The sequence below is a fragment of the Canis lupus genome, chromosome 24 (assembly GCF_011100685.1).
Source record: "Canis lupus familiaris isolate Mischka breed German Shepherd chromosome 24, alternate assembly UU_Cfam_GSD_1.0, whole genome shotgun sequence".
Lineage (NCBI taxonomy): Eukaryota > Metazoa > Chordata > Mammalia > Carnivora > Canidae > Canis > Canis lupus.
In genome coordinates, this window is record NC_049245.1 from 33,003,832 (window position 1) to 33,116,151 (window position 112,320).

At 42.0% G+C, this 112,320-nt stretch overlaps 2 protein-coding genes across 2 annotated transcripts; one reads left to right on the forward strand and one right to left on the reverse strand.

Annotated features, from left to right (window-relative positions):
* Nucleotides 1-706: 706 nt before the first annotated feature.
* On the forward strand, nucleotides 707-89,050 carry STK4 (serine/threonine kinase 4). The gene is given in 12 exon segments (XM_038572429.1): nucleotides 707-857; nucleotides 6,139-6,219; nucleotides 11,820-11,948; nucleotides 14,764-14,878; nucleotides 20,352-20,516; nucleotides 24,403-24,570; nucleotides 25,462-25,601; nucleotides 28,462-28,588; nucleotides 29,359-29,499; nucleotides 29,501-29,558; nucleotides 49,179-49,336; nucleotides 85,068-89,050. Coding segments are annotated over 12 exon segments (1,476 nt in total). The 5' UTR covers nucleotides 707-822; the 3' UTR covers nucleotides 85,227-89,050.
* An 8,439-nt stretch (nucleotides 89,051-97,489) lies between these two features.
* On the reverse strand, nucleotides 97,490-104,185 carry KCNS1 (potassium voltage-gated channel modifier subfamily S member 1). The gene is made up of 2 exons (XM_038572430.1): nucleotides 103,160-104,185; nucleotides 97,490-100,549 (listed from the first exon to the last, which is right to left on the reverse strand). The coding sequence occupies exons 1-2, from the start codon at nucleotides 104,183-104,185 to the stop codon at nucleotides 100,079-100,081; spliced, it is 1,497 nt and encodes a 498-aa protein (XP_038428358.1). The 3' UTR covers nucleotides 97,490-100,078.
* Nucleotides 104,186-112,320: the final 8,135 nt, after the last annotated feature.

Sequence of the window (112,320 nt, forward strand, 5' to 3'; positions counted from 1 at the left end):
TGACCTGTATCTAAATCTCCAAATCGGTATTTTTAGGAAGGGACTTTTAAAAAAGAGAGCAATAATAGTATTCACCTTACAGGGTTATTAGGAGTATTAAATGAATTAATTCTAGTAAACCACCGAGAACGTGGTAAGCACTGTGCGTCAAATACATTAAAAAAAAAAAAATTGGGTGCAACGTTACAGGGTTCGTATGAGGATGATTAAATAAGACAGGTAAGCTGGCACCTGGCAAGCACTTAATCACGATTATCTTTAGGTCCGCAAACGGACTCAAAGGTGACAGGCCGTTAAGAAGAGAAGCTGAGCAATTTGCAGCCCGATGTTCCGTGACATCCAGGGGCGGCCCGGCCTCCGTCTGGGACGAGAATGCAACCGGCTGGAGCGGCAGGAACCCACCAATACCTCCAGGAGTCCCTGGAGCAGCGCTTCCCAGGAATCGCGTAGGACTCGGCGGGTTAGGAATCGCCGGCGCTTCGCAGGAAGCCTCAGTATCTCCGAGGAACGAGGGTCGGCCCGAGTCCGAGTGTCCCGGGCGAGCAGAGTCGCCCCAAGGCGCGGCCGCGGACGGAGCCCAGCCCGGGGAAGGACGCTCGGGGTTCCGGGTCCGCGCGCCGCGCGCCACGTGACTCACGCTCCGCACCACGTGGTCCGGGCCAGCGCCCGGCCGCCCCGCCCCGCCCCGCCCCGCTCGCGCACCGCGCGCCGCTTCCGGTGGGGGCGGAAAGCGGAAGTGTGGGAGGGTCTGCGGGGCGGGCTCGGGGAGGTCCCGGGGGAGGATGGAGCAGTGAGCGGGTCTGGGCGGCTGCCGGCAGCGCCATGGAGACGGTGCAGCTGAGGAACCCGCCGCGCCGGTGAGGGGCCGGCTGAGAGCAGGGGGTGGGGGACCGGGAAAGGCGGGAACTGGCGGAGGGGAGGCACCGGGTGCGCCCCCGGAGACAGGGACCAGCCGGGCTAGGCGATCCTGGCACCTGCTGAGTGGGAGGGGGTCCAGCAGAGGCGAGCACGCGCCCAGGGTGATAAACGTGGGGCTGGCTGGGGAGAGAGAGCACTTGCTGTGGGCGGGGGGGGGGGGGGGGGGGGGATCCTGGCGGGAGGGGGCACTGCTGAAGGGAGCAGCTGTTGAGGGACGTGGGGACGAGTTAGGGAGAGCACCTGCCGAGGGCGGGGGCGGCTCGGGGGGAGGCCGTCCTAGGACCCATTCATTGGGGTAGGGGCGATGCTGTAGCAGGAGGAGAACCTAGAGGGGTCCAAAGTGTGGGTCAGGTACGAGCAGAGAAAGGCTGGGCGGACTTTCTAAGGGAAGGGGTCCCACTTGCGGGATGCGGTGGGGAGAATCTGTGGAGGGGGAAAGCTTTGCGCCTAAGGCTGAAGGCACACCGAGAAAGGGCGAAGGTGCAGCAAGGGAGGGCTTCGTGCAGGAGAGCATTTAGAGCGTCTTCTGGGTAGGGTCTGCACTCTGGGAGGAGTGTGACATCTTTTATTCCTGATGGCCCGTGCCTTCCTAGTTTTCCTTACATCCTCAGCTTTCCGAACCTGACATTAGGAGGTGGATTAGGAAGTAAGAGGATATTTTCAAGAAGGGCAAATAGAGGCCCAGAAGAGTTGAGATACAGTCCTAGGTGTTTCCTTCTTTGCCGTAGGTCTGGGTCATGACCTGACCAGACTGGGCCCTTTTCAGGCCTCTATTGTTTTGTATCAGCTCCAGATCCCGCTGCTACCTGGAATTGTTTTAAGTCGAGATCAGGGATGTGGCTGGTCCTAGAAAGTGTGAACTCTTGCGTTGTTGGTTTTGGCTGTCTCATTGATTTGCTCTGGGGACACTGGGGTCTGGTGTCACTTTGCCACATCTGGAGAAAAAGAGGGAGAGAGCAGAGATCAGGAGAGTCATGCTTCTTTGCGGTGCAGTGTAGTTAGCTTCTATTTCACAGAGATCTCTGACTTCCTGCAGCAGAATGAGCACTAAACTAGGAAGTGTTCAGTGTGTGGGAGTGTGGGGCAAAGGAGAGGTGCCTGGGCTGCACACTTGGGGTTTAGTTGAAGTACACAAATATTGCAGAAGGCAAATAGCTGGTTGAGATGGACTCATAATTCACCCTACTGTAGCGTGCTGAACGGAAATGATAATGATTCTTACATATACAGCACTTAGCTGGGTGCGGGGGACCGTTCTCAGTGCTTTCCGTGTCTCCTGGTGAACCACACGTAATTGACCTATAAAAATGGTAATTTTGTGTGGTTCACTTCATTATAACTCTTTCAGTCTTCACAACAATCCTACAAGGTGGTTATCTCCAGATCTCTATTTTACAGGTGATAAAACAGAGGCACAGAGAGTTTTAAGTGATTTGTGGAAGATTCCACAGTTAGTTAAGTGGCAGAGCTGGGGTTTTAAACCAGGCGGTCTGGTTCAAAGTCCATGCTCGTAACTGCTCCCTCTGATGCTGCCCTGGAAGTACCCCTGTTCCACAGGGCCCGTGTATGTTAGCAAGTGCCAGAGCACCATAGTGATCCAGCTATAAATGTACGCTGGTGATGTTTCTTTCTGAAATGCATTCGGTTTAATTGAAAAGAGAATTAAGAATCTTGAGTTTTGTTTCTACGTTTGCCTTGTGTTATATAATCTTGGGCAAAAGAGTACACGTTTTTGTTTTTGGGCATGCTCATTCCTGGATCTTTTGGATTTTAAGAAATTTATTAAATGAGAAAGAGAAGGGCATTGCAGGGCTGAATTCTTGAATGACTGGTGCTTTCCTGCTCATCATTACTAGTGAGGTACCTAATCTGCAGCAGATTAACTTTATTAGTTGCATTAGATGGCTGTCTCTTTACTGTGTCTTCACATGGTCTTCTTTCTACACCTCTATGCGTCCTTATCTCCTATAAGGACACCAGTCATATTGAATTAGGGCCCACCCATATGACCTATTTTACCTTAATTATCTCTTTAAAGTCCCTGTCTCTAAATAAAGTCACATTCTGAGGTCCTGGGGCTTAGGACTTGAACAGAGGAATTTAGGGAGGGGCACAAATATTCATTTATTATCATTTTTAAAAAATCATCAATTTATCTTACACATTTGTTGTACCCATAGCAAATTCTGAATTGAAAGTGGGATAGGTATACATAAATAAAATGAACCTTATAAGAGTCCTAAGATGGAGAAAGAGGCTTCAGAGTGAGCCAAACCTGTGAGTAACTACTTCATAAATACCCTTGTTTATGTTTGGAGAGATATGGTGGCTTTTCAGAGATTCAGTTGGCATGTGTTTCCAGCAAGGGATAGCAATCTCAATGCAAGAAATGCTCTTTGTGTTCATGAGCTTGACGTTTGTGTGACTGAATGATGGGAGATTAAAGCTGATGGTTTATGTAGGAGATTAAGATTTTTAAAAGCGAGCTGGAGTTAGATAATGATAGTATGGTGGAGGATGTAGAGTGCAATTCTGGGATGCTTGGCTGGCCATGTGGCCATCTGACTTAGGAGAGGAGCATCTGCTGGTGTTTGGTCCACAGACGCTGTGTTGGCCAGGCCTGTTCTTTTATGAGTGAGCAGTGAAACTACCTAGGACCTGGGGAAGTCCCAGCTGAAAGCTGACTCATCAGTGAGGCTGTTTTGTGCTTCTTCCATGAAGACTTATGGTATAAAATATCATTAAGAGTAACTTATCAAAAGATTTTCCATAGAAATCTTAATTATTGATAATCTGGTAATCCTTTTTAGGGGGTAATTCTGTTCTTCGGAAACTGACAAGGATTGCCAATAAAAGTTTGGGGTTCTGATCAGTACCTTCATTGATCCATTTAGGAGATATTTATTAGCCACCTCTGGGTTATTAGGCAGAGAGATAAAGATCTATTAAGCCCTGATCAAAAACAAACAAAAAACTCAAGTAGATTGTTTTAGAGAAGTCTCTGAGCAGGTATATACAGTTTGTCTGTCAGAGGATTATCAGGGGCTTGCAGCTGTTTTTCTTATGCCTGGGGCAGTTTCCTTTGTTATGTTGTGGTCTCAGAGTAATTGAAATAGTGAGTTTTGCTTTTTATAAACCACAAAGTCAACACTTCAAAAGAACACATTTCATCTTCCTTTATATAAGCTGTTTAATTATACTTGAGAAATGAGGTATTGTCCATTGTTTATACAATTATGAATTCAGTACTTCACACACACACACAAAATCTCCCTGGTTCATGCGATGTTCTTTCTGAGGTCTGAGTTCACTTCTGAAGTTTAAGAGGAGTTTCACTTCAGCCCTTTTTGTTTTGAAGCTAGTTTTTATGATGTCATCGGAATTTAATGTTTAGGACCTTTTGATTTTCAAAGGTCACTGTGGTCATTTTGTTAATTTTCAAGTTGTGGCAATTACTGACTTGGAGCATTTCACCATTTCTCTCGTGTGTAATCTTTGACATTTATAGAATCATGCGAGATTGTCCTTCAGGGATCAGTGTTTATGGGTGGATACACTCAGTGTGTTCAGGGATTTCTGTCTTTTCTTCTGGTTTTGTTATTTCCTCCAGGAAGGTACACATTTGTGTGTGTGTGTGTGTGTGTGTGTGTGTGTATGTGTGTAATTCAAGTCTTTTCTTGTAAAAACTGGTATTGTCCAGCTAGTTTAAACCTTTTCTCTACAAAGAAATTTCCAGTGTTATTACTTCCATAATTTCACCATTTCCTGAGCTCTCTTTTCTTTGTTGTCCTTTGTAGTTTCAGGAAACCATTGTGTAGAAGATATACACATACACACACATAAATATTCCTTGGTAAGCTCCTTTAAGCCCATTAATAAATTTCAGATGTCTCAGAGTTTTAAAAAAATTGTTAATTTATAACTTCTCATGTTTGTTATTTACTATGTCTAGCATAGTCAGAAAAGTCTGAATTATCTGGAAATTATAGGCAGCCATGTATCTTTGATTTTGGGGACTTGTTGGAGGTACACAGCTGCTCATGGGAGAGTCTCTTTCTGAGTCTTTTGAAATTCCTAGCTGCATAGTTCTTTTTCACGTTTGATCATGTCTAAGTGTATACCTTCCACTTTTTGTTTCTGTGATACCAATAGAATCCCTATGTTTTGACCCAATTACCAAAATCTTGCTTAGAGAGAGCAAGAGTCTCTGTCTTCCACTTTCTGTTTCTGTGATACCAATAGAATCCCATTTAAAATTGGCACCATAAAAAAAAAAAAAAAGAAAAAAAAGAATCCCTATGTTTTGACCCAATTACCAAAATCTTGCTTAGAGCAAGAGTCTCTGTCTTCCTTGGCCTCCAGTCTGAGACCATGTTTTATTTTATTTTTATTTTTGTTTTTTTTTTAAATTTTTATTTATTTATGATAGTCATACAGAGAGAGAGAGAGAGGCAGAGACACAGGCAGAGGGAGAAGCAGGCTCCATGCACCGGGAGCCTGACGTGGGACTCGATCCCGGGTCTCCAGGATCGCGCCCTGGGCCAAAGGCAGGCGCCAAACCGCTGCGCCACCCAGGGATCCCTGAGACCATGTTTTAATTCGTAGTTAACCTTACATTAAACATCTCTTCTGAAGAGATAATTATGCTATTTTAATTCATGGAATCTCAAGATTTAAATGGATTTCAAAGGTTCTGTCAAAGCTTGAATCAACTCTGTAGCATTTAAGCCAAATGATGATTCATATTCTGTTTAAGTTCTCCAGTGATGGGGAACTAGGGACTTCTTAAGGCAGTCAAAACCATTTGAGAACAACTTTTGTTAGAAAATTTCTTATATCTGTTGAACTGTAGTATGACGCTTGGTAGTTCTTTACCCTCTCGTCCTGATTATGTTTACCAGAGAGACCCAGGACAGGTGAATACTGCCATAGACAGCCTTTCAGCATCCCTTAAGACTCTTAGCTTGGGGCACCTGTTTGGTTCAGTCGGAAGTGTGTGGGACTCTTGATCTCAGGGTCATGAGTTCAAGCCCCACAATAGGTATAGAGATTACTTAAATAAATAAAGCTTTTAAAAAAGTCTGTTAGCTTGCCTTTGTTGTTGTTTACTAGTAGAAGCTTTATAGAGTAATTCCTAAGATGCTAATTGTAATATAATGCATTTTGTGGTCTAGTTGCTAGCAAGCAAAAAGTATTTTGTTTTTATTTCTTCATTCCCAGGCAGCTGAAAAAGTTGGATGAAGATAGTTTAACTAAACAACCAGAAGAAGTATTTGATGTCTTAGAGAAACTTGGAGAAGGGTAAGTGTACAGAAAATACAGGTAGACTGGTAGGTCCCAATATTTTTCTTCCTCCAACACCAGAAGGAGCTGAACCTTTCTTATGCCAATAATTCACAAACCTAAGGAGGAGGAATGTTACATATGACACTGCTCTGGGTAGGGGGGGTGGGTAAATGTATATAGCTTGAAATGCCCTCTCCCTTTTTCCTCCAGTTACTATTATAGACAGATTTAGTGATGCCTCTTCAACACCAAGGGCATCTATTGGTTTCTCTTTTATAGAATCCATAATTTACATGATTTTACGTAACAGCATTGACTAGTCTACACTTCATTTAAAATTTTTATTAATCATTTTTATTTGCTGTTCAGAGTTTCTGGTGCATTCGTAATAATTATTGTTTCAATAAAATGGAATTCAGCTTTTTAGTTAATGTAGCTTTGTGAAGTATAGTAAGTAAATCAAGGACTGTCACTACCTTCACAACTTCCAAGAGGTTGACAATTCCAGGTTGGGAACCAGCGGACTACTTGAAATCCAAATTTGTGAATAAGTGTATAAAATACTGCTGAAATGGTATTTAGTAACAGTGGTTTTTTGTGTATTCTTCAGTGATAGTTTCTGCATAAATAAGCAGGTGTGTGTGTGTGTCTACATGTTCAGCCTCTCAAGAGTACTTATAGTTCAAGAGAAGACCTGAAATACTTACTTTTTAAAATGTCTATTGTTTAAGTGTTGTGTGTCCTTGGAATCAAGTCTTATATGTCATTAAATTATTTTGGGGTTTAGTGTTATGTATGTCTAATATAGGTCAGCAATGTTAAACCTGATCCTGGATTACATGGCATAGGTTTTGTTTTCATGGATTGCCTCCTTGTAAAAAACATTAGTCATCTTTTTATAAGTTGGAAAAATACTCTTTGGAATGAAGACATCAACCAGAGAAGGGAAGTAAAAGAGGCCACCAGCTGTGCTGTTAGAAGACAAGTACAAAATGAATGCGAAGACTGCAAGCTGACTTGGCATCCTTAAAGGTATGGGAAAGTGATAGACCTTCCACATCTCTTGCCTGTCCTTTTCAGCTGTAGCTTGGTCTCCTTGCTAGTTTCCTCAATGAAGTGAGTCTAATGCCCTTCATCTCACAGTGTTTACAGGTTGAATAAGATAAAGCATGGTAGGCATAATTAAATGGGTAACTAACTTGTTTCTTTTCTTTTTTTTTTTTTAACTAGTTTCTTTCGTTTTTGATAGAAGTGTGTTACAGTAGTATGGGCATAAACTCTGAGGTTATACCTGTGTTAAAACCCTTGCTCTACTGTTTATTAGTTACAATAAATGAGTGAGCTTGAGCAAATTACTTAATATTTTGAAGCTTCATAAACCACAGCTAAAAAGCAGAGATATTAGTATACCCGTCATTTGCGTTATGTCCAGCATTACCCAAAATACAAGATAATAGGGGTAAAGTACTGAGTATAGTACCTGTCACATAGTAAGTGCTCAATAAATGGCAGCTATGCTTATTTTGTTGTTAAGTCTACCCACTGAAGCATATTTCAGACTATATCATATCAAATTACAGTTAAATCTTAAATCCTCAGTATATTTAGGCATTCCTAGAGGGAGCCATGTTTGAGTTGATTGGGTTTGGGGAACACCAAAAGAAAACTACAGACAGAAAATATCTCAGTAATATATTCTGATAATATAGGAAGGGGCAACTAAGCTAATTATGATTGTTTTTAATTTTCTTTTAGATCTGTGCGTGGCTTCATCAAGAAACTTGGAATTTCCTTACAAAGATAAAACCAGCAAGAAAATCGAAATAAAGCTTCAGATCTTTCTCCTTGTTTTATCCATAGTGTTCTTTTAAGTGTTACCATAGATGCTTGGATTTCTGTCATCGTGACTGAATGAACCTGAACAAGCTTCATCGAACTAACAGAATCCTGGAGGAAGACCTTAACTCCATTTAACTGTTGAAATACAAACTGCCATGCCATCCTTTAATTGTTCTGGAAAATGAGTAGATTGTGAACACTCACTGACTTGTGCCTTATGAAATGAGCTCTGCCTGATGGACTGTTAGAGTCCCTGGAACCCACAGTTGTTCTGTATATGGAGGAAGTCCTGTGGATCTGTGGCAGAGTAGATCCAACACTCCAGACCAGGACAAGTGACCCATGCTTGGAAAGTATTTTGAATAAGAACTTAGCACCTTTTTCCTTCTATTATACTTAAAGTTTTACACCTTGACTCATTCAAGTTTTTGTCATAGGATAACAAAAACATCTTGCTCCTCATTTTATAGCTAGTGAGTGGTATTGTTAAGACTTATATCTAATTAATTTGGCTTCAGATACTACATTGTTTCTGTTTTTCCAAATTGATCCTTGCTTTGTATGGCTCATGTAGAACCCCTACTTCGCATGATTTTTGTTCTCTACCGGTCAAAATTCATTGAGTCACTGTAGTTTTTATTATGTAGGGAATCAGGTCTTACAGGACTTGCCTAAAAACAACAATTACTGAAGCCTTCTAAATTCTCTTCAGGTTACTGTAAGTGCGATATGTGGAATCATGAATCTTACTTGTTCATATAAGCTATTGGAGTATTCTTTGCTCTCAAGATAGTATAGGAAGGTGTGGGAAGTGTTCTGGTCAGGACTGCTGAGTATGTGCAGAGACCTCTCTTTCCATTTCAAATAGATAAAACTAAGGAGTGAAAATTAAATTTTTAAATAAAAGCACACATGACCAGCTATGGACCAGGGATGGAAAAGCTATGTAATAGTAAGAGGAGAGTAAAGCTTGCCCTGTCCTTGTCAGAAGATGGTAGGTGTGCTTCCTACATGAAGTTGTGGGATGGATGAGGCTCCCCATCTATGAACTAAAGGTGAAATAAATTTGCCTGATCACTGTTAGAAAATCTCATTGGCCTGTGGCCTGGGAAAAAAGTGGAGGTACTGGTTTGACAATAGGAACTGGGCCTTGACTGCATTCAGGTTTGGGATTTAGAGAGGCAAAAATCCCCCAACTCCTAACACAAAACCAACTTCAAGTTGTAGCATCTAGCTAACTGGATGAGAGAACCATGAAACCATCAAGATACATGAAATGCTCGTGGCAGTTAGCACTGTGTAGAGGAAAATCATTTGAGATAAAAGAAAACCCAATCAAGGAATATACTGCTATGGAATAATGAGCAGAACAAATGGGAGAATTCACATCTAAGGAAATAGAAACAATGAAGCAATCTCAGAAGGGATTTAACATGTTTGTTGATGATTTTCAAAAAGATACAAGGAGGGAATAACATCCTTAAGAACACCGGGTGATGAACAGGAGCAGATAGTTACAGGAAAAATTAAAGTTGGGAATCTTGGCAATGATTGAAGTTCTGGAAGCCCAAGAAGTTGGAAAAACAGTGAACTAGACAAGCTGAAAGAATTTGTGAATTGAGAGATAGAAATGAAACTGATCACAAAATGCAGGACAGAGAAATAACTGTTAGAAATCAGGTCAGCATGTATTGAGGAGCTGCAATATAAGTCTAATAGGAATTCTAGAGGAGATAATAGAAGAGATAGGAAATAGATAATGCTGAGAATATCCAGACTTGAAGAAAAACCTGTGCCCTCAAATGGAAGAAGCTTATGAAGTGCCAAATGAATCTCCTAGTTATTTTATAGTAAAATTGTAGAATGTGAAGGATAAGGAGGAAATCTTGAGTGCTACCGGAAGAGAGATTACCTATGAAAGGTGATAATCTGATGATAGCCAACTTCTTAGCAACTAATAGAAACTGGAAAACTGTAGAAAGGGTGCTGAGGGAAAGCTAATGTCCAAGAACTCTCTATCCAGCAGAACTGATTCCAATGAGAATGTGAAATACGGACATTTTCATACATATAGGACCTAGTGTTATCAAGAATAACTTTATAGAATAACAGAATACCCAACAAGCAATGGCTGACCAAGAAGGGCATTTTATAAGGGCAACTAAGTAATAATAAAGCTGGGGTTGATAAATGATGAACTGGCTTGATAATGGTTTAGCATTTTTGTAATTATCTTAAGATGGCTGCATTAGTTTCACCCATCATGCCTTACAAAATGGTAACCAAAGTAGGAAAGGAAGTGGCAGGTAAAAATGGGCCTTCTTGTGCATTTCTCATCAGGGAAGAAAGCCTCTCACAGAATCCCTTCAGAATTCCCCTCAAATTTCATTGACCAGAGCTAGGTCCTATGCTTACTACTAGTTCAGTCACCAGCAGAAGGAATAGGAATGCTGACTATCTGGACTGCCGTATTTTATCCCCTAGGAACAAGCCTTGGCTGTCCCAGTGAATCAGAATTTTATCTTCATAAGGAAGAAGGGGCAGCAGGCAGGTATTCCATACACGGTCAGTGGTTGCCTTTCTCTGGGAAAAAAAATTATGTAACTTTTAAGGATCATTATACTAGCTTTGCCAACATAAGGGGGTCTGATGGGATGGAAATTTTAAAATGTGTTTTGCATATTTTTTTTTTTTTTTAGTTTTATCTTACTTTCACTTTGAAATGTTCTGGAGCATCATTTTGGCAGCTAGAGCTCTCAGCTACTTTAATACATCAGGTGGTGCTGTTCTGTTGTTTTTTCGCCAAGACAGTGTGAAGAAATAGGTGGGTTTGGGAAGAAGGAAAGACTCAATTGTGTTTTCACTGACAGCCATCAAGGTTTCCAGTGAAAATGTAATCAGTGTGGGGTGATGATATTTGACCATAACAACTGTCTTGTAGTTTGAGTTGTCATTTTACAGGTGAGAACATTTAGGTATGAGAAGGTTAATATGTTTGCAAATGATGGCCAATATGTCATGAGGGTAGGGTGCAAATCCTTGGTCTTTCTATTCTAAGTCTCATGTTCTTTTGGGCCCCAAACTGAATGGACAGATAGCTTTGTATTTATTTTGATAATAAGTTCCTAAGGGAAGATGGAATAAAAGGCTTTGTGTGTACTGTGTTCACATGATACTCACATTTGAAGGGACTTATATTTTGAATTAGTTTCCATAATGTTTTAAGTATTATTGCAATTAAGGAGCAAGGATGGAAGGACCTTGTGGTACTGGAGTGAACACAAGAATACATAGATCTCCATTTCTGCATTCTAGTCTGGGTAGATATGGGGAGAACATAAGCTTTGTATTCAGACACATCAGGATTTACATCCTGGCCTGGCCACTTATTTTTCACCTCTGAAATTGGACAAGTCCTGTAACCTCTGAGTCTTTACACATTTTTCTATGAAATAGGGTTAATGACTTCTTCTGTTTATTTTTTGTAAGGATGAATTAGGATGATGCACAGTTTCTAGCAGACATCAGGCAGGCAATGCATGATAGTTACTATAATAGTGATTATTTTAATTGAATACCTTCAGTCAAGATTAAATGTGAAATTAACAGTTTTTTCCCCAAAGTACTTTAGCTATTTCAGTTTTACAGTTATAAATAATATAGGTGTATTAGGCACTTAGGGATATAAATTAGAACCATGAGTTGCCTTTGTTTTACCACTTTTTATCTCTGGACTCGCGTTGCCTTTATAAATGTTCTCTTTCCCCCAATCACAGGTCCTATGGCAGTGTGTACAAAGCTATTCACAAAGAGACTGGTCAGATTGTTGCAATTAAGCAAGTTCCAGTGGAATCAGACCTACAGGAGATAATCAAAGAAATCTCTATCATGCAGCAATGTGACAGGTAAAGGCATGTGGTGTTACTTTGGACAGAACATGGTTTTGGATTAGCTGTGATTATTTGGAGTTTAACACGTACAGATGTATTTACTTAGAGATTTTGCGGAAGAGAAAGTTTAGGTGGAATCACTATGCATGTTCTTTTCAGAAACAAATCTGATAAAAAAAAATGTGTGTTTTAGTAGCTAAATTTTTATAGCTTCTGTTTCTGCATAGATTTTTTTTGTTTTGTTTTTGCAGTAAGCTCCCTATTTCAAAACTAGGAAGAGGAGCCAGAGAGGCAGAAGGTGGTGGGGCTGGCTTTTTTTTTTTTTTTTTTTTTTCTCCGTCTGATAATGATCTCTTTTACTTCCTATTGAGAAAACATTTCTGTAGAGATAGCTAAGAAGAGATAATCAAAATACTTTTAGCTGTAGAAACATTAGAATATCAGATAGATCCATAAAAAAGAGCATTTTTAAAATGTATTGCTGTTCCTTCACATTTAAAAAAGAATTCTTCAAGCTCAGAGTAGTTAAGAATTTTATTTTTGAGGAACTAAGATTTGTCAAATGCTTTAAGCAGGAAGTCAGGCCACCAGGCAGCCGCAGAAAGGCACGTGATCTCTTCTGAAATTCAGTCACAACATGAGTTGGTTGCAGTGATGGAGCTGGCTTCCCCACTACTGTTTAAATTTAAGAGATATACAAACTTAGGGGCAATGCCAGCTCTAGAGAGTGGAAAGGAGAATGAGAGTGTCTTGCTCCAGAGGCTGCATCCATCCTCCCAAAGCTCTTGTGGTCAGCAGAAAGCTTAGGATCTCCAATTTGTAAAGTTTCAGCATTGGGGCAGGTGAGGCTGCCTATGAGGAAATTTGCCCAGGAGCCCTTAGATCTCACAGGCTTGTGAATGCAGTTACTTCTCTTCTTCTCCCTCCCTTCCTTTCTTTTATTTTTACACTTTTATGGTTATTCTCTACTAGATGAAATGTATTTCTTGACTGGATGGACCATAGTTTGGTAGAAGTTTTCCTTTCCCACCTCTATGAGATACATACAGTATAGAAGCTCTTTCCAGTTGGCACATTGAACTTTGCCACTCCTTTTTAAAGATTGATTTTGAGAGAAAGAGAGAATATGTGAGAGCTGGAGAGAAGGGCAGGGGGAGAAGGGGAGAGAATCTCAAGCAGACTCACCATGAGCGCAGAGCCTGACTCAGGGCTTGATCCCACCACCCCAAGATCGTGACCTGAGCCAAAATCCAGAGTCAGATGCTTAACTAAGTCACCCAGGCGCCCCAAGGGACTTTGACTCTTCTGTTAGGTTACACAAGAGCTATGTTTCAAACAGAGTATGCAAATATGTCTAATTAAAGAAGAGTTATTTCGAAGAGCCTACTCTGCTAAGCATGGTAAGGAGTACAGAGAAGTACGGGGCAGAGTTCTTGTTCTCTGGGAGTTTAGAGACAAATTGGGTAGACCAGGCCTATATATGTACGGGAAAATCTAGCCAATGATACAAGATACATAGAAGACATTCCAACAGTAAATAGCTGAGATTACTTCCTTGTAAAGGCAGTAAATACTATAGGAATTTAAGGGAGGGAGAGCAGATGTGGGAACCTGTACCTCAGAGGCTTAACTCATCCATGTCTTCATTAATCGTGTGTATTTCCTGCTGTCCTTGTCATTGGCATGTTTCCCAAGAGTGAGGGACATTTGAAATTCTGAGCATTGATGAAACCGGGTACATTTTAGCATCTTTGGTAATAATGCAACATTATTTAGCCTTGATAACAATCTAATTAAAGCTAGTAGCTCTCAGTGGGCAGATTATTTCATTTTAATAGGATATTTGACTTTTCTCTGAAATCTCATTTGGTATCTCTCTTCAAGCTTGAGACCCAAAATTCCAGGTCTGATACTGATATTTTTTCTTTTTAAATTTTTTTTAAAAGATTATTTTTTGAAAGAGAGAGAGATCAAATGGGCACACATGAGCAGTGGGGAGGAGCAGAGGGAGAGGTAGACAAGCAGACTCCCTGCTGAGCAGGGAGCCCGACATGGGGCTTGATCCCAGGGTCCTGAGATCATGACCGGACCAGAAATCAAGAGCTGGATGCTCAATGAACTGAGGCACCTAGGCTCCCCTTGAATATTTTTTCTTTATGATAGACTGTAGTGTGATTTTTTTTTCTTATTATAAAATACATGTGACTTTTTGGAAAAATGTAAATAAAAAGAAAAGAAAATTACTTTTCCCTTTGGAGAGAGAATCATTTTAAATACTACTTGGTATATGTATCCTTCCATATCTCTTTTTGGAATTTCACTGTGCTTACTATTATGTAACTTCTTTTCTTTTCTTTTCTTTTCTTTTCTTTTCTTTTCTTTTCTTTCTTTTCTTTTTTCTTTTTTGTTTTTTATAAGCAGGCTATCTTATGTCATCAAATATTCTTCTATAATATTTTCCATGGATTTGTGGTTATTCCATTATATGGCTATATCATTATTTTTTAAACTCCCTATTGTTGGACATTTAGATAGTATCTAAGTTTTTATTGTTATAAACAGTACTATGATGATAACTATTTATTTTTGAATAGCTATAGTTCTCTTCCTGGGAGGAACTGTAGACCTAGAAATGCAGGTTAAAGTACCCATACATTTTTTCACTTTGGTTATTTATTATTTAGAAAACGATAATTACTTCATATTTACATTTTTATCAAGAGGGCATCTATTTTAACCTTAAATATGAATAATTGATCTTTTAAGCAGAGAAACTAATTTTCATGTATAGAAGGCTGTTCACTTATTTGTGTTGTCACTCTCTCTTTAGCCCTCACGTAGTCAAATATTATGGCAGTTATTTTAAGAACACAGACTTGTGGATTGTTATGGAGTACTGTGGGGCTGGTTCCGTGTCTGATATCATTCGATTACGGAATAAAACGGTAAGTTTACTTTCTAGAACAATGCAGCTGAGCTAGTCTCTGGCCTTATATTCCTGGGCATTCTCCTACTGCCGTACCAAGAAAGATGACTGTTGAATTTCCTCTTTTCCATGATTCTTTCCCCCTTTATTTCTAGTGCCTCCTAAAAGTGGTGTTTTTGACATCAGCCCAATGCAGTGATATTTAGCATGTTTTGCTTATTTCATAGTGGGAAAGAAAATAGTGACTATCAAACCTTGGTGAAGCAATGAGTTTTAAATGTTTAAATTTAGATTTGGTTTTCTTCTCCTACCCAGCATGATTATAGATTTACAATGTCTGTATTCTATTAATTAGAGAATAATCTCTGTGAAAGATTATTTGCCCTTACTGTGATCACTAGAATAAAAGCTAGGAGTCGAGGGCTTTAATTCAGATTTAGTTGTTTATACAGTAAATATTTCTAGAACATTGTTCTAAACCCTAGGGATACAGTAGTAAAGAAGACAACAACCCTGTTCTTGTGCTTATACATTTTCTAGTAGGGCAACCAAAAAGCCAATTGATGGTAACTAGAAAAGAAATACCAGATAGTGAGAATTTCTTTGAAGGAACAGGACTGGTGGGGAGTGTTCAGTGAGCTACTTGAGAGTGGATGATGGAGAAAGGCCACTCAGGGAGGTGGCATTTAAAGTAAAACTTGAATGACAAGATGGAGCTAGACTTCTAAAAGAACATTCTAGGTAGGGGAATAAGTGCAAAGATCCTGAGGCTAGAACAGGTTTGGCACATAAAGAAGGCTACTGTGAGGAAAGAGGAGAGGTTGGGGGAACCTGTAGGAGATGATGTGAGATAGGTGAGCAGACCTGGATCCTGTTGGTATTGTTGGCCACAGTAATGAGTTTGACTTTCATTCCAACTACAACAAGAAGCTGTTGCTGCTGTGGCTTCTGTGTGGACTGTGAATGGATAAAAGTAGAAGCCAGAGACAACTTAGCCTTTAGTTAGTTAGTTTGTTTTGTTTTAATAAGAAAAACAGGAATAATACCTATATTAAGCATTTGCAGAATTGTGAAAATTAAATATGTGAAAGTACTTTGGATATTGTGAGGCACTATATAAATTATAAGGTTAAGAATATTTTAAAACTCAAGTCGTATCCTCAAAAAATTAAAAATAAAACTACCCTAAGATCCAGTAATCATACTACTGGGTATTTTCCCAAAGAATACAAAAACTAATTCGAAGGGATATATGCACCCCTGTGTGTATTGCAGCATTATTTACAGCAGCCAAATCATGAAAGCAGCCCAATGTCCATTGGAAGATGAACGGATAGAGAAGATGTGAGGTGTATCCTTATATGTGTATATATATTTATAAATATCATTCAACCAATCATTCAACCAAATTTCAATCAAAAGAATGAAATTTTGCCATTTGCCACAACATGGATGGATCTAAAGAGTATAGTACTAAACAAACTAAGCCAGTCAGAGAAAGACAAGTGTTGTATGATTTTACTCACATGTGGAATTTAAGAAACAAACAAGCAAACAAACAGAAAAAATAGACAAACCAAAAAATGGACTCTTAACACTAGAGAACGAAACAGATGGTCACCAGAAGGGAGGTGGATGGGGGATGGGTGAAATAGGTGAAGGGGAGTAAGTGCGCACTTATCATGGTGAGCACTGAGTAATATATGGAATTGTTGAATCCCTATGTTACAGACCTGAAACTAATATAACAGTGTATGTTAACTATACTGGAATTCAAATAATAATAATTTAAAAAAACAATAAAAATAAAACTCAGTTGTAACTTTGGGTTATCTATATGACCATATCCTTTTCTTAATTTATATTATTCAGAATTAGTAATTTTTTCTAATCAAATAGCAAATTCTTTAGCTAGGAATTATGTCCTACCATAAGATATATTTAAAGAAGTCCCAAATCTTGAGTAATTTATTGAATTAAAAATTGGGCTCCAGAGAGAGCTCAGTTGGTTGAGCATCTGACTCTTAATTACAGCTCAGATCTTGATCTCAGGGTTGTGAGTTCAAGCCCTGCATTGTGCTCCATGCTGAGCATGGAACTTACTTAAAAAAAATTTTGGTTCCAGGCCTTCTGTGCAGCATTAAGTTATTGTTTCAGGTATTTTGAAACCATCCAAAATGAATTTTGATGGTGCATGTTTTAATATTAGTTTATTGTATTTATGTAATTTTAAGCTATTAAGTGCTAATCTTTAATTATTACACATTATTTTGTAAAATGTTTTAATTCTGTTTTGTGCAGTATGACAGTCAATAGCTATGTGTGGTTATTAAGGACTTTAAATGTGGCTAGTCTGAATTGTGATGTGCTATAAGTATAAAATATCAGATTTTGAAGAGTTACTGCAAAAAGAAAAACAAAAACTTTACATTTTTAATATATTGATCACATGTTGAAATGGTAATATTTTGGACAAATTGATTAAAATATATTATTGAAATTAATTTTGGGGTGCCTGGCTGGCTCAGTTGGAGGAGCATGTAACTCTTGATCTTGGGGCTATGAGATTGAGCCCCATGTTGGATTTGGAGATTACTAAAAAATTAATTAATTTAAATTAATTTTGCTTTTATTTATTTTTATTTTTTTTAAATTTTGCTTTTTATTTATTATTATTTATTTATTTATTTTTTTTACAGACAATATAGTTTTTTTTTAAAGATTTATTTATTTGTGATAGAGAGAGAGAGAGAGAGAGAGAGAGGCAGAGACACAGGAGGAGGGAGAAGCAGGCTCCATGCCGGGAGCCCGACATGGGACTTGATCCCGGGACCCCAGGATCACGCCCTGGGCCAAAGGCAGGCTCCAAACCGCTGAGCCCAGGGATCCCTAAATTTTGCTGTTTTTTTTTTTTAAAAAGATTTTTATTTATTTCTTTGAAAGAGCTTGAGCAGAGGGGGGCAGAGATAGAAGCAAACTTCTTACTGAGCAGGAAGCCCAATGCAGGGCTCAATCCCAGGACCTGACCCAATCCTGACTTGAGCCAAAGGCAGACACTCAACTGGCTGAGCCACCTAGGCACCCCAATTTTGCTTGTTTTTCTAATGTGGCTACTAGAAAAGTAAAGGTTGTATTTGTGGTTCACATTATATTAATATTGGGCACTGCTCCCTTAACTGATTTGCTTAACTGGTTAGAATAAGGCGTAATAAGTCACATGAACTTTGTTCTGTTCCACTGCAGAAGGTACTCAAACTCTAGCTTGCAACCTTATCAGTAGTGTTTGCTTGGACTACAATAAGAGCTCTATAGTTTGTTAGCACAAATTACTTGTTTGTGCTTCAGCTTCGTTTTCTATAAAATGGTGATGATAATAGTACCTATTTGATATGATTTTTGTAAAGATTTAACAAAATTACAAAAACAGTGCTTACAATACAATAAATGCTATTTTTAATGTTATTAGCAGAGTGCCTAGCTCATAATTGATGCTTGTTAACTATTTGTTCATTGACTGGTAACATAGTAGTTATTAAGCCGTGTGTATTCTTATATGACTTACATCATCTGATTTCCATGACATTCTTGAAGAAAGGTGATAGTCCTATTTTATAGTTTGGGAAACCGAGGCCAAGAGAAGTTTGATAACTTGCTTAGGTCATACAGCTAGAATGTAGAGCCAAGGGTAAAAACTAGGTCTTTCTCATCCCGATTCCCATGGTTTTTTTTGCACCACAGCCTACTGTCTTCTAAATATGAGTTGTTTGTCAAAAGGGAGACAGTTTGCTGATGGATTTCATTTGGTTAGCACTAGAGTTAGGTCTGCCCCAAATCACCATGGAACTGAGCAGATATTCTGTGTTGATCAGCATTCTTGCTTTCATTTATTCATCATTATTCAAATATTTTTTCAGGACTTGTTATGTCCTGGGTGGCTTTCTTGGTGCTAGGGATACAATAGTAAACAAACCAAAGACATTTTATTTTTTATTTATTTATTTTTAATAAGTCTGAAGACTTACATTTTTTTTTTAAGATTTTATTTATTTATTCATGATAGACCCAGAGAGAGAGAGAGAGAGGCAGAGGCAGAGACACAGGCAGAGGGAGAAGTAGGCTCCATGAAGGGAGCCTGACATGGGACTTGATCCCTGGTCTCCTGGATCACTCCCTGGGCTGAAGGTGATGCTAAACCGCTGAGCCACCTGGGCTGCCCAAGACTTACATATTTGTAAGGAGGAAGGAAAGAGAACAAGAGAGCAAGGAAGGAAAAGAGAGCAAGAAGGAAAGAGAAGGAAGAGAGAGCAAGAAGGAAAGAGAGCAAGAGAGAGCACAGGTGCACTCATGAATGGGGGACGGGCAGAGGGAGAGACTCTTCAAGCAGACTCCCTACTGAGCATGGAACCTGATGTGGGGCTCAATTTCATGACCCTGAGATAATGACCTGAGCCGAAACCCAGAGTTAGAAGCCCTTAACCACCTGAGCCCCCCAGGAGCCCCCAAAGACTTTTTAAAATGGGGTTATGTTCCTAATAGGGAAGATATCACATGTAGGTATACAAATGTGTAAATCAGATGAGGATATAATACTGCATTTACCAACAAGGTAGGATCAATGAATAGAGAATGATCTAGGAACGGAGGGAACTGGGGAAGGCCTCTCTGACTTTCTGCATGAAGAGTATTGTGTAGGCAGAAAGAACATGAGATGAAAAGGTCCAGAACTGGAAGTGTGCTTTGAGTGTTTGAGGAACAACAAGGAAGGCTGGAACAGCATGAGCAAGATAGAAAGTAGTAGAGGATGAAGGTAGCTGGGAACTAGATCATGTAAGACTTTGATGAGGACTGGCTTTAATTTTGAGTGGCTCAGGAAGCCATTGGAAAATTTTGAGCATACCTGGCTTTCATTTTGGCTCATTATGGCTCACTGCCATGTGGAAAAGACATTGTCAAGGGTCAAGGGCAGAAGCAGTTAGGAAGACCAGTTAGGAAATTATTTGGATAGTTTAGGCAGGGCATGCTGGTGGCTTGGACCATGGTGATTAGTGATTACAGAGGATATATATGGATATATTTTGAACATAGGGAAGAACCAAAGATGACCTCCAGGTTTTCAGCCAGGGCAATTCAAACTGCCTTTCCCTGAGAAGAATGTGGGAAGAATAAGTAGGTTGGGCGAGTGGTAAGTAGATGAGTAGGGTAACAGTAGAAATAAAAAATTTGATTTTGACATGTTATGCTTACATGATGCTTGTTAGGTATTCAGTTGAAGATGTTGTGGTCAGGTACATGAATCTGATGTTTGGGGAGAGATGGGATAGGAGATGTAACTTTAGTAGGGGTTAATGGAGTGATGGTGTAAGCTGTCAAATGCTGTCACAGGTTGAATATGATCTTATATTCTAGGAAGGGCACTTGGATCTAATTTTTGCCTTTTTTGAATGTAAAATGATATAAACTGATAGAATTTTAATTTTCCATTCTCTTTTTAGTTAACAGAAGATGAGATAGCTACAATATTACAATCAACACTTAAGGGACTGGAATACCTTCATTTTATGAGAAAAATACATCGGGATATCAAGGCAGGAAATATTTTGCTAAATACAGAAGGACATGCAAAACTTGCAGATTTTGGGGTAGCAGGTCAACTTACAGTAAGTAAAAATGTTACTTCTGGTAACTTTCAGCTCTATCCTGAGAAGGAATTGTTTTCATTTAGTAATTTTTTAAAATAAAATACGCAATTTCATTGTATTCATAAAAAGGTTATAGAAGGTGCCACTAAGTTGCGAAAGAGGTAGTAGGTTATTTTAGGTCCTTTCCTGGCATTTAGGTCCCGTGACTGAACTTTGATAAAAATAAAAGCTGAAACAAGAAATGATAGAGTAGAAGTTTAAATTTACAAAATGAAGAAAAATTCAATCCAAACTGCTTTCCTTGCAGAATAAGATGTAACACCATCTCAACGCGGTAGCAGTTGGCATTTACTTTACTGAAAACACTCTCCTTGTCTGGTTCCAGGATAGTCTTTTGAGTCTCCTCCCACCTCACCAGGGCATGGCATTGAAAAAAACCACGTTTCAAAACAGGAAATGTAGAATTATTTGGTTTTGAAAAATATCTAAGTATATATGATATAGATGTAGAAAAATAGAAACAGTTCTGGACAGGTAGTACTAAAATTCATAACAATATAATATATCAAACAGTTTTCTTGGGCAGTAGAAAAAATATTTTTTTGTTTGTTTAGAGTTGGTATCAGGTAGAGTTTTTTGGTTTTTGTTTTTAAATCTGCCTAGATTATATTAGGGAGTTTAATAGGTATTGCAATGGCACAAAAATTGCTTTGCTGTTTAAAAAAGAAAATCAGAAACTTATTCCATATTGTAATTTCTGACCTTTCAAAAGATTTTGTTGTTAACACATAAAGTGCTTCTAGGGAACAGTTTATGCTCCCAACTGTAATATATGAATGTGTCCATTTTGGAGGGGCCTGGCTGGCTCAGTTAATAGAGCATGTGACCCTTGATCTCAGGGTCATGAGTTAAAGCCCCATATTGGGTGTGGAGCCTACTTAAATAAATAAAATAATTAATTTAAAAAAAAGGATGTATTCATTTTCTCTCATATTTGCCAATGCTGAATGAGCAATAAGTTGTATTTTTAAATCATTTTTGAAACAATATTTTTACATTTGATTATTGGCCATTTATAATTCTTCTTTTGGAACTTAACTGTTCATCTTAATTTTCCTAATTGTGTTGGACCTTCTAAAAAATCTGCTGAAAAAGGTAAATCAAAACTTAAAAATTTTATATTAAAATTATTAATCCTATGTTATATATGTTGAAACATCTTTTTGTAGTTTGCTAGTTATCTTTTTACTTTCATTATGATTTTTCTTTAAACACCAAAGTTTCCAAATTTTATATAGGGAAATCCACCTCCCTTTCATGTTATGGTTTCTGCCTTTGATGTCACCTTTAAAGTCTTTTTTTGCTCTAACATTATATAGCTGTTCATCTATACTTTCTTTTAGTACTTTCTAGGTTTTGTGCTTTGTATTTAAATTTTCAACCTATTTGAACTTTTTTTGGTGAAAAGTATAAGTTAGGAAATTAAGTATAGAGTTTTACAAATGACTAGCCTGATGCCCAGTTGCTTTTCTGTCCTTTGCTTGGTAATTTGGAGTAACATTTTAATTATATCTTCAAGTTATATATGTGTGTGTTTATGTATATGTATAAATACAGACATACATAGCCATAGTCTGTTCTGAACTTAATATTTTCCCTTGTTATGCTATGCATTAGTATAACTTTGTAATACAGATCAGGCTGGGTTAGTATCCACTCATTAATCTTAGTTTTCAAAAAATTTCTAGGTATCCAAAATACTCTTTTCTAAATGATGAGTATTTCAAGGATATAATCCTCAAAAACAACTTGAGTACCACCATTTGAAAACTGCAAATTTAAGTTTCAGAGCAAAGGAAATGACTAAGCACTAAGGTAGTTCCTGTGCTAGTTTTTTACATAGAATCAACAAAGTGAGATCAATTTAAAAATATCACCTGTCATTTGTTCCTGACTGGCATAGCCTAACTGAAGCCACAGGCATTTCAGAAGGAACAGGAATGATGATGATGGGGACTCCTACTGCATATTTAGTTCTGTTTAAAATCGTCCTCTTCCTAAAATACAGGAGCTCTGGAAAGGTTCTCTTTCATTAAGGCCACACCATTCTGGGGAAGTAGGCAAATAGTTATTTGCCTGTGTGTGCTAGATTCATATTTTTTAAGCCTCAAACTAAGACTTTATATATACATTTTATAAAATTGATGTATATAATAAAAAGAAAAATTATATGTATACATAGACACATACACATGATTTTTCTTTTTTAATTTTTTGATAGCACTTGTTCTGTATCTCCATGTAAACCATCAGAGTGTTGTAGAAATAATGGGATGGAAAGTAAAAGTCCTTTGTGATTCTACCTTCTAGGTGTAACTATTGTTAATAGTTCAGTGTGTATTGAGATTTTTCTTTTGCTAGCCATATAACAACAGTATTTATTATTATTGGTTACTGATTTGTCATATAATGTATGCAACATGATTATATATTATATATAATTTTGCCATCTAATTTTCCTTTTATAATATGTCTTATACATTTTTTCCACGCCTCCTTTTTAAAGAAATATGGTGGATGGGGCGTCTGGGTGTCTCAGTGGGCCTGACTCTTGATTTCAGCTCACGTCATGATCTCAGGGTTTTGGGATTGAGCCAGCACTCAATGCTCAGCAGAGAGCATTCTTCCCTCTGCCCCTGCCACCTCCCCGGCCCCCCCCCACTCACATGCACTCTCTCTCTCTCAAATAAATAAATACATCTTTTAAATATATTTATTTGAGAGAGAGAAAGTGAATGAGGGTGGGGGAGGTTGGGAGGGACAGAGAGAGAAGGAAAAAAGCAAATTCCTTGCCAAGTGGGGAGCTGGACCTGGGGTTCAGTCCCCGGAGCCTGAGATCATGACCTGAGCCGAAATCAAGACCTGTTCACTTACCACCTGAGCCACTCATGCGCCCTTAAATAAATCTTAAAAAAAAAAAATACGAGGGATCCCTGGGTGGTGCAGCAGTTTAGCGCCTGCCTTTGGCCCAGGGCGTGATCCTGGAGACCCGGGATCAAATCCCACGTCGGGCTCCCGGTGCATGGAGCCTGCTTCTCCCTCTGCCTTTCTCTCTCTCTCTCTGTGACTATCATAAATAAATAAAAATTAAAAAAAATACGGTGGATATTTATTGTGTTTCATTTACCCCCTTTTAGATGGTCATTTGGGTTATTTCCTTTTTATTTTTCCCACCTCTCCTACAAATATTTTTTTAACACTTGTGTGTATATCTTAGGTACCTGTATATAGGATACATTTCTGGAAAAAGATTCAGATCAAAGGATATGGATATTTAAGTTGACAAATATTGCCAAATTGCCCAGAAAAACTTGTACTGATTTATACTCTCGTAATGCTATTTTAGTGCTTGACTTTCTTTCTTTTTTTTTTTTAAGATTTTATTTATTTATTCATGAGAGAGACACTGAGAGAGAGAGAGGCAGAGACACAGGCAGAGGGAGAAACAGGCTCCATGCAGGAAGCCTGACATGGGACTCGATCCCAGGTCTCCAGGATCACACCCTGGGCTGAGGGTGGCACTAAACCGCTGAGCCACCTGGGCTGCCCAGTGCTTGACTTTCTGTACTGTTACCAACACTAGTTATTATTAATCTTTGAAAGTTTTGTCAACTTCATTTTAGTGTTTGTTATTTTTGTGGGTTTTTTAATGTGTGTGTTTTAAGAATTCAAAGTCTTCTATGTTTCTAGGTCATTTGAATTTTTTTTTGTGACCTGCTCGATCATGCCTTGAGTATGGTTTTTATATATATTCCAAGTACAAGATGTTTCTTATTGTTCAAAAAGTCTCCTTTCCTCGATAGTTTTAAAGCTTAACGTTAATCTCTACCCTTCTCTGTTTTAGGATACCATGGCCAAACGGAATACAGTGATAGGGACACCATTTTGGATGGCTCCAGAAGTGATTCAGGAAATTGGATACAACTGTGTGGCAGACATCTGGTCATTGGGAATAACTGCCATAGAAATGGCTGAGGGAAAGCCCCCATATGCCGATATCCATCCAATGAGGGTAAGGACACCAGCAGGGTGATTAGCTACTGGTCATCATTAGAAAGTGACTTACTTACTTACTTGGTTTAGATACCTAACAGTAAATGAATGAGTTGTATATAATTGATAACTGTCAGTATAGACTCCACTAGTTTGTAATCAATGATCAACTCAAGTACTCATGTGTTCAAAGGTAAGTTCCCTCTTTTTTGAGGGGGAGGAGTGGGGAAGGGTGAGAGGATTTACTGGTAGATTTAAAGAATATAAACTGCTTATTATAGAGGTTTTTGTTTTTTTTTTTTTTTAAATTCTGGCTCTTCTTTTATTGGAAACTCAGTAAATAGTAGTTTTAATTTTTTAAAATAGTTAGAATTTAACTCCAATGTGGTGTTCCGGTATTTTGGCTTTTTTTTGTTTTTTCAAATACATTAAATTGGCTTGGCCTGGAGGTTAATGAATCCCTTGTAATTTGTGGGACTTCCAGGTTTATGATCTCCTTGCAGTTACTGCTCATATCCTGTGGTGATGATGACCTTTATGGGGGAGGGAACTTTGACAACTGTGGGGCTGAGATTACTGTCAGGATATTGATGCTCTCTCAGCTCTTGCCTTTTCACTTTGAAAGCCAGCGTACAGTGGTTAGCAACAACCAAAAAAACCTTGCTAGATATCGTGAGGTTGAGGCGACAAGAATACATATGAAAGAGGGAGAGAGAGAGAGCTATATCAACTTCTCTAATTGTCATACTTCCCACTTTGAGACACTTAGACTTTTGTTGGTGTTGGATGGGCTTATCAGTGGATAAGAGGAAAATTTTTTTTTTCAATTTCAGAGGTATCTCTAGTCATATTTTTATTAGTACACCACTTTTACCAAGAAAACCAATTTTTTTTTTTTTTTTTTAACTAGGCCATCTTTATGATTCCCACCAACCCTCCCCCTACATTTCGAAAGCCAGAACTATGGTCCGATAACTTCATGGATTTTGTGAAGCAATGCCTTGTAAAGAGCCCTGAGCAGAGAGCCACAGCCACTCAACTCCTACAGGTATGAGTCTCCCCACGATGCTGCCTCCCTCTGTTTCATTCACGTACTGGCCAAAAGATGTCAACTCACCTGCTTGGAGATGGTAAAGAAGTATAAGACATTCTCTGCCTCTGGGGAGCTTTGAATCTAACAGAGTAGGAGAGAATGTTAAATCATTGAACAAGACAGTAGTGCAAGAAAATGGAGGGCTCTGTGGGGGTCAGAGACTGGGAACTGACATTTAGTAAGCACCTGCTGTGTGCTGGGTGCCATATAATCATCATAGAGGCCCTGTGAGGGATGGGTATTATTTCAGTTTCATAGGTGAAAAAATGGAAGCTTAGAAAGGTTAACTTATTTAAAGTCATTCAGCTGAGAAGCAACAGAGCTGCAACTAGAGCCTAGGTCTTCTAGGTTCCAAAGCAGGAGTGCCCACTAATCTACCCTGTTCTGATGAGGAACTGAGATTAATGGTAGGTGCCCTTGTAGGTCCAGATGAGAGGAGGCCACTTAGGGCTGGCGGTACTGAGACTGCTCTCCTGGAGCAGGTCACCTCGGAGCGTGGGCCTGGAAGGATGGGAACAGTTTGCAGGCCAGCTGCTCAGTGATTAGGAGATTGGATTCAGGAATCACACTGCCCAGATTTGAATCCTGGCTCCCTGTTTACTAGCTTTGTGACCTGGGGCAAATAATATAACCTCTCTGTTGCTTTAGTTTTCTTATCTGTAAAATGGAGACAAAGTTTATCTGCCTCTTATATGGTGAAGATTAAGTGGCATAATGTGTATAACTTTGAATGCTGTTTTACCCATATTAAAAGTAGTATGATGTGGATTTGACAAATATCTATGGTTGTTTTGGGCTAGGCCAATGGTTTTCAGCTGTGTCAGACCCAGTATTTCTCCTCTTCCCCCCTTTTTTAACCAATATGTATATTTAATACTTCTACTCCTGTTCTGGATTGAAATTAATAAATCATGAAATCTGTTTATGTTCATAATTAAAAAGAGCTAGTATAATGTATATGATATAATGGAGACATAAAGATTTATAATTAAATATTTGTCAGTATAGCAATAGGCTCTAGCTTGACTGAACCTGCAGATATAATGAGATAGTTATATACCTGGACCTAGAACCATAAGTGAGTTTATTTTATTTTTTTAATGATTTTATTTATTTATTCATGAGAGACACAGAGATAGAGGCAGAGACATAGGCAGAGGGAGAAGCAGGCTCCCTGTGGGGAGCTCTATGCAGGACTGGATCCCAGGCCTCTGGGATCATGACCTGAGCTAAAGGCAGACACTCAACCACTGAGCCACCCAGGCGTCCCCCATAAAATGAGTTTAGATTTAGAAGCAGTAAGAACAGAAATCATTCTATTCAAGCTATATAGGACAATGAATGGGTAGATGCTAGCATAAAAATGATGTTAAATAATAACAGACCAGGCTTATTTGTATCTGATAAGAAGAGGGAAATAGTCATAGATTTTTCCAAATGAAGAGAAGAGAGAACAAGGAAATATTGATATTCTTCCAAATGAGCTGGCTCTTATTTCTAAGTGTATTGGCACAATTCTTTTCCTGCCAGGATGGGGTATTGGTGGTTTTATGGAAATCTTTTTTGCAGCCCCAGCACATGCTGAGGCATTCTCTCAGTTTGAGTACTTACAAACATTTAGAGACCATATCCTCTGGTGGGTGCTGGGCGATAGAGAACGAGTTTCAAAGAGAACACTGGGGACAACACAGAATAAGTTGAGAAGACAACAGGAAACCCCTCAAAAAGAATTTCCATATGTTGGGAGCCCGGGTGGCTCAGCGGTTTAGCTTAGCGCCACCTTTGTCTCAGGGCATGATCCTGGAGACCTGGGATCGAGTCCCACGTCGGGCTCCCTGCATGGAGCCTGCTTCTACCTCTGCCTCTGTCTCTGCTTCTCTTTCTCCTCTCTCTCTCTCTGTGTGTCTCTCATGAATAAATAAATGAAATCCTCAAAAAAAAAAAAAAAAAGGAATTTCCATAGGTAACTTTCACAGCATGGATTCCTTGTACAACAAGCAAGATAAGAAAATTGTAAGGTAGTGCTAATATTAATAATATTCAAGCCTTTTTTTATAAGTGAAATTCCACAGTATCCTTGTGTTTCAAGTATCTTGCTGATTGATATTTGAGTTTACATCTGTTAGATATTTGTGACCAGTTGTAGTAATTTCTGTAGTAACTATGCTTTTGTGCTAAAATCCCTTTTTATCTAACTTTGTCAGAAATGCTGTGTAGTACATTGTATGGAAGGAATAAACGGGATGAATAAATTGTTCACTGATATTTATAAACATGTCTTTAATGACATTTAAAGCCCCCTCCACAAATCATCCCCTAAATTACCGGACTTTTTGCTTGTCTCTTGAAAAACATTTTGGTATTATTTACTAAAGTATACATATACTCTGAGACATTTGAAAGGTGTGCACAAAGTGCCCCAGTTCGTTGTTGTGCAGGACTCTTCCACACTTGGAAGGAGTGCTGGTGTCCCTGCTTTTCCTCACACACCATTGGTGTTCTCCAAACATGGTGACAAGCTCCCAACATGTTTAGAAAACTTCCTCTAGGGGGTGGTACCACTCTGTTGAAAATCTCTAGATTTGGCAGACAGAAACAGAGACTTTGCAGCCAGGCTGAAAAAGATGGGCAAAGCCTGAATGTGCAGTCAGAGTGATAGAGTGAGTGTGGTTTCACAGCTATTACCCAAAATAGAGAAAGATGAGATTTGTTGATTAAGCAGCTATTATCCAGTACCTACTGTGTGCTGGGTACTGTGTATGCACTGGTGCCCTATAAACCCATTGCCAGTGTTGTTCTACTTTCTCTTTTAAGCACCCGTTTTGTCAAAAGTGCCAAGGGAGTGTCAATACTGCGGGACTTAATTAACGAGGCCATTGATGTGAAGCTGAAACGCCAGGAAGCCCAGCAGCGGGAGGTGGACCAGGATGATGAAGAGAACTCCGTGAGTGGCAGGCAGTGCTGTGGGCCTCAGGCATGAATGCATGTTATTTTATGATTGCCGGGTCAGTTGAGATGAGTAGGGGCTAACAAGTCCGCCTGGAGCTGAAGACACTTCCTGAATGACTATGTCCTGTACCTGGCCACTGGTAATGTCTTGCTGAGGCTGGCCTTCTTATAGCGCTTCCTAAGACACTTTCAAATTTTACTGTTTTGCCCCATATCATTTTCTCAATTTAATTATTTTTTTTCCTTCAATTTTTTATTCGGAAAAACGAATGCTCGGATCGGAGATTTGTTTTTTTGTGTGCCCTTTTGGAGAATCAAGGATCCATACTAAAATGTAGATTTTACACTCATGGACTCCCTCACAAGCCTGGATTCCAAGGGTGTGCACCTCAGCTTCTTAGATCTATGTTGTAAACCCCCCCATTTTTTTAGAAAAAAAATTATTTATAATCTCCCCACCCAATGTGGGGCTCAAACTCACTGCCCTGAGATCAAGAGTTGAGGGCTCCTTGATTGAGCCAGCCGGATGCCCCTCTGTTATAAAAACTTTGAAGAGGATATAGGAAGGGGAGAGGGGGAGGATGTTTCTGGCTCTTGCTTGCCTGACTTTGTGGTCTTTCTTTGGTTAGTAGGTTCTAAGACCCTCAGTTCTGTGGGTCTAGAATCCCAATCAGCGTCAAATCCAGAAATGCTTGCCCCGAGATGAATAATAATTCAAAACCTTTCAATCCAGTTAGCCCTGATTTGAGGTTTGTCCTCTCACAGGAGGAGGATGAGATGGACTCTGGCACAATGGTTCGAGCAGCAGGTGATGAGATGGGCACCGTCCGGGTAGCCAGCACCACAAGTGATGGGGCCAGCACTATGATTGAGCACGGGGGACACATTGCATCACAGCTGGGCACCCATGGTGATCAACACAGAGGATGAGGAAGAGGAAGGGACCATGAAAAAGTAAGGCTCTGGTTAAAATATACTCCCTTCTCAGACAACCCCTGCAAATTCCAGAGAAAACAAGCTCTCATGGTCCACATGGACTCAGGCTGGAGTCACTTTTCTGTTGTGCAGGGGTGGGTGCAGGAGGGGAGAGCTGACCTAGAGACATCAGAGGCAGAAAGCATCAGCAATAGGAAGGTCTTTCTTTTGATTGGAATACCACCTCTCATCGAATGTTGTCATTTTCGTCCTTTTCTTTATGATCTGTGGAGGCAAATATATTTGTATTGTTTTGATACATAGTTCAAAATGGGATGTATTTCTGAGCTATTTACTATAGGTATCTTCAGTCGATTTCTGTTTTCTGTGGATCTAACCCAGTTACCATACTCAGTCTGTAGTCAGGATGACTTGTACAGCTTTGAAAATCCTATCAAGTCCCTTCTAGTTGAAATCTTATCCCACTCATCCTTTTGGGGCCTGTGGCCTTGTCCTGACACTGGTGCTTGGCTCTCAGGGTGCTGTCTGCCACTCTGCTCCTCTGTTGCTTCCCTTCCCTTAATCTCTGTATCACAGAGGAAAGGAATTGGGGATACAAATGGTACTAATTGAGCTTCTGGATGCACATTTTAGAGTCTGAGCTTGCATAGGCTTAAGTCATTATGAATCTTTTTATATCTGTCCACCCCCCCCCCCTTTTTAAAGTTTAAAAGTCCTTCCTTAAACAGGGACTGTCAAACTATGGTTCACAGGGCAAATCCAGCCCACTACTACCTGCTTTTGGCAATAAGTTTTATTGGAAATAGCCATAATCCATTCATTTACTACTGGCTTTGACTGCTTTTGTACCACAGAGGGAGAGTGACCAGTTGTGACAGAGACTGTATGGCCCCCCAAAGGCCTGAAATGGGGCCATTCACACTGCTTTTCTCTGGTTCTTTATAGACAGAAAAAGTTTTGTGGCCCTGTCTAGACCCTTTGCTTTGTGATTAATTCATTTCTGAATTTTTCTTCAATCATGCGTATTCAAGTACTTTGCTAGATGCTGAAAAAACAGTCCTTGCACCCAAGGAATTCGTTGTCTTGTGTGGGGGACAGACCACTAATTAATGACACGTCAGTGTATGAAACAAGTTCTAAAATAGAGCTAATCCAGGGGGGCTTGGTAAAGCAGAATGAGAGTATTCAGTCTGGATTAGGGATTACTGAGAATTTCTGAAGGAGAAGCAGGAAGGTTGCAGGGAGTAAGGGTGGGTGGAGGTGTTCCACAGAGGAGCAGTGTAACACAGAGTCCTATAGGCAAGAGAAGGGTAGATCAGCACAGGGGACCATAGCCCATTTATCGTGACTTGAGCAAGCCAGTCTAGGCTGTGGGCCCCAGGCAGCCCACTCTGCTTTTCACCTTTCAGGTCTATGTGTTTATAATCAAGTCTTTGTTTATGAAGAGAAAGGTTTTCTATTGTTTCTTTTTTCTCTCTTTGGGGGCCAAGACTCATTATCTTGTTAGGATTCTGGTCAGAGGGGTACAGGTGGTGAAAGATATAGTGCTGTTGATGGATGTGTAAATTGGTATAACTTTTCTGGAATGTAGTATGCATCAGGAGTTTAAAAAGTCAGACCTTTGATCCAGTACATTCCACTTCTAGTAATCAGGTCCAAGAAAATAATTGAAGATAGAGAAATTATATTTAAGAATTTTTCCAGATATGTTACTTATAATTGTAAAAAAAAAAATTGGATTATTTAAATGTTTAATAGATGATTGGTCAATAAATTATGATACATCCATAAGGGGGACTAATTATACAATACAAAAATATTAAAAATCCTGTTTTGGGACAATACTTTGTGAGTTAGGAAAATACTTATGATATGTTGTAAAGTGAGAAAAGAAGGAAGCAGAATTATAGCATTCCCCAGTTTTACAAAAGTAAAAAGATAAATTAACATATGTTAATGTGTACTTAGGAGAAAGACTGTAAAAAAGTATTGCAAACAGCTGGGGGTAAATAAATCAGTTATTAAAAGTAAATATAATTGGTAATAGGATCATTAGTATGTTAAATTTTATTTATTTCTAAAGTTATTTTCAGTAAAGAAGGTCTGACCAAAATACTGCTGGTGTCATTGTGTTCCTATAAACTAGGGCTTCGAACTTTGGATTACTTTAAGAACTTTTTTTGCCCCCTCCCTCTTTCTTCTTCTCACTTTTTATGGCCTTAAAAATGAATATTTATAAGAGTTTATAAAAACATTGTCACCCTTGCTAGTCCCTTTAAATTCTAACCTCAATTCAGTGTTCTTAGGTGTGTTTTCATCTCCCCTGCACTTGAGATCAGAACACCCTAGATAACATTTGGTGTTATGTAAATTGTCAAGTGAATGCTATGTACTAAATTTAGCTTGTCTTTTCCTTTCTTCCTTCCTTTCCTTTCCTTTCCTTTCCTTTCCTTTCCTTTCCCTTTTTCCTTTCCTTTCCTTCTTTCCTTTTTTCTTTTTTCCTTTTTTCTTTTTTCTCTCTTCTCTTCTCTTCTCTCTCTCTCTTTTTCTTTTTTCTTTTTCTTTTTTTTTTTTTTTTTTTTTTTTTTTTTTTTCTTTTTCTTTTTCTTTCTTTTTCTTTCTTTTTTTTTTTCTTTTCTTTTTCTTTTCAGTAGCCAGTGTGATTTGTTAGGAAGTTTTGTTCATAGTTGGGGAGCTGCGACCTCTAGTCTTTTCAACGAACTCTGTGTGCTTTATCTTCTTCTACTTGTCTTAAGGCTTTATCAACATACAGATGATTATAATCGCTTATAGTGGTAAGGAGGCTGGCCCAATAACATGTGTGGTGCATGCACATGTTACGGAAAATCTGCCCTTTTTTATTTAAAGAATTAATTTTATTCCAAATGTAATTTCCAAATGTATTTAAGTGCTAATTAATTCAGTGGGGTTGTTTGTTCAGTTTCTGAGCTTGGATGGCTTAGCATGTCTAATGAGAAACATGGCCTCTTTTTTAGAGTCATGATGGAAAACTGTTTAAAAAACCGCAGCAGTCACATCTGAGTGACATTAAATAAACTCAGTTACATCATTAATCTGCTACAGGTCTTTTAATTCAGTTTTTTAGGCCACAGGTTTGACAGATTTGCCACTTACTTTGAGATCTTTACTATTTATGGTTTTAGGAGTTAAACTTCTTGTCATGAGAAATTAAAACATACATAATTGCAACAAATTAATACCATGAATGACCCCAGTGTCCCCTGTCACCCAGTTTCAAACCTGATTAATTCACTGCCGCATTCATCATTCACACAAGTCACAGCCTCCTCAAAGAAAATAAATTCAGTTAATTTAAAGTAAATCTCAGATATCATTTCCATTTCTTTAGAATTAGTTTTAAAACATTTAAAGGAAAGTATTTGACCCAGGCTTGGCTCAGATCTAGCAATTTGTGTTGTTTTGGAGAAGTCACTTTCCTTGTACGGGCCTCCTCGTGCCTTAATCAGTAAAATTAAAGAATTATGAAACTTATGTACTTTCATTGTCCTTTATGGTTCAAATAGTCCACACCTTTATAAAGGTTGTATAACATGACTAATATTGAACTGAAGACATACCACTATAGACAGGGTCAAGATGATTGAATGAGATGAAGCACTGGAGGCCTGTTTTTGAGCATGTGCCTGTATGGTTCTTATAATAATAGTAATTAATTTACGTAGATACTCTGTTTTTCTGATTATTTTCACTTAATAAGGGTATGCATTTCCATGTCGCTGCAAAGTCCCTGTTTTCATTTTTCATACTTAACTGTTTTTTTAAATCATTTACCTGTTGCTGGACATTTTGGTTGTTCCTAATTTTTCACTGTTATAAATAACTCTTACCTGCAGGGAACATCTTGCATATAAATGTTCCTTCTTTTTAGTATTCCTAGGATAAGTTTTCAGAAGTATTTGAATAGGTTTCATGTGTATTTGTCCTATTGTGAGACTGCCATAACTGTGTCCTCTGAAGTTTATACCACTTCACATTCCACAAGACTAATAGCAGCTATCAGGACACTTGATTTCTTTCCTTTATAATCCATTTTTTCCTTTTATTTCCCATGTTTTAAATCTCTGTGCCACTTTTTGGGTGTTTTCTCTAGATTTATTTTCTAACTCTGTCATTCTTTTTTTTAGCCACATCGAATCAGTGGTTTGACCCCAGACAAGTTTATTTCCATGGATAAATTTTTTTGCTTCCTAGAAGTTTTGTTTTGTTTTGTTTTTTAGATTTTCATGTATTTATGTGGAAGAGAGCAAACATAAGCAGGGGAGGGGCAGAGGGAGAGGAGAGAGAATCCTTAGCAGGCTTCATGCTCAGTTTAGTGCAGAGCTCAATGTGGGGCTCAATCCCACAACCTCGAGATCGTGACCCCAGCCAAAACCAAGAGTTTGGACACTTAACTGACTGAGGACCTAGTCCTTGTATACCTTGTAGGTATTTTTTAGATCAATCTGTTATCTTGAGTTTGTTGGATCTAATTTTCTGCTGTTTATTGTGTCTGCTATCTCTTATACTGTGAGATTTTTTTTTTATACTTTGTGATTTTGTTTGTGTGGTTATATTCAGTGGGAAGTATCTTCTTTGGAGTTTCTAATGTTCCTTGAGTTGCATAGCTATCCCAGCAAGGCCCTAAGGGGTATTTCATTCCAGTGGAATCTTTAGATTATTTCTCATTTCTGTAGTGTGCTTGTGATACAGCCAAGCAAATTACCTTCCTAGAAGTTGATTCTTTCCACTCCTCACATGGGCAGAAGCCATTCCTAAGCCATGTCCTTGAGCTTGTGGTTAGAGTTTGTCATGGCTTCTATCTTTGTGCTGGGGGGTTGCGTTCTAGCTTCCTTTTTATAGATATGTCTTGGCTCCTGTCAGTATCCTGGTTCCTGTTCCCTCATCAGGTTTAAAACTAGTCTCTATGTTTTAGTTTTCCCAGCGGGGCCATTCACTTCAGTGCTGTGTGTTCCTTGTTGCTTTTTCCATTTGCAGAGTTTCCTATTCTAGTTTTGAGGACCATAATATTTCTGTTTTGTTAAATCTTGGATTTTTGTGTGTTTAGAGCAGGAGTGGGGACATTTAGTGCTTCAGCTCATTCAGCCATTTTGACCTGTCCTATAGTGATGGTATGCCTGTACTTTCCCTACCAGGGAAAACTTTATAGAGAGGGTGTTATTTGCTCATGGTCACATGGCTAGTAAATGCCAGTGCTGATAAGCTGAACAAGTTCAGAGTGTATGCTCCTTTTATTACACGGAACTTCCAGTTTGTTTTGGAAGCCGCCCACCCTTAATTAAGGGGCATTAGATCTAATGGTGCACAAAACTCATAATTAAGTCACGTATTGGCTTCTGAGGAGATCCCAGAGATATACTTTTTTAGAACCAATCATGTATTATATATGATTTGTTTATTATACTCAGGAGACTAGGCATTATAACTGTTAATAATATCATTAATGATTAGGCCCTTAATATATATCAGGCATTGTGCTTAATCCTTTGTGAACATTTCATATATTAATCATGAACCACCTCCCATTTTATTGCAGCAGAAACAAAATTGCAAAGAGATTAAGTAACTTGCTTGTGATCACATAGTGAGTAATAGGAGAGCCAAGGCTTGAAGCCAGATATGTTTGATTTCAAAGCTTATTATGTTCTATTCCACTTCAGCAGAGCCTCTTTATTAAGTTTTTGAGGCCTCATGTTACAGATTATATGTTGGTGAGCCTCAGCCTGCAATAATGTACCCCACCTTGCTGGTTGTTTGGATACTCTACAATTCCCCAGGAGTCCAGAAGAGAAGGACAAATGGTTCTCAAAGGGGTCCTGCTCCGATGATGGGCTTAATGGTGTGGTTCCATCTGAGGGAGTTTTCAGTTGTGTATATCTGAATATACAATAAAGAATCCAGTTGTAGCTGGGGGAGGGGATCCGAGTGGGAGTGAGATCTGGCCATTTTACAAAGAGACCTCAGGAACATCTGTTAAGAACCGTGAAAAAACCATGATAAAATATCAGTATGGGGATTTGGGAAGATTTCTTCTATTTGTGTACATAAGTGTGTTTTTTTTTTTTTTTTTTGGTAAAGGCTATAGAAGAACGCTGCTAGAAGATCTGAAGTGACAGGAGAGGTTCTAGGTCCATGTCAGGATTGTTGTGCCTTTTCTGGACCAGTAGAGGGAGCTCTGTGACAGATCATGGTTAGAACGGTGTCCCCATCCACATTCACAAATCCCTTTCTGTGGAGGCTTTATTCTCCATCAAGACTGTCGTTATTATTTAATTTTAAATCTATTTTAAGTAAGCGCAGCAACACTAGGACAGTGTCCTTTATTTGATTTAGGTAGGAAATTGGGTACCTCATACTTGGCAAAATTCAAATAAGACGGAAGTCCTGGCCAAAATGTCTCAAAATAGTTTAAACTTTTTCTCTCTCTTCCCGGATTTCTCAGTAGAAACCTTCACCAGAACTGACGCTTTCTTTCTGCAGCACGGCACCATGGATGTAATTTTGCAACCATCATGAGCTAAAAATGACTAACCAAGGAATTAAATAAAATGTTAAAACTTAAAATTCTGGGTGTGGTGGTGACTTGGGGGATGTTTATTGCATATCAAAGTAAATATTAACAATGGCAGCTTACAGTTTTGTTGCCTCTTTAGTTTTCACTAATCTGTTTCCACACCTACCCAGAAGTCCGTCTTAACTTTCTTTCTTTTGATCCTTATATATTTTTCTTTCTTACCAAGGCCTCCGGTACAGTGTTGAAGGAGTAGAGTGTGGTAGTGGGCATTCTTGTGTGAAAGGCTTGAGTCCATGACATCAATCTTTCAGTCTCCCAGTGGCCCAAGTTCTGACTCAAGCCTTTCAAATTAGACTCTGTGAAAGGGGAGTGGAGTGGGTGGTTTCTGTTTAAAACTAACATATCATTCAGAAACTTCCCATTTTTATTCTAGAGCAATGGCCACATTAATCTCTTGGAAGTAGGATTTTAAAGCGAGTGGCATACTCAAGTCATGGTTGGGGCAAATTCCTGTGATAGTATTATGTGGTGAAAAACACTGTGCATTTTGTAGTTCCCCAGAAGTTCCTAAGTCTCATGAAGGCCCTAATTGTTGCCATAAGTTTCCTCATGTCAAAACCAAAGCCCAAGCTCTTGTTGAAATGACTTTATTTCAGCACCGTCCATCAGATACTAATTTCGGAGTTGCAGAAGATGGAAATTCTTGACTCAAAGCCTAGTTTCTTTACACTTGCAGTTGTCTAGAGGGGATTGTTTAAACATTGCTTCCCTCGTGTGTTCCCTATCTCATTCTCCCTGGCCCCAATGATAGCATTTTGCAAGGGTGGTAAATAGACATAAAGTACTGCAGGTATTTTAACATTTATTTTACCACAATAGCCTTACTATACAATTTCTGATCCCCTCAGGGTGTTTAAAACTATTGTTGGACAATATTACGCATCTGTATGTGTTTTTGGCCACTTTCTGCAGTGTCTGAGAGTGTTGCATGCATTGGCCACCAAAGCTAAAACTTTAAAACGTTCCGTTTTGTTAGAAATGTATCTCTTAATAAAGGTAAGAGAAAGAAAAGGGGACCTGTGGAAAAGAACATTAATCTTTGGATTCAGTCCTTTGCTTTGAAACTTGCTCAGAATCTTACATACCTCATTCTGCCTCAGCAGGTTACCTTCCCTCTTCTTTGAGCCTTTTTCCATAGTCTGAAAAAATGCGGCATAAAAGTTCCTACTTTCGGGGATCCCTGGGTGGCGCAGTGGTTTGGCGCCTGCCTTTGGCCCAGGGCACGATCCTGGAGACCCGGGATCGAATCCCACGTCAGGCTCCCGGTGCATGGAGCCTGCTTCTCCCTCTGCCTGTGTCCTCTGCCTCTCTCTCTCTCTGTGACTATCATAAATAAATAAAATAAAAAAAAAAAATTAAAAAAAAAAAAAAAAAGTTCCTACTTCATAGTACTGTTAAGATGATATAAAATAATAAATAAAATACTAAGCCTGTAAATGCTTAAAAATGGTAAGTAATATACATTTATGAGTCTCCTGATGAATGACAGTGGCTTTTTAATTGGACCAAGGCTGCTTTTCTCATCCTCATTCCTTTTCTCTTGCTTGCTATGTTTTTATGTTTCATTCTTGGTATTAATGGTGTTTTGTAAACACCACCCTCTTTGCCTGTGCAACTGGCATGAAAATGATTGATCTAAAGGAAGGTTATTTTGTCAGTTTCCGTAATGTTTTAAAAATGTGTGTAGTGAAAGAAAGAGAGTGACTGTGTGTGTGTTTCACATTCCTTGGCAATAAGATACAGGTGCATTGAGAATCTGTTAAATAGCTCAAAATACACGATGGCAGATTTTAAAGAGGCTAGGCTTTGGATTTACCTGAGCCTTCCTTTGTTAAGTTTCAAACTGTTATCTTAATACTGTGGAATTTATTACTGACTCGATTTTTTTTTTCTCTCCCCAAAAGATAGTTGTGGTTCACCATGCACTTATCATAAGCTTTCTCCTGGGTGGGATTTGCACTAAAAGAGCAGACTCTTGGTCCTTAGTCTTTTCTCACAATTGCACAAATAAGTCAAGGTCATCCTGAATTGAGACTAAATCCTAATTGTTTGTGCAGTTTTTCTAATTGTGTCCAGATGTTGGGCTCAATTTATCTTTGGAAACCATTAACATTCTTGATTCTTTTGGGATGAGCCAAAAAGCACAGACACATGGTGCCTGAAAATTCATTTGAAACACCCTGCCAGACCACATATTAGGATATGAAAGTACCAGATCTCAGTGTGACTTGGGTGAAGGGCTCAAGGTCTATATTTTTGGGAAGATAAAGGTGCTCCGTTATAGTTAAATTGGTAAAAGGAGAGCCAAGAATAGCCATGTGGGAAGTGTATTTTCTAAGAGAGAGCAGTAGCATGAAAGTAATGAAGAACAGGGGAAAGTGAGTCCTAAAAGATATGCTTTGGCTCTAATGCCTAAGAGGCAGATAAATCAGTTTCTGACTGATTAGGGGAATGTATTTCTCTGGTGCTCTAAGCTGTTCTGACCTGCCTACTCTTGTTCAGCAAAGGAATGGAGATGTATTTTGATCAACTTAAATGGCTCGATATAGAAAAAGTAGGTGCTTCTCTTAAATGTTCATGCTGTAAGAAACATCAACTTGGAATCTATTTATTAACATAAATATCTAATGCCAGCCAAAAAGTATTTATTAGGTAGTCACTTATGTCGTTACTGTGTAATGTACAAAAGCCAAATGAGGCATTGTTGCTGACCAGGAATTTATAGGTTTAAAGGGGAAGGATGACATTTGTCATTGCCATTACCTAATATTTATGGAGAGCCTGCTGTACTGTAACTATTCTTTGTCATTCCTTGTATGCCTGGGACGTTACTCTGCATGATTCAGATTATGATATTTGATGTTGACATAACTTAGTTGAGAATATAGGACCTCTATGTATTTTTTTTTTAATTTTTATTTATTTATGATAGTCACAGAGAGAGAGAGAAACAGGCAGAGGGAGAAACAGGCTCCATGCACTGGGAGCCCAATGTGGGATTCGATCCCGGGTCTCCAGGATCGCGCCCTGGGCCAAAGGCAGGCGCCAAACCGCTGCGCCACCCAGGGATCCCAGGACCTCTATGTATTGAAGGTGGTATAATACTAGGCCAAATGCTGGGCAAGTGGTACAGACAAGTATTAAAGGTTTTGTGAGAAGGAAAACAAAGGACTTAGATGCGCAGCCTGAGTGAGGCTATTTTAGCAAGTGCAAAGTCAGAAATGTAAATATATATATTGAATATTCATTTTGGCTGAGGTGGGTTTTGACCAGACATTGAAGGACTTTGAATGCCACAGAAAGAAGTTTGAACCTGATTCAGCAGGTAGTAAATAGGGTAATATAAAGATATTTTGATCAGAGAAGTAATAGAACAAGATGGTTTTTTAGGAGAGTCAGTGGGATGATGTGGAGTTTGAAAAGGCCAGAAAAGAGAAGACCAGTTAGGAAATTTTTGTAATAACCAAGGTATGGATCATTCTTACTTGTCAACCTTCTGTATCTTTTTAAATGTGCTACCTCTATTGCTCTAGTTAGTAATCTTTTGAAATTTGAATTTAGATCTCTTTGAATAGATATGTGGCAGCTCACTAGACTTAAGGAAGTAAGGACCACTGCCCAGAAGTCACGTTGATTTACATAGAGGCAATTGCCAAAATTAGTTAACTAGGAGAGTTATTCCGGTTGGCCTCCAGGGAATCATATAACTGATGATTCCAGCGGTTCTTAGTGGTTTCAAAGAGCCTTCAGAGGAATATTTATGAGCAGACATAGAAACTTGGATAATAACTTGTGTAATAAAATGAGTTACTACGTGGAAAGCACTTAAGTGCCCAGTAACAAAAACAAAAACAAAAATCACACAAAAACAAAGTTTAATAAAGGTTAGATTAAAAATCAAAACGAACAATCCTCTGATAAGGCATATTATTCCAAGCCAGAAGAAAACATTTGAGGGATTACTCGAAAAAAAAAACTTATTTTTTTTCTCACAAATATTTGTATATGAAACAGAAAAAAATGCAGACTCTACTTCTCTAATTTTAAACAAAATTAATTACTATTAAGGTAGAAAAGAGTTATTATTGTGGAAATTAAGGACAGAGTAGTGACCATTATGCTTTACGTATTGTCAGTCTTATAAAAATGAATATGAACATGAAAGGACATAAAGTTCAATGTCAACCGGGTGGTCACTCCAAAGGCAAAGGTGGCTTCAGTCTTTGGTCAAGCTCTGTCCCAGTTAGGACTACCCTGGCATTGTGTCATACCTTGTATGAATCCAAAAATCAAAGTAGATTGTAGAGGACAGGGGTCTTTCTTCTTTTTTAAAAATTGAATTATTGATCTATAACTCACATATCATGTAGTTGATTCTTTTAAAATATACAGTTCAGTGGATTTAGTATACTTACTGAGTTGTGCACCCATCACCACAATGTAGTTTTTAAAGATGTATTTTTTTAATTGAGATGCGATTCACAAAAGAGAGCTATAATTTACATATCATAAAAAATCACCATTTTAATGATCCAGTCCTGTGAGGTTTAGTGTATTAACAAAGTTGTGCAACCATAGCCACTGTTGAATTTCAGACATTTTCTTCATGCCCCCGCCAAAACCCACAATCCTGTTAGCAGTCTCTTCTTATGACCCCCTCTGCCCCTCTTCCCAGGCAGCCATTCATCTGCTTTCTATCTCTATGGGTTTGCCTATTCTGGACATTTTATGTAAATGAACTCCTACAAAATGTGGCCTTTGTGTTTGGCATCTTCCACTTAATGTTTTCAAGGTTGATCCATGTTGTGGCATCTGTCAGCACTTTATTCCTTTTTATGGCTGAATAATCCCATTGTATGGATGATACTCTATATTGTTGATGCTCTGATTTTAGAGAATTCTGGTCATCAGCAGAAGAAACTCCATACTCATTAGCAGTGACTTGACATCCCACCCGTTCACCCCACGGGCCTAGGTGGCTGGCTACTAATCTACTTCCTGTCTCTACAGATTTGCCTGTCCTGAATTCGTGTAGAGTCATGGAATAGTGGTCTTTTGTGAGTGGCTCTTTTCACTTAGCATAATACTTTTTGGGTTCATCCTGTGTTGTAGCCCATGTGAGTACTTCAGTCCTTTTCATTGTGGAATAATATTCTCTTGTATGGTTATACCATATTTTATTTACCCATTCTCCAGCTGATAGACATTGGGTTATTGGGTCCTTCTGTTTTTAGCATTTTCCAAAGAAAAATGAATATGGGAATTAACTCCTGGTCTGTGAGCTTAGACAGATTGTCCATTGAGCTTACCATGTGCTGCTTACAAAGAAAAATGAGTCAGTCATAGTATAGGAATTCATGCACTTCCTGTGTCAGATAAAAGAATCAGAGCAAAGGACAGCTGTTTGGAAAATTAGACTATTCTGCTCTGTCCAGTCCCCCCATAGCTTCAGGTTTTTGGCATTATCAGTCAGCTGAGCGTCTTTATTTCCTGGGATACATCTGAAAAAATACCCTGGCTCACATTGAAACAGAAAGCCCACCAGCCATCTGAAGCCCTGGGGACAGCATTGCCTTTAATCAGCTTGGACTGATTCTGTTATGCTTCTCAGTACTGACGGGCTATTGTCCAACACACTTGATCATCTAGCTCAGGAGGGCTAAAGAAAAGTTCAAAGATAAGGTTACTGGGAAAATTCCATTCCCCTACTCATTCTACACTCAATGGCAGTTCTGACATGTCAAGAGTTTTCTTTTTTCTTTTTTTTTTTAAAGAGTTTTCATTTTGATGTCAGAAAATTTGCAATATAAGATTTGCAGCTCACCAAACCTAAAATCTGATGATCAGGGTTCAGTCCTGTCCTTGTTAATAATGAACTACATAATTTTAGGCAAATTTCTCATCTGTAAGGTGGGAATAATAACACATACCTCTAAAGATTTGAGGATTAAGTGAAATGGTACATCGTCTAGTACTTGGTGCCTAATAAGTGCAGGTCTTCCTCCCTCCTACTTCATTTACATGTTATTCATGAAGTTTGGTTAGGAACATCATGCAAAAGTACCGAGTAAACAGCCTGAAACTTAGAAGGTATTCTATAAACCTTAGTTAAATTTGAACCTGAGTTCTCAAAGAATAGAACTTTTTGTAGATAGAGAGTGGTGTGTGTGTGTGTGTGTGTGGGAGGAGACACAACAGACACCATCTGGTTAGTTTTTACTTTGTAACAAACCACTTCTAATTTAGTGGCCTGGCTGTGCAGCTGTGGTGGTATAGTGGTGAATATAGCTTATTTCCCAAGCTTGATGCCAGCTGCTGTGATGGTGGCCATGGCTGGTTGACTCATGAAGACCTCTGTTGACTGGAGCTCACATGGTATTTGCCATTCAGCGGGCTCAGGTTTATTTACATGGTAGTAGGATGCACAAGCAGGTAGTAGGATGCACAAGCAGGAAGGAGGGGCAGAGGGACAAGCAGACTCCCTGCTGAGCAGGGAGCCAGACGCAGGACTCCATCCCTGGATCATGGAATCATGACCTGAGTCAAAGGCAGACGCCTAATCGACTGGCCACGATTGGGCCATGTTCCAAAAAGGAACATGGGAAAAAGCGGCAGGTGCCCCTTATTTAGAATAATTATCATCTATAAAATCAGAGTGAGAACAGGTGCTGTAATTTAATTACTGTGCCAAAATGTTGGTCACAGTAGGGGTGCTGACTGCTCCATATAAACTTAATCCAAGAAGCCCTCTAACACATAAAGAGTTTTGTGATACAGGCAGCTAATTTCTGGAATCACTCAGGAATCTCAAATACACCTTTTTTTTTTTAATGTATGCTGATTCTTGCCAGTTGAGTTTTGGCTTCCCCTACCAGCTCATTCATTCATATCTTCAGCTTTAGTTATATAAAACATTTTTATAACCAGCATTTCTAGATAATATCTTTATTATTTATTATTCCCTGCTCCTTCCCTCCCTCCAAAATAACCCCACTAACAACAACAAAACTCAAAGAGTCAGAGACAGTCTTGTCACAAGTATTTTATTAAGTCCCATTTTTTGCTTTGGTCTGGTCTTTGATTTATGCCCATACACATCTCAATTATGGCATATTTGATTTATTTATTTACTAAATATTTTATTTATTTATTTATTTATTTATTTATTTATTTATTTATTTATTAAATTTTTATTTGTTTATGATAGTCACACAGAGAGAGAGAGAGGCAGAGACACAGGCAGAGGGAGAAGCAGGCTCCATGCACCGGGAGCCCGACGTGGGATTTGATCCCGGGTCTCCAGGATCGCACCCTGGGCCAAAGGCAGGCGCCAAACCGCTGCGCCACCCAGGGATCCCCTAAAGATTTTTTTAAAAGATTTTATTTATTATTCATGAGAGACACACAGAGAGAGGCAGAGACATAGGCAGAGGGAGAAGCAGGCTCCATGCAGGACTCCATCCTGGGTCTCAAGGATCACGCCCTGGGCCGAAGGCAGGCGCTAAACCGCTGAGCCACCCCGGGATCCCCTACTAAAGATTTTATTTACTTATTCAAAAGAGAACATGGGTGGGATCCCTGGGTGGCACAGCGGTTTGGCCCCTGCCTTTGGCCCAGGGCGCGATCCTGGAGACCCGGGATCGAATCCCATGTCGGGCTCCCGGTGCATGGAGCCTGCTTCTCCCTCTGCCTGTGTCTCTGCCTCTCTCTCTCTCTGTGACTATCATAAATAAATAAAAAAAAAAATTAAAAAAAAATAAAAAATAAAAAAAAATAAAAAAAAAACAAAAACAAAAGAGAACATGGGTGAGCGAGGGGAGGAGCAGAGAGACAAGCAGGCTCTGTGCTGAGCATGGAAGTCCAATGTGGGGCTCAATGTAGGCTTGAACCCAGGATCCTGAGATTGTGACCTGAGCTGAAACTAAAAGTCAGACACTCAACTGACTGAGCCACGCAGGCACCCCTGAGCCATATTTTAGATCAGAGGTTATCAAGTGTCATGATCCCTCTGGAGATAAGAACTGTTTTTCAGTGGTTATTGGTAACTGAGCACAAATATGTTTTCATAAGCTACTGCCAACTCATAGAATTGTGAAATTTTCAGAGCTGCAAAGGAACATGAGAAGTATTGATCCAGTGGCCTCTTTTTGTAGATTGGAATCTATGGCTTTCCCAGGATTTTATAGTCAGACCTAAATCTAGATCTTTGAACTCCAGGATAGGGATTTTTTTAGTGCTGTCTCCAAAATCAACTTTAGCCTTACTGTAATCTCATACATGTGGCCATTTAATCACTTGACTATAATTATGTTTTTTATACATGTGTGAATTTTACCTCCAGTTCTGTCTGAATGTGGGATTGGACCAAAGTTATCTTATTACAAAATTCTCTAGGTTTTGGAGCTTTGGTCTTTAATAAACGTCAGGTATAATCAAGTCCCTGGTATTAATATAAATAGATGAAAGCAAAGATGTTTTAGATAGTTTCTTACTTGTAACCCTTCACTTTTGAAAGAGACAAATAATAGTTGGTAATTTACCTTCAAAAGTATTAGAAAGTTTCAGCTGACCTGGGAAGGGCTGTCGTCATCAAATAAGAGAAAAAAACTCAAATTTAAAGAAAACTTGTGTTTCATTTTCTCTTCTAAACAGTGATAGAAATTCCTATTTTATTTTATTTTTTAAAGATTTATTTATTCATGAGAGACAGAGAGAGAGAGAGAGGCAGAGACACAGTCAGAGGGAGAAGCAGGCTCCTCACAGGGAGCCTGATGTGGGACTCGATCCTGAGATTCCAGGATCACACCCTGAGCTGAAGGCAGGCGCTAAACCGTTGAGCCACCCAGGGATCCACCAGTGATAGAAATTAGACAAATGATTATACTCTAGCCTAACAAACCTAAACATATGGTTTAGAATTAGACCATAGAAAGGCTATTATCTTTAATGTTTCATCCCTGGTGTAGAGACTTGAATTTCTAAGATACACCTGTATTGCAACTGAAAGGAGCAAATGAAGCATCAGAGCAATATAGAGTACAATTACACAATTTTTATCATTGGATGTGATGCTTTAAAAAAATGATATCTTTGTGGTTTTTGTAACAATCCCACAGGAGAACATATTTTAAATTATCTGTTATTTCTGTCCAGAGTTGCCATTTTTATTGAACTCAATTAAGTCATTTCTCTGTGCATATATAAAGATGAATGGGTAAACAAACATAAAATGATAGAAATAATGAGAAGTTGGTGTGGAATGTGTGTAGCTTACTCTCAAACATTGTGTCTTTTCTAAGAAAGAAGATAATCTGTGTATATTTCTTAAAAAAGAAGATACCCTTTTGTTACGATAATAACAGTTTTCAAGTGGTACAGTCTCTTTTGACAGTACCTCCCTCTCCCAAACCCCTTCACTGTTTGATTATTACTCCTAGCTTAATGAGTAATCTTTTTATTCCGTGAGATCTTTTTGGTGCTGAAAGTGCCCCACAATTTACCAGTGGGAGCCCCTCAAGGTGGCTTCTATTTCCTGGTGATATGTTCCCATTAGTTTTTGAGTACTTGCTTGCTTTTTATGGCACAAATGTTCCAGGCCCACTCTTAGACCTGGAGTTAGCTATTTCCCTTAAGAAGCTTTAGTTCCTCTGAGTGGGGAATGGGATTTGCAAACCAAGATCTGAGCACCAGGTGTGCTCATTGATAATGAGGTGTTACTGCTTTAAGACTTTAATGAAAGAAGGTTGGAATTTTTTTTCTAAGTATGAGCTCACATTCATACCTCCAGTTCAAATACAACACACCAGGATTCTTTGTACCTTCCCTATTTCATACTTTGATGTTTAGCTCTTGCCACGTCCCCTTTTAGAACTTGTACTATTTTGCACTCCTAGTTCAGCAATGTATGAGTATGCTTGTGTACCCACAGCCTTACCAACAGCTTTTGAATTCTTGTCCTTTTGAAATATAAGAAATCACATCTCTAAATGGTTTTGATTTGAGTTTCTCTTACTGTGTGTGAACCTACGCATTTTTTTTCATGTTTAAGGACTAATTGAATAACTTTCTGTGTATATGGTTGAACAACACAGATTTGAACTCTGTGGGCCCATTTATGTGCAGGTTTTTTCAATAAATATAGTATAGTACTGTAAGTGTATTTTCTTTTCCTTATGATTTTTTTTTTGAGAGATTTACTCATTTATTTGAGAGAGTGAGCAAGTGAGAGAGAGACAGCACGAGCAAGGGGAGAGGGAGAAGCAGACTCCCCACTGAGCAGGAAGCCAGATGCGGGGCTCTATCCCAGGACTCCGGGATCATGATCTGAACCAAAGGCAGGCACTTAACCAACTGGGCCACCCAGGGGCCCCTCCTTATGATTTTCTTAATAACTTTTTCTTTTCTCTAGCTTCCATTATTATAAGAATGCAGCATATAATATTTATACAAAATGTATGTTCATTGACTGTTTATGTTCTCAGTAAGGCTTCAGATCAACAGCAGGCTATTAATAGTTAAGTTTTGGAGGAGTCCAAACTTATACATGATTTTTCAGCTGCATGGGAGTCAGTGCCCTAACCCCTGCTTTGTTCAAGGGTCAACCATACTATCCTTTCAAGGCTTTAGCCCATTTTTCTACCTTTTTTGGGTCTTCTTTTGGTAGATTTTAGGAAATGTGTGTGTGTGTGGGGAGGGGGGAACTTACCTGCCTCATACCAAGAACAACTCATACATTTTTTTAAAGAGCTTTCTTTAAAAAAATTTATGGTACACGTTGCAAATATTTTCTTCCAGTTCTCCATTTGTCTTTTGTCTTGGCTTATATGTGTACTTACTAATTTTAAAAAATGTATGGGGTTTTCTTCACACAAAAGGTTTTTATTTATCCATGTTTCATTGCATCTGGTTTTTTTTTTCATAGTCAGAAACCACACCCAGGCCTCAAGTGTATCCACACCAGTTTTCTTGTAGTATTTATAGTTCCCGTCCTTGTAGTAAAAGCTCTCACCCATGTGGAGTTTTCCTGGTTTAAAATGTGAGGTGTAGATCCAATTCAGTCCTTTTCCAAATAACTAGCTATTTGGAAAGCCTTTGGGCTCACTATTTTGCTTCAAGACTTTCTGCTCTGTTCAGCTGGTTGGTCGACATGTCTAGCCACGAGATTCCATATGAAAGAACACTGTATACTGTATGTGGTAACAGTCGGTAGTACCACCACCCTCGTGTGATTCCAGGAGGCTCGCTAAATGCTCTTTCTGTGTAGGACCATGTGTAGGCTTGCTGAGGGTTTTTCTGGTCCAGGGGGAGGGGACTGATCAAGAGGACTTGTCAACAAATCCCAAACAGCTCTACTTAATACAGGTTTTATTTTGTTGTAGTTCCTTCAGAACTAGATGATAAAATAATACCATAAATTTAACTTAAAAATTAAATCAAACAATCATGAAAAGCATTTAACATCACACCTAGAATAAACAGAACAACACACACTTAGCACATAATTATTGGCTGGTCTTAGCAAACACTGTGTTTAATCACTAATAAGTCAGGAGGCAACAGTGAAATAGGCTTTTGGCAGCATCTGCAAGTGGGCAAATCTGGGATTGGCTGCTTTGAACTTGGCAGTGGTCAAAGTGATATGACAAACGTCTGAGAGGCAGTCAGGGTGCTGGCTTGAAGCTGGACCAGGCAGACATCAGCAGATAAGAGTACGTGGAACAAGAATGTCTGGAGAGAAACATGTGCTGGTCTCTATATTCTAGTTCCCTTTCCATCCACTTGTTAGGGCTTTGAACCTTCTGGTCTTTTTTCCTGGTTATTGGGAAAAAGGGCGATATAAACCCACATGTTCATGGAAAGCAATGGGAAAAACTTCCATACTTCCCAGTATTAAAATACTAATCAGAAGCAGAAACCACTTGGACATGTGAAGTAGGTATGTTCAGCTAGCTAGGCTGTAAGTCATGCCAGGTAAAAGTATTCTTTTTGCCACCACTAACCAGTAACTTCTGTAGTTTGCTCCCTTTGGCAGCTGCTACTAGTAACTGCTGAATCTTTCCTCAGGTATGTTTAGGGTCCAGCCTAAGTACCCCCTACCCATCTTCCCTAACCACCCCAGCTTACAAGATCTCCCCATGAGATCTTGAGATCTACTATGAGAGACAAGTCCTGTTAACATTTTGGTATTTTTCTTTCATTTTTTTTCCTCCTGTGTATATGATTTTACAGAGTTGAGATCATGTTCTGTATATAATATTGTATCCTATCTTCAATTTTTAGCATTATTGTAAGCCATTTGTAAATAGGGTTTTTTTTTTACAAAAAAAAAAGATTTTATGTATTTATTCATGAGAGACACACAGAGAGAGGCAGAGACATAGGCAGAGGGAGAAGCAGGCTCCATGCAGGGAGCCCGATGTGGAACTTGATCCCCAGACCTGGATCACACCCTGATCCAAAAGCAGACACTTAACCACTGAGCCACCCAATTGCCCCTGTGAATAGGGTTTTAAAAATTACATAATATTTCCTGGAGTGGATGGAATATGATTTACTTATATTTGCTTTTTTGTGCATATCTTTCTAGTCCAGTTGGATCAAGAGAATCTCAAAGGGAAGTCACTCTACTGTCTTATCCCCCTTCCCTATTCCATTAGCTATAGAAAATGTTATCTATGTAGGTGATAAGTAGCTGTGCTTGCTTTTCTGTTTTCAGTCTAAATATCATGGGAACTTTTTGCTATAGGAGACCCCAAAAGTACTACTTGCAGCTTACTCAGAATTGTTATATCACCCCAGAAAAACGGTGCCTGGGGAAATATTTGCATGTATTTAAGGGGACCCATAAATCCTTTGAAATTCTGTGAGAAGCAGGTGGTGTGAGCATTTTTTCATTTTCCTGTGGTTTTCACTAAATTCTCCTGGAAGTCCTTATCTAGTAAAAAGCCACTGACACAGAGCCTGAAGCCCATCTGTATTCATTAAACTCTGAAATCGAAGATACTATTTTTTGCCTTTTATTGTTCTTGGTTTTCAGGAAGGGATGAGACCATGCAGCCTGCAAAACCATCTTTCCTTGAATATTTTGAACAAAAAGAAAAAGAAAACCAGATCCACAGCTTTGGCCAGAGTGTCCCTGGCCCCCTGAGGAACTCCTCGGATTGGAAAGTACCGCAGGATGGAGACTATGAGTTCGTAAGTAGTGCTCGAAGTGAACTGTTGTGTCTGCTGGGGACGGTTTTTTGCCATATTGCACATCCACTTTTGTCACTTCACCAAAAGTGCCAGAGCGTTTTCTTGTACGGTGCAAGCCTCTGGCCTTCCCGGCAGCAGCCCCCCGGGCTGAGGGCCTCATGGGTTTGAGACTGCATTTTGACCGACGTTTGAGCAGTTCTGGGACTCCTGATTAGTGGCATCTTCTTAGCTTTAAAAATCCTTTGTTAACTTGCCATTTTTCTTTTTGTTGAGTTTGGTATTGTTAACAGTAAAAGAAATGCCGAGTGAGGATGCACTGTTTTGCGTAGTTTATTTGGGATTGTGACTTTAAGAGTGAGACTGGAGAGCAGCTCATGCTGATGTGTAGCATCTTTGCTGTTTTGCTAACCATTATCCTAATTTTAGGCCCTCGGAGAGGATCACTCTGAATTTTGCCTAAGGATGAATATTAAATTGTTCCAAAGTGTCTAATGAAAAACTGGGTGTGTTTTTCCTTCTCTGCAATGGAACATTCTCCCTTAACCACAGACACTTGGTAATGTTCACAGAGATTTAATGAGTAGAAGCAATAAAAAAATTGGGGGGAAAAGTAAGCTAAGGAGTCTGCATTCCTTTTCTGAATATTTTTAGGAAAGAATGTTCTCTTTAGGGATTTTTTCACTTTTATACTTTCAAATTCTGTCATGGTTCTGTTGTTGTTTATAAAAGACCTGAGATTGGGCATCATAATTGGATTCTGGGAGGCCTTTCTATCTTGGCTTTCCATTCTCCTGTTCACTGGCCTCAAGGTGATGACATCCTTCTTACATAACATAATGTCTACTATTGTACAGTAGCAGGAATGTTGGAGTTGATAGTATTGGTGATAGAGATCCTTTGAGGACCACTATAACTCACTTGAGGCTGTTTGACAGATAAGTCCCTGAAGCCATGTTACAGCCCAGCAGCCTTTGCTTTATCAGGTGTGCATTCATTTGTTACTATCAGCTATTTTTTCACTCCATTATTAGTTTACTCATGAGATTTGAATTATTTTTGCTATTCTGTGATGCCCACAGAGTTGTCTTGAGCGTATTTGTCAGGACTGCTTTTCTCAGTTTTGTGAGTCTCTAGGCAAAGATGAAACAGCTTCTGGATAGCAGATGAAACAGCTTCTGGATAGCAGATATCATCATGATAGAAAGCTGTAGAGTCCTCAGATCTGGATTCCTAGCTGCAGTTTCCTCTTTCTTTCTTTCTTTCTTTCTTTCTTTCTTTCTTTCTTTCTTTCTTTCTTTCTTTCTTTCTAGATTTTATTTATTTGTTTGTTTATTTATTCATTTTAAATTTTTTTTTATTTTCTTGATTTTATTTATTTATTTATTTATTTATTTATTTATTTATTTATTTATTTATGAGAGACACACAGAAAGAGAGAGGCAAGAGACACAAGCAGGCTCCATGTAGGGAGCCCAACATGGGACTCGATCTTGGTCTCCAGGATCACACCCTGGGCTGAAGGTGGTATTAAACCGCTGAGCCACCCGGGCTGCCTCCCGCCCTTTTTTTTTTTTTTTTTTTTTTTAATGTTATAGAAGCAAATGATCTTGAATGTCCTGTCATTCTAATCATTGTTTTCAGTTCGGTAATTCCGGTGTTAGAAGATTTCACTTCTTTCTGCCATAGTTTCCCTAGACTAGCATCACTGGCAGAGAACGTGTTTCAGCGGGCAAGCTGCTTTTGCAGAGGGGCTTTAGTAGGTCTTTAAGAGAGCATGCTTTTCATTCTGGACAGAGGGAGTGGCCATGAGTACCATGAGTAGGTGAGCCCATTGCCCAGCCTGGATGGTGCCTGGCCCAGGAGGAGGTCCTGAGACCATCCTCTACACCAGAGCTTAGAAGCTAACAGCATGCAGCATGTAGACCTTCTTGTGTGCCCTATACAGTGTTTACAAATCTTTCTATAGCTGCCTGTGTTTAAAAATTGAAAGCTTTTATATAAAATGTTGGCTCTCCGCCTTCTTTTGAAAACTTGGAAGACCCAGCCATAATAAACCTACATGGTTGGAGGACAATTGTCTGGAGCTGAGCAACAGCTGCTCTCTTGAGGTCCAGTTCTTCTCAGTGTTTAGCTTACTTCATTCATTTGTATTAACTGACCTGTCTGGCATTTAGGGTCATTCAACACTGGGATTCTTGCTGTAAATCCTTTGGATGTGTCTATGTTCACATTGGGCCTGAACCAATCCCATCCTGCCATATAAAATTTTATTCTATTTTTACTGTCAAAATATCAACAGAATTAACTTATAATTTCTCTTTTAAGAGAATTGCAAACTAAGCAATGTAAGAAAGTGTAGGTGGGGTATAGATGAGCTGCTATTCCAAAAAATACCAAAGATCAAATGAAAACGATTTTTTAAAAGATTTTATTCATTTTTTTGAGACAAGGAGAGAGAGCAGAAGCATGAGGAGTGGGAGAAGCAGGCTCTCTGCTGAGCAGAGAGAGCCCACTGTGGGGCTCAATCCCAGGACCCTGGGATCATGATCTGAGTCCAAGCCAGACGCTTAACTGACCGAGCCACCCAGGGGCCCCAGGTGATTTTAATGTGTTCACACGTACTTTGATTACGTGTTTACATTTGTGCTGCTGTCTTCCTTGTCACTCTCCTCCAGCCATGACAGGCTTCATTCTCTCCTGACACATGCCCACCACATCCTGCTTTGGAGCCTTTGTAGGTGCTGCTTCTCTTCATTCAGATCTTTTTTTTTTTTTTTTAAGATTTTATTTATTTATTCGTGAGAGACAGAGAGAGAGAGAGAGAAGCAGAGACACAGGCAGAGGGAGAAGCAGGCCCCATGCAGGGAACCTGACGTGGAACTCGATCCCGGATCTCCAGGATCACGCCCCGGGCTGAAGGCAGTGCTAAACCACTGGGCCACCCGGGCTGCCCTCTTCATTCAGATCTTAGCTGAATGTCCCCTCTTCTGTAAGGTCCTCTCTCACACTATCTCTTTACTGTGGCTTTTTTCCCTTTAACTAGCCATTATTACCTGAATAGATAGGTTACCTGACCTAATGTCTATTTTCCTCACCACCATAAGCTCCAGGGCAGCGCGGCCTCATTGTCGTGTTCACCCCTCCTGGCATTCCACCCCCTTAGACTAAAAGATTGCAGTATGTTTCTGGGGGATTCATGAGCCAAGCTGGATTTAAGTTTACAGCCTTTTGTGGCTTTATGAATGCCAAATTCAGGGTCTGAATTCTCCTAGAATTGATATTCATTGCATGCAGTCTGTTTTTAGACTATCAAATACCAACTTTAGCAAATATTGCATTTTCACACATCTTTTATTTATACTTTTATCACAATATATATTAAACGTTAAAGGAAACCTTTGTTAAAGCTTTTCCAACGTGGCAAATAAAGTAATTCAATTTTAGAAATGCAAAAGTACTCAATTTCAGATGAAAAATATGATGGTTTTTGTCAGTATTAAATGCTATCATTCCTGACGAAATGGCTTCCTATTTGCCATTTTGGGTAAAAAGTTCATTTCAAAGTGGCAATTGCCTTCATAGGAAGAAAGGAGAATATCTTTTTCATAATTAAAACCTCTTAAATGTATTAAATTTCATAACTAAATTCTGTTAAATGCCTATTAGGAAATCAGAGAGTCTCTAAGAGATTGCTAAGGGAGACATGTTAGCTAGTCTGACACAAAGCCTTCTACAAGCTCAGTGAAATTATTCTGAGTATTTTTTTCACTCAACAGTTTGGCTCTTTCTTTGCCAAATGTCACTTACAAAAGGACATTTTTCTTTTTTTATGTGTTTCTTTGGTACCTCCAATAGGAGTACGGAAGACACAAAAGGAGAATAAAAAGGAAGCTAAAAAAATCATGCAGTGCTAATAAAATACTAATACATCCTTATCTCTGAATTTCTATAGTACCTAATAGGAAAGAAAGAAGAAACATATCAAAATATGCTATATCCTAAAAATCATTTAGATCAGAATTTCACAAGGTAGAATCACATGTAACGGAGGTTAGAACACAGATTACTCAGTGCTGACCCCAGAGACTCTGATGCAGTGAGTCTGGGGTGGGGCCTGACAGTCTGCATTTCCAACAAGTTTCCAGGTGATGCTGACACTGCTGGTCTGGGGATGACACTTTAAGAAACTGAGGCTGTTCTTTCAAATGCTTGATTTGGGGTAAAGGTAAGAGCTATTCAGCAAGAATTATAGCATTAAAAATCCTTTTCATTTGTGGCTAAAGCCTTAGTCTTCTCTCAAAAATGGACATTTCAGTTAGATTAAAAAAACAAGAGTTCCCACAATTAACAAGGTTGATAAAACAGAATATAGGAACACTTTTCAAGTATTCATGACACTTTGAAAACATATGTGAAATATTTGCAAAATTTGACTATGTTTTAAAGTGCTCAGAAATCTCATACAGAAATCACACAGGCCATGTTCACTGACTAAAACACAAGAAAAGTAGAAATTAACAATAAAGTAGATAAAACCATTTTGTTCCACTTGGAAATTTAAAGAGTATATCTCCAAGTATTTGTTTTTAAGATAAAGTAGAAGTTGTAAACTATTTAGAAATGAATTACAAGTACTGTACAGAATTTAGATCTCTGTAAATTAAACCAATGGGATGCAGCAAAGAAGGTACTGAGAGGGAGATTTATAGCCTTAAATGTATTTTCTTTTTAGAATACAAGAAAGATTGTAAATAAGACAAAATAGGATAAAGATAAACACAGAATTCAGTGAATTAAAAAACAACAAAATTAATTAGTATAATTAAACGTTGGTTCTGGGAAAGGACCTGACATTTGTCAGAGTAATCAAATTGAAAAGGAAGAAGGTCCCAAAAAACTGAGAACAAAGGGAAGGGAGTGTTTCTTAAAGACAAAAGAATATTAGAGTGGTAAGAGAATATTTATGATTTGACATCCCTACACTTGAAAACCTAGATCCATAGATGTTGAAACATTATGCCACTGTTACTTCCTATATGGAAATGTAAAGTATCCAAGGTGTTTTTGAACAAGAACAGTGAGGTTGGTCTTTTACCACCAGATGTGAAAATGTACAAAACCAGAGCAATGAAAGCATGGTGATAATTGGCACAAGAATAGAACACAGATTAGTGTATAGAGAACAGAGTCGAGAAACATACTTGTGTATAATAGGAATTTGTAATAGCAGTAAAATGCAAACTAATACAAACCATGATACCATTTATGTAAATTTTCTAATAACCACAAAACATGCTACATATTTCTGTATATATGCACACACATGCAAATGCAGAAATAAAATACAGTATATGAAATTATTTGGTGAGTCATTACCTTTGAGGAAAACTTCAGTTTTAACTGTTTTTACAGCAAGACTAATGTATTAGTTGCTTAAACTTTAAAAAAAATACAATGTCTTAAAAAATTCTATGAAAAAAATAAAATAAAAATTCTATGTAGATTTTCCTGGTTTTAGTCTAAATAGAGTTAGCCAGAACTTCTGCAGAACTAAATGATCTAGTACTTTCCAATCTTAATAACTGCAAGTATTATTGATTATTAGCTCCTGGTATATTAGCTTTTGGAGTAAGTTACCTATTTATTCAAATGAAGTTCTTTCCAGATTTCTTTTTTTTTTAATTTCCAGATTTCTTATGACTCATTCTGTAAACAGAATTGATAGTAGCTGGCCTCCACATCAACTCAATCTCTATTCATTGAAATCTTCTGTATATATTTTGTGTAAATAGGCAAGATTGCAGGATCTTGACAGCCAGGACTTGATTTAACTCATCTTTGTGTTCCTAACACCTAACAATTGCCTCGCTTAAAGTTACCACACCAATTTTGATTAAATGCTGACACAGTCTCTGAATTAATTCAACAAATAGTTGAGGCTGAGAAAGTTGATAGTGTAGCAAAAAAGGTAATCAAATAACTTTGATACATTTGTGCTAACAATAGCTTACATTCATTGAGCACTTACTATGTGCCAGGCATTGGACTAAGTCTTTTATATGTATTAGCTCAATCCTTATAACCATCCACGAGACAGATAATGTTGCTGCCATTTTATGGATAAGCAAACTGAGGCCCAAAGGTAGTAAATAATGGAGTATAGTTGTATAGACAGTAAGTAGCACAGCAGGGATTTGAACCAAAGCAGTTTGGTTCCAGAGCCCATCCTCTTAACCATCTTCTCTAGGCTAATCTGGTCAATTGTTTGCAAAGTACATATAAAAATTGCTGTACAAGCCCAGAAGAGGGAGCCAGAATCCCAGCAGGACCTCCAGGGAACATCCAGAAGATTCCTTTGAAGGGTATTTTGAAAGGCAATAGGAATTCTCTAGAGCTAGAGGAGGGAAAGGGACTTCTAGGCAGAGACAGGGCAGCGTGTGTGTGTGTGTGTGTGTGTGTGTGTGTGCGCGCGCGCGCGCGCTCGTGCGTGTAGGCCTTGAAGAATGTGGGATGCCAGGAAGCACTGAGAGATTGTATTCGGGGCCCAGAGAGTGTGTGTATGAGCAGAGAGGCGATAGACTGAAGGCCAGCTCTTCGATAAAATCGTGCCCAGTGTGCCCTTCTTTTTGGGAAGTATTTAGTACCCTTTTAGATTTTTCCTTAGTGTACTGGAGAAATTAAAAATAGACTCCTAATGCAGCCCAAAGGCTAAGCTAATACCTCTCTGAAGTTGTGTGATAATGGGGCCATCAGGATGTAAAACCATGGAATTGTCAATTCAAAATTAATTTGATAAAAGTAACAGAACCTGAACAAGATTGATTGCCTGCATTCCCTGGGTAGTTAAAGCCATTCAGCTGGCTCTTTGTGGTAGGGAAGGATAAATTTTAGTACTGAGGTTGCCCTGGGAGGGTGACAACTGCCTGTGATTTGATGAAACTTTATCTTAACCCTTCTTTCCTAGATCAGAGCTTCAGATAGGATTGTGAAGTAGAAATTTCTGTGGGTTTTTTATAAAGAAGCTTTATGAAGCTGTCAGGGCACAGTTGATCGCTCATTGTTTAAAAGGTTGTACATTTTACTTTTGATTATATACTTCAGAAATTAGGCATTTGGTGGGAGGTGGGAATTACTACTACTTTATTTGTAATTTTTTAAAAGATTTCATTTATTTATTCATGAGAGACAGAGAGAGACAGAGAGAGACAGAGAGAGGCAGAGAAAGGCAGAGGGAGAAACAGGCTCCACTCAGGGAGCCTGACACAGGACTCGATCCCAGGTCTCCAGGATCACACCCCAGGTGGAAGACAGCGCTAAACCGCTGAGCCACCCAGGCTGCCCGATATTTGTAATTTTTTAAAAAAGATTTTATTTATTCATGAGAGAGACAGAGAGAGAGGCCGAGACACAGACAGAGGGAGAAGCAGGCTCCTTGCAGGGAACCTGATGTGGGACTTGATCCCAGGTCTCCAGGATCACACCCTAGGCCGAAGGTGGCGCTAAACTGCTGAGCCACCCCAGGCTGCCCTGTAATTTAAATCATGATTGATATGGTAGCAGGGATGCTTTGTTTATTCATTTTAAATTAATGATTCATCTTGATGTTTTCTGGGAACCCGGGGATCTACAACATGAAACTTTATCTGCCATTTTATAGAAACAAAAGAAGTACTCCCCATTTTGTTTTTGAACGTATTGTCCTTTTGTTTTGAAATGAGTTTTAAAAGATTAGTGCACATCCTTAAATTTCCCAGCCTCCTTTGGCAGGATAGAACCAAATGTCTGAAAGTTTGAATTTTATCACTGGCAACAAACACTGTTGTGTCCCATGGAGTGACAAGCCTCACTTTGCTCATTTTTGAGAAAATAGCTTCCAAGCGCCCAAATCCAAGTAACCAATTTGCCATTCTTTCAAGTAAACATGGTGTTTACAGGATAAAAGCAGCTAGTTTAGGTCATAGCTTATTTACATGAGTCCTTTGCTTCAAGACAACCATCATATTTCAGTGCACAGCAGAGTGCTTTACGCCAACTTCCCGTTTCATCACAGAGAATAATAAAAAGGCATATAATCAAAGGTTGAACTTAAATAAAATTAATACTTTTTACTACTTCATCAAGGACATTCTTAAGGAAATTGTTTTTTGGTTGGTGGTTTGTTGGTTTGTTTTTCTACTTGGAGCCTGTGGTCACAAAAAATTTAATAGCTGCTAGTGCCATTTGGTACCCCTTAATTCATACAGAGAGGCTGGCACTTTCACTCACCGTTGCGTTGGTACTGTCCGTGCAAATGCCAACACACTAGGAAAGGCAAATAATGTCTCAATATTAGTAGGAAAATAGTTTGATCTCACAGGTTCCTTAAAAAGGCATGTAGGGTGGGCAGCCCGAGTGGCTCAGCGGTTTAGCACCACCTTCAGCCCAGGCATGATCCTGGGGACCTGGGATCGAGTCCCATGTCAGGCTCCCTGCATGGAGACTGCTTCTTCCTCTGCCTGTGTCTCTCCCCCCACTCTGTGTCTCTCATGAATCAATAAATAAAATCTTTATTAAAAAAAAAAAAAGGCATGTAGGGTTTCCCAGGGGTCCGTAGGCCACTGTTGGAGAACAGTTGATCTATAAGCTTGCTCGGAGATTAAAATCAGTTTCTTTTGGCAAGGATATTTCATGGATGTCATGTGTACTTGCATCAGGAGGTCCGGAATACCTGGATGTATGCTCATCTCATTTTTTCTCTTGTATCAGACACTGAGGGCCATTGCTTAGATGCATTATTTTATTCAGCATTGCAAAGCGGTGACATTTGATCATTCCTTTGCTATTTACCAGCTGAAATATTTTTATAGTGAAGCGTTTCATTAATTTTGTAATCTCAGCTATAATTTATATAGGAAAAATAGCAATATGGGTTTAAAATATTTGGTTCATTTCAATCCTTGCAGTTATTATTTTTTTTATATTCAGATTGTTCGATATCGATGTGAACCTGATGGTTTGTTCTTTTTTTTTAAGAAGTCTGGTTTAATGACATATATATACTTCCCAGTAGTTTTTCTCATAGCTTCCTTTCTTTCTAGTATGATGAGATGTCCCAGGCTCATGTTGGACATTTCCTGCTCCACACCTGGAAATAGCACATTTTTAAAGCTTTATTGAGATAGTATTAGCAGAGAACATATGTAAGTTGAAGGTATACAGCATGATGATTTGATACATGTACATATTGTGAAATTACCACAATCAGGTTAGGTAACACATTTATTCCCACAGAGTTACGTGTGTGTGTGTGTGTGTGTGTGTGTGTGTGTGTGTGTATGGTGATAAGTTTAAAGATATATTCCCTTAACAGTTTTCAATTCTATGATACAGTATTGTTAATTATGGTCACCATGCCATACATTAGATCACCAGAACTTATTCATCTTATCACTGGAAGTTTGTACTCTTTGACCAACATCTTTCCTTTTTTCCAGCCCTCCAGCCCTTAGCAATCACCATTCTATTTTTTTTTTTTTTTTTTTTTTGAGTTCATGGACACAGCCATTTTTTGAAGGAACTCTGCTTACTTTTAGTGGGAAATGATAGAGACCACAGTCTGGGTACAAAGTGTGCTCATTGCAGTTAGGTCATTTTCTTCTAGGCCTTCTCAATGGATAAAACCAGAGAGTATGTTTATTATAAACTCGTGAGTTCTTATGCTATTTCTAGTACAAGTACAGTACTTGTATTTATAACTACATTGATTCTACATCTGTAATTCATTCCCTCATGCTAAATATCTCACTTCCCAGCAACAACAGCGTAACTGCTTATCTGCTTTATATCCCACAATACACATGCCATCCTCAGAATCACAATACCAACACTTCCACCAACAATAATTACTGAAAACAATTTAGTACTTGTATTGCAGTTCTCTTGGTAGCCTTAGGCCATATCCCAGCTGAGATGCACAAATCACTATATGTTAGGGTCATTTGCAATAACTTCTGTGGATGTTGTTATGTCACAGACATAATAAGCAGATAGATTTGTTGTTTTGTTTTCTATTTGTAGATACTACTTCAGTTTATAATTATATAAACTATTCAGTTTCAAAGGTAAATCTACAGAACAGAGTTATTTGGACTTAGCTTCTATTCCTAAACCCTCTACTGTTTCCTCCATTTTTCTTGTTATATTTTGGTTATATATTTACAAATGCATGTATATTTATACTTCTGTTCTTAGATAAGTGGTAGTTCACACACTTTCAGCTACCTTTCTGTTTTCACTTAAGTATATAACCTAGAAGTTACCTTATAGCATTGTATAGAGATAGTCCTCATTCCTTTTCTCCTGATGCTTATATTCTGTTGTGCAGGTGAACCATAGTTTATTCAGCTAGTCCTCTGTCAATAGACATTTAAGTTGTTTGTAGTGATTTTAAAGTTGGTCACTTCATAAACCTATTTGTAAGCAGAGAATGAATCTTTCTGGGGATCCCTGGGTGGCTCAGCAGTTTGGCGCCTGCCTTTGGCCCAGGTTGCGATCCTGGAGTCCCGGGATTGAGTCCCACGTCAGGCTCCCGGCATGGAGCCTGCTTCTCCCTCCTCCTGTGTCTCTGCCTCTCTCTCTCTCTCTATGTCTATCATAAATAAATAAATAAATCTTTAAAAAAAAAAAGAATCTTTCTATAACTGTCACTTTTGTAAGGTGCATGCTTTTCACCTTTCAGTTTTGAGAAGCAGATTACATACTTCAAGCCTTTATAGCTTTTTTCTTTTTTTTGTAGTTAGTTTTTTGTTTTTGTTTTGTTTTCTTATTTTATTAGTAACAAGTAGATTTATTCAGTGGTTTCTCTCTGCCACATTCTGGTGCTGTTTATATAAACTAATTAGACTCTAATGTAGTCATAACACCTATATAATGGAAGGTGAGTAATCAGTCTCCCAGCAAACACTTTTAGATGCTGGAGGTGTCAAAATGTTCTTGGGTTGATATTAACAAGTGTAGAGGTTCTTGGAGGACTGGGTTTCCTAATTGCTGTAATCAAAACCTGAAATTTCTTAAGTATGAATCTCATTACAACCAAAGCCAGATTTGGTTTAGTTCCTTTAATTTTGCTAAAAATTTGAAGTTAGAAAAAGTTCAGGATTATTTATTCTTCATCAGTTAGAAGGTTCCAAAGCCAAAAAAGTATTTTGATGTAAATTAATTATTAATCTAGAAAGCTAGAGCTTGAAATTTTCAGCTTGCTTAAGATGAATGTAAATTGTTTTTCTTATTGCTGACTCCACAGCTATGACTTTTTTTTTTACTTTTTTTTTTTTTTTTTTTTTTTAATTTATGATAGTCACAGAGAGAGAGAGAGAGAGGCAGAGCAGAGACACAGGCAGAAGGAGAAGCAGGCTCCATGCACCGGGAGCCCGACGTGGGATTCGATCCCGGGTCTCCAGGATCGTGCCCTGGGCCAAAGGCAGGCGCCAAACCGCTGCGCCACCCAGGGATCCCCACAGCTATGACTTTGAATTGTGATCTCATTCACCTAGATGTGTCTTTGTTCACTCTTCTTCCTTGAGCTTGAGAGATACTTTTCCAGTCATCTTTCTCACCTTCATCTCCCACTTTGTTCTCACACAGACTCTTAACACTTTAGTAATCTATATTCCTGGGACATGCAGTGTTGAGAAGACAAGGAAATTTATGCCAATTTTCTCACCCCCATCTGAAGAAAGGATCCCTTTTAGAATTCTGAAAGTCGTATTTGCTCATGTAGCCTCGTGCCTTTGGAGGAAAAAACATGATGTGGCATTTTTCTCCTCATTCCCTCTCCCAGCATGAGCACATTTACTTAAAAATCTTGATGCTCCACCACTTAAATGAAATACAGCAGAATCGAGCATCTTTGGTCTCTCATGATGTGTTTACTCCCAGCAGCAGTAATTCTGAATGGCAGGCGCATCTCTTTTTCCCCCGTCTTCACCTTACTGTTGGAGTTGGACGCTGTTGTGACTGAGATTTTGAGGTGACACTGTAGGGCAGAAGAGGTATGGAGAAGAGGATTCAGACAGGAGGAACGGTTGGTAGTAATTTATTGAAATGCTCATAAAGGTGTATTGGGTGTATACAGCTCATTGGATGTATTGGTCGTTCTGTACATCCAAGTGTTTAGACAGGAAAATGTTATAATTCACATTTGTTTAGGAGATCTTACAAAGTTGCAGTTGGGCCTGTTTGTGGGAACATCTCTGATGCCTCCGTGAACCTGTACCTACGTGCTTGCTGCTTTGGTTGAGGCAGTAATGGCTGGTAGTGAAGATCACTGCAGTCAGACTTGTAGGGTTCCAGTCTGGGTATACTTCCTGGGTATAGTTTTGGCCTTGTTTCTTCTCTTCTTTGTGCCTCAGTTCCCTCATCTGCAACATGGAGGTATTACTGGCACCCATCGGATGGATTTTGTGTGCATATGAGAATTAAATGTGGTAATGCACATAAAGTGCCTTCAACGTAAAGCACCTGATAAATGTTAACTTCCTCCTCCTTCCCTACCTTCTCCCTGCCTTTCTTAAAACATTGTCTATAAATGCAGACAGGAGTAAATTGCAGTAGACTCCTTTTCCTCATGACTTGACACTGATTTCTGTTTCAAAACCAGAAATACATTCCCCCAAGAAACGTGCTCCCAAAGAGACCGATGTGAACCTGCCCTTAACTATGACCTCTTGGTCACGGCTGTCATTTTTAGAGCTTCTCATGCTTGCTTGCTGTCCTTTACATCTCTATTCCATATAGTTTTTCTGTGTCCCCACCCCTCACTTCATAAATTGTTAAGGTACTGATAGTTTTCAAATTTCACTGCTCAGACCACTTCGGTTGCAGCACTCACTTGTTGCCAATAGATGCCACCCTCTGACTTCTCGTGTGTGCGGCCTCTGGTTTGGAGCTCCCTTATGGTACAGAGAGGTGGCCGCTGCAGAAAAATGAGTGATAAAACTAGCTCATCATCCTGGAAGCTGGACATTGTGTGAAGCAAGTAAGGGGAACATTCACACATTCCAGAAGGTGGGTGAATGGCCCTCGCTTCAGCTGGGATGGTGGATGGGTCACTCCTTTGTTGAGTTTTCAGATTTGTGGTCTGTAAAACGCATAATACCACCTGTACTGGTTTTTGCACGGGGTTACAGGAAGGGTCAAATGAAATGGAGTTTGGAGTCATTTGAACCAAGTAGAATTAGAACTGTGGTAGAGGGCAGCCCAGGTGGCTCAGCAGTTTAGTGCTGCCTTCAGCCCAGGGTGTGGTCCTAGAGACCTGGGATCGAGTCCCACGTCAGGTTCCTGTATGGAATGGAGCCTGCTTCTCCCTCTGCCTGTGTCTCTGCCACTCCCCCCATCTCTAATGAATAAATAAATTAAATCTTAAAAAGAACTTTGGTAGAATTCTAGCAGAGAATTAGCAGACTGTTGATGTTTGGGTTCACATTATATTTATTACTGATCTTATTAGTATTTCACTTTTTATTTTATTTAGTAAAAATACATATGTATGTGTGTGTGTGTGTGTGCATGTGTGTGCGTGTGAGTGTCTTTGAACAGTAACAAATAATCCAAACACAGGAAAAGACCAAGGGAGTAGGTAAGCCCAGACTTGTGGTCGGCCTTTGTTTGCCGATAACAGGAACATTCTCATCACTTTAGGTCAATATAACATTTAATATAGTTAAAGATGCATTCATACTTTCTCTTTAGTTTGGTGATGCTTACAGTGTTCCTGTGAAGGAGGAAGGTGAGATTTCTTCAGCCTTTCATATTTTGAGGATCTGAAGTCCAGAGACCTTAAAACACAACTTTCCTACTTAATGCCAGAATGAGGTGAGAACCCAGATCCCCAGGTTGCTTCGAATCTGTTAATCCTTGAGTGCTTTCTTACATGAAAAACAAAACAAAACAAGACAAACCATGGGCTCTAGGCACATGCTAGGTAGTTAGTTATTGTTCCAAAGCAGTAAAAGAATCATCTTTCAGATAATGTGTGATGGGGATTATAGTGACAAAGGAAGAATGGTCTCAGCTTCAGTGTGTATTACTGGAATTTTGTGACATTAGAGGAATATATTTGTGACCGACTCAAATGGTGTTTTTCTTGCTTATTCAGAAATACTGCAGATTGACAAGCTTTGCGTTTCATTAATTATTTACATAAATAATTCTCCTTGTTGGAACAATTTAATTTTTACTTTCTTCTGCTTTTACTATTTACTTTGTAACTATGGGTTGTACAGTAATTATGCTGTAGTTCAGGAAATGTCATGCTAACCAAAAAGGCATTATTATTTTCAGAAAACTTTCAGTTGGACCAACTAGAACCTCTGTGAAAACAAAGGTATCTATTGTGGAGGAGAGGAGTCTTAGTGGCTCTGGCAAACATTCGATATTTTCTCTGAGGGTCATATCTGTGTCATGGCCTGCCTGTCGTCTCATTCAGGCACTTAGTCCCCACTTTCTTCTCTCATATTCTTCATCTATTCAATATTAGTTTTTCTGTAAATTTACTATTTTTTTTAACCTTAGTGGTAGATACTGAATATTTGTAGTCATCTTCATGTTGGTTGCTCATCATCTTTGTCCTCTCATCCTCTTTAACTTATTACTATTATTATTGCTATTGTGATAATAATACTTAACATAAGATCTACCTTCTTGGCAAACATTTGGGTGTAACCTGCAGAGTTGTTAACTACAGGCACAATGCATTAGAGTAGATCCCTAGGACAATCATCCTGTCTGCCTGAGGCTCTGTGCCCTTTGACTAATACCTTATTGTTTCCTCTTTGTCTTGTCATACTTTAAATTTTATTGGCAGGGACACTTGCTCTCTTAAGTTTATAGAATTTGAGGAGAAAATGATGAAAGTAGCAGTTATTGAATGCATGTGGTATGGTCAGTTCTTGTAAACATTCCCCCCTGCCCTTTGCCCCTCACAGAATCCTTGGACAGTTGATTATATTCCCATGCACTTGACAGTGAGGCTCAGAGACTCTAGATGAATAAGTGACAGCATTAGGCATTAGGTTTTTTTTTTAATCCAGATTTTCTGATGACAAGACCATTGTTTTTCTCAGCATAATACAACTTATGTGAGAAGTGTTGTGTATGCGCTGGTGGTGAGCATTTGTCTAACTCAGAGGCTCCATATATTTTCTTTCTCTGACATACCCAGAACTAGCCATGGCACACAGGTGCTCAGAACGTGTTGATTTCATGCTCTTTGAAATCATTGCACATTCTTTGAAAAGGTTTCCAAATCTTTTCATAATTCTTTTTTGCAAAAGCCATTCATCTGTGTGTATAGGAGCATGTTAATTAGCTTATAAATTGGATTGATGTGCAGTCTAAATTTTTTGCTTCTTCAATAAGGTGTTGGTAGAAAATGTTGACAGCAGCTGCAGTGTTGGGAATCCCCTCTGTCAGAGTTGGATAAAGCATGAAAGGCATTTAGCAAAGTGCCTGGCAGTCCTCCTTTATTATTCATATGTTGGTTCCTTTCAGAGCAACAATTTAGATGTAGCTAAAGGGAGCTCTGCATTGAGAATCAGATCTCAGCTCTGACCGTAACTAGCTTTGTATCCTTAAACGAGCCACCTAATCTTTTTGGGGCTCTTGTTTCTTCATCTGCTAAATAAAGGTGAGTTAAAAGTCTTCAAGAGCCTTCAAACTCTCTTTGTTTGCTAGTCTTTAAAATGGAGATAATACATACCTGGCATGGGGGTTATTTGAGCCCTAAAGAGAGAGCCTCTGTAAAGCATATAAAAGATGCTCAGTCTACACAGGGGTTTTCCTTTTAAAATGCAGGGAGATGCCCTGGAGACCAGAGTAAGCATAGGAGCCAGTATTATAGACTGACCAAGAACCAAGTAGACCTGGATTCGGTCCTGGCTTCACTGTTTATGAGATATGTAACCCTAGGCAAGTCACTTAACCTATAAGGGAGATACTAATCATATTTACGTCAGGTTTATTGAGAAGATTAAATTAGAAAGTGCTCTTAAAGTGCTTAGCAGAGTACCTGACACATAGCAGGCATTTAGTAAATCTTATTTACACGTGTAATAGTTACATGGGAGAGATGAACCACCGGGGGGAAAGTTAAGATAATGATGTGGGCTGCCCAAAGCAGAAAGGGGGGAGTCAGGCCCCCAGCTTATTTCATGGTTTTGTTGAGGGTCCTACTGTAGTGGCTCCCATTTCTGGTCAAATGTCTGCTTTGAAGTGTGTATTTCATACCTAAAATGAGCCTAATTCTGTTGTGACTTTCTTAGTCACGTGGTTTAAATATCAAACACACTGATTCAAACAGGCCTTTTGTCTGTTCTCTGATCAGATTGCTTCCCTTCTGTGCCTGCCTGGAAGCTGTAAGACCTGGAAAGTTCCCACATTGATGTTCTTTCTTTTTTTTTTCTTTTAAGATTTTATTCATTTATTTGAGAGGGAGAGGGAGAGAGAGCAGCAGAGGGAGAGGAAGAGGCAGACTCCCCACTGAACACAGAGCCCGCCATGGGCTTGATCACAGAACCTTGAGATCATGACTTGAACTGAAGGCAGACATACCACCCAGGTGCCCCAGTGTTCTTTTTCAAAACAGTTTTAATCCCAGTGGTGCCATTGTTAATATAAAATAGCTTGCGCGAGGGAGAGAGAGAGAGAGAGAGAGAGAGAGAGACCCACAGAGAGACACAGAGAGCTGTACCTGGGAGCTCACACCTGGGAGTGCTCCTGTTTGAAATGATGGTTTCTGTTGCACATCACATGATGTAGGAGCAGAAGGTGGCCAGCTGCTGGAAGGGGCAAACTCAGATCCCCTTTACTCCACCAGTCCCTTCCATGTGCTCTTTATTTAGGAAAATCCTATTAAATATTTAATACTATTCCAGGATTTTGTAACCTTTAGACATGGATGTATCTTTTTATTAATCTTATCTATATTCTTTTTTGTAACTAAACTTTTTAGATTTGAGATAATTATAGGTTTACATACAGTTATAAGAAATAATATGTAGAGGTCCTTTGTACTCTGAGTTTCCGCACTGATGACATCTTACAGAATTATAGTGCACTACCACAACCAGGATATGGACATTAATACATCAAGATAAAGAACACTTCCATCACCGTAAGGAGCACTCCCGTTGGCTTTGATAGGCACACCCTCCACACCCCATTTCCTAACTCTTGGCAACTAATCTCTTCTCCATTTGATGTGTCTCTTTTGGAGTTTAAAAAATCTTCAGGGAGTGATGTTTCAAATGAAGTCAGGAAATTTGATGTCCTCTTCTGGGGTCTCTCATTCCCCCAGATACTGCAGGACCAAGCACAGAGTCATCCTCACACATTGTGAAGAGATGTACTTATTCCAGATCCCCGTAGATGTTTTCCACTTTTAAAGTGCTGTTGTAATGATAAACTAACCACTCTAGGATTAGTTTAAATTGGTTTCTGGCAGGAGTCCAGACCTTGTGATAAAATGCCATATGCCACCTGTCTCCTTATCTGTGGCAATTCTCTGTGCCTGCTTGGCTGATGAAGGCAGCCGCTACCCAGAGGTTTCCTGCTGCAGGAGTGTCTAGCAGTGGTCCCATGAATTCACATTTTGTGTGAGCATTTTCAGAAACGGTGCTTCAGCTCCTGGGGTGAGAGCATGAGGTGGGGATTTCTGTACCCTTATGGAAGAAGGTACGTGCTGTGCGTGTTCGCCCCATGCGCTCTTACCACCTCTCCTCCCATCTCAGTTTCATTCCCGTGGAAGAGGAAGACCTCACAGAAGGCCTAGTCTTCGCTCCCTGACTGCTGCCTTCCCTTCTCTGCACTCTGGGCATGGGCCTGTTGAACAAGGCTGTGTGACTTGTAGCCCCGAGGGAGCTCAGTGTGAGATCGTAGCCGCTGCTGTGTGATAGGGTCCTTCACAGGAAGGGGATCCTCCCCGGCTGCTCCCAGAATAGTCCCTGGCAGCAGTACCCATCCCCTGGCTGTGGATCACACGTCGAGTCCTGGGCAGGTGGGGGGCCTGTGGGAGCGAGAGCCAATTTGGCGGGGGCACATATGTGTTTACAGTTTGAATTAGTGAGGTGGGTAGGAGTGTTCCAGTTCACCACAGAACATACCACTTCCTGTTTGCTGTTCCATAACTGGCCTTTTGAGCTTACTTTTATTTCCTGTGCCATCCCCTAAAAACTTTGGCTTTTGTGACCTCTGATTTAACAAGTCCCCAAATCGTGGACGTTTAAAGATTTTTTAAATTTTTATTTATTCCTGAGATACACAGAGAAAGAGGCAGAGACATAGGCAGAGGGAGAAGTAGGCTCCCTGCAGGGAGTCAGATGTAGGACTCGATCCCAGGACCCCAGGATCATGCCCTGAGCCAAAGTCAGATGCTTAACCGACTGAGCTACCCAGGTGCCCAAATCATGAACATTTAGGTGGCCTCCAGCTTTTTAATATTAAAAGTTGTTTTAATACCAAAAAAAAAATAAAAATAAAAGTTGTTTTAATAAACATCTTTGCCTTATATACATGGCCTTAGAATTAATTCCTGCAAGTAGAATGCTTGGGCCAAACTGTTTATAAATTTTAAATTATGATACATATTGTCAGATTTCCCTGTTGTTTTTGGTGTTTGAAGTGCCAGTTTGTGTTATTTATGTAATTATTAATGGAATTCTTATTTTCTTTTTTAATTTCAAAGTAAGGTTTCAGGCCTTTTAACATACATGGTAAAGATGTTTTCCCAGTTTTTATTTTATTTTATTTTTTCTTTCTCCAAATGTTTATTTAAGTACCGGTTAGTTAACATACAGTGTAATACTAGTTTCAAGTGTCAAATTTAGGGACTCATCACTTCCGTACAGCATCTAGTGTTCATCACAAGTGCCCTCCTTAATCCCTGTCACCTATTTCCCCCATCTCCCACCCACCACCTCCCTAACCCTCAGTTTGTTCTCTATGGTTAAGTCTATTTCTTGGTTTGCCTCTCTTCCCCCCCCCGCCCCCCATGTTCATTTGTTTTGTTTCTTAAATTCCACATATGAGTGAAATCATATGGTATTTATCTTACTCTGACTTATTTTGCTTAGTATAGTGTACTCTAGCTCCATCCACGTGGCTACAAATGGCAAGATTTCAGGTTTTTTGATGGCTGTGTACTATTCCATTGTATATGTGTGTGTGTGTGTGTGTGTGTGTGTATATATATAGTGTGTGTGTGTCTGTGTATATATACGCACACACATTCCACCTCTTCTTCACTCATCAGTTGATGGACACTTGGGGCTTTTTCCATAACTTGGCTATTGTTGATAATGCTGCTATAAACTTTGGGGTGCATGTAAAAAAAATCTGGATTTTCCCAGTTCTTAAAAACTTTGTGGTATCTAACTCTTCAGATATTTAAATTTTTTGTGTATTTTGATTTAGCAGCTTTTCCTTTGTGGCTTCTGGAATTTTATGCCATGTTTGGAAGTTTCTCACATCCTAAGATTATAAAAATGTTAATCCTTACTTTGTTTTAGAATGTGTACTTTTTTTCTTTTTCACTATTTATTGTCTGGAATCTGTGTGGATGTAAAGGATAAGGTAGCAGTCCACTTTTATGTTTTTCTAATCAGCTAGCCAATTTTCCTAACAACCAACAATTTTTAATATACATGGGGAATTGGGAGTTACCAAATCTTGATGGCTTCTAGTATCTAAAAGTGGCTGTTTTTATAGATAGAAATTTTCCATTTAAAACTCTGAGTTTCAGTTAAAACCTCTAGAAAGGAGCTGTGAACAGACCAAGAATATTGGTCTTGGCATTCACTTTAATGCATCTGAAATAGGCTGATTTTACAGAATTTGATCCAGAGTACTTCTATGTCTTGATGTTCTTTTGCCAAGCAAAATTGATTATTTCTAACCACAAGGGCTTCAGTGTTGGACTGAGAAAAGAGTCAGGGGGTCCTCCTGAACTGGTTGTAGGTTATATAATTTGGCATCAAGTATAATGCTTAAGTTTCTTTCTATTCTCTAGCCTCCAATGGTCAATGCCTCTTGTTGCTGAGGAGTGTTTTGGAGGGAAGGGCAAATTCAGATCCTGTTTTTTCAAGTCCTACTAATTGTATCTTTCAAATGCTTTTTTTTTTTTTCCCCTTGGCAGTTTGATGACTAGATATCAGAAGTCTTTCTTTGACAGATAGTCCTAGCTTTCTCTTCTTGTACTGTGGAGTTTAGCTGTGGCTTGGATTTGTTGGGCTGGTATATTTCCCCCTACAGTGATGGGTTGCTCTGTCACATAGATTCTCCTTACAGCTTTCATTAGAGGTGCTTTCAGTAGTTTAAAAATTTATTTTACTATCTATCTGGGCAGATTGCTCTTTTGTAATCCTATTCTCCTAAATTATTGTAATTTCTTTTACAGTAGATTTTATCATTGATGCTTGTTTTTAGGTTCAGATTGCAGGCAGGGAGGCAGATTCTGTGATTGTGGTTGACAGGCAGTATACAGAGTTTTTGAAACCACCAGCGTCATTAGGCACCATATCCCATCTTTTGCACCTGTTATGTCACCCAGCTAATGCTGTTTCCATACCTGTCAAAAATGGATGAAAATCACACCTGTCTCTACTGTGGGACTGTTGTGAATATCATGCGAGATGATGTGCACAAAGCTCTTAGGACAGTACCTGGCCCACAGGAAGCACATGGTAAATGTTATTTTTCATCTTCTTTTGTAGTATTGCTTTGCCCTCCTGAGATGGCAATGCTCTTTTTCCCCCCCTTAGTGTAAAAAGAATACATGCCTATTACAGCAAGTTTAGAAATTAAAGAAAAGCCCAGGAAAGAAAATTTCTCCTGTAGTTCTGTGACCCCTAACAAGAATCAGTTTACATTTTAACAGAGCTGCTTCTGGGTTTTTATACTTGTATATTGTTTTTCACAGCTGAGATTATACTGTATGGTAATATGGCATCTTGCTTTTTTTCTCAACATATCTTAAACTTTTCCACTTATCATTGAAAACATTTATAAAATTATCACTTTTTTATGACACTTTTGATGATAATCTCCCACATTGTATTCTTTTGATTGACTTAATTTTTCTCTTTTTATTTGGCGTTTGATATTTGGAACTTCTTTGATTGGAATTAGGTTGCGTTTAGGTCATTCTGCTTTACAAAGCCCGGTTTCTTGTTGTCAGTGACAGGTTTAGGAGGCTTTGTGTTCGCATTTGTCATTTTGTCTGTTGAGTGTGTGATTTCAGGAAGCATTTGAAACAGGAGACCCTGTCCCCTCAGACTCTTTCCTTTCTGTTTTGGAGTATCTCCATACTTGTTGGCTTTTTAATCTTTTTTTGGTGAGTTTCTTTTCATAATCCTGCACTGGAGGAAAGATAAATGGAGACCATCATTAGTACTGGGGTCTCCGAATCTACAGTGCTGTAGATGGATGGATGGATGCCCCAGAGGTAGCCAGGATAAACACCAGTTGCATGTTAATAGATCTTTACTGGGTAATCATACTGAGCAGTTTCTGGTAAGAAGACTATCCTAAATTGTTCTTGACAAGGTATACTATTTTTCTTTCAAGTTTCTTATTTTTCCTGTAAAGCTGGATTTAAAGTATGTTAAGGCTGAATTCATTTGTACTTGGGAATATAATGAGATCTTGTACTTTTTATTTTCAGAAAACCAGCCAAGAATAGCAGTCTAAAAAAGAAGTATGTATCCAGCATTGCCAGGGAAACCTGCTGTTTAGATATGCTTTCTGAGAAACCACATGGCAAATGAATGTCGTCTTTGTCTCAGGTCACAGCAGCCTGGTTCTGCTGGTGAATCACGCTGGCTGATTTGAGCTTAGTTTTAAAGTCAGTTATTGAAATGGCCCTGAAAGCAAGGTGGTTTGTGACCCCAGGTGGCTGCATAAATGGTATCAGCTGGTGTGAGCTTGACACTGTTTTTCCTTTCTTTTGTTTGGCTTGAGACCGCTTGATTTGTGGCTGCTTGGCAGCTTGGTCCTTTAAAGTTCGTTCTTCATGGCTGCTTGTTCTCTGCTGTTAAAATACAGGAGGATTTTTATCTCAATCACATGGTGAGCAGAGTGCAGACCGTGCATTTTGCAAGTTTGGTAGTGGTAGGATGATCAGTGAAAAGAAAGAATTTAGATTTAGGTGGCTGAGTGGAAGATCAGAAATGGATCCTAAGACCTGCATGTAGTGTCTTGGCACCAAGGTCCTGAGGTCCATTCCCTGTGGCTTCACTAGAAGCACAGGTGTCTTGAAGCCATTGTCTCTCAGTAAGCTGTTCCAGCACTGTCTCAGTCAGAGAATGATGGGTTGTCAGAGCCAAAATGGTCCTTACAGAGTACGTGTGCCAGCTCCTGCTGCATCTCCAACAAGAGGCACTGTCCAACGTTTTCTTGACCAGGTCTGGTCATTTCTGAGAAGAAGGAATTCCACAGTGGAGAAATAGTCCACCTCCAAAGCTCTGCTTGAAGATCTGTGTTTTTTTATTTTGCGCCAAAATTTGTCTCGGGATCTTCTACCCATGTGTTTATTTTGATTATTTCTCACAGAGACTTTTACAATCAGTTGGGATTATCGGACTTTTCCATTTTACAGGTAGACAAAGCAAGAATAACCACTTGGTATTATGGTGACTTGACTTGAGTCCTTGCCAGTCTTCATGCTAAATCATTGTTACCAAGGCAAGCAAAGAAATCTTGGGTATTCTCTGTATTCAGTTTTGCTTTGATGGTAGCTTTGTGCTTTATTCTCTCTATAATTCAGACCTTGAGGGGAAAAGCACGTGACCAATAGTAGATAGTGGATGATATTCCATTAAGAGTACAGATGAAGGTCTGACAGAACCAGATTCAGTTTTGGTCTTTGCCCCTTGCTGACTGTGTAATGTCAAATTATGGAATTCTGCAAACCTCAAATTCCCCAACTATAGAACAGATTAATAATTATAGTTGTAGATTTATTTAAGATCAAATGAGATTATGAGAAGAGTGCTTAATGTAGTGACTAGCTAATAATAGTATTTTTTCAAACACTGGCTTAATTATTGTTACGGTTATTATTACTATTGTCATTGTACAACAAAGCCCTTAAATCCTGCATTCCACACCAGGCAGTACCGGCAGGGCTTCTGCTGGCCCCTCTTGACAAGGCATACTATTTGTCCTACCTTTCTTTATGCTTTCTTGGTTCATTGGGAAGACCAGTGTTCTCATTCTAAGGAAGGGAGGTGGGTATGCAAACAATTATCTCTGGCCCCTGGAAGTTTCCCCATTCTTTCCTAGGAGGAAGTTCTGGGAAGTATCTCCGTGGTTGCGTTGGGGTCAGAACCTCAAGTTCTGGGAATGAATGTGTTTGTCCTGCTTGTAGGGCAGCATCTTTGCACAGTAATTCATGGTTGCGTGTATTTGCAAAGATTGTTTCATCTTCTGTGGCTCTTTCATCTCAGTGTACCCGGTGAACAGTCCAGCTCCTCCCACTTTGTCCTTGTGGTCCAGATTTCTTAGTCTGTGGTCTTTATGGTTTTATTCTAGATAAATCTAGTCACTTTTTCCCCCCTAGAAACCCTGATTTCATCTAAGTTTTTTCATTCTTTGGCAAAGTTTTGGATATTAAAATTTGTAGTATCTGTAATTCCAACTTGCTTTTTATTCCCAATATTTGTTTTTTCTTCCTTTTTAAGATTTTATTTATTTATTCATGAGAGACACAGAAAGAAAGAGGCAGAGACATAGGCAGAGGGAGAAAGAAGCAGGCTCGATGCAGGGAGCCCAATGTGGGACTCGATCCCAGGACTCCAGGATCACGCCCTGAGCGGAAGGCAGTCGTGCTTAACCACTGAGCCAGCCATGCGTCCCTCTTCTCCTTTTTTAAAAATTAATTTTAGCAGAGATTTTCTCCTTTTTTGTAGTCATTTGAAAGAACCACCATATTTGGTTTAATTGTCTGTGCTGTTGGGCATTGGCTTTATGTTCTTTATCTTTCTGTGAGTTTATTCTGGATGTTTTTCCTTCTTTAGTTGGACAGTTAAGTTTGTCAGTCGTTAATCATCTGTCTCTTCTAGTATATGCATGTAAGGCTATAAAATTCCCTCTAAGTATTACTTTAAACACGTTCCACAGTTTTTGATATGTAGTTTTTTTTTTTGTTCTGTAAAGTCAGGATTATTGAGGTTTCATTTACATACCATAAAATTTGCCCCCTTTGTAGTGGACCATTTTATGAGTTTTGATAGATACAATTGTATAGACACCACCATAAAGAAGATCTAGAACATTTACATCACCCTGAAAGTTTCCTCATGCTCGGTTTTTGTCCTGATTGTCTCCTTTCTTACAGTGCCAAATTGAATGGAATCACGCAGAATACTGCCTTCTGTGTTTGGGCTGTCAATTTAGCATACTGTTGTGAGGTTCATCTATGTTACTGTATATGGACTGGTTCCTTTTGATTACTGTGGAGTTTTCATTGTGTGGATAAACCACAATTTGTCTATTCCCCAGTAATACAGTTTTCAGTGGGAGCAAGTCGGGAGTATTTTAATTCTGCACTTGGGCTGTTAAATACTCAAAACTATTCTGCATTTGAGGTTGTCTGGGCATTTTTTACATTTAAATTTTTATTTGGGGTTTGGCATTTTGGAAGTTTTTCCATTAGTGGGCAAGCCTGCGCTCATGTGTACTCATTGCCGCCCTTCCCCCTGTAGCAGTCTGGGGCCAGTCAGGCGACAGAAGCCACAAAGTAAGTTAACCAAGGGCAGTTTAATACAAGGAATGATTGCTTATGATGAAAGAGTAATTCTAAGGTCTAGGGAAACTTTGTGTGGTTCCCTAGGGCTCAGGGAGCATGCCCAAGGGAAACTTACGAAGAAAAAGTTTATATATATCTTATTAATCATGGTATATTACCACACACATCATGGTTCTCCCCCTTCATGATCATTCTAGATTGAAATTTTTGGTCAGACCTGAGGTTGGAGGCAGTTTCTTTCTTCATGGTGCTTGCTTATTATAGAAAAATTTAGTATAAAATTTTAGATTAAGTTTCATACCAGAAAACCTTAGTGTTATTTTGTTGTTTTTTAAAAGCTAAGTGTTTTTAACTCTGAGCTTAAATGAGCTAATACTGGGAATATGGTGATCATCCTTTTTGAACCAAAAAACTAGGACACATGGTCTTTACAAAGAGTTTTTTCTGGTTTGTGAATTTATACACATGTGAAAAGTATTACCATGGCGTACATTAAAGCACATTTGATTATCCATTCCCAATTAAATACTTGTTGAAAAGAATAAAGGGCCATCTCAAAATACCAAGAACGTATACATATTAATGCTTTTATAGAATAAGGAATAAAGCCATCTTTTGTAGACAGTCGTAAATCAGAAAAATACAAATTTTTATTTAGTAGTTACGTGGTTTTGCCAGAATTGAAAGTGTCGTGTGTGCACGCGCGTGCACACACACACAAACACACACACACACATCCCTACCCCTCTAACCTTATTTATATTTCTGATACTGCAGGGGGTTCAGGTCTCCAAGACTTGATGGCCATTACAGAAGGATTGTGACATGCTTTGCAGATAGAACTAGTCTGCCTTTGTTGTAGAATTCTTTTTTTCTTGAGGGATATTGAGAGAATATTTCTTTTTGGATATTTAGGTTGTAAATCTCTGACACTTCATTACATGGGAGTACTCGGCAGTAGGGCTTACAGAGTTTTATATACTTTCCAGAAATTGAGCACTGTTCACTTACAAGTCTTCCCGCATCAGAAAGCCCAAAATGTAAAAATTCAGGCCTGCAAGTAGCTTCCTCAGAGAGCTTTGGTGCATTCTCAACCATTTTTCCATAAACGTTTTGTTCTTTTGGTGTATTTAAATTGGATCTTTTTTAGTCTGAGATACCTTTTAAGACTGCCTGTATTAAATGAAGTGAGATCAATTTGTATTTTAGCTTTCATTTTGCTTGGGATTCTTTGGGCTTCTTTCATTTGGCAAGATGAGAGAAGAAGGCTTGGCCTTTTTGTTATCTTGGAAATTTCCAGCCCAAGGAAGTATACAGAGGCACAGCTTGCAGGGAGTCTTAGGTGACCAGCTAGCTCTTTTCCTGAATTATTAAGCTACATTAATAATTGGCACAGTTTGTGTTTTAGGTTTTCATACCTTTTGAAAGATTAATATCCTCACAAGAATGATGATAGGTTGGATGTCTCCCATTACTGCTTTCAGATATCAGGAGCATCACATTCTGCTCTATTCTTATACTCCACCTCCTTTAGACATTTACCATTATTCTAGATTAGGTGTTTAGTAACCTCCTGAAAGTTTTCCTCTCACACTTTAGTTTCCTTCAGTGTGAAATTTATAAACTAATGTAGAGCTGCTCTTAAAATAGAATTTTTCTTAAAGAGTATTATCAACAACAAAGACCAGAGTGAATTTTTATGTCCATTTTCCCTTGTAGCTTTTTATTTATTTATTTATTTATTTATTTATTTATTTATTTATTTATGGCTTTATTTTAATCATGACACTGGATGTGCTATTCATTTTGATTTTGGCATGCATGGGTCAGTTTGGAGTGATTGACATAGCCTTATTTAACAAACTTATATTATACTTTTAGGTTTATTTATTGATTACATATTTCCAAAGCTTCTTGAGGGAACCGAATAAAAAGTCAGTTATAATTTTCAAATAAAGATTAGGGATATGTTTCTTTATTAAATATTTATTGAGAACTCTTTTCTGCTGCCCTGACTCTCTGAAAATATATTAGATGTAGTTTGTGCTCTTAAATAGCTCCCACTTTAGGGAAAGGAAAAGGTAGTTGGGAAGAGGGAAGAGTTAGAGCTTGGACTGGATTGGAAGGTTAAATGGGCATTCCCTTAACTGAAGACAGGATTATATTCAGCGGACACATCGAGGTGTGAAAAAATACAGTGCCTGAAGGAATTCTGAGTAGCTATTAGTAATATGAGATATGAACTCATAAATGTTTTTGTTTACTTAACCTAATTTTATCAATCCTCTGTATTTCAAATGCAATAGATATTTGAAACAAGATTTGCATGTCATTTAAAAATATTCGACAATTCAGACTTTGTCCTAAATTAGAATGAGTGCTCCTTCTTTGCACTATAAATGCATATGTTTTTAAAAAAGGCAAGGCCTTTCTCTCAGAGACTGACCATGAGGATTCTTTCTTGCTTCCTTGACGCAAGGTTGGCTAAGGCTTTGCCATTAGACATACTACAGCACATAGCTTAACTCCACCGTTTACTTAGCAAATTCCTGTATTTCTCTAAGTCTCAGTTTCCACATCGCTAAAAGGGGATACTACTACTTATTTTGTGGACTGTTCTGAAAATTACAGAAATAATGCATGTAAAGTGCTGAGTACGTAGCACTCAATTAAAGCAGCCCTGATTACTGTTAGCAATCATGAGTCACTTAATAACACCATAGACTGTAGCTTGTTTTCAGGATTTGCTGACCTCACTTTGCTCCACGTCTAGTGTACAGGGATCCTGCTGTATGCTTTCTGCCCCCCGCACACACACACACCTTTACTCACCCCCACCTCTATCATCCCTGCTCCTGCCCCAGCCAGGCCTGGTACATGTGTCTGACACTGAACAGGTACTCCCTACATCTTTATAATTAAATATATAATGGTAGGCAGCAGCAATGCAGTGCCTCTTAACAGCCATTATTCTTCGGTATTTGAGGTATGAAAGCTCCTTATGAGTTCTTGCTGTGGAAAGCCAGAGGCATGATGGTAGGGGAGAAAAGCTGGGGTTGGTCAAAACTTACTGTTATAAAACTCTCAGAACAAAAACAACAACAAAAGCAGGAGCATTGTGATTTTCAGGGTAAGTTGTGAAAGTTCATGGCAGAACAGAATTGGAGTAAATCTAAGCATGCAAAAGTACTACCTCAGAAATTAATTTTGTCATGTAAATTGAAGGATGATTTTTGATAAATCACAAAAACCTAATAATATGCAAATATAAACCTTATGAACTTTGTATTATAGTGAAACCCCATTATTAAAAAAAAAACTTTTGCTTTTTGTTCTTTTGTTTATACCATATATTAGAGTGCATCCTGCACACCCACAAACACGCACATGTGCCCTGCACTGCGCCCTGTGGGCGGGAGGCTCCCTGTGCGGCCATCAGGTTGTTTGAAGCTAGTCTCCTGAGCCATGTCAAAGCTTGTGTCATTACATCAGGGGCCTGTGTGGAGTCAGATTTCTTTGTTTTACCCAGGCTTAAGGTCTGCGCTTCATTCCAGTCCTTCTGGTAAATATCTTAAATACATGCAGCCATGTTTTCTTTGGTTGGAATTCTGGTGAACAGTTCCGTGGATTGAGAACGTGGAAGTTCTGATAACAATTCCATGGGTTGATTCCATGAAAGTAATCATAAACTCAAAGTGGGATCGAAATAAGCATTAATACTAGGTTTTTGCATTAGAAAGATTTTACAAGGGGCTGATGGAAGCATGATTTGGCATGACCATAATTTGAATCAGAGGAAATTTCCCACAAGATTCATTTAAACAGCAAGATCTTTTGAAATTGAGTGGCCTAGTACTTACTTCACCTGCAAGAGTTGATATATGATTGTCAGCTTGCTTGCTTCTCTGCTTGGCTACCTTCTCACTCATCTGCTGAGAGATTACCGCATCACCTGAGCATCTGACTAACTCCCCTCTCCCTGGTCTAGAATCCACATGGCTAGATAGAGACAGATTCACATCAGTGGAACTAAAGCAACACCTTAGATGCTTTTGACTGACCTTAGTACATTTTCCCTATTGCACTTTCGCTGACCTTCTAGTGGCTGGTGTTGAAGTTATGGAATGACATTTTGGTGGCATTGTTCAGCTCTCTCAAGCTTCCCCGTCGTCTTGCTAAATTCCAAAGGTGTGTTCTTTCCTCATTCTGGGCGACTATAAAAACATCACCTGTGACAGGGCATCAGCCTGACTCACCTGTCTAGAATGGATGATGTGTTTGAGAGACTGGTTGTAATAATGGATGCAGAATTATGAATGCGCAAGTATAGTGTGTACAGATTTGAGGCTTGTCCTTAAAAGCTTTGTCAAGTCTCTCTGATGGTTTTTGGGGGACATTGCATAACGCTACTAGTGCAATAGACTTCTGAGGTGAGTTTCTAGCAACAGAGGAGCAGAACTTTGAACCCTGTACCTTGGCTATGGGCCAGACCCGTTTGTTCATTGTGGGCCTTGTGTTTAGTGCATCTTGACTCCGCTCATGCATGATAGGCTAATTGTCACTCTAATGCCCATGAGTTACTTCTTGTAATGAAACTTCAGCTGGATCTTCCCACTTGTTCTCCAGGCTGCTTGAACTTAATGTAATTCGGAATTTCAGAGTTATCGTGGCTATTTGAGAAGAAACCAGTTCCCATTAGCCTTCTGTACTCATATATTCATAATGCTGGGAATCCATAATGCTGGGAATCTGAGGATTGTGCTGTGGTCTGGCCCAGAGGAAACAAGCCAGATTCATCTGATTTTGGGTTTCTCACACAGAGTTCACCAGAGGCCCCTCAGTATTTGTGGTATGTGTCCTATACCATATTGTGAGCCCATCAGGCTCAGTTCCTACAGCAGCAGCTGTATTACTTAAACATTATATTAACATTTATGTTACTTAAACATTTTCCCAAAAAGAATTTAAGGTGGTAGCTCCCACTGAACCACGTTCATTTTGGTGTGCACCAGACACTATGTTATAGACTTTACCAGCACCTCTGGATGTCACAACTTCCCCTGTTGGATAAATCCTGTTGTCCTCCATTGAAAAATGAGGAAAGTGAGGCACATATTAGGTGACTTGCCCAAGGGAAGAGCCCCCAAGAGCAGAGCTACAGTGGGACCCAGGTCCATGTGACTCAGAGCCAGCGCTCTTGCCTAAAACCTTGCTGCTTCTCCAACATATACTGCCTTTTACATTCATGTTGCCCAGTGGAGCTCCTGGCCCAGGCAAGTGGCTGGGAAAGTTGGTTGATTCCATCTGAATACTGTTTGGTAGCCTTGAATTGGGTCACTGCCCCTCAGCTGCAGTGCCTGGCACATAGTAGGCCCTTGTGCAGGTTTACTTGAGGAAAGACAACAAAGTAGACAGTACCATCCCCATTTTACAGATGAGGAAACCTGATCACAGAGAGGTCAGGTGACTTGCCTGAAGTCACCATTATTGCCCGCAGTGGCACTTTTGAATGCGAGGGCCATCTGATATATGTAATACCAGCCAAATTCGTGATTCTTCCCATCTTCCTGTGTTTATCACTAACACAGGCCTGTTTCCAGAAACCCTTGGGGATGGGGGTTACAGTCTTTTCCAGTTCCTTGCTGTATCACTTTGGGCAAGTTACTTTCTCACTCTTATCATTGTTTACTTCACTTGTAAAGGGAGGACAGGAATAATATCTACCTTCCAGATGAGTTGATTTTTGCAGACACCTGCTTCACTCAGTGCCAGACGCATGGCACACACGCCAGTAATGAACGTCTTGCCTCCGTGTCTAAGTGTAGCATCTCATAGTGAGACAGCATTGTATCCGGCTGAAGTTCAGGCTGAAAAAGTGCCCACTTTCCAGAGACCACAGCCTTGCAGAGAAATCTCACCTGCACTGCACATACATTGTTGCCTTTGCTTGCTCAGACATTGGACAGACATCAGACAGGGCGAAAGGTAACAGTGAGTGGAGTTGAGGCGAGGCGTGTGTTAGATAGTAGTGAATGCCTACAGCCACACAGCACCTGTACTGTCAGATTCAGAGCCCATCCTTGTCCATATACTCAAGACTGATGTGTTGATTAGCATCCAAGTGGTTGGAGGATTCTAAATAACCATGGTTAAGAGGCTTATTTTAGTTTCTCCTCCCTTCTGTGACCTCTCCCGGGAAGAGAGCAAAAAAATCCCTGTGCTTGGTCTGTTCTCTTCAGCATAACCCAACTTCATTAAGGATTAGCCTGTGACTCTGGTCTTGGCATGTTGTCTCATCCAGAAGGATCATGTCTTCTTTTGATCATCTCATTCTTTCCAGAGCAATAGTTCTTTTTTATTGGAATAAAAAATTAAAATGGACATGCCCGTCAGAGATGACTAAGCCATGGTTGGCGACTTGCTTCTTATCATCCAGTATCAAACACAGAAGTGGGAATCAAGGGAGCAGAGACTTCCTTCAATTTCAAAAGAATGTTGAGAGGAATAGAAGCCCTCTGAGGGCAGAACTCACTCCCTGTTCCACCCTGGGTCCCCACAGCACCTTGCCTGGAGCCCTGTTGCATATGGTGGCGCTCGGGAAGCTAGAAGTATCAGTGGCTTCCATTGTTATTTGACTGGAAACAAAGGGCAATTTATTCATTCCTTCAACCAGTATGATTTGCAGTATAGTGAACAAGACCAAGTAACCTCCGTCATAGAACTTTCGTCCCAGTAAAAGACACAAGTAAAAGAAGGAAATAAATGAGGGGCTGAGATAGAGAACTCGACGTGTCAGGGAGGCAACCTTTTGAGGGAAGATGCTCAGGGAAGGCTTGCTCAATTCTCTGAGGAGTTGCCCTCTGAGCTAAGGCCTAAAACATAAGGAAGAAAGGGGGACGAGCCATCCAGGCAGAGGATCAGTAACTGTGTAGCCCTTGAGACCAGAAAAAGTGTGGCTTGTCTGAGAATTTGAAGTTAAGGGTGGCTAGAAACTGTGAGCAGAGGGGAGAGTGGTGGGTGATGACGTCCAAGGGGACAGTGGGGCTAGAGATGGGGGGCCTTTGTAGCCCTGGTGTGCTATTGGATACCTGAAGTGCTGGTGTGCACTTTGATTCCAAGTGCAACAGGAAACATGAGGGGGGGGGGTGATCTAGTTAATTTCTGTATTTTTACTTATGCTTGTGGCTATGAAATGCAGGTGGCCTGGATTGAGTTAGATAGAGATGAGATTGAAGGACGGGATATGGGCAGGGACCGCTGAGGGGAGGGAAGGGTCAGGGATGATTTTGTGCACCTGGCAGGAGGGTGCTATCACTCCCAAGATGGGGAAGACCGGGTTTAGGGGTAAGGGTGGGCTGGGACTTGAGAGTTTTGTTTTGGTTGGATTAAGGTGCCGGATTTCCCTGAGCCGATCTGGGACTGAAATATAAAGTAGGATCTGCCCTGGATGTGGGAACCTGGAGTTGCGAGGAGAATGCTGGTCTAGAGATGTCCCTATGGGTGTCACAGTATAGAGAGGATGTGTAAATGCTAGGGGACTGTCCTGCAGCTGCTGTCAGCAGCTCGAGCTCCACTGGGGGAGTGTTTGCTCCTCTAAGATGCTGGCTGCAGCAGAACTGGAGAACCACAGTTACTCTACTGTGAGATACCCACCTGAAATTTATTTATGCCACCAAGGACCAGGAAGGTGAGATGCTACTTTTGGCGCCACAAAACTATTCTGTGAGCTTGTTTTCAGAAAAATCCATATCTGGGGTGTGACTGAGGCATTAGCGGTGACTGGCTGGCTGTGTTTTAATGGGTCAGGTGTAACTTAAGCCCAAGGCCTGAGGGCAAGGAAATCAGTGTGAAGGTGGTGGAGAGCAAGCAAGGGTGCCCGGTGCCTCCAGATTAGATCAAGGGCAGAAGGACTGCAGAGAAATTGGAAACCTAGAAGCCTTGACCGGAGACAGGCAGCAATTACTTTGTGAGGGTTTTGCTGTGAGAAAAACAAGAACGAGGATGTAGAAGCAGTCTCATCAGACTTGAGGAATGACAAGAAACACTCGAGTAGCTTGAATGATGGTGATTGAGTCGCTCACAACTGTGAACTTTAAACCGGTGATGCTGGTGCTCATGATCTGTGGGTCCTCCAGAGAGAAACACTGAGTCTAACAAGACTTGAGGTCATCTCGGCAGCCTTCTCTTCCAAGTGGGGAAACAGAGGCCTAGGGGGCAGGGTGGTTTGTCTGAAGCCAGGACCACTTCCCCAACTTTGATGTCTTCATCCCACAGTTGATGTTTCATCCTGATGGATGATGAAGAGCAAGTCCCCCAATTCCCACCTCCCCTTCCTCTACTGTGCTTTTTCTTCCCTGTCCCCTGTCACCCTCTCACGGAAGAGCAATCCTCTGGTTTACGGTGTTCATTCTCAGGTCTCTGTCTCGCCTCACTGAAATGTAAGCTTCACAAAGGCAGTGATTTGGGGTTTTGGGTTTTTTCACTGAAGTATCCTGTGTGCCCTGGACAGTGTCTGGCCCCTGGTAGTTGTTCAGTGAATATTGGATGGATGGATGGATGGATGGATGGATGGATGGATGGATGGATGGATGGATGAAAAGTATTTTTGTTTGACTATAAATAAATTAATGGATGCTGTGGGAAAATGCCAACCCTAAGGCATTGTTAGCCCAAAATAGAGTAGAATATTTTCTTTTTTACTTGTTTGATTCTGGCTTAGATCAGGGGTTACAGGAACAATTTGTTTATGGGAAATTAATTACAGACTTTTCAAAATATTAATAATAACTAGTGTTAATAACAGCAACAGTAGCAGTTATTAATAACTGTGGTGATAACTGTAATTTATGGAATGTTTACTGTCCGTGAAAGGCATGCCATTCTGTGCTACAGACGTCATACCCATTAACTCATCTGATCCTCATGAGAGCCCAAGAATGGTGGAACTGGGGTCTCATCTCCTGAGGAGGACACTGAGGCTCAGAGGTGTAGTCACTTGTCTAGGGTTGAACAGCCACTATGGATGAACGATCTGGAATCCTAAAGATTAATACCCCAACTACCAGTAACACTTGGTATTAGGTTTGGGGCAGTTTCTTTTTGGAGAAGAAACTGAAAAGGCCAAAAATAAGGCAAGCATTGCTCTTTGGAGAGTCCCGGGACCCAGAACACCCTCCAGCTGGTCTGAAACCACAGGCTGGAAACGAGATGTGGTTTTACCAACGCAGCTTTCCAGCATCCCCCCACTCTAGGCTCTACATTCTCACATCACAAAGAGCCTTTCGTCTTGAACTGTTACGCTTTTCAGACCACCTCCCTGAAGCAGGCCAAGGCAAATTCCTGTGGCGACAGGTACTAAACCATTCCTGGGGAGGCCACTGTAGCCCCTCACACTTGGTCACACCCCACCCTGGAAAGGAAGGGTGGACAGAAAGAGACTCCTTCACCTCCTTCATACACCACTTCCCTGTGGGGGCCTCAGGAAGGGGCTGAGGGACATGGTGATTCCATAAATCTCTCTGAAGACTTGAGTAAGCCTTTGAGTTCTTGGAACACTGCACCTATTAAACTGGTTATAAGCTCACGGAATTAATCACCACCCATTGTGGATAATGTGGGCTTTCATTCCCACCCATGCCAGCCAGAACTGGGTTTGCTTGGATTCAGTGATACTCCATACATACAGCAGTGAAACCACATGCTCCACAGCTGCAGACACAGGTTGAACATGAATAACACTTCTGGGCTCTGGTAAAGAGAGGGTTGTAGCATACACTGCATTCTTAAGCACCAGGCACTGTGCCAGTATCTTTACAGCCATGATATCATTTAATTCTAATAATAAGCATGATGAGGCATGGCTGTCCCATTTCTGAAGGTGAGGATGGGTGAGAGATAGGTGACTTGCCTGAGTCTCAGAGCATTGCAAGAGGCAGAGCCATGTTTTAACTACAGATTAAGTTGGTTCTCAAACCTGGGTTTTGCTACTCTGCTCTTCTGTGGTACCAGGTAAGAGCATGAACTTTGGAGCTTCACTGCCTGGAATTGAATATTGATTTTGCCACTTACTAACCACGAGACACTGGGCAAGTTACTTTACCACCCTCTTCCTTGGCTCGTTTATCTGTAACATGGGGATAATAATAATATATGCAAATCATAGGGTTGTTACAAGAATTAAATGAACAGACGTATGTAGAGCACTGAGTGGCACATAGAAAGCACTATGTTAGCACTAGCATTCGCTACTAGTTTATATATCATGTCCTCTTGTACCCTCTGGATGACGGACCCTTAATCTCAGAGGTTTCTAACTATCCCTCCCACGGCTTGCATCTCTATTCTCCAGACACTTGTGTAGGTAATCCATATGAACCACTTCAAGAAGTGGCTGGTGTATGATTCCCGATAAATGTTAATGATGATCAGTATGGCAGTGCCCAAGACACTGGGGGTAGAGGTGCGTGGAGAGGGGTAGCATCTGATCCTTAGTGAGCAGCCACTCTCCCTGGTACAGTATCTAGACAGAGACACAGTCACCATCCAGAGGCTCATCTTATGGGGGGAACAAGAACTAGGGCAAAGATTATTTTGTGTACACCAAGTGGCTGTTATTTTAATGTCCTAACAATGCATCAATATGCAATTCATTGAAAAGTTAGAGAGATGAAAGTATTACTAGTTAAGTTCTTGGTTATGGCTGAGTAAATTGAAGAGATTAAAAAAAAAAAAAAAAGAAGAAGAAGAAGAGATTAGCACTTAGAACTTGTCCAGGGATAAATTGTCTCCAGAGAGTTTGGGGCACACTGTGAATGAATTATCACTCTCTGGCTACGGCCACCCCAGACTGGGTCCGAGCACAGAGCCTTCCCTTCTGGGTGCCCGGACAGGCTGGGCTTCCTGGCTCTGCGCTGACCTGGGCTTTGTCATGACCGTACTTTCCCCTTCTTCTAGCTTAAAAGTTGGACGGTGGAGGACCTTCAGAAGAGGCTCCTGGCCCTTGACCCCATGATGGAGCAAGAGATTGAAGAGATCCGGCAAAAGTACCAGTCCAAGAGGCAGCCGATCCTGGACGCCATCGAGGCTAAGAAGCGGCGGCAGCAGAACTTTTGAGGGAGGCCCGGCCAGGAGGCCCGCCCGCACAGCAGGCCTCCGGTGAACCCGGGCTGCTCGCCACTCGGCTTGTTGGCCGACACGTCTGCCCCGTTGTTTCCCCACAGCACCTTCACCTTCGCGAACTCAGGATGTGCGCCAGTGGGAAGGGCTGCCTGCCATCAGTGTGCCGCCTCGTGTATGGATTTAAATTGGTCAGTTATGTTTTTCAAAGGATTCATATCGGCGCTTTTAAACTCAGAGTTTTAAACCCCAGGAACCAGAGACTCTAGGATGAGTGATAGCTGGGAAAGTGTTAAATGTTGTTTGTCTTTCTTCTCCCAATAGCTTTCAAAGGTTCTTTCTGGAAGACTTTTTAAAAATATATAAATATGCACATATATATAAATTATAACTGGATTCCCCACTGAGTGTGGTGGCATCTCTGTACAGGTACAGTTTTAAACAGTTGGCCTCTTTTCTGTAAGATTATGGTACTGTGGGACACGAGGGCAGGGGCACCAGGAGGCTCTTGGGGTCACTCAGCTCCCAAGAACCAACCTCACTCTTTTGCAGGGCTGCACTTAAAAATTTGGTTTGGGCCAGTTCTTTCCCATGGATTCAGCCTTGTGTGGGTCATCTCTGGCTTCTGGAGCTATGGACCATGTCCGAGGAAAAGCCTTGAGAGTTTGTGTATACTTCTCAAGTCCCAGGAGAAGTCTGGTATCCTCTTTGCAAACTGCCCCTTGTGGCTTCAATGCCTTTCACCCATCTGCACTCTCCCAACCGCCTGCAGTCACAGCACAGATACTGCCCAGTGCCTTAAGAGGAGACATGACCCAGTGTGGGGATGGGCCTGCCAGGACCTCTCCACAAACACGGGGCTGTGTGCAGTCCGCAGAAGGAGAAATGTTTTCAGAGTTCTCATTGTTCATGTGAAGATCGCACAGGGGCATTTTGCTCCACATTCCTTACAGACAGGGGTAGAGGGCATTGCTTTTGTGATCATTTTCCAGTATGTGACTATTTTCTTTTTTTATTTTACTGCTGAGGGGTCTGGAAAGGACACAAATATCAGACTAAGATCTGTTCTCCAGGAGGCTCCATCCAGCCCCGCAGAATGTCAGAGCTGGAAGGGACCACAGGCATCATCAGGCCTGACCAAGCCTCAGAGAGGGGAAGTGACAGAGTGTCAAAATCACAAAGCAAATTGAAGCAAGAGCTGGGACTGGACCAGAACTCCTCACTCCTGGGCCGCTGATCCAAGCATTCCCTTCCCCGAGGGGAGAAAGCTCTGCCATTTGGGTTAAGTAGTCCCAGGGCACCCTACCAAGGGAAACTTGCTCTTGCCTGGTCTCCTCAGTGGAGACCCCCTAGGGAAGCCAGGTTCAGGTTTGGCTGGTCCACGAGCTCTGCAGCCTTGGCCGGACAGCAGACCACACCACGCGGGCAACCTAGGGCCGCAGGCAGATCAGAGGGCTGAACCATCCGTCTGTGGCACTGGCTCATGGCCACATGTCATGTAGTCCACAGCAAATAGAAGACAGGAAAGGCAGATGTCTGCTTATTTTTTAATAATAAAGATCTGTAAGGATAATGTAATTTGACTCCATAAGGATAGTGTAATTTGACTCCATAATTGCTTTTGCTTCCCAAACCTGGGAATCAATGGAGTGGCAGGGAACGTCCCTCTTCTCTGGCCAGATTCTGTTCTTTGCAATAAAAGCAAGTTTTAAAAAGTGTAAGAGGCAGTGGTTGGTCTGCAGGGTTTGGCCAGTTAGGCAGTTATGTGGCAGATAGAACAGAAGACAGTTGGAAGATCCCACTGGAATAACCAATGGCAGCTAGCAGGTGTCGACCACTGAGTATATGCCAGGCACTGAGCTAGGTGGGCTTTTTATATATGTCAGATCCAAACTTCACAAGAACTTCTAAGTTAAGTATTTTATCTCCATTTCATAGATGAAGAAATCAGTTGAGAGAGCGAAAGACCATGTATTTCCCAAGGCAATACAGCTAGTAAGTGACAGAGTCAGGACTCATAGCATCACCACATGGGACCAAGTATTTACTGACTTAAAAGGAAGACCACAAGTCTTTAAAATGAAGGGACCACCTTTTCTTGCACAGAATAAATAACTCCAGCTGGCATTTTTAGGTTGGGAAACGTCCGAGTTAGTAATCAAGTGTGACAGCCAAGTGAGTGTCACCAACCTCAGCATGGAGCGTGCTTTCCACCACACCATATACTGTGCTCGCGAACAGGCCTGCCTCAACCTCTTTCATTATAGAGAGGACTTTGCACTTGGCCAGACAGGAGGGGAATTGCCCATTTCTTCCTTCCTAAGCTAGATCCAAGTAAAAGAAGGTTTCGGTTTTTCCCCATAAATATTCTTGGGTCCTGAATCTTGATCCGGAGTTTATTTTGTTCTAGCAAAGGACACTGCTCACCAGTCTAGCTAGACAAAGCCCTCAGGCCAAAAGTCAATTTCTTTGGACCAGGTCCATTTCCTGACAAGGTGCATTTGTTTCTTGGTGACAGAAAGGCAGCGGGGCAAGTCCTAGTTGTTTTCCCCTTGAATGCTAACTCCAGCATAGGTCAGCGTGCTTTCTTTGAGCCCTGAGTGTTGGCATCTGTGACTTAAGCTCCCAGGGAATGCTGTTCCCCTCATCTGTTCTCTCTTTTTAAGAAATAATGACCCACACCTAATTGTATCTTTAAAAAAAAAAATCTCAAATTCTCTAAGAATATCTTGATTGCTTCCTCATCAGTAATTTTGAAGCAGATTTCCCTTGCTTTTTCCTTTGTCCCTTCTCCCAGCCACCAACTGGATGGATAGATGGATGAATGAATGTTTGGCTGGCTGGCTGGCTAGCTACCTAGACCAATAGTCAGAAGCAACTTAAGAGCTGTAGCCTTAACCCCTTGAGACTACTGTGTATTCTGATCCAGGAAACCTTTAGCACCTGCCAAATGCCAGAGGTTTATTACACCATTCAAATTTCAGTAGCTCTTACCAATTTCAGGAATGAGAGAGGAGACATCATTATAGCTCCTACAGATATTAAAGGACTATGGAAAATGTCTTGAACAACTATGCTAATAAATTCAACAATTTAAATAAAATGGACAAATTCCCTTTAAGATACAAAACACCAAAGCTCATTCAGTAGATAATCTGAATAGCGCTGTATCTATTAAAACTTAATAGTTCTGGGAGATATAGGTATTATTGTCCTCATTTTACAGATAAGGAAACTGAGGCTCAGAGGGATAAAGTCTGTTGCTCAAGGCCATGCAACTAAAATATGGTGGAGCTCGGATTCAAATGCAGGTCTTCTGATTCTTATTCCAGTGCCCTTTCCAGCATACCACGTTGCCTCTAAGAATTGGAGCTCCTCAGCCTCCCATCCCATCCTTTCTTACACACTGTGTATTTCCATCAGGATTGTATTCATTGTATTTGGATTCTGTTCTTTTTTGTTTCTAGAGAAAAAAAAAAAAATCTCTTCCACCAGCTTTCACTCGAACCAACTTGGAAAAAGCTTAAATGCTGTTGCTGATGTACAACTTAAAAATGTGAAGTTTGTAGCTTTAACTTTTTGTAATAAAAACTAATAACACTGGCTTAAGTGCTGACTTGAAATGCTATTTTATAAAGTTTGGATGTAAATAATCAATCGAGGTCAGCAGTTTGTATATGTAGGAGACATAGCTTCCTCCCTGCACCCCCCATTTTTTTAAAATTTGAGGTGCTTCCTGTGTGTTTTTATGTTAGAATTGTTCTCCCTCCTTCCTACACGTGGTCACCTTTGTTTTAAATAAACTGTCCTTTGGAACCCAAGACTTTCTTCTTTTTAAAAATGAGATCCTCCCTCTATAGCCTGGATAATCATGTTGTGAAGCTCTGTGATGCTGACTTTGTGGTGTGTTGATTCTAGAATCCAAAGCCGGGGAAGAAAGGGATAGGATAGGGAGAAAACTTTTGCTGATGCCTCCTGTGTGCCAGGTACTGAGCTGGTTGTCAGGGATATAAAGATGAACCAGACATGGTTCTTGCAGACCAGGTGGGGAGCTGGTCAAGCACCTTTGGGAGAAGGAAGTCCATGGGCCATGGACACAGGAGGAGGAGTGACCATCAACCCTGCTGGCATGTCCCACAAAGCTTTGCTGGAGGAGGGAATACATCCTGAACTTAAAAATGAGTGCAGGAGGGCCAGGTCTGGAGAGGGCAAGAAGTGACAGCATGAGCAGCCTATTGCAGAGGGTCCAGTGTGAGAGTGGCCATCTTGGTGTCCTTCATCCCTGTCTCTTGTTGCATGAAGCTGGGCCACCTGCGGCCCAGCATTCAGAGGAAAGCTGCCCTCATAGGGCCCATCCTTATCCAGAAATACTTCCCTCACCTGACCCTGGGTTCTCTTAAAGTTTACCCCAGAACAGAGAAGGAATAAAATTACACCAAACAGCATAAGGCTCTTGAGTCAAGTTGCCCTTTGGGGTTTAATACAATAGTCCCACAGTCTGTGTGCCCAACTGTCATGCCACTCTGTCATCCTTTCTGGGTGTGGGGGTTTGTTTCTTGTTGCCTGATTGACTCACCGCACTCCCTGAAATAGTCTGCGTGTCTTCCTTTCCTGTTACCAGCGCTGATGACGGGTGTTCCCTGTTGCTCAGATTGAGAACCTGAGGCCAAAAGGAGGGAAGGGGAGGTGAAGTAAACTCACATCTACCAAGCACTTCCTACGTGAGACTCGGGGCAGAGCCTTTTAGATGGTCTTACCTTTTCGCACAGACTCTGAGGTCTCTAGTACTGCACCCTTTCTGTAGATATGTGATTCTAATAGTATGCGGTACTGCCCACTGGGTAGTGTTCTGGAAATGTGGCAGAGTGGTTTTGTGGTAACCATGAGCGCAGGTTTAATGGGCAGAGGCAGGGATGCTAGATGTCCTGCCGTGCATTCTGGGACAGTCCTGCACCTGCTCAGCACCATAGACAAATCCCACTGGACATTTACGTTGGTGAGAAACTTGTTTATTAACACCTGATGCTAGACCAAACCTCATTTACATCTAAACACAAAATACTCTGTACAAGTAAGGTTTTACTGTTAATTTTCCAAGAATGAACCATGCAGAATAGAGACATTCATGGTTTTGCTTCATTTGGAGCTTTCCCGAGAGTTGCCAACTATCCACAGCAGCGGCACAGGCAATATTTGAGTCACTGGTGCAAGACAACACACAACAAGACAACACAGTTTAGATTTATAGCTGTCACATTCACAGCAAGCGTGTGTCACATGTAATGAATAAACGATCATTTCAGAGAAGGATGAAGTGCCACAAAGAAAACAGTAGTGAGACTGTGAGCAATATGTGCACATGTGCATGTGTGTGAGTATATGTGTGCACACACATGCATGCACACATGCGCAGGGAGAGGCAGCTTTATGGGGTGATCCAGGCAGGTCTCTGAAGAGATGGCTTTGAAGTGAGACCTGAATGACATGAAGGAGCCAGCCAGGCGGAACACGTGGATGGTATACATTCCAAGCTGAAGGCACAGCAAGAACAAAGGCCCTGAGCCAGGCACAGAGATTGGATCTGTTGGAAGGATGGCCTCCATGCCTGGAACACAGCACACAAAGGAGAGGGTAGGTGGCAGTGAGATCAGAGAGGTGAGTGAGGATGAGCGTGCGGAGCCTTGTGGTCTATGGGAGGAGGTCTGGGTGTCATTCATGATGAGACAGAAGCAGAGGGAAGCCACCCCACCGTGCCATGTCAGGTGTATTCACTCTCAGCCAGCATGCAGCCTTACAGTGTGGTGAAGACTCAAGTTTTGGCCATGTTGAATCTGGACTCAAACCCAGACTTTTGAGCCTGCTATTCATGCTGAGACCCCAACTGTGGCCTCAAATTCAAGAGTGAATCTGGTTTATGATCTGTACGCATATAGGCCACTTCCTTTCCTCTGCTCACAGTTGCTTTACCATTCCCAAAGAAAACCAGAGCGCTGCTGGATTTCTCTTTCCTTCCTATGCATTTCTAATTTTCCTCCTAGGATTTATTATGCCAGGCATTTTCACACGTTACCTCACTTGACCTTGGCATCAACACTCTGAGGTGCAGGTGTTATTATATCAAGACAAGTGAAGAAATGGGCTCAGAGAGGCAAAGAAACCCAACCAAGATCACACAACTTGTAGGTAGCAGAGATTCAAGTGCAAGTCCATCAGGCCTCAGGGCCCATAGGCTTTCCCGTATCCCACATGGTATCGCTCATGTTCTCCCATCCTATTCAAATAATTGGAGTAATCCCCTGCCCGAGAATGAAGGCAACACAGGGAATATAGGGCCAAGAAGGCAATAAGGGAAGAGACCTGATGACCTCAGTCAAACCTCTGGATCCACCTGAACTTGAGCCATTGTGTTGTGTTTCTGTCACTTGTAACTGAAGGATTCCTTACCCATCCAAGAATGTAGGACAAGATGCAGGTGGGGGGAGGGCTTTGTATACCAGTCTGAGTGGAGGAGGATGGAGGTCAACGCCAAAACATGCTCCATGGAGATCAAAGGTCCAATCCAGAGTCCAGCACCTGGTAAGTGGCAGGGCCAATGTTGGAATCCAGACCTGACTCCCTAACCAAGGTGTGAGCAGTTCCTGCCCTTGAACTCATGAATTTCCTGAAGGTTCTGAACCCACTCTGTTTGAACAGGTTAATCACCAATCTACATCTCCCCTCATCCTCTTGTTTTCCAGCAGACAAGATTCTGGAAGACACTGTCCTTTTCATCTCAAAAGGTCCTACCTAAAAAAAAAAGCTACCTTATAAGGTTAGCTTCTCCACTTACTAAATTTCCTGGAGAATTCTTTCCACACTCAGGCTCAGGGCCCGGCTGTCCTGGAATGTGAGATCTGGTAGTCATCAAGGATCATCCCAGCTAGCACCTGAGGGCCATGTCCAGAGTGGGAGGAGAAATTCATAACAGGCCCCACATTTCAAAGCCACCTACCTTCGGTGGCACTTGGGGAGTTCAGTTTGCCAACCAGAGCGGGACCAGCGGGATCAGGTGCCTGGTGAGTACAGCCTCATATTTGGAGGCTTGAGCTTGAATCCCTGAACATTGAATCCTTCTGAACATCCCACTTTGGGTCATGGTTTCCTCAGTTGTCCAAAAATGATCACTCTATTTCATTGTTGCTTTGTGAGAAGTATATGAGATAATGGGTGTGAAATCATGCTGTAAACTGTGGAGCGCCACGGGTTTGTGAGGGTGGTTATTATTGTTAGTTAATAGGTTACCTTCACTCTTGGGAGACCCAAGAAGTACTTCAGGAGGCCATCAGATCCCCTCTGACCCCCTTCTCCAATGTGAACACTCAGCCCTTACTTAAGCGAAAAAGCTCTTCTCTTCACAGAGAGACTCAGGTGTGACCTTGGACCTCCCTGGATCTCCATTTTCTGATCTATAATGTGAGGCGGGGGAGGAGAAGATCTTAAATTGGATCCTCCCTGAGGAACATTATGTCTCACTTAACAGGGAAATCCACACCCCAAGGTCATTGCAAGCAGAGAGAAGCTACCACAGACATCACATCCCAGAGCTGCCAACGACATGAGCTGTCCTGTGTAGCCTCCAGATCCAGGGCCCCAGTTACTCCTGAGCACCTCTGGACGTCATCTGTCCATTTTATAGAAAATGAAACAGACCCAAGAGAGCGAGACTGCAAGGGGATGACTATGGGATCTGCCCAATACTCCCTAACTCTTCTAGAAATTACTCGATTCCCACACCAGCTGGGAGTTCACATGGTGGCTACCATGTTCTCACAGACCCAACCGTCTGCCACAGTGGAGTGATCCAGCAACCCCATCCAGGACAGGCCAGTCCGCTCCTCTGATGCATTTTTCAATTTGGAATTGGGAAGGTCTCTGGCGGAGGCACCACAAGATACGGAGCTAGGAGATGTCTGCCATGCAATCCAGAGTCTGTCTCTCTCATTCCTGGTGTCTGTTGTTGCTGAAGCCAAGCCACCTAGCTACCATTCCCGCTGCGTGGCTTTAGAATAGATATTTGTTGGTTTTGCCCACCCAGGATCCCTTTCCCTCATTTTAACTAAAGCATCCCACTTTTTCTTCAGGAAACTACACCTCCACCATCTGTGTTCTGGAGAGACCATCTGCAAGATGGTCTTCCTCCATCATCCTCCAGCCATGGGGTGGGCATGTGACCAAACTCATACAGTTAGACTCAGTTCTCTGGGAGTTTTTAGCTAGAGTGTTGTCACTTAGGCATTTTAATTGCAGGACCCCCTAACAGGATGATTCATGGGCTCTAAGTACCTCAATCTCCATATTGCCCTCATTCCTATCTTCCTCAAAGCCTGCTTGTTTAATCTGACTTTGATCCAATCTGGTGTCTATCCAATGCAGCCATTTTTTGCTTAAGATTTTCGGAGTTGGATTCTCTTGATTGCAACCAAAGACTTCTAACTCAAAGAGAAATTGGAAGTAGAATGGAGTTCTCCAAATCCTCCAGGAAGTGGGGGGTATTAAAAGTGGCCTTTCCTGGGGCAAAACAGTGAGGTTGCTCCTGGTGCCCAGCCCTGGAGAGCAGTCCATGGGATACAGCAGCAGAGGGCTGTTTCCTGTATTGCGTGGTATCATTTGACCTCCTGTCACAGTTCAATTTTAAGGAGATGAGGAATGCCCAGGCTGTGGGATAGAGGTGGATGTAGGGAAAAGTCAACAAAGCAAGCTCAAATAGGTGTGTGTGTGTGTGTGTGTGTGTGTGTGTTGGGGGCAGGGAGAGAATGAAATGTAGAGCAATTCTATGACCACAGTGAAAGAACCTCATGACTTACTGCAGGGCTGAGATCTCCAAACACCAAAGTTGGCAACTGATGATGTAGGTGGCTGACTTGACCACCCTGCTACACTTTTATGTATGGCTTCTGACCCCTGGACCGGCCATACAAGAAGATGTGGGAGGAACCCAAGGTGGTCTCAAACACTGGCTAGAAGCAGTCTCCACCTTCCTTATAGAGGAAGCTTCCAAGTTCCTGCTTGCTCTAGCCACCCCTCAGGGCTGCATAGCTGGATGGTGGGGATGAGTTTTGGCTTGGAGGGTGAAGAACAGACTGAGTAGGAAAGAATCTTGGACTGTTACAGAACTACAAAAACTATTCATTGGTACCAGCAGAAATCTAGGGAATACTTGTGGGAATGAAGTTTTGTGGTGCTTGATGAAGGAAAGGGAAATGTAATGTTGGGCCAGATTGATCTCAATATGGATGTGTGGATCAGGATTCTGCATTCTCTGTGCTAGCTCCAGGAGCTGGCTGGGTTCTGACCATTGATGGATTGGCTAAAGCAAACTTGGACCAAATGCTGGCCCACATGAAATGAAAAAGGCCCCAAATCCCTTGGCATCATATAGAGGAAGGGACTCAAAGATTTCCAAAGACAGGAATGCTGGATTGGATTTATTTGGCGCCTCCTTCCCATAAATATCTCTATGGCCCTTGTTGAACCCAGAACACTTCACCTTTGCTGTGAGGAAAGTCTACATCAGGAGTGCTTGGTGAAGAGTTCCCTGATCTCTAAGGGAAGGAAGAATGCAGAGGTGTGGGAGGCCAGGTGTTGGCCTTTAAGTGCCTCAGAAATTAAGTGAAAGTGGTCATCAAAATATTCAGCAGGTTCTGGATGAGGCAGGATCTCTGCTGGAGGGCCCTGAGAAGGTAAAGCTGACCACCAATATTACTTAATTTGTATAACCAATAAAACATAATAAACAAAACAAAGCAAAGCAAAACAAAAACTGATCATCACCTAACACCTAGCCTTGATTTCATTTACCGGATGAAGGATACACTACTTGCTCTTAGGGAAGGTCTCTGCTATACTCTCACACCAGTGTAATGTGAACATTTCTCTTGTCTTCTCCAAAAGGGCCGTGGCCATTTACTGGGGTAACTGGGTGCTGAAGAAAGGGAAACACCCAAACCATTCAGGGACGATTTGGATGAAGAACTTTGAGCTAATACCAATTTCTTGGGTCTTGAGAGTACCACCATAGGTCCATCAACCATGTGAAAAATATTTTGAACTTTGTCTATGTGACTGGAGGGCTAGATCTCCAATATCTGAGTGATAGTTGGAAAAGATCCCCACATTGGCTCCCTGACCCAGGGAGGCCCTTGTAATATAAAAGGCCAATAGAGGGGAGCCCCGGTGGCGCAGCAGTTTGGCGCTGCCTGCAGCATGGGGTGTGATCCTGGAGACCCGGCATCGAGTCCCACGTCAGGTTCCCTGCATGGAGGCTGCTTCTCCCTCTGCCTGTGTCTTTCTGCCTCTCTCTCTCTCTCTCTCTATGAATAAATAAATAAAATCTTTAAAAAAATAAAATAAAAGGCCAATAGAATCCAAGTGAACAACTGTTTCGAAATAGAAAACTCAAAGCAGTACCGCACCTTTGGGGAGGCTGCAGAGACAACCCTCCACCAAAGACCCTGGAGGGTGATGACTCCCATCAGAACACCATTACTTCCCGTTTGGCTGGTGCAAAAGTAGATGTGTCTTGGAAAATGGCAGTGGACTATTTTAATCAAGTGGCAATTCAATTTCAGTCGCTTGGTTAGATACACTTTCCTCAGTATAATTCCTGGAGCTCATATGCATCTATTGGATTCCTTTTCTATTCCAAGAAACAGAAATCACTGGAAGCATTTTGCCATTAGTTGGAAGGGATAACGGTTTTTCTTTACTATTCAACTCAGAGATACCTTAGTTCGCCAGCTCTGCACCAGAAAGACTTTGATTGTCCTAATCCCCAAGATACCAAATTGATCCACTACACTGATTAAATCACATTAATAGGGCCTGGAGAGCACAAAGTGTGCTTTAGGTTATATATATGATAGGTTCCTTATGTTAGAAACGTTTTTTTTTAAACTGTGTGTCTGGGAAGAAAGAGTGAGCATATTGTGCGCTGGGCGGCCAAGGGTCAGAATGCAGTGATACCTGCTAGTTTGCCAAAAAAATGTCCTCCTTTATTTTGGTGATGTCACATGGCCTTTCTTCCATCCCATGTGGTCTGTTGCAGATGTTAATCCAGGTGCCCTGCCCTCCATCTCTACCAAGGGAGAGGCATGTGACACAAGCTGGGCAAATCAACCTCTCAGCTGGGACTGGAGCTGAGGGGAGTTGGAGGGGAGCATTTGGCTGGGAGTGTCCTCAACGGAAGATTCATGAGTCCCACCACTGATGGCCCTAGAGCTCCCCTCATCCCTGCATATCCTGAGGCCTGCTCAGTTAGCTTTTCCTTTGACTGGATGAACTTCGCTGATACCCTTCTGTAGTGGGCTGAATGGTGGCCCCACAGATACATCCACATCCTAATCTCTGTAAATGCTACCTTATTCATTAAAAGGATCTTTTTGCAGATGTGATTAGCTTAAGAGTCTTGAGATAAGAAAGCACGGATTAGCTGGGTGAGCCCTAGTGACATCACACAAGTCTTTATGAGAGAGTAGCACTGGGCAATTGGCACATATAGAGGACAAAGTGACATCATAACAGGGGCAGAGAATGTTCTTGCCATAAGCCAAGAACACCAGCAGCCACCAGAAGCTAGAAGAGGCAAGAAGATTCACCTCTGGAGCCTCTGGAGGGAGTGTGGCCCTGCTGACACCTTGACTTTGGATTTCTGGCCTCCAGAACTCGTCAGAGAAGAAATTTCTATTGTTTTAAGCCATCAGGTTAAATAGCACTTCATTATGGCAGCTACAGGAAACTAATACACCTTCCAATAAATTTTTTTTGTAAGATAGGTTTTCTTAATATTTAAAAAAGATTTACTCACTTTAGAGAGAAAGAATGAGAGGGAAAGTGCAGGGAAGGGTAGAGGGAGAGGGAGAGGGAGAGAGAAACCTCAGGAGACTCCTCGCTGAGCTGGAACCCAGCACAGGGCTTGATCTCTTGATCCTGAGCCAAAACCATGGTTGACGCTCAGCCTGCTGTGCACCCAGGGGTCTCAGATAGTTTCTATTGCTTGTAAGCAAATAACCTTAATGGTAACTTGTTCATCATTGCAGTTACCTGTAATGAATTATTATTTTCGACCAAGTTAGTTCCAGCTGGATTCCTGTCACTGGCAACCTGTGCCAAACCCAAGACTGGAACCAGAGAATCTGGATTCTGAGTCACACACACCCCCCCCCCCCCCAATTCACCCTGAAAGCACGCCAGGCAGCCAGCTCCAGTACAGGCAGAAGCAGGTCTCTGGACCCAACCTCTTTATTTGCATAATGGTTTTGACACATGGGAGTGGAAGCGAGTTGTCGCTTTTCTGCCAGGACAACACATAACCTGGTGATGGATGCAGGCCAGACGATTCTCCCCCTGAGCTTTCCCTGCACTAGCTTTGGGGGCCTTGTCTGTGGGGTCAGAAAGTCTGGAAGCTATCTGGCACCTTGGGATGTTCAGCAGTTCGGCAAGGGTGGTGCATGCAGCCCTCCCCTCTCTGTGCCCCGGCCTAGGCAGAGCTGGGCCTAGATGTTACAAGGGGAGCATGCGAGAGGGCCGGTGTGTACTTGGGGAGTCACAAGCAGCACTCCCAGCTCAGCTCTGCCTCTGCTCCATCCTGAGACTCGGATTCCATCCACACGTGGGGGTCTACACAATGCATGCACCCATGCTGTGCCCCCTGCTTGGAAACACTTCCTGGAACCACTGCCTAATTAACTGTGCATCTGTGTGACCATAGGTTAAAATGTCACCCTCAAGAAAGCCTCCTCTGACCCCCTTAATGGTCCCTGCTACATTATGTGCTTCTAGTTCCCTGTACTTAGCCGAACTGTTACATGTTTCTGTGGCCATTGGATTAAAATCCATCTCCCTCACTAGTCTGTAAGCTTCACGAATACAGAGACATATATTTTGTTCCCCATTATACCTTGTGAACCCAGCAGTCAATGACTCAGAGCCCAGGTATGTCAAGTAAATCTGAGAAGTGGTAGAACTACCACAGTAGTGTTCTGTGTGTGTCTCTGTGTGTGTGTCGGGGGCACATTATGGGGCAGTGACAGTGTGTACCTCATACAAAAGCATTCAAATTAAAAAAATACATACTAAGGGGTACCTGGCTGGCTCAGTCAGTAGAGCATGTGACTCCTGATCTCACGGTTTTTGAGTCTGAGCCCATGTTGGGTGTAGAGATAACTTTAAAAAAATACACACTTATATATACACAAAGAAGAGAGAAATGAAAATGAAGCTAAATGAAACATGTCTACAGGCTACACATGAAGCCCTAGCTTGTGAGTCTTCCAAAAGATAGTTGTTGAACGAATGAGTGAAGAACCTACAAGGAAATCACTGTAAAAGCCTCATAATGTAAGAAGAATGGCGGGGGAGAACCAGGAGAATCTTCTGCTCACTCTTGTCTACAGCCTCTCAAGGGCAAGACCTCTCTGCTGGTCATTTCCTCTGCCTGCCCAGCACTCGGCACGCAGTACGCTGGACGAATTGGTGGATCCGTTAGTAAGTATCACTAAATACCTTCTCCTCCCAAGTCTCGGTTCAACCAGATGATGTCTTCCATGTTGAAGCTCAGCCTGGTGGGACAGACAGAGCCATAGCCAGGCAAGGACAGTACAGTAACAGGTGTTCTAGGAACAGTGTGTGAATAAGGCTAGGGGAATCCTTCCCTCCCAAATTTCCCACCAAGTAGAGGATTGAGCAGGTGAGTGTGAGAGATGTGCCCCCAGCAAGGATGAGATGGCTGGAGCTGGTGGAAGGGGGCAGAGGTCCCCAGCATCTGCCTGGATAGTAACTCAAGGTAGGGCTCGAGGTCTGCATGGTGGGAAGAGAATTGCCAAAGTCAGACGGGGGGAACCCAGGGGTCACAAGTGTCCATGCATAGCAACTCCCTGCTACCAACATTTCAGAACCGGGCTGGCTTTAAATCAGTAATTCCCTGCTACACATCTGGTTTCCATCTCCGTCTGGGGTGCAGACTGTGACCAGCTGACAGATGGGCCGAGATCTGGAGACAGGGCCAAGGGTGTGCCCACTTCACACGTCATGTCCTAGGATAGCTGGGTCTAGACCTCAGGCCACAGACCAGGGCCCCTTCAAAGTCTGCAGCTCAAGGAAGCTGCAGGACTACTGCTTAGCAAATCTTACACACCAGCTAAGGAGGCAGCTCCTCTCCTTCCTCCCAGACCTCATCTTTGAGAGCTGACTCTTGTTGGAAACTCCTGGAAAAGAACCACTGCTAAGGTACAGGACTCCTACATCGGAATCCCCTGACTGGTCCTTTCCCTAACTCTGATAGAGAGTTTGAACCCTATGGATGAACTCTGGAGATCCAGAGAACCCCCTCAAGCCACATGCAAACTTTGTGAGGGCAGAAGAGAGACAGCATGCGAGGAACACTGGTCTTGGCAGACCAACGAGCTTGGATTCCAAATTGGGCTCTACCCCCTCCAGTTGGGTGACATTTGGGCAAGTCCTGGCCCCACTCCGAGCCTCAGTTTTCTCCTCCTCTGACTCAGGGCCGAATGTGAAGGGCTGGAGGTGCTCAGGAACGGTTAGCATCCTTCTGACTTTCTCTTTGGCGCATGCCTGCTTCTTGGGTAGCCTGGAGGTCCATTTATGCAGTCCACTGGGTTGCTCATGGAATCTGGGCAACACTATCCTGGCCTGGACCTTTTGGAGGAACAGACGTAGCCCCTCAGTCTCATTCCTCAGGCCTGGGTGGATGATCCTGAGCAGTTCCGCCACCATGAACGCCGTAAGCAGGGAGGGATCTCTGCTGTTTCAGCTGACCGTAGGGGGTGTGGGAAGGGGGACACCAGGCCTTGACTTTAATAAACCTGAGAGTCTGGAGGTCCACTGGGGGCTTGGGCCTCCAGGTCTATAGACCTTCCCTCCTGGGAGGTCTCACGGGACGTCTCCAGAGACACCTCTGACACCCCATCGACACTGCTCAGCAAGTCCTCAAACTCCCGGGGGTCGCTGTTGCGCACGGCGGCCTCCAGAGCCTTCTGGCGGCGGTAGAAGTGAGAAAACTTGTTGAAGATGATGGTGATGGGGAGCGCCACCACCAGGATGCCCCCAAGGATGCAGCCCGAGGCTGCCAGCTTGCCAGCCACGGTCACAGGCACCACATCCCCATAGCCCACGGTGGTCATGCTCACCGTGCCCCACCACCAGCAGGCGGGGATGGTGTCAAAGCCCACGTCCTCCTCCTTCTCGGCTGTGTAGGCCACGCCAGAAAACACGGACACCCCCACCGCCAGATACAGCAGTAAGATGCCCACCTCACGGTAGCTGTGCTGGAAGAGAACGTAGGAAGCCAAGTCAGAGCTGGGTGGGCTCAAAGACCTGAAATCAAGCATATGTGGAAACTGAGGCCCAGAGACTGGAAGGGGCAGGTCCAAAGTCACAGAGCAAAGTAGAGCTGGCATCGAGACCCAGGTCCCTTGACTCCAAACTAAGATCTTTCAACCACAAGAGGCAGCCAACTCCCTGGGAGTGCACACAGGCCTACCTTCCATTGTCCAAAATCCCTGCTAAGCCACAGTGGTTTCTTCTAATGCAGGGGGATCTAGCAGCACCAGCCAGTTAGTAACAAGCTTGTGATTTTTACACAAGGGACAACCATAGTTTGTATTCCACAATGTAAAGGGTTCATTTAATGTACTTTTGTCTATCTCATTTCTGACAAGTACAAAAATAGATTCTGCCTCTCAGGAAAGCTCCCAGGATATATGTTCCCCAGACCAACCATGGACGCACTTGCCCATGGGTATAAGTATCTGCTCTGCCCCTGAGGCCAAGCAGTGGTTCTCAAATAGGGCAATCTGCCCTCCAGAGGATGTTTGGCAATGTTTTGGTTGTTTGGGTTTTTTTTAAGATTTTATTTATTTATTTATTCGAGAGAGACACAGAGAGGCAGAGACATAGGCAAAGGGAGAAGCAGGCTCCCTGTGGGGAGCCCGATGTGGGACTCCATCCCAGGACCCCAGGATCACAACCTGAGCCAAAGGCAAATGGTCAACCACTGAGCCACGCAGGTGTCCCTGTTTTTGTTTTTTTTAATATTTTATTTATTTATTTGAGAGAGAGCATGTACTCACATAAGTATGGAGGAGGGGCAGAGGAAGGGAGCCCAACCCTGGGCTCAATCCTAGGACCCTGGGATCATGACCTGAGCTAAAGGCAGAGGTTTAACCGACTGAGCCACCCAGGCGCTCCAACATATGGCAATGTCTTTAAACATTTTGGTTGTCACAACTGGGACAGGTGTGCTACTGGCATCTACTGGATAGAGACCAGAGATGCTGCTAAATATCCTATAATGCACAGGAGAGCCACCCTCCACCCACACACATAACAACAAAGTATTATCTCTCCCTAGATGTCAGCAGTGCTGAGGCCAAGACCCCCAGTCTGGAACTGTAGTTTCCTAGTCCCAAACTGTAATATGTGGAGGGATCATGTTGGGATCGTGTTTAAAAGGCAGAACTCAACTGAGTGGGTCTGGGATAGGGCCAGAAATTCTGAATTTCTAGCAAGCCTCCAGGTAATGAGAAAGCTGCTGCTGATCAGGGGCCTCCCTTTGAGCAGCCAGGAGTCTTCACCTGTGTCTTGGACACTGACAGCCTCAGTCAACACTCTTCTCCCTCCCTGCAGAAAAATCTGGTGGCATGAGGCCCTAGTTCCCTGCATGGCTGGAGGATCTTTGCTGGAGAGATCCTGAGTTGAGGGACGTGAATTCCTCGTACCTGCCCACTGGCCCAGGATTCTGCTCACATCACCCTGCTTGTACCCGGCATCCTGGCTGCCCTGCTACGAGGGCATAAAAAGGCTTTACAAAGCTATGGGTGGCAAGGGTCTCCTAGAGATCCTTAGGAGGGCTGCGTGGAGCTTTAGGAGAAAGGGCAGGAGGTGCTGGGGTCAGGCACAGCTGGGTTCTTCTCTGGGCTCTGCAACTTACTGAGGAACCTCCGACAAGTCCTGTCACCTCCCGGAGCCTTGTTTTGCAGTACAATCTGCAAAGTAGTGACAATAATCCTTGCCCCAGCTTGAACCCCTCACAGGCTCTATCCCCTATTACCTTGGGATAAAATCCAAAATCCTGGGCCAAGAGTGCATGATGGCCCTTCAGGACCCCGTCCCACTCGCGTCTTCAACTTCATCAACTGGCACCCCTCCTGCCAAGTCCCCTCCCAGTGTTCATCCTGTCCTCTCTCCAGGCCTTCATCCAAGCTGTTCACATTCCCTCCGTCCCCATGCCAGGCCAAGTTCACCCCTTCAAGGGTAAACTTGCCGGAGCAGTGATTCACCCCCGAGTGCAGGGCCTGGCACCAGAAGGGTGCTCTGGAAATTGCAACCAGGCTTTACAAAGCCAACTTTCTGACCGCGGGTGCTTCATCTACGGGAAGGGAATAAATAACCACATCTTCCTGAGGAAGTTGTCCTGAGAATGAAATCAATAATGGATGTAAAACTGGCACAGAATTAGCCCTCAGTAAAAGTGTTAGTTCTGGGGCTGCGGCTGGCCTTGGCCCGTGAAGGGTGACCGACAGTATCTGTGCCCGCCCCCGCCCCAGCCTGCCCATAATGCCAGACGTAAGGCTCAGCAAAGAAGCCAGTTAGCATCCCGCATAGACCAAAAGTAACCTTTGTCTTAGGTTCTTGGTTTTGTTGTTGTTGTTGTTTTTAAAGAAAGAAAAGCAAAGCTCTGCCTCGGCTTTCAAGTGTCACCCCTGAGAAGGAGCCCTCTCAGGGCTGTTGGGAAGGTCAAACGGGATGTGCCGGTGCACCCGCCGTCTGGCACAAGGAAGGTCGCCTCTAAGTTCACCTGGCCACCCGCCCGGTGGCCACCGTCGCGTCCCCATTTCCGCGCCCCCCCCCCCTCCATCCGGCCCCAGCGGCCTCACCTTGAGCGTGGCGCCCAGCGAGCGCAGCCCCGTGGAGTGGCGCGCCAGCTTGAGCACGCGGAAGATGCGCATCAGTCGGAACACCTGCACCACCTTGCCCAGGTCGCCGAGGTCCTCGCCGCCCGCGCCGCCCCGGTCGCCCAGCGCCACGCCGGCCAGCAGCGTGAGGTAGAAGGGCAGCACCGACACGATGTCAATGAGGTTGAGGGGGTGGCAGAAGAAGTTGCGGGTGCTGGGCGCCAGCAGGAGGCGCGACGACACCTCGAAGCTGAACCAGGCGATGCAGAAGTACTCGAGGTGCCGCAGCACCGGGTCGTCGCGCACGCCCTCCGCGCCGCGGCCCGCGGCCACCGCGGCCACGGCGGCCGCCGCCTCGCGGGGCTGGTACTCGGGCAGGCTGTGGATGCACATGGCGGCGATGGAGGCGAGCACCACGCCGATGGAGACGCAGCTGAAGAGCTTGCTGGGCAGCGAGTAGCCGGGGTTCTCCATGGTGAGCCACAGGCGGCGGCGCAGGCGGCCGCAGCGCGCGGCCCCGTAGCGCGCCAGCTCGCGCTGCACGTCGGAGATCTCGTCGGGGCACGGGTCCACGCTGCTCGGCGTGTCGCTGTCCTCGTCCCAGTCGCGCGGCCGCGCCACCCGCCGCTCCAGGTAGCGTGCGCGGCAGCAGGCGGCCAGCGCGCCCTCGCCCAGGCCCCAGTAGTCGGCCTCCTGGCCGAAGGCGAAGACGCACAGCTCGTCGAGCACGTGCAGGCGGCCGGTGCGGTAGAAGTGCAGCAGCCCCAGGAAGAAGCCCGGGTGCCGGTCGAAGTAGAACTCGCGCGCCGCCGCGTCGTAGTCGTCGCACAGCCGCCGCGCCTGCTCCTCCGACCCCGCCGCCTGCAGCCGGCCCAGCCGCGTGCCCGGGAAGCGCGCCAGGGCGCGTGCGCTCAGCCGCCGCCGCACGCCGCCCACGTTCACGCGCAGCGCCTCGCCGCTCCGCCGCCAGGGCGCACGCGCGCCGGGCTCCGGGGACTCGCTCACCATGGCCTGTGGGCCGACGGGGAGGGATGCTCAGCGGAGGGGGCGCGGCCGCGGGCGCGGGGGGTGGGGGGCGGCCCGGGGCCTGCCCCTCGCTCCCCGACCCGCCAAATCACAGAGCCTTCGCACCCCCGTTTCATTTGCACAAATTGGGGGCAATTATGAAAGGGACTGGCGGGAGAGGCTGACACCCCCCGAGGGGGGTGGGGGTGCTCAGCTAGGATATCACCCTTTCCTGTTTCATTTGCACACAACAAACTGGGGGCAACTATGAAAGTGACTGGCGGGAGAGGCTGACACCCCCGACGGGGATGGGGAGTGCTCAGCTAGGATATCACCCTTTCCCAAACTTGGATTTTCTTTTTTTTTTTTTTTTTTTTCAGTTTTTATTTATTTATTCATGAGAGGCACAGAGAGAGAGAGAGGCAGAGGCACAGGCAGAGGGAGAAGCAGGCTCCATGCAGGGAGCCCGACGTGAGACTCCATTCCCAGGTCTCCAGGGTCACGCCCTGGGCTGCAGGCAGGTGCTAAACCGCCGAGCCACCCAGGCTGCCCCCAAACTTGGATTTTCATATGCCAGGGCCTTCCAATGGGATCTTGGACATGCCGGCACTCTGAACCTCGGTTTCCTCCTCTGCAAAATGGGGGTAGTGATGCTGACCCTCCAGGGGTGTCAAAAGCATCGATACAAAGTAGTAGTTCTTAAAGTGTGTCCCCTGCACTGGCAGCATCAGTGCCACCTGGGAATTTGTCAAAGATGCCGATTCTCAGCTTGCTCTAGACCTACTGAAATTCTGGGGACGGAGCTCGGCAAAGGTGGAGGGTGACTCTGCTGCATGGTCAAGTTTGAGAGTCACTGGCTTAGACCATTTAAGGCATCTGCGGAGTCCGATGGGACATTGACTTTCTTCTGTGACCAGAGAGGCAACTCATGTCACCTCCCTGAACTTCTGTCAAGTGGAGATAAAAATAGCCACCTCCGAGTGTGGTTAAAAAGAATAAATGAACTATTGTATTTATGGGGCCTGGCTCTCAGAAAGGGTTCAGTAAATTATCCATCTGTTTCACTGTCTCCTGGAGTCAGCCAAACCTGGCGCTTATCTCCACCCTGGATGCACCTGGGGCCTTGAAGAAGATGCTTTTCTCCAGGTCCCCGTTTCCTACGCAGACAACAGCACCTATCCTCAAGGCAGGCTGGAGAACTAAAGTAGCTTGTGGAAAGTGCTTGGCCTTGTTGATACCAGAAAATGTCAGATCCCTCCCCTGCCCACGTCTCCAAGCTCTGCTGGAGCTGAGGGCTAGTGACTCACCTCCTGATCCTGGGTGAGCCCATCTGCACCATCCCATCAGTAATGCCTGCTTCCCAGGGTGATGGGGGATTCGGTGTACATCAAGCAGCTGGCCCCGTGCCTGGCAGGGAGTCAGTGAGGTGCCCTTCACTTACCTTGGGCTTGGAGTTAAGCTGGTCAGGATAAGGGTCGTGTCCTCAGCTCTGTCACTTCTGTGTCCTCAGGCCGGTCTCCTCCCACTCTGGGCTTTGGCTCTTTTATCTGTAGAAGAGGGAGAATAACACTTGGGGTGGAAGGTGCACACACTATGAGTGTGTGTGCAAAGCCCCTAGAACATGGTAAGGTGCTCAATAAATGCCAATCCTTTGCACTGTCTTCTGGTCAGACCTGGGTTCAAATTCTGAGTCTGTCTCTTACTGGTGGCCTTGAGAGGATCCATTCTGAGCTTCAGTTTCCCCATCTGTAAACTGGGGGCATCACGCTTTCCTCAAGAGGTTATGAGGATTAACTAAGGCAGCACGCTGGCCCCCGGTACATACTCCGTGTGCAGTAAACACCTGGGGTACGGGTGGGATGCAGCTCCGCTCCCACCTTCTCCTCCGCACTTAGTGTCAAAAGATGAAACGTCCAACCCGCTTGCATCATCCCTTAGCTGCATGACTGTGGGCAAATCCCTTTCTCTTTCTGAGACTCACCCTCTTGCTCTGTTAATTGGGATAATTAATTCCACAAACCTTCCCCAACAAGAATCTGAATCTCAGTAAGAAAGATTAAATGACTTGCTCAATGTTACCCAGCTAGTCCACAGCACAGTTAAGGTTGGAAACTAGGCTTTTCCATCCAAGGCTCTCTCCACACACTTATTTTGAACAACTACTAAGTACTAGTCACTTCCCAGGGCTCCACATACACTTCACTCAGTTTAATGCCTACACCAACCCTGCCAGGGAGGTTTTCTAATCCCATTTTACGGATGAACCAGCAGGACTGACCCTAGAACTCAGTCACCTCACAGTGCTCCTTCCTGGGTGGGCAGGTGGGTGGGGGGTGGTCTCACCAAGGGGGCATGAGCAGGAACCCACTCTGCAGCCCCCACCACTTCCTGGGCCACCACCCCCCCTCCCCGAGAGAGGTCCCTTACCTGTCAGGGCCCCTCCAGGGCTCGGGCCAGGCTCTCTGTCCCCTGTCCCCGAAGGCACTGAGGCTGCGGAGCTGCTGGCCAGCGGGCTCGTCTCTGCCCCTGCTGCCCCGCAGAGCCTCGCTGCTGCTGGAGGCCCTGCCGCCCCCTCCTTCCCTGTCTTCCTCTGTCCCCCGCAGCGGAGGCCACATCGATCGATCGCTGCTGCCAGGGAGGGAGGGAGACCGCAGGCTGCCGGAGGCTGTGATTTCTATTCCTGACTCCTCAATTGGGTGGGGGTGGTGTCTGGAGACTGGGCCCGAGAGCCAGGACATCCTCCCCAGTCAGGGACCAGTGGACGAGCGGTCGTTTAGGGGAAGGGGGTCCAGTGAGAGAAGGATTTTAGCCAGAGCATTGCTGACAAAGCAACAATAACGGCTGTAATAATACCTTCCTTAATTGCGTCCTTAGTATGTGCCAGGTACTTCACCTCAGGGGACTTATCCAAGTTATTCCTGCTGCAGACTTGATGGGGACAGATGAGGCTTAGTCACCTGCACAGGTCACTTAGCTTGGTGCTGTGGACTTGGGATTGCAACTCGTGCCTTCCAGGACTGCTGGTGGAGATCTGCATTAGGGAGCTGGAGGAGATGGCCTCATTTCCCGAGAGCCCCCTGGGCTGTGAAGCGTGAAGCAGATATTTCGCCCCCTCAGAAGATCTGTCTCCCCGCCTGGCCATGGGTCCCTGATTTCTGCCTTCCCAGTGCTTTGGGATGGTAAGGGACAACTGCATCAAAGAGTTTTTTCAAGGGTTTTATGTAATCTAGGGGGGACTGGATTACATCTGACTCTTGATCTCAGGGTTGTGAGTTCAAGTTCCATGTTGGGTATAGAGATTACTTAAAAATAAAATCTTTAAAAAAAAAGTTTACTTAATCCACAAGCATTTATTGAGTGCCTACTGTGTGTCAGACTGGATAGAATGTGCTGGAGACCAGGACCTGGATACAAGAAAGAATTCCTACTTCACAAATATTAATTTATTTAATTAATCATTAATCATTAATAATTGTATTTAAATAATCATTAATAGTGATAACAACCAGCATTTATTGAGACCTTGCCTTGGGCCTAGTATCCTATAGTCCTCACCTCATTTATTAATTCATGAGTTATAGAAATGGGGAAAGGGCCATTATGGACCTCTTAGGCTAAAGGGGGATCCATAACCTTTATGTGCCTTGGATGAGCTGTACCCCAAATTCTCCTTCAGTCCCTGGCCAGAAATGGCCATCTGAATCCATGAGGTTCTACCCTAAAGAGTAAGCTTGATGTTGCATAAAGTACAGACATTTTTGTTAATAAGTAGACTAGGTGTGGTGGGCCGTTTCTAGAGTGTGTCCCGGTGATGCCTGCCTCCTGGTATTCATGTCCTTGTGTAATCTCTTCCCCTTGAGCATGGGCAGGATTTACTGATGTGCCTCTAATGAGCAGACTATGGCAAAGGGGAGAGGATGTTGCTTCCAGGATTAGGTAACATAAGATGGACTTCCTGCTGGTTTTGTTGAAGCAAGTTGCCATGCTGGCAAGCCAAGGCCCTGAGGGCAACTTCTGGCCAACAGTGAGTTAGAAACTGAGGAGATCAGTCCTACAACCCTCACGGAACTGAAACTCTGCCAACAACCATATGAGTTCAGCCCTAGCTGAACTTTATTTCAGCTTTGCGAACCCCTGAAGTAGGGACCCAACAAAGTTGTGCCTGGATTCTTGACCCACAGGAACTATGAAATAGTAAATGTGTGTTGTTTTAAGCCACTACATGCACAGTAAGTTGCTACACAATAATAGAGAATACATACACTGGGTTTGCATCCTGCCTTTACCACTAAGTTGCTGTGGGATCATGATTCAAGTGATGCCTCCTTGTGGATTCGTATGTGCCTCATCTGTAAAGTGGGAACAACGCCTCCCTTTCAGAACTGTGGTGAGAAGTAGCACAAGCTGTTCCCTCTCCATGAACAACTCTTTCTGCCGTTTCTTTACCCAGCATATCCGTTAAGATTCAATTTAGTTACAATAACACACAGTGAGCCGGTGGCCTGAATGGAGAGGAAGTGACTTTTTCCGGCAGTGTGGGCACAGCTGCCCAGGAATGGTGCCGAAAATCTTTCGGTGTCTTTTCCTCCTCTGCTGCTCTTGTGTGGCTCTCACCCCTGTAGCAGCGGAGGCTCGTGCGTTGCCCATGGCCCCGCAGATCCCTTTGCCACTTTTGTGTGCACTGGCTCCTGGGATGCTTTCTCTCCTGCCAGCGATGTGCATCTGTTTGTTTACAGGGAGAGCCTGAAGTGCCTGGGGATTTATGTCCTCCATCCAGGAGTCATTAACTGATGACTGAGGGGGTACAGAGATATCAATGCTCCAGCTCTCTTGCTCCATGGGACAACTCTGAAGAGTCACCTACTCTTATGTCTGGAACCCCCCCACCGTGGGACTTTGCTTGTTGTCACACCCCTACTGGCCTCCCCCTCTTTCTGGTATACTTCACTGCCAGACCCATTTTTCCAGATCATTTCCAAATCATCACCATCTTAGGAATCTTCATCTAAAGATTTGCTTCCAGGGTGTCGGACGGCTCAGGGGGTTGAGCATCTGCCTGCGGTTCAGGTCATGATCCTGGAAACTCTGGGATCGAGCCAGAGTTGGGCTCTCCGCTCGGCCAGAAACCTGCTTCTCCCTCTCCCCCTGCCTGCCACTCTGCCTACTTGTGCTCTCTCTGTCAAATAGATAAATAAAATCTTTTTTAAAAAATTAAGATTTGATTCCAGGGAACCCACCCAAGATAATCCTCAAGGTCACCAGATAGCTGTTCTAGCTGCAGTATTCATGTTCCAGAAGAACTAAGTGCAAATGGATGATGGGCAAAAGACTGATCTGTCTCATCCATTAGGACAACAAGGGCTTCCTGAGAAACCGCCTCCCCCTTCACCCCCAGTAGACTTCCCCAAACTTCTGACTGGTCAGTCCTGTGTTGCATGGTCATCCCTAGCTGCAAGGGAAACACATTTTTTAAAAGATTAATTTTTACTTTTAAAAACTGGAGCATAATGGTCTTATAGTAAATCTTAAATTACAAATGAATTAAGTTTTTACAAGTGTATGTATCCATGTGACTGTCACCCAAGTCAAGATATAGACTGGCACCAGCATCCCAGTTCCCTGGGGGGGGTGGCTGGATGTTTCCAAGTAGGGACATTGCTGTTGGTATGGAAGAAGGGGAGAATGGGTGACTAGCAGTGTCATGCTTGGCTCTTACTTAAATTCGATATCAAATATTCAATATTCAAATATCACCTCCTTCAGGAAATCTTCTCTGGTTTCCAGGCTGAGTTAGGTCTCCCCTGGCCTCCCATAGTTTCCTGGCTTTCTCCCTTAGAAGCACGTCATGAAATTCTGTAGCTGGGGCTTCATCTTGTCCTCCAGTGTCCTCACTTGTCCTCCAGTGCACAAGCTTTGTGATGATACCAAGTAGAGCCTATACTAAGCGCTCAGCAAACTGAGTGAGTGAGGGGAAAAAAAATAGATTAGAGGTTGAAGACTCAGGCTCCTGGACATAGGTGTCCAGCCTCCCAGGAGACTTTCCAGAAGGGTGGTGGAGACAGGCAGTGGAGATGGAGCTGGATGGGCTGGGCTTTGGTGGATGAGGACAGAGTTGGCACTGCAAAGCCCGGTGCCCAGACCTGATGGAGCAGGTAGTCAGTTGGCCAATAAGCTGAGCAGGCAACTCCAGAAGAAACTGTGTAGATGCTGCCACCTGTAGCAGAGAAGCCATGGTCTATGACCTGCCACCTCCTGTTGCTCCAGGATCCTAGCTCAGGCCTCAGGGCCTCAGGGCCTCAGGACAACCATGGGGCCCTAAGCAGCCTTCTAACCCGCTCACCTGGGATCCTTGTCCTGAGGTCCCCTAATTTTCCTCCTAACGCCTTTCAGGAAAGAAACACAAGGCAATGCTCTGGGTTCCAGCTGCATGGAACTGAGGCTGGTCACTTAACCTTCTTGGCTCTTTCTGATCCCCATGTCTCAGGCGTGCAAACTCAGTCTTGAGAGCTGGAAGGAACTTTCGAAGATGAGGTGTAACTAGTGTAGCCAGTAAGGATGTCAGCTTTGGCACACCACTGCTTGGCATTGAATCCCAGCTCCACTACTTATCAGCTGTACAATCTTGGCCAAATCAACCTCATCATGCCTTAGTTTTCCTCATATGTGCAATGGGGTCAAATGACAAAGCCTACATAGTGAGGTTGTAAGGATGTAATGAGATTATATGTGTAAAGTAATTAAAGTGACAGCTGGACAGGATCAGTGCTTTCATTTCAGCTGTTGTTGACTTTATTAGTTGCTAAAGTGGAATACAGTATGGCTGAATCCTGGCTTCTTCACGTCTTAACCAAGAGTCTTGGGCAAGTCACTTATATCAAAAGTTCTTGTCAAATGGGAATAAGAATGCCCATCTCTCTCAGAGTTATAGGATGGATGAGTGAAATGATGTTTTAGAGTGTGAAGCACAGAACGGGCATTCACTAAAGAGTAGCAATCATCTGAATTCAACAAGCTCTCACTGCCATAAATCTATAACAAATGCCCACCCCACCCCCAATCTCACTGGCTTCCTATCACAAACATTTATTTTGCTCTTTCAAGTTAAAGGATTGGCAGCTCAATTTTTGGCCTGCCCCAGATATCCTTTATCCCAAGACCAGTGGCTTCTGGGCAAGCGCTTCTCATTGCAGAAGCTCCAAGAAGGCTGGTGCCTTGCCTTGAAACTGGCACACTGTCACTTGCACCCACATTTCATAAGTCCCAGGGCCAAGCCCTAAATCCCTGGGCAAGGGAATGTGTGCTCTCCCCCAGGGAAGCCATAATAACAGTGGGGAGGGAAGGGGTATCTCTGGGCAAACAGTACAATGTACCCTATTATCTGTGTCGACCACCTGAGTTTATAGATGGGAGACTAGCAGGGAGTCAGTGACTCACAGATTATTCTCCTGTCCCTCCTCAATTAGGGCTCAGCATGTATCCTTACAATTAGCACCTGCTGCTTTGAGTTCAACCACTTGAACCCCATGAGAAGGACTATGGCAGTGAATTCTTTCCATATTCCACCAGGGCAAACAGAATCCCTGAGTGGTGACTCGCCTGTGACCATACTGCCAGGTCAAGGGAACAAGGACAGAAGACCCAGGATTCCCAACTTAACCTGCTTGGTGGACTGCCCAGCCCCAGATTCTACTGGGACATGAGAGGAAACCCAGCATATAAAGCAGGGAGGAATCTGCCTGGATCCTGCCCCTCCCCAAAGCTGAGTCCTAGATGAATGGGACAGTCAGGAATCCAGCACTCTGGGTCCAGGAATGTCCCTTAGGATGGCTGTCATTCCCTCACTGACCCCTTCCCCACCCTCTCAGGCCCTGACTACAGACTGCTCCTTGAGAAATCCAGGTGAATGAGGTATCACCCAATGGGAGACAGACTCTCCCATAAATAAAGCTATCCCAACTGTTCAAGCAACATTCCCCACATGTGGAGCAATCTGAAATCATCTTAGGGTGTACCTGGATGCAAAATTATACAACATTGACTCTTGAGAAAGTTCTCTCCTCGGTCCTTCTGATTATCCCAGGAAGGAGGCCACGGTTTTGAGAACTGTGTCTTTAACAAGTCTTTAACCCTTGCTAATC

What these genes read in the sequence shown, in the direction of transcription:
- KCNS1 (XM_038572430.1), bottom strand. Translation starts at nt 104,185, where the DNA reads ATGGTGAGCGAGTCCCCGGAGCCCGGCGCGCGTGCGCCCTGGCGGCGG. An exon ending in CGCTGGGCGCCACGCTCAAG is followed by an intron (nt 100,550 to 103,159) that starts GTGAGGCCGCTG and finishes GTTCTCTTCCAG; the next exon opens with CACAGCTACCGTGAGGTGGG.